Source organism: Oncorhynchus nerka, linkage group LG22 (assembly GCF_034236695.1).
Source record: "Oncorhynchus nerka isolate Pitt River linkage group LG22, Oner_Uvic_2.0, whole genome shotgun sequence".
NCBI classification, from domain to species: domain Eukaryota; kingdom Metazoa; phylum Chordata; class Actinopteri; order Salmoniformes; family Salmonidae; genus Oncorhynchus; species Oncorhynchus nerka.
Window position 1 is genome coordinate 28,222,498 of NC_088417.1, and position 112,943 is coordinate 28,335,440.

The 112,943-nt window shown below is 43.4% G+C and overlaps 3 protein-coding genes across 4 annotated transcripts; 2 read left to right on the forward strand and 1 right to left on the reverse strand.

Moving 5' to 3' along the window:
- Positions 1–17,309: 17,309 nt before the first annotated feature.
- Positions 17,310–25,608, reverse strand: vim (vimentin). Its single transcript, XM_029626642.2, has 9 exons — positions 24,946–25,608; positions 24,268–24,328; positions 21,825–21,920; positions 21,129–21,290; positions 20,063–20,188; positions 19,447–19,667; positions 19,020–19,063; positions 18,137–18,219; positions 17,310–17,916 (listed from the first exon to the last, which is right to left on the reverse strand). Exons 1-9 carry the CDS (start codon positions 25,497–25,499, stop codon positions 17,875–17,877), a joined length of 1,389 nt encoding a protein of 462 aa, XP_029482502.1. The 5' UTR covers positions 25,500–25,608; the 3' UTR covers positions 17,310–17,874.
- A 1,130-nt stretch (positions 25,609–26,738) lies between these two features.
- On the forward strand, positions 26,739–45,640 carry trdmt1 (tRNA aspartic acid methyltransferase 1). 2 transcript variants are annotated; one of them, XM_029626644.2, is made up of 11 exons: positions 26,739–26,876; positions 27,699–27,808; positions 36,655–36,731; positions 36,862–36,933; positions 37,372–37,437; positions 37,827–37,896; positions 37,991–38,074; positions 38,297–38,628; positions 40,144–40,201; positions 40,453–40,582; positions 45,241–45,640. In XM_029626644.2, exons 1-11 carry the CDS (start codon positions 26,813–26,815, stop codon positions 45,339–45,341), a joined length of 1,164 nt encoding a protein of 387 aa, XP_029482504.1. In that variant the 5' UTR covers positions 26,739–26,812; the 3' UTR covers positions 45,342–45,640. The 2 variants fall into 2 exon arrangements, with proteins under 2 accessions (XP_029482504.1, XP_029482505.1); XM_029626645.2 differs by lacking the exons at positions 26,739–26,876; positions 27,699–27,808 and having other exon boundaries at positions 36,679–36,731; positions 36,812–36,933.
- Positions 45,641–46,113: 473 nt separating this feature from the next.
- Positions 46,114–101,981, forward strand: cubn (cubilin (intrinsic factor-cobalamin receptor)). The gene is given in 67 exon segments (XM_029626643.2): positions 46,114–46,323; positions 46,789–46,915; positions 47,632–47,766; positions 47,931–48,032; positions 48,131–48,234; positions 48,359–48,485; positions 49,225–49,393; positions 50,151–50,282; positions 50,923–51,018; positions 51,447–51,571; positions 51,997–52,183; positions 52,336–52,454; positions 52,736–52,970; positions 53,129–53,310; positions 53,514–53,676; positions 53,928–54,118; positions 54,578–54,734; positions 55,657–55,832; positions 58,417–58,582; positions 58,819–59,044; positions 59,300–59,430; positions 59,951–60,140; positions 60,425–60,585; positions 60,757–60,938; positions 61,128–61,284; positions 62,283–62,470; positions 67,469–67,628; positions 73,635–73,816; positions 75,094–75,157; positions 75,160–75,261; positions 75,369–75,550; positions 76,538–76,694; positions 76,928–77,044; positions 77,251–77,364; positions 77,758–77,886; positions 78,092–78,224; positions 78,476–78,681; positions 78,964–79,145; positions 79,379–79,571; positions 79,670–79,867; positions 80,235–80,381; positions 80,739–80,929; positions 83,989–84,157; positions 84,363–84,537; positions 84,766–84,944; positions 85,198–85,404; positions 85,603–85,743; positions 87,045–87,232; positions 87,495–87,666; positions 87,974–88,177; positions 88,947–89,096; positions 89,396–89,517; positions 89,928–90,153; positions 90,397–90,584; positions 90,895–91,051; positions 91,156–91,305; positions 91,985–92,173; positions 94,598–94,724; positions 95,404–95,621; positions 96,898–97,103; positions 97,257–97,422; positions 99,155–99,363; positions 99,697–99,838; positions 100,010–100,191; positions 100,461–100,626; positions 100,933–101,168; positions 101,583–101,981. Coding segments are annotated over 67 exon segments (10,887 nt in total). The 5' UTR covers positions 46,114–46,198; the 3' UTR covers positions 101,691–101,981.
- The last annotated feature ends 10,962 nt before the right edge of the window (positions 101,982–112,943 follow it).

A 112,943-nucleotide genomic window follows, 5' to 3' on the forward strand; every position in this document is an offset into this window, starting at 1 on the left:
TCTCTAGAACTCTTGCGGCTCCTCTACTGTCCTGTGCGTTCAGCACCTCGGACAGCGACCTTCGCGTGCTCTGTCCACTTCTCTGACACTGGGGCATGGTTGATCGAAGACTTCTCCGCTTGCTTCCGCTCCGGACGGACTGGCTTCGCTCGGGCTCTACTGATGAAGACCCCTGCACGATGGTGTTGCTTGTTTTTGTCAACGCCGAGGTGACGGAGCCCATGGCAGCAGTGTTAGTTAACTTTATAAACTTGTTTCAGGAATCTAGCCTAATAAGTCTACCGCCTATTTTTCTAAAACTTTCGAAGTCTCCCGAGGCTATTTACTTTTCATTTCGTCGACTTGAAAATTGGCATGCCAAAACATCCTGTCCAACTCATGAGACCAAACCAACTGAGTTTTAGTCAGACAGACTGTTCTGTTGACTGACTTGTTGTTTTTAAAGGCTTCTCTTGCAACAGTCAATTGATGTGGTCTAGTCTATAGCCTAATGACTAAAGTTCTCCATCGGTTTTCCACATAAAACTCCTAGGGGAAGGAACTGACGCAACCAGAATCGTTCAAGTTCGGTTAAAAGCTCCACACGTTCAATTATTCACTTTATCGTCACGTTTCCATCAAATCGGCGACAGACTTTCATGCGAATATTAAAATGAAACCTATAAAACGTTTCCCATCAGAGATTTGTTTCCATCAAATTAACCTGTTGTGGATACAAGTTAGTACATGATGACGCAGTTAAATTCCCATGTAAGTCTACCGAATAAAAAATACGTTAATAAGTTAAATGGGTTTCCATCGCATTTTCAACTCTACTGGTGGTTTCGTCCCCCCAAAATTGCGTTATATAGCAAATGTACCCAGACTAGTCTTGGCACATGCGCTCTAGCCAACAGATTGGCTACCTACAGTAGTATGCAAAGCCACGGGCAGTAAGGGTACCCGCTGAAAAATGTGAATAAAAAAACAAAAAAATAAATTTAATTAGCAGACCCATATAGCCGTCTGTAACACAGTGGATTTTTTTGTCTCCAAACTACGCGCGCAAACTACTATGAGTACATGATGAGATTATTATGGATAATTTGTCAAATGGCAGCCAAGCATTGATCATCATATAACCAGAATAAGACCCTCGATATTTATTGGAAAGCAGCATCAAGCTCAGCACCATACACTTCCACCACCCTGTGAAGTTCCTCATAACTTATTTAATGTGTAGCCTAATAAACTGGCTGCTTTCCCGAGTCGTAGTGGGAGGACCACATAACATACAGTGGGGAGAACAAGTATTTAAGACACTGCCGATTTTGCAGGTTTTCCTACATACAAAGCATGTAGCGGTCTGTAATTTGTATCATAGGTACACTTCAACTGTGAGAGACAGAATCTAAAACAAAAATCCAGAACATTGTATGATTTGTAAGTAATTAATTTGCATTTCATTGCATAACATAAGTATTTGATACATTAGAAAAGCAGAACTTAATATTTGGTACAGAAACCTTTGTTTGCAATTACAGAGATCATACGTTTCCTGTAGTTCTTGACCAGGTTTGCACACACTGCAGCAGGGATTTTGGCCCACTCCTCCAGACCTTCTCCAGATCCTTCAGGTTTCGGGGCTGTCGCTGGGCAATACGGACTTTCAGCTCCCTCCAAAGATTTTCTATTGGGTTCAGGTCTGGAGACTGGCTAGGCCACTCCAGGACCTTGAGATGCTTCTTACGGAGCCACTCCTTAGTTTCCCTGGCTGTGTGTTTCGGGTCGTTGTCATGCTGGAAGACCCAGCCACGACCCATCTTCAATGCTGAGGGAAGGAGGGAAGGAGGTTGTTGGCCAAGATCTCGCTATACATGGCCCCATCCATCCTCCCCTCAATACGGTGCAGTCGTCCTGTCCCCTTTGCAGAAAAGCGTCCCCAAAGAATGATGTTTCCACCTCCATGTTTCACGGTTGGGATGGTGTTCTTGGGGTTGTACTCATCCTTCTTCTTCCTCTAAACACGGCGAGTGGAGTTTAGACCAAAAAGCTCTATTTTTGTCTCATCAGACCACATGACCTTCTCCCATTCCTCCTCTGGATCATCCAGATGGTCATTGGCAAACTTCAGACGGGCCTGGACATGCGCTGGCTTGAGCAGGGGGACCTTGCGTGCGCTGCAGGATTTTAATCCATGACGGCATATGTGTTACTAATGGTTTTCTTTGAGACTGTGGTCCCAGCTCTCTTCAGGTCATTGACCAGGTCCTGCCGTGTAGTTCTGGGTTGATCCCTCGCCTTCCTCATGATCATTTATGCCTCACGAGGTGAGATCTTGCATGGGGCCCCAGACCGAGGGTGATTGACCGTCATCTTGAACTTCTTCCATTTTCTAATAATTGCGCCAACAGTTGTTGCCTTCTCACCAAGCTGCTTGCCTATTGTCCTGTAGCCCATCCCAGCCTTGCGCAGGTCTACAATTTTATCCCTGATGTCCTTACACAGCTCTCTGGTCTTGGCCATTGTGGAGAGGTTGGAGTCTGTTTGATTGAGTGTGTGGACAGTTGTCTTTTAAACAGGTAACGAGTTCAAACAGGTGCAGTTAATACAGGTAATGAGTGGAGAACAGGAGGGATTCTTAAAGAAAAACTAACAGGTCTGTGAGAGCCGGAATTCTTACTGGTTGGTAGATGATCAAATACTTATGTCATGCAATAAAATGCAAATTAATAACTTGATGCTTTGTAAGTAGGAAAACCTGCAAAATCGTCAGTGTATCAAATATTTGTTCTCCCCACTGTATCATCATTTCACTCCATGTTTACTTCGATATGATGGCTATTATATCAATATTTGCGCATAAAGCCATTTTCCACATAATTAATCTTACAGACACAAAACAACAAATTATGTGTGAGCATTCATATAACTGTACCGAAACTTCCTGTTTCCATCACAGCTGTAGTGATTTATTTTTTATAAGGGATGACTGTGGATGGAAACGTGATTATAGACATTTGTAAATTAGGTGAATGTATTTTCTTTTGTTATTCCCAGAGATCCAAGTAAATAAATGCATTTGTTATGTTTTTATTGTGGATGAAGGATGATATAAAAAGTTTGCAACTTCTGAACTTTTGAAGACCAATGTCATAATGTTTCCAGTATGGTATTCCTTCCTTCAGAAATGCTCCCCCTCAATTAAGATTGCATAGGCTATACTGGTAATTTTAAGAGGCAGGCTATCAAGGATAATTCTAGCTGTGATAAAACACCTTGAACTGTAATTAGGCCAACTGAGTGCTATTATAAGGTTGGCCCAGCAATAGGAGGCTTGAAAGGATTGAAACTAAGGCAGTGGTCATCACAAAATATGTGAAGTTCTGGGAATTATAGCCATACTAATGCCACATTCACGTGCTAGTCGGAACTAGGAAATTAGGAAACTCAGAAATGTCTTACTTTGTAACTCGTTGTAGAAAGATTATCCAGAGTCCCAAATGGATAGTATCAGAATCAACTAATAGGAAGCTTTGAACAAATAATGTCTGTTCATTTTAACTCGGAGGTTCAGAGTTTCTGATCGGTTCCGAGTTTCCTGTCACGTTCGTCTTATGAAGGAGACCAAGGAGAAGCGCGGTAAGCGTACATTCTCTTTATTAAAAGAATGAACACCGAACAAAATAACAAACGAAACATGAAGCTATATAATATACTGCTGACAGGTAACCACACATAAACAAGATCCCACACCAGAAAGTGAGGAAAAGGCCTGCCTAAATATGATTCCCAATCAGAGACAACGATAAACATCTGTCTCTGATTGGGAACCATATCAGGCCAACATAGACATACAAAAACCCTGACATACAAAACCCTAGACATACAAAAAACTCTAAACATACAAAAACCTAGAGTACCCACCGTAGTCACACCCTGACCTAACCAAAATATATAGAAAACAGAGATATCTAAGGTCAGGGCGTGACATTTCCGGTGAACGAGGCATTCATTTGAATCCCGGGAAGCCTTCTACAAGGTTGACGATGACATCAACCTAGCCCTCATAGTTGAGCCCAATTCTATTGGTGCTTTCAAGACAACTCGGAAACTCGGAACATCCAAGTTTAAATTTGCTTATGTTGTTCATGTAGAGCTTACTATTGGTTGATTCTGATACTCTTCAAGTGGGAAAATCTGAGCTCCTCGTTCTACAACGAGTTTCCAAGTCAGAAATGTCAAGTTTGCGAGTTGAGTTGTATTGAATGTACAGTACCATGTGAAAGTAGCCACCTCTTCTGCCTTACTTCCATATCATGTCCCCTAATCTTTTGAATTGGCAAGATGATTGTATCATTACATTCACGAAAATGTGGTTATTTAAGATATACAATTACATTTGTGTTTGTGGATGAATTTACTTTTGCCTTTTATGAACTTATTGTTCTGAAAACCTTTGCGCTACGTTTTGCTCATTGAATACAATTCAAAAAGCCTACAAAAGTAAAACATATTAAAAAATAAATAAAAGGCCTACTTCCAGGAAACGATGCATGCATACATGCTTGCATAGCCTATTGTCCTTGGAATGAGCAAGTTTGTTTCTCATGGCCCGATGCCCCGGGTGGGTGGACATATCATCTTACTACCAATGGAATTGTTAAGTTATAAAGCGAAGAGACACTGACACCAGAGTTAGTAGGAAATATGAATGACTTTATCTGGCTTCAACACAGTATTTATTAACTCGGTCACCTTGCGCCCCCTTATGGAGGGGGACTTGTAACTACTCCTACATCTCCCTTCCTTAAGGAATAACAGAAAACACAGAACTGCATTGTCGAACATCAAATCGTCAACAACTGTAACAGTTCTTTGAACTAGCATTTCAATAAATGCCACAACTAACATATAAACAACATGTAGATATCCAGTCACTTTTTTTCTTATTTTCTTTTCAAGATGGTACCTACTACCTGCAAATATTCTCCATACACCTGGGGCTTTATTCTGTCCCCATTCAATGTGTTTGGTGTGAACTATAGAGCTGTAAAGTCTTCACGGTAAGTGGGTGACAACCTAGTCCTCATAGAGTACGGTCGAGAGGGAGAACGTTGTGGAGAGGTAATGGAGGGCTCTGTCTGAGCTGGGGGAGGCTCCTTGGAGCTCGAGTCAGAGGTGCTGTGGTGGCGCATTTTCTGGTTGGGCCAGTGTGAGGTGTCGGTGGTTTCTCCTGTCTGTCTGGCCATGAGTGTTTACTAGGATGGAGTGGGGTGTGTCTGCATGTCCTTGCACTATGCCTTTGTCCCGGATGTCCTGTATCCACACTGTAGTTCCTATGCATAGAGAGCTGAGGGCCTTTGCGCAATCTCGGCTGTCGGAGTGGTTCTTTTGGTTGAGCTTAGATTGTCTGTCTTTGTCTGTAAACTCAGAAATATCTGGCCACCCTGGAGACAACCTACAGCACCCGATGTCACAGGAAGGCCAAAAAGATCATCAAGGACAACAACCACCCAAGCCACTGCCTGTTCACCCCGCTATCATACAAAAGGCGAGGTCATTCTAGTGCATAAAATGTTGAACCGAGTGACTGAAAAACAGCTTCTATCTCAAGGCCATCAGACTGTTAAATAGCCATCACTAGGCGGCTTCCACCCAGATACGTAACCCTGCACAACATAGGCTGCTGCCCCATATACAGTTGAAGTCAGAAGTTTACATACAGGACACCTTAGCCAGATACATTTAAATTAAGTTTTTCACAATTCCTGACATTTAAACCTCGCAGAAATTCCCTGTCTTAGGTCAGTTAGGATCACCACTTTATTTTAAGAATGTGAAATGTCAGAATAATAGTAGAGAGAATGATTTATTTCAGCTTTTATTTCTTTCACCACATTCCCAGTGGGTCAGAAGTTTACATACACTCAATTATTATTTGGTAGCATTGCCTTTAAATTGTTTAACTTGGGTCAAACGTTTAGGTAGCCTTCCACAAGCTTCACACAATAAGTTGGGTGAATTTTGGCACATTCCTCCTGACAGAGCTGGTGTAACTGAGTCAGGTTTGAACGTCTCCTTGCTCGCACATGCTTTTTCAGTTCTGCCCATGTTCTATAGAATTGAGGTAAGGGCTTTGTGATGGCCACTCCAATACCTTGACTTTGTTGTCCTTAAGCCATTTTGCCACGACTCTGGAAGTATGCTTGGGGTCATTGTCCATTTGGAAGACCCATTTGCTACCAAGCTTTAACTTCCTGACTGATGTCTTGAGATGTTGCATCAATATATCCACATACTTTTCCTTCCTCATGATGTCATCTATTTTGTGATGTTCACCAGTCCTTCCCGCAGCAAAGCACCCCCACAACATGATGCTGCCACCCCTGTGCTTCATGGTTGGGATGGTGTTCTTCGGCTTGCAAGCCTCCCCCTTTTTCCTCCAAACATAACGATGATCATTATGGACAAACAGTATTTTTGTTTCATCAGCCCAGAGGACATTTCTCCAAAAAGTATGATCATTGTCCCCATGTGCAGTTGAAAACTGTAGTCTGGCATTTTTATGGCGGTTTTGGAGCAGTGGCTTCTTCCTTGCCTAACAGCCTCTCAGGTTATGTCGATATAGGACTCGTTATACTGTGGATGTAGATACTTTTGTACCCGTTTCCTCCAGCATCTTCACAAGGGCCCTTGCTGTTGTTCTGGGATTGATTTGCACTTTTCGCACCCAAGTACGTTCATCTCTCGGAGACAGAACGTGTCTCCTTTTTGAGCGGAATGACAGCTGCGTGGTCCCATGGTGTTTATACTTGCGTATTATTGTTTGTACCGATGAGCGTGGTACCTTCAGGCGTTTGGAAATTGCTCACAAGGATGAACCAGACTTGTGGAGGTCTTGGCTGATTTCTTTAGATTTTCACATGATGTCAAGCAAAGAGGCACTGAATTTGAAGGTAGGCCTTGAAATACATCCACAAGTACCTCCAATTGACTCAAATAATGTCAATCAGCGTATCAGAAGCTTCTAAAGCCATGACCATGATCTGCTGGAATTTTCCAAGCTGTTTAAAGGCACAGTCAACTTAGTGTATGTAAACTTCTGACCCACTGGAATTGTGAAATAATCAGTTTGGAAAAATTGTTGGAAAAAGTACATGTGTCATGCACAAAGTAGATGTCCTAACCGACTTGCCAAAACTATAGTTTGTTAACAAGAAATTGGTGGAGTGGTTGTAAAACAAGTTTTAATGACTCCAAACTAAGTGTATGTAAACTTCCGACTTCAACTGTAGATATTCCATTTAAAAAACAGCCGTTTCCAGCTTCAATAGTCATTCACAACATTAACAATGTCTACACTGTATTTCCGATCAATTTGATGTCATTTTTGGCAAAGTGGGTGGGGTTATATCCTTCCTGTTTGTCCCTGTCCGGGGGTGTCCTCGGATGGGGCCACAGTGTCTCCTGACCCCTCCTGTCTCAGCCTCCAGGATTTATGCTGCAGTAGTTTATGTGTCGGGGGGCTAGGGTCAGTTTGTTATATCTGGAGTACTTCTCCTGTCCTATTCGTCCTGTGTGAATCTAAGTGTGCGTTCTCTAATTCTCTCCTTCTCTCTTTCTTTTTCTCTCTCGGAGGACCTGAGCCCTAGGACCATCCCCAGTCCACCTGGCCGTGCTGCTGCTCCAGTTTCAATTGTTCTGCCTTATTATTATTCGACCATACTGGTCATTTATGAACATTTGAACATCTTGGCCATGTTCTGTTATAATCTCCACCCGGCACAGCCAGAAGAGGACTGGCCACCCCACATATGCTCTCTCTAATTCTCTCTTTCTTTCTCTCTCTCGGAGGACCTGAGCCCTAGGACCATGCCCCAGGACTACCTGACATGATGACTCCTTGCTGTCCCCAGTCCACCTGACCGTGCTGCTACTCCAGTTTCAACTGTTCTGCCTTATTATTATTCGACCATGCTGGTCATTTATGAACATTTGAACATCTTGGCCATGTTCTGTTATAATCTCCACCCGGCACAGCCAGAAGAGGACTGGCCACCCCACATATGCTCTCTCTAATTCTCTCTTTCTTTCTCTCTCTCGGAGGACCTGAGCCCTAGGACCATGCCCCAGGACTACCTGACATGATGACTCCTTGCTGTCCCCAGTCCACCTGACCGTGCTGCTACTCCAGTTTCAACTGTTCTGCCTTATTATTATTCGACCATGCTGGTCATTTATGAACATTTGAACATCTTGGCCATGTTCTGTTATAATCTCCACCCGGCACAGCCAGAAGAGGACTGGCCACCCCACATAGCCTGGTTCCTCTCTAGGTTTCTTCCTAGGTTTTGGCCTTTCTAGGGAGTTTTTCCTAGCCACCGTGCTTCTACACCTGCATTGTTTGCTGTTTGGGGTTTTAGGCTGGGTTTCTGTACAGCACTTTGAGATATCAGCTGATGTATGAAGGGCTATATAAATACATTTGATTTGATTTTGATTTTAATGGACAAAAAATGTGATTTTCTTTAAAAAACAAGGACATTTCTATGTGACCCCAATCTTTTGAATGGTGGTGTATATACTGCATTCTATTCTACAGTATTTTAGTCTTTGCCACTCAGACTTTGCTCATCCTAATATTTATATATTCCTTAATTCCCTTCTTTACTTTGTGTGTATGGTTAGATATCACTTAACTGTTGGAGCTTGAAACAAACATTTTGCTACACCCGCATTAATATCGGCTAAACACATGTATGTGAGAAATAAAATGTTATATAGCAAAAAAACATGATTGTTTGTCTCTGAAATGAAACCATCAAGGGATAGCTTTCAAACAAATGTATGTTATTGAACAACCCCATGCCATGATTAGATATTGAAATCCTTTCTAGGGAGTTTTTCCTAGCCACCGTGGTTCTACACCTGCATTGCTTGCTGTTTGGGGTTTTAGGCTGGGTTTCTGTACAGCACTTTGAGATATCTGCTGATGTACGAAGGGCTATATAAATACATTTTATTTTATTTTGATGTCTGTGAGTATAACAGAACTTATGTAGCAGGCAAAACCGCGAGGACTAACCGTTCAGATTTTTTTTTTTTTAGGTCTCTGTCTGTTCAGTGAGTTCTCATTGGGAAACGATGTTTCTTAGGAACGTGTTTTCAGTTCCTACCGCTTCCACTGAATGTCACCAGTCTTTGAAATTTGGTTGAGGTTATTCCTTTGTGCAATGAAGAAGTACGGCCATCAATTTGATCAGGTGCCATTAATAAACAGGTGCCATTAATACAGGTAACGAGTGGAGGACAGAGGAGCCTCTTAAAGAAGGTACAGGTCTGTGAGAGCCAGAAATTTTGCTTGTTTGGTGACCAAATACTTATTTTCCACCATAATTTGTAAATAAATTCATAAAAAAATCCTACAATGTGATTTTCTGGATTTTTTTCTCTAATTTTGTCTGTCATAGTTGAAGTGTACCTATGATGAAAATTACAGGCCTCTCATCTTTTTAAGTGGGAGAACTTGCACAATTGGTGGCTGACTAAATACTTTTTTGCCCCACTGTATGTTCTGCGATTCATCTGATAGCATTGAGGACTTTACCACGACAGTCACAGGCTTCATCAATAAGTGCATAAACAATGTCATCCCCAGTTACTATAAGAACGTATCCAAACCAAAACCATGGATTACAGGCAATATCGGGACTGGGCTAAAGGCTAGAGCTACAGTTTACATGAAACTGGACATGGACGCATACAAGAAAGCCCGCTACAACCTCTGACGAGACTTAGATAAATTAAGACGGGGCCACGTTTACTAGCTTGCACTCTGAAGTGGTTTCCATCTGGAATATTACCTATGTTAGGTTAAATCCAGACCAACCGAGGCACCGGGCCATGCAAAACAAACTTTCCCATTCCCACCTCAGGTTTGTCACTTATTTGGAAAGAAGACTACAGCAAAGATGGTGGATGAATTGTGTCTAAGTCAGGCCATTTACCATTGACAAAAATGGTCACAGTTCCGGTCTACTTAAGGCATGGCACTCCCATTTTGGAACCAATGCGATAGCAACTGGGTCCGGTCTGCTTAGGTCATTGACTAAATCTGAACCAGAAAAAAAAAATCGCGAGTGGGATGTTTCGTTTCCTCTTCCATCTGACTGCAGTTAAGTGAATTCAATGGCTAATCTGGACTCAGCGGTAGACGTAACATAGTAAACTAATTTCATATGGTTTGTATTAATTTGTGGATGTCCAGTGGCAAACAATTCTCTTTTAAAAGTTTTAGGCTACAATAAACTTAATGATTCACCGTATAAAAACTATCGGTTGATAAATATGCAACAGTATGATATTAATGTGCGGAAACTTACTGGCAAAAGGAATGTGCCTTCATGCCTTTCCCGTCCACAAGTAAAAACTGGTTGAATCAATATGTTTCCACGTCATTTAAAAAAAAACCTCTGTTTATTAAGTTTTACACACACACATACACACAGACAAGACAAAGCAATAATAATAATATACTCAACTAGAAAAAAAAAGAAAAGCAAAAACCTTTAAAGATACCATACTTTAGACAAGTTAAACACACCAGGCAGAAGGCTACAGAGGTTAAAGGGCAATCTATAGTACAGGGACAGAGCAAACACCTCACCATTGTTCCTGTAAACCACATATGTCAGAGTCAAGGCCCGCGGGCCACATCCGGCCCGCAAGAAGGTTTTTTACGGCCCCTGGGATGATCTTGATTTATTATTAGAACCGGCCCGCAGCAAGCCGGCAGCCCGCAGATCTTTTACACGCACCAATACTACATTTCCCACAATGCAAAGGTGACGCACCGAGCAGTAGGCTGCTTCATTTCAATATTTATTGGCACAGCAGTCGTCAGCATCACAGTAAAATTAACTTTCAGATACCCATCAAAAATGGCAAAACGGAAGGTGGATACTGAGAACCGGGGGTTTCAAACAAGGTGGGAGTCGGAGTATATGTTCACGAAGGTAGCTGGAAAACCTGTGTGTCTTCTGTGTGGAGAAAGTGTGGCGGTACTGAAAGAGTATAATCTGAGACGACATTATGAAACGAAACACGCGGACAAAAACAAGAATATGGACATGGAACAAAGGCTACAAAAGGCAGAGGAATTAAAACGAGGCCTCAAATCTCGACAGGCTCTGTTCAAAAAAAGCCAAATCACAAGGCCAGGCTGCTGTCAAGGCCAGTTTTATTTTGGCAGAAGAGATCGCTAAATCAGCCCGGCCATTTACGGAGGGGGATTTCATCAAAAACTGCATGATTAAAGTTTGTGACGAAGTTTGCCCAGAAAAAGGCAACTCTTTTAAATGTGAGTCTGAGCAGAAACACCATTGCCGAGAGAGTAGACCAGTTGTCCATCAATCTAAAAGAGCAGCTTGTGAAAAAGGGAAAAGATTTTATTGCATATTCCTTGGCTGTGGATGAGAGCACCGACATTTCTGACATTGCCCAGTTGTCAATTTTCATCCGCGGAGTGGACTCCAACCTAAGCGTGACAGAGGAGTTTTTGGCTTTACGTCCTATGCATGGCACAACTACGGGGCATGATTTGTATGAAGAGGTGTCAAGATGTGTAAATGAGATGGAGCTGCCTTGGGAAAAACTCGTGGGTTTGACAACCGACGGAGCACCTGCGATGTGTGGACACAGGAGCGGACTGGTGGCGAAGATACGGGAAAAGATGCAAGAGGAAAACGCGACAGGTGAGCTGACAGCTTATCATTGTATCATACACCAGGAAGCGTTGTGCGGTAAAGCCTTGAAAATGGAGCATGTAATGAGCATCATCACGCGCACAGTTAACTTTATCAGAGCCAAAGGTTTGAATCACCGCCAGTTCAAGGCATTTCTGACGGAGTTAGAAACGGAGCATGGTGATTTGCCTTATCACACAGAGGTGCGATGGCTAAGCCAGGGAAAGGTGCTTCAAAGATGTTTCGAGCTTCGTGAGGAGATTTGTCTGTTCTTGGACAGCAAAGGGAAAGACACAACACAACTCCGAGACGAAATGTTTCTGTGTGAAATGGCTTTTCTGTGTGACATTACGAGTCATCTGAATGCAATAAACTTGCAGCTGCAGGGTCGGGATCGTGTCATCTCTGATATGTACAGTACAGTGAAGGCATTTAAAACCAAACTGACTCTGTGGGAGACGCAGATGCGGAAAGAAAATTTGAGCCACTTTCCCAGCTGCCAGACCATGAAAGAGAAGCTCTCTACCAGTGCGTTCCCGAGCACACAGTTGGCTGATAAAATAGGTATGCTTGCCGCTGACTTTCGGCGCCGATTTGCTGACTTTGAAGCACAAAAAAGCAGGTTGGAACTGCTCGGTAACCCATTTGCTGTTGACGTGGAAAGCTCACCACCAAACCTCCAAATGGAGTTGATTGACCTCCAATGCAATGATGCACTGAGGGCAAAATATGCGGCAGTGGGTGCTGCGGAGTTCGCCCGTTTCCTCCCGGCACAATGCCCCAGCTGCGCATCCAGGCTGCTCAAACGTTGTCTATGTTTGGCAGCACATACCTGTGTGAACAACTGTTTTCTTTGATGAACCTGAACAAAACATCACACAGAAGTCGACTTACTGCTGAACACCTCCACTCAATTCTGAGGATTTCTTCAGCTCAGAGCCTTACCCCGAACATTGATGAACTTGTGGAAAAGATGGGACACCACCAAGTATCACCCTCAACCTCAAACAAGTGAACATTACTGTGCAATCACATATTTAGAGTTTTTACTCAGTTCAAGTTTAAAAGTTAAAATTTAATATTTGTTTTCACTGCATGTTACTTCTCCTTAAACAAAGTGTTGTTTTTGATTAATAGATTTTTGCACTTTATTTTTTGTATTTCAATCCAATTATATTTTAAAAATATTTCAGTTGAGTGGATGATAGAAAATTGCTATTATTGTTTTTTCTTTGAAGTAAATTTAGCCCACTTTTGCTAAAATAGAAAATATAGTCTACTGATGGTGCCTTGAATACCGGTTTCTTTCATTTAATGTTCATGTTATGGGGATATTTATATAAAGGAAATTTGTCTTTTGTGTCTGTTGAAAATTAAAGATTACTGACAGAGCCATAAGAAAATATTGCTTTATTTATCTGATCATATTGTAATATATTTGTTAGGTTTTCAGTAGGTTCAATTAGGTTCACTAGACTATATGCGTCATTTAAAAAATGTTCAATGAACATTCGAACAGTCCGGCCCTCGTCTTGTAGCTGATTTTTTTATTTGGCCCTCCGTCCATTTGACTTTGACACCCCTGCTGTAAACAGTCAAGGGATAAGGGTGGAGAAATGCAACCACTCACAGAGAGTCATGGCCACAGACCGAACATCCACTGGAAAAGTTTACAATGCTTTAAAATAAAAAAAAAAAAGAGAATGATTATTCATGTAGGCGTGAACAAAATGTAAAAATAACTGGGAAAAACAAGCTCACACTTCAGTCTCTGCCCGGGCAAGATGAACAAGGCATCTGCGGATCACAATCAATAAGCACATGGACCTTAATTCCCCCCCCCCCAGCAAAAACACAGAGAGAAGCTCCTCCAACCCTTGAGTCAGACTTATTTTAGTATTAATTGGAATGCCATCAGAGGATGGACTGTTTAAAGTAAGACCGGAATGGAGCCCAAGCCTCAAACAGTTTGGGGTTCCCACGTGAATTTAATTTTTTCTAGTTTCAGAGAGCACAACACATCCCTCACCCAATATTTATAAGATGGGGGAGCTGCCATCTTCCAGTTCTGTAGTATTAGCCGTCTAGCTAAAAGAGTTGTATAAGCAACAGTGTTCGACTGGATTCTTGATAGGGGGGTACCCATGGGCAGTACTCCAAAAAGGGCTGTAAGGGGAGACAGATCTATAACAGTGTCATATGTATCAGAGAAACATTTAAATATTAATTCCCAGAAACCTGACAGTTTATGACAGCCCCAAAACATATGCAACAGTGTGGCTGGTTCCACTTTACATCTGACACAGGTAGGATCAAAATCAGAGAATATTCTTCCAAGTTTGGCCCCCGACCAGTGGATACGATGAACCACCTTGAATTGAATGAGGCTGTGTCTAGTGCTAAAAGAGGACGAGTGCACCCTGTGCAGCACAGATTCCTAGGAGTCTTCCCCAAGTTCCTCCCCCAAATCCTTTTCCCATCGAGTCTTTAAAGGCACCAAAGGGTTCTGTAAGTCATGAATGATTGCATATACATCTGAAATTGCACCCCTAGGAAGCTTGTTCAGCTCCAAGATGCTCTCTATAGCTGTATTTGCAGCCCTATTGGGAAATCCAGGGGTGTTAGCTCTGACAAAGTTTCTAGTCTGGAGATAGCGGGAAAAAGTGGGATTGGGGGAGATTGAACTTTTCCTGCAGCTGAGAAAAAGAGGCAAATGTATCATCAAAGAATAATTGGGCTAGCGAGGAGAGGCCTAGTGAGTGCCAAATGCCAAAAGCCCCATCTTTCAAAGATGGAGGAAATAAAATGTTCTGATTGATTGGGCCTGATAGAGAAAAGCCTCGGAGGCTAAAGGCTAAACGGAACTGATTCCAAATTTTAAGAGACTGCTTTACAATTGGGTTGACACACCTTTTGCCTAGGGACACTGGGAGAGACGAGCACAGCACAGAGGAAAGTGCTGCAGGTTTACACGATTCAGACTCCATCTGGACTCAGAGTGGTCTAGGGCCAGTAGGATCAGTCTGCAGCCAGTACAGAACGGCTCTGAAATTTGCAGCCCAGTAGTATGTCTGAAAATTTGGTAGAGCTAAACCCCCCAATGACCTATGCTTCTGTAAATGTTTTCTACCAATCCGTGGTACCTTGCCATCCCAAATGAAATGCATGAATGTTTGATCCAGTGAAGTAAAAATATATTTGGGAATAAAAATGGGTAAACATTGAAATAAATATAAAAATTTGGGCAACACATTCATTTGAATGACATTAATCCTTCCGATAAGAGAAAGGGGTAGCGAATCCCAAAAAGTAAAAGATTGAAACAATCTGTCTGCTAGAGCAACAAAGTTTTCCTGAAACAAATTTGAATATTTCCTTGTCACTTTTACTCCCAAGTAAGTGAATTGATCCCGGACAATCCTTAACTGAGAACTTGTAAAAGAGCACTTTAAAGCAGCCTTGTTTACCGGAAAAAGCTCACTCTTGCCTAGATTCAGCTTGTACCCTGAGATTGATCCAAACTTTTTAAGAACAGATAGGGCACGTGGCAATGAGGTATCGGGGTTGGAGATAAACAAAAGGAGGTCGTCAGCATATAGCGAGACTTTCTGCTCCCAGCCCGCCCTGATTATGCCTTGAATGGCATCATTAGAGCGTAGTGCAATGGCGAGAGGTTCGATTGCCAAAGCAAACAAGGGGGAGAGTGGGCAACCCTGTCTCGATCCGCAGTGCAAGGGAAAATAGTCAGAGGACAAGTTATTAGTCCGTACTGAAGCCATGAGGGAAAAAATAATCTTTATCCACGCAATGAATTTGGGGCCAAAGCCAAATCTATAAAGGGCAGCTGTTAGGTAATCCCACTCAACGCGGTCAAACGCTTTTTCGGCATCAAGTGAGACCACCACCTCCGGGTGTTTCCACGTCATTTAAGAATGTTTTTCTGCACACATTTGAACTTAAATCCAATGACATGGTGAAATGTTTTGATTTCACCTTGAGTTCACGTAAATCAAAACTAGACAAACGAACGTCTGTGCCCAGTGGGAGGCTAACACAAAAATGACCATAGAATAAAGTGTGTGGATGCATGGATTGTGAGCAGCACTAACACGTTTAGAGGGATGAATATGAATGACTTAGGTAGGCCTAGGTGTGGGTGTATGTGCTTTTACACAGCATTTTCCACTAGGAGGTAGTCAAAGACAGGAAATCTTCTCAGGAACTACAGATTGTAGACTATCTGCACTACTTTTTGACAAGAGCCATATGGGCCCTGGTTAAAAGTGGTGCACTATAGGGCATAGCATGCCATTTGGGGCACAGACCTGGTCTCAAACACAATTTATGAACTACTCATTTACTCTCTGCCACACAGCAGGAGTATGTGGACTTATGTCCAGGCTATGTAGAGAATAGGGCTTAAATTAGCTCTAAATTTCCAGATACCAACACAGCATCACCAGTGGGAATGAAGCAGTCTGAAAACGGATCGAACCCACTGACCCGAAACAGCACCCTTTTGGGTATTTGGCTGTCTCGGCCCCAGAATACTCACAGGAATGTTAACCCCAAATAGAGGTCAGAGGGCCTATCAAGGGACTGCGCTCTTGATCCAGCTTTCTTGTGATTGGTGCGAAGGGACAAGGGTTAGAGTGAGGAAGTTAACTTCTTTCAAGCTCATGTTTATGTTTGTTAGCATCCTAGTAGAGACCATGGTTTTGTGCTTATTTCCCCCACCTTTACTAAGCTGCATCTTACACTTAGTGTATAGTGAATTCCTGGTGACCATTACCTACCAAATGCACCAAACTCAATAGGGTAGAATGACAACTCTACCCAGCTGTATTTAGCACGCTCATGCAGTTGTCTGGGGTTGTAGAGAGCAGGGTTTGGAAAGTTGCCTTATTGTGCGTTTGCAGGACATGACATTACACTGTCACTTTTTGATAATGCTCTGTCACTTCCTCCACTGTAGCGGGCCAGGAGATAGGCAGAGGAAACAGATGTGGAAACAGATGTGGACTTGATAATTACCAAGAGGACCATTGTGTAGAGCGCTGGGGTTTCATGATAGTGTTTAAGTCCAAGTTTGGACTTTATAGTAGATAAATATCAAACAGCATACTAGCAGGGTTGAATTGGAATTTACCCCAATTCTTGAATGCACTCATGAAGTGGAGAATTGTTTAATTCGAGTTATAGAATTTAAATTGGAAAACATTTAAATCTTTGGAATTCCATATTTCTATATTTCCCATGATGAAATGAATGCACTTAGTATCAAATATTGACTGCAGGATTTGTTTTAAATCATTTCAACTTGTCTAAATCTCCAGTGTCTAAATCTCTGAACACTGACATGATCAGCCTGAAAGCCTGAGATAATTGAATTTGAGGAATTGACAGTGATAATATTGACTTGGGAAATTAATTATTGGAATTTACCTAACATAGGAAATGAGACTGACCTGGAATTTGAATTAAACGGAATTTACAGGGAGAAGGAATTAAACACTAAGAGAACTTTGTCCATTAAACTCAAAGAAAAAAAAAAAAGTATAATTCAAGACACCTCAGAATAAATTGTATTTTCCTCAAAGCTTTATTGACTTACAGTAGCGTTGACAGTTGTGTTGGTCTTGTTTGTGTACATGAAATAGTGCTTCAATCCTTCCCATAATTTTGGTAAATTAGAATAGAAAAAAAACAGCCATTGCTCAAAGTGTTGCTATGGTCTAAGTCTAACAGCGCAAGTGTAAACTAGACTCAGTGTGGTTGCATCACAAATGACACCCTATTCCCTTAGTGCACTACTTTTCACTAGAGCCCTATAAAGGTAGAGCACTATAATATAGAAAAAATAAGTGTCGTTTGAGAATTGCCCAGTGTCTGTGGTCAAACAGAAACATTCAGTAAAGCTGGTTTCATCTCCTCTAAACAGTGTCTATCCTACCTAGCAACAACCCTACCAGATGAGCAAGTACCCTAACATGTCATAAAGGCACTTTTAAAGCTGTTTTTGTTTAGTTTTACTCACAAACAGAAATATCCCATTTTGCTTTCTCCTCATCCCCAGACAGTGTATTTTCCCCCCAGTATGCTGCTGCTAACCATTTTCTCTTCTCAATAGAGACATGCTATGTGATGTTCACTCCAAGTCATCATGGTTCTGGGTGGACTCATTGATCACCTGATGAGGAGAGGGAGGTTATAGTGAGTATGGAAACACTTTACTTGCAGATTACAGGTATAACGCATTATAACTTGTCATAAGAATGCATGTGCCTTTATGATGTCTTCGTATCAGGCCTGTGTCTAACATGAAAGTCGAACGGACAGACTTTCAACTCAGCCTTCACTGAGGTTATGCATTCTTAATTCTATAGACTTAAATGGAGTTTAGTACTTACATGACCATCTCTAGTTTCAATGGTCTTGATCACAACCTTCTTTGACAGGTTGTCAATCATTGGTCTTGCCTCCAGCATGGATTCTGCAATAAGACAAAATATTGAATAGAGTGCAACTTGGATAAAATGATATTGAAATGTTCCACTCAGGCCTCCCGGGTGGCGCAGTGGTTAAGGGCGCTATCAGAGATACTGCCATCAGAGACTCTGGGTTCGCGCCCAGGCTCGGTCGTAACCGGCCGCGACGTCCGTGGGGCGACGCACAATTGGCCTAGCGTCGCCCGGGTTAGGGAGGGGTTGGCCGGTAGGGATGTCCTTGTCTCATCGGGCACCAGCGACTCCTGTGGCGGGCCGGGCGCAGTGCGCGCTAACCAAGGTTGCCAGGTGCACGTGTTTCCTCCGACACATTGGTGCGGCTGGCTTCCGGGTTGGATGCGCGCTGTTTTAAGCAGTGCGGTTTGGTTGGGTTGTGTATCGAAGGACGCGTGACTTTCAACCTTTGTCTCTCCCGAGCCCGTACGGGAGTTGTAGCTATGAGACAAGATAGTAGCTACTAAAAACGATTGGATACCACAAAATTGGGGAGAAAAACGGGGTAAAAATTCAAAAAATAAAATATAAAGAAATGTTCCACTCAATACAATTGAATTATTGCATACAACCTTTATATCGCCATATAAGCGGTTACATTCCATTACATAATTTCTTTGAGAAGGACTTTCAGAATCCCAGTATCCATAATTGAAAGGCTCAACTGCATCACTCGGAGGTTATATGAGGATAGTGCTGCTGGTTACCTGGTGAAGTTGTCAAGCTAGTGTTAAGTATATCCTCACGAGTAACATTCCCACAGGAGGTAGTGCTCTGTTCTAAAGGAACCTACCTCTCAGGTTAAATGATGAGAAGTTGGGCATGGGAGTGGTAATTCTAGGAGGGATGAAGAGACAAAGGGGGTAGATAGAGAAGGAAAAGCGCATTAGACACAGCTTGACGTCTGAAGTTGAGAAACTGGCATGCAAACCACTGAAACACTAATCTTCCTTACAGGCCCGTTTAATACGCTTATCTACAGTCCAGAGGAGAACACAAGATAAAACCTGTTTGTTTCAGTCTTGACTCATCTGTCTCTTGTATAAGCCACCATAAACATCGAAATACACGTATTGTGGACAACCACCAACAGGCAAATATATTTCCCCATATACACACACACCTCCCCCTTTCCTCCCTCATTCTCTGCCCTCTCTACTTATGTCACCTACTCCTCTCCCTTCAGCAGCTTGGTAGGCATCTGTCCATCATGACCTCACCTGCTCTCTTCTCCCTCCAGCAGCTTCCTGTAGGTGGCGATCTCTATGTCCAGGGCCATCTTGACGTTGAGAAGGTCCTGGTACTCTCTAAGGTGACGGGCCATCTCATCCTTCATGTTCCTGATGTCGTCTTCCAGGCGAGAGATGGTGTCTTGGAAGTTATTAGCCTCGCAGCCAAAGCTCTCCTCCAGCTCCCTCATCTGACGCTCCATGGACTCATTCTACACATAGGTTGAGAAGAGATGACTGATCGTCTCAGGTCATTGTCTGATGCTACACATTTCAAAATTCTCTGCAAGGACACTTCCAGAAATTCCGTTAACATTGTATTGCATCTGGGTTGTTAAAGTCATGTCTTGGGAGGACACCAGAATGCACTCAGTCAGCAGAGGTGGTTTTGCTAGTCTATTTTTTGCATTCAACCACTCATTTCATTAAAGTTGCATTTCATCAGGAGATTCTGCCAGTACTCCTCTCTAGTAGTACACAACATTTCCTCTGGAGTGAGACGCTCGTGAGTCTCGAGCAAACCCGACGAGGCCCTTTGCTCCACTAGGAGCTGAAAGGAATAAGGCCAAGTCGGTCAATAGAGGAAGTGAACAGGGAAAGTACTTACAGTTCCTTTGAGAGAATCCACCTCACAGGTTAGGGCCTGTACCTGACGCCTGTACTCGTTAGCCTCCTGCTTGGCCTGCCGGATGGCATCGGTGTTACGGTTTGCAGCCTCCGACAGGTCAGCAAACTGAGGGGGATGGGGAGAGATAAAGATAGATGGGCGTGGGAAAGAGAGCGGGCAGAGAGGCCTTGTTAGTCATCATTGGAGATGAAGGCTTTTTAATTAGCCTTAATTGATGTGTGGGAGTCTCAGAGGCAAGGGGGTATAGACAGAAGGTGAGCGTGAGCAAGAGAGAGGGACTTGTGTGAGAAAACTCTGCTCTACTCCTGAACCATGAGATTAAAAGCTGAACGCTCAGCCTCTTTCTCACCCTGGCTGCAAGCCCAGACGTTTAGCCTTAATGCAAAACAGGCAATTTGTCACTCGCTCTCTGAAAACACTTCTACAGCATTAGAGAAATCACTTTGTATTACCTTGTATCCAATACGCATTGTCCTCAAATGTTTCCATTTAGTTTTCCATGGAGAAGATCAATATGCTTAGAGCAATGCACCCTGCGGTCACTCGCAGACCATTGTCATTAACTCAGTGAGTGGTCAGCTGTCCACTCAATCCACTGAGCCCTACAGCACCATCTGGCCTGTTAGGAGACTGAAAAGCTAATCCTACAAGGAATAGCCCTGCTAGACATTTCTACTCTGTCATCCCTAGAGCAATCACTGCTGCACCTACACACCAGAACTGCTACTGTGCTTTGTCATGGTAGGACAGCTTTGGATTCATAAAACAGTTAACTAAATAGCATTTGCAATCAATCTTCAAAGATTTAAAACCCTGATGTTGTTCAGCTCCATAGCAAGACACTAGCCTACTACGTCCTCGCAAAGTATAAACTTTCATTGTGATTAGTGACAGACGGGGTCAAAGAGACACGAAGCCAGTGTAAGGGATTGAACGACAGGTGAGGGGGCCCCTGATGCATCCCAAATAGCACCCCCATTCAGTGCACGACTTTTGACCAAAGCCATTTGGGACACAGCCATAGTGTGAGTGAGGGGTTACTGACCTTGGACTTGTACCAGTCTTCAGAGTCCTGGAGGTTCCTGCTGGCCAGGGTCTCGTACTGCACACGCACGTCCCTCAGGGCAGCCGTCAGATCAGGCTTGGCCACATCCATATCAATCTGGACATGCTGATCCTGGATCTGTGCCTGCAGCTCAGCAACCTCCTACAGAGTGGATAAAGGAGAGGGACGGTTACAATACTGACTCTTAGATCAGAAGGTTACCTCAATGGCTAACGTCCAATAATGTAGCGTGGTCACAGGTGTGTTTGTTACAGTATACTCAATGTAGATGGGTTGTTGAGTAACTTGAGATGTATATTCAGGGGGGTTCCTCCTTGATCTAAGTCTTTGCTCCACCTGCCATGCATTTATCCTCTAGACAGTAAATCCCAGACTTCCGATCCGCTGAGAGTGTGTAATCACCATGGCAATGACCCTGCTGGCCAGGCCAATACCATGATCCTCTTAGGCCTTGGTGACGGCGGAGGCGGCAGGACACAGACTGTCTGAACTTGGCACAGGTGGGGGTGTAAGGTTAGATGGACAGACTGTTAAGTGACAACACCATGGTCATCTGTGATGTCTGTCTGGACAGGTGAGACACTTGGTCATTCAGCTTCCTAATAAACACAATCCATTGGGACAGGTGTGGGTGTCAGGTAAGCTTGGAGATGTTAACCACCGTCATAGTCTCACCTCATCATGCAGCTTCCTGAGGAAGATGATTTCCTCCTGAAGAGACTCCACCTTCCTCTCCAGGTCCAGACGAGCAAGGGAGGCATTGTCCACATCCTACACACAGTAAAAATGTAGTACAAAGTTTTACATCACATTCTAGATCCCGTACAGTGGCATTGCAGAAAATAGTGGTCCACATGGCGTAAATGGGCCACTAGCGCAATTGGTGGAGCATGGCACTTGCGATGCCTGGATAGTGGGTTCAAACCTGGGCCCACCTGTACATAAAATGTTTGGATAAGAGTCTAAATGGCATAGAAAGAGTTTCTTGCCAAAAATCTACACATTTTCACAAATGTTGGTAAATTAACCTTTGTTCTTTAAATAATGAGTGAAAAAAACATTACCTAATCTTGGGATGGGGTTGTTCAATGACATGTATTTGTTTGAAATCACTTGAGGGTGTCACGTCATCAAAACGCTATATCCACCTCACTCTCAAAGACAAGTTCAGTCAACTGTAACAAATAACTAATTTCCAATAAAGAAATGTACAAATTATACACGTGACAATTTGTTATAATTCAATAACGTCATGAGTCATTTAGCAGGTGGTCTTATCCAAATGGATTTACACTAAGTGCATTCATCTTAATTTAGATCGCTAGGTGTGACAACCAGAGTCAAAAATACAGGACAGGTAAACAATGGCTATATAGCATTTTGCCTAAAACGATGCACCTAAAATCTATCAATCTTTTTTTTTTTTGCACACACATGAAGCAATCATTTCTGATGAAAAAACACAAATGTGAAGTGTGTATATAGCATTTTGGAAATACTAATATATTATTGAATATACCTTTAATCAATCTTCCAAATCCAGAGACATGGTCTCCTTACCATGTCTCAGGTAACTTCTGTATAATGCATTGTATTACACCCACATTTTTCACATCTTGAAGGCCTGTCAGTGCTGATCATCTTGAGCCAAACTCCCAGCTTCCTGTATAGCATGGCATTAAATCACACAGAAGCAGTTGTTTCCTGTATTTAAAAACCCTAATGAAGAATAAGCGAACAAGCAGCATAGTTACTGGGGGAAAATAATCAGTCAGGAATCAGATAAAAAAAAAAATAAAAAAATTAAAAGCCTCATGTCAATAAAGCTCCATTTAAAAGTATTCCCAGCATAAGTGCGTTACTGCTGGACATGCATACAGATTGCTGGCTTCTGGTCTCGGCTCTGTCACCCTCTGGCCCGGATGTGGAGAGCCCTTGTTGCCAGAGCCAGATGTACTTGAACAAACAGTCAGTTTGTCTGCTGCCTGCCGGCCGACCAGTGTGCCGAGGTAAGTCAGTACCGCTCACCCACCCCTCATCCCCACCACTGGTACCGCCCACCCAGACAACAGCTTGCTTTGTCATTTAACCCACAACCCCCCCTTTTCGTCGCCTCATCAACAGAACAGAAACAATGGCATTGGAGAATCAGCTTTCCTGCCATAATTTCCAACTGGGACAAAGCTGTCCATTGAGCTGTGTTTAAAACGCAGACAGTGACACGGTGGCTGGCCCGGACCAGACCGGGCCTGGATGAGGAGAGCTGCTGTGGACCGTCCTCTGTTAGCTGTTGACACGTCTGTCAGAACCTGGGTTCTTGTAACATTATATTTGACAACCTCACCTCACTAAGTGTTCCCACTGGCAATTCCCCAAGGGGAGAACAAAGGGACTTAGAAAAGCAATGAGGCTAGAAAGTGGCATCTTGATAAGGATGAGGTATATACATAATTCTAAGAATACAGATTAGGTTGCGTATATGTTATCGGGGCGCTCCACTCGAGTTCATGTTCGCCAAAACAAAGTTGTACTGCTCATTTAATGGGACTGCATTCTGAATGGGGAGCCTACTGAGGTGTAAGAGAGGATCGATAACCACCAAGGTCCTCAGTAACACAGCTGCTCCTCACTGCAAAGCTACCAAATTAATGAAAACCAATGGAGATTTGATCTAAATCCCCAAAATACCTTCTAAAATGTCTAGAGTAACACTTGAGTAGCCAGCATGAGTGGAAAGGCACAATCATTCTAATGTAAAGTGCACACACTTCCCTCCATGAGTGAACAGCAAAAACTTTTTTATTTTACCAGGGCGTGCCACTGAGACCAATGTCTCGTTTGCAAGGGAGCCCTGCATCTTACAATTACATACACCCGTGTCAAAATGACTTGTCAAATGGAGTTGGTTGCAACACACCCAACATGGCTGGCTGTTCCGAGAGATTGTCACTGGAGGTGAAACATCTCTACATGAAATGAACAGGACTATGTAGTTTACTGTTGAAAATAAAGAGATGGCCTCACACATGTATAAAAAAATAATGTTTGTTGTTTTTACACATTTTTTAGATGAATGAAACGAATGAAGGAATACTGTGAATGGGACTTTCTACCATACCTGTCTGAAGCTCTGCAGGTTGTGCTCTGCTTCCTCTTTCTGGATCATCTCATCTTGGAGCCTGAGAATAGCATTGGAGTGTATTATATAATGCATTTCAATTGCCACACCCACATTTGGCGAGGAAGTCCTGGAGTATGGAAGGCCGTGGTGCTACTCTTGAGTTCGACTGTAATATCTAGTCTTTTATCTGAGGTTACTTTCACCAATAACTTACTCTTTGCAGTCGGCTACAACGTTATGCCTTCTTTGCCATATGTGATTATCTGAAGTACAAGAAAGGAAAATCGTTCCCCTTTCTTTAAAAAGAGCTAAAATAGTCTAATAGAAAGTTGCAATTGGAAGAATGAGTTCATTTAATTATTTCGTGATTGCATAATATGTTCAGTGCAAAACTGCATCCAGGCCTTGAACAAAACAGCTAAAGCTATGACAGTGAAGAGCGCTTAAAAGCCCGTAATCTGCGTGTAGTTCTGGGGCTGTGGGCTAATGGCTTTACAAAGAACTAAAGAATGCATGGGCCGTTGCCAAGAGAAACATTTTTTGGGGAATTAATGCATGTATTCAAACAAAGGTCTGGAGGAACAAACTGAAAAGGGACGTGTAGTGCATTAATAGCTCATATAGTGCTTCAGAGATGGGGGGGCATTCAGAAAATTAAATGCAGTCGTTGCCTACTTCTCTCTGAGCCTCTCGATGTCCTCTCCCATGTTGTCCCGGTCCACTTCGACATGGGCTTTCTCATTGGTGAGCTGGTCCACCTGCCTCCGCAGATCCCTCATCTCATCTTCGTACAGATCCCCGATACGGGACGCGCCTTTGCCCTTTAGCTGCTCCAGCTCGGCTAACAGGATCTTGTTTTGCTGCTCCAGAAAGCGCACTTTGTCGATGTAGCTGGCGAACCTGTCATTGAGGTGCTGCATCTCCGCCTTCTCGTTGGTCCGGTTGGCTTTGAACTCCGAGTTGATGGCATCGGACAGGGCGAAGTCCACGGTATCCGACGAGAGCCGGGGCATCGGGGCGCTGCTGCGAAGTCGGACATTCTTGGAGGCGTAAATGCTCGGCGGAGCGGAGGACACGCTGTAGGACATCCGAGAGGAGCGCACCGGGCTCGAGTACTGGCGACTAGACAAGGTGGACCGAGCCATCCCGACACTGGGCCGTCCTTCGCCGCCGAACATCCTCTTGTAAGAGGATGAAGAGGTGGTTTGCCTGTTGGTTGTCCGGTTCATATCGTAATCCTTTGGTCCCTAAGGTTTCTTCTTTCTTCAAAAAGCGGTGTAAATGCCTTCTCTCAAATTGGACTTCCACTTCAGTGTGTGATGAAACCTCTGAACAGTACTACCCCAGCGAGAACTCTGCAGTTGACCAATGTCGGATTTTATAGTCCACTCCTTTATGCAAATCACATGTGGGTGTGATTGACGAAGGCCGGAGCCTACCAGTGAAAAACACTGGTATGCGCGCTCATGGCATTAGGCCATTCTTCTATTGTCCGGTAGAGCCTTTTGTTCGGAGATTGTTTTTTCCCAGTTGCCATTTGGCAAAAGCCAGGACACATCCACAGAGACACAAAAAGTGTTTACTGATGGACCTTACTGTTTTAAATATAGCCTATAGGAGACTTCGCATGTAAGGGTGTGCCGTCGTTACATCCTTTTAAGCATCCTTTTATGGATATTGTTATCTTCTGGTACAACATTTCTTTCAAAAACTGACATTGGTCACATCCTTAACTTATTCATTACAGGGCCCATACATAATAAAAATTATATTTGCATGGGATTGCCAAGAATACAGAATTATGCAGCATAAATAAATAATTGACGGAACTATGTGATTTGGCTTTTCTTCTACGTTTGATATGTATCATTAGGCTACCCACCAACATGTATCCAACATGAGAGTCAAAGTTGATAAAGAACTGAATGGCACTCATTATTCAGATCAAAGTTGACTCCCCCTTCCCCCACCCCATTTTATATGTGTTGCTATGGGAATGTGCATATTTACCTCACAGACTTGACCCTTCCCTCTGGAGGGTTTTATAAGTGCACACACACTATAGCCTGCATCTCATCTTAATTTCTTTGTGTTGGGGGAAAAGGTTTAGGTTTCGTATTGCAACATTCCCTCTTGACATGAAAACTATTCAAGCTGACTGTTTCCTTATATAGCATGTGTCTATTTTAGCAAGGTAGAAAAGTATTTCAGGCAGGTTTTAGGATATAATGTAGACTTAATTATAATAAAATACAATAGAACAGAATATAATAGAAAATCACACATTTTTAACTAATGACATTACAGTGTATTACATATTTATAAACCGCATGTCGCCTAATATAATTAACAGCCTAACTATCTACACAGTCTTTACAGATAATGTCTATGCAAATTCCATAGTTCGCAATTAAGTGCGCCTGCGGAACCTTAATATCCGGAACCTTTCTTTTAGTACTCTACTCTGATCGGAAACGCACCAGTAATGCTTGTTTACAATGTGTATGCTGTTAAACCTAGATAGCTCAACTAGGGACCAAACATGGAAAACCTCAGAGTACTAGAATTGTACAGCGGGATCGGAGGAATGCATTATGCATTAACAGGTAACGTTATGTGAAATATGTAACTGTTAGCTAGTCACTTGTGAGTCTGACTTTCTTGTTGTGTCCAAGCATGCTATAAAATGGCTAGCCGCGTCCGCTAACGATAGCAAGTAAATGGTTTTCTTACTGTTGATAGCTAGCTAGCGTTATCTTGTTCTTAATTGGAGAGCAAATACTAAGTTATTGTTTGCAAAGATGACTGGAAATTGATTTGTAGCTAGCTTCTCGCCTAGTAAATCCCGCTAATTTACCCCAACTTTCGCTCATGCTCAATTAACCAAGGTTAATAGCACCTGTCCAGCCAACTAACCCTTTTTAATTCCAATAAAGCACATTTTTCTTGAAGTGTTCACTACTCCCCACAAATCTTAAAGCATTGGATTGGTGGAGGCATAGTGGACTAAACTCCACTCCATGGTGAAAGAAGTTTCAACTGTGGAGTTTATTTCGTTAGTGGAAGCATGGCTAGCGAGAATGTCTACTATATTTCTTATACCAGTCATTTCCTTTCAATTTAGTGAAAGGAAGTGAACGAGTGTACGCTTTGCTCAGGCAGTGACGTTCATTTGGAATCCGAAGGTTGACGCAGCCTGTCATGCTTTGACTTTCAACAGGTGTCACTGTCGGTATTCATAAAGTCTATGGGACAATACCTGTTGATCATTAGATTACCAGGCTCATCCACAAACCACTAGGCGTTAGTGCCTACTGTTGTAAATTAGCTGTCCATCTTTTTATTTTGTTATTTTTATTTAACCTTTATTTAACTAGACAAGTCAGTTTTTCATGTTGATTTACACTCCTGTTTCTTTCTCTGTGCAGAGAGTGGTGTGGCAGCAAAGGTGGTAGCTGCAGTGGATGTGAACACCACAGCCAATGAGATCTACAAACACAACTTCCCCAACACTCCTTTACTTCCCAAGACCATAGAGGTGAGCACTCTTAGACCTGTCATTGAGGTCCCGGGTTCACAAGAGTTGCCATACTGCATTCTTAACCAACAGGCTACACTTCTGGGGCACACTTTGCCAAAGGAAATAAACAATTTAACTGAAATTGTCAGCTCATGTTAAGTCACATACACCTGCACTTTGAGAGACATTCGAAGTGCCAAGGTTAACATTAAAGGATATGAAAATTCTTACTAAAGTCTCTCAAACAAACAGCGATTTTAGGTTAAAGAGATTATCTGCTACATTTGTATACTTTTTAGCCAATAGATCTGAAAGTAGCCTCATGAGCCAAAAGTGGTCCCTGAATATTGTGTACTACTTCACATATGTGCACCACATCAATACACTCTCTCGCTCACTCTGCTGTGTGCATCTTGCTAGCGGTCACTCAAATGGTGAGGGGCTGATGTTCGTTGGCTAGAATTTGAATTGCTAGGGGGCTGGCCCACATGGGGGAAAATGTAGGGTTGTCTGCTCTGGCAGCATCCAGTCAGTCATGATGCACAACTTGCACTGTCTTCCTAATAATATAGAATAGTCAAGCAGTTATAGGTCTATGTGTCACTCTCTTCAAATTAGCCCAGACAAAATGTAGGGAAAATGGCACAGCTTTCAGAAAAGCAGTCACTTTCAAACTAGGGATTTCGTGGCTAATTAGGGCAAGACAGTAATTCTGCTCATAAATTATGAACTACACATTGACACATCCAGCCCAAAGCGGGAGGTTTAAAAAAACACTTAGTAGTCGCCAAAGTTCCAGAACATTTATTTTAAGCTGTAACCTTCTAAATGTTGTCTTCGTTTCAAAAGGAAGCACTTTGCTGACATGTGTAGATAATTCAGTCATTTCGCTGTTACTATTCTTAGATGAGTTTAAGTGATCTTTGACCTGGATAATAGAAACCAACATGGAATTCTTGTCAATTAGTCTAGTCCTTATACAAGAGTAGCTGTTATTGACACAAGATTGTTAATTTGGATAAATCTGCTTTATTAATAGTGGGGGCGTACCACAAAATGAATGCCTTTCGTGTCCATTTTATATTTTAAGTAGAAATTGTGCACAAATATTGCATTTTAAAAGCCTGTTATATTAAATGAAGTCCCCTTTTTAATATAGACCATATGGCTAATTCAATCCGATTGTTATTATAAATATAGACTGACTAAAGTGTCAAAATTCTGCATTTTGACATGTCCCTCTCTGCACCCTCTGTTACTACTAGGAAGATTTGAACCCACTTAACCCAAACATTTCTCCATGTGTTCAACATCATTGTAAAGCTGTGGTTATTTTGTTGTTTTGACAGTCATTTATGAAGATTCTTATTTAGGCTATTTCATGTGATTAGCCTACTGATTCATTTACTCGGTCCCTAATTTTAAGGCAAACCCTGTGAACTGAACTCTCTTTTTAACATGGAAACTATTCCTTAAAAAATAAAATGATGAAGAAACATTGATCATCTAATACTCAAATCATAGTGTAAAAGCTGGTGAGCTGGTTCTGTTCTTTTTGGCCATTTGCTATTTTGTACTGGAAAACCCAGCGGATCGAGCATAACACATCAACCATGTTGTGCATAGATACAAGCTAGAAATGTTTTAACAATTACATTTCTTTGTGAAGCTTGCATTCAATTGCCACTTCCTGCTCCACCTTCCATTCCCCCTGTCACAAGGGGATTTATGGCTGATTTATGAGGATATCGTCAACCTTATTACTTTATTTGGCACTTACTATAGTCATTCTTTATTTAACCTCTTGAGATGGGAAAACATGTTTTTTATTCAATTAAACGTGCTCTTTATGACAGAATGTAAAAACTATGTGAAATCCAACGTTTTTTCAAAATGTCTGAAAAGTCACTGACTTGGTGGAAGACCCATTGAGAGAGGGCCTACTCCTTTAGTGTTGCATAGTCTAGGATGTATTTGTTTGTTTATCTTTTCCCCACATAATCCCATGACTTGTGTTTTAATAGGCTGTTTGAGGTAATTTAGTAACTGAGGAGCAGGTTAAGTGAGGGGTAAAGGTTGTGTGCTCTGTCAGCATCCAGTCAGACATGATGCACAACTTGCACTGTGTTCTTAACAGGATAGAATATTCATGCTGTTATAGGTCTATGCGTCACTCTTCAAACTAGCCCAGAGTTTCAGTGAAGGCAGAAGGGCAATTCCATGGTAACGGAATTATGCTGAGACTTTTTTTTTTTTTACACTTTAAAATATATACCAAACAAAAAACATTGATTTTAAAGTTTAACACGCCATAGAACTCTATGCACAATGACTATTTTTAACACATTTTACCAAAACACATTTTAATGACATTTTTTATATATATTTTTTTTTTATATACACTACCGTTCAAAAGTTGAGGGTCACATAGAAATGTCCTTGTTTTTGAAAGAAACTGTCTCTAACCAGAATAGAAAGAAGAGTGGGAGGCCCCTGTGCACAACTGAGTAAGAGGACAAGAACATTATAGTGTCTAGTTTGAGAAACAGACGCCTCACAAGTCCTCAACTGGCAGATTCATTAAATACTACCCACAAAACACCAGTCTCAACGTCAACGGTGAACAGGCGACTCCGGGATGCTGGCCTTCTAGGCAGAGATTCTCTGTCCAGTGTCTGTGTTCTTTTGCCCATCTTAATCTTTTCTTTTTATTGGCCAGCCTGAGATATTACCTTTGTCTTTGCAACTCTGCCTAGAAGGCAAGCATCCTGGAGTCGCCTCTTCACTGTTGACGTTGAGACTGGTCTTTTGTGGGTACTCAACTGGTCTAAAGAAGGACGGTTTATTGCTTCTTTAATCAGGACAACAGTTTTCAGCTGTGGTAACATAATTGCAAAAGGTTTTTTTAATGATCAATTAGTCTTTTAAAATGATTAACTTGGATTATCTAACACAACGTGCCATTGAAACACAAGGAGTGATGGTTGCTGATACGCCTATGTACAGTGCCTTGCGAAAGTATTCGGCCTCCTTGAACTTTGCGACCTTTTGCCACATTTCAGGCTTCAAACATAAAGATATAAAACTGTATTTTTTTGTGAAGAATCAACAACAAGTGGGACACAATCATGAAGTGGAATGACATTTATTGGATATTTCAAACTTTTTTAACAATTCAAAAACTGACAAACTGGGCGTGCAAAATTATTCAGCCCCTTTACTTTCAGTGCAGCAAACTCTCTCCAGAAGTTCAGTGAGGATCTCTGAATGATCCAATGTTGACCTAAATGACTAATGATGATAAATATGTGTGTACATATACTATAGGACTCCCAATCACGGCCAGTTGTGATACAGCCTGGATTTACAGGAAGAAATGTGAAGATACAAAGTTTGGTAACAGAATAACATTTAAGGAGATTTTACCGTAATTCTGTTACCAAACTTTGCATCTGCATTTACTGTGTACAGTTTCAAAGTAGGCCCAGTCATTTTGCATAGAGTTGTATGGTTTGTTAATCAATATTTTTTGTTTGGCATGCATGCTTTTAAAGTGACTAGGCCTGCTTCCCTTTCTGTAGAATTGCCCAGAAGTAAATGGAAATGATGTTGTTGTAGTGTCTTAAATCCAGGGACATAACCTTACCTGAAGGCAATATAAAGACTCATAAGCCTGAATGCTTATAACAGTATACCTGCAGGCTTTTAGTATGATGTTACCAAATATTTTATTGGTTGTAAAAATAGAGATTAATGTTATGTGCATACCACTGAGAGTTAATGGTTACACACAGACTTACACTGAGTAGGTTTCCATGACATAGACTGACCAGGTAAAAGCTATGATTCCTTAGTTTTGTCACTTCAATCAGTGTAGATTAAGGGGAGGAGAACGGTTAAATATGGATTTTTTTGTTGTTGCCTTGAGACAATTGAGACATGGATTGTGTATGTGTCCTATGCAGATGGTGAATGGGCAAGACAAAGATTTAACATAAGTGCCTTTGAACGGGTTATGGTTGTAGGTGCCAGGCGCACCAGTTTGTGTCAAGAACTGCAAAGCTGCTGGGTTTTTCACGCTCAATATTTGTGTATCAAGAATGGTTCACCATCCAAAGGACATCCAGCCAAACTTGGTACAACTGTGGGAAGCGTTGGAGTCAACATGGGCCGGCATCCCTGTGGAAAGCTTTCAACACCTTATAGAGTCCATGCCCTGATGAATTGAGGGTGTTATGAGGGCAAAAGGGGGGTGCAACTCAATATTAGGATGGTGTTCTTAATGTTTTATACATACATACATACAGTTGAAGTCGGAAGTTTACATACACTTAGGTTGGAGTCATTAAAACTCGTTTTTCAACCACTCCACAACTTCTTGTTAACAAACTATAGTTTGTTAGGACAAACTATAGTCGGTTAGGACATCTAGTTTGTGCATGACACAAGTAATTTTTCCAACAATTGTTTACAGACAGATTATTTCACTTATAATTCACTGTATCACAATTCCAGTGGGTCAGAAGTTTACATACACTAAGTTGACTGTGCCTTTAATCAGCTTGGAAAATTCCCGAAAATTATATGGCTTTAGAAGCTTCTGATAGGCTAACTGACATCATTTGAGTCAATTGGAGGTGTACTTATGGATTCAAGGCCTACCTTCAAAGACAGTACCTCTTTGCTTGACATCATGAGAAAATCTAAAGAAATCAGCCAAGAACTCAGGAAAGAAAATTGTATACCTCCACAAGTCTGGTTCATCCTTGTGAGCAATTTCCAAATGCCTGAAGGTAACACGTTCATCTGTACAAACAATAGTACGCAAGTATAAACACCATGGGACCACACAGCCGTCATACCGCTCAGGAAGGAGACGCGTTCTGTCTCCTAGAGATGAACGTACTTGGGTGCGAAAAGTGCAAATCAATCCCAGAACAACAGCAAAGGACCTTGTGAAGATGCTGGAGGAAACAAGTACAAAATTATCTATAAGTCCTATATCGACATAACCTGAAAGGCCGCTCAGAAAGGAAGAAACCACTGCTCCAAAACCGGCATAAAAAAAAGCCAGACTACAGTTTGCAACTGTACATGGGGACAAATATTTGTACTTTTTGGAGAAATGTCCTCTTGTGTGATGAAACAAAAATAGGACTGTTTGGCCATAATAACAATTGATATGTTTAGAGAAAAAAGGGGAATGCTTGCAAGCCAAAGAACACCATCCCAACGTGAAGCACAGGGGTGGCAGCATCATGTTGTGGGCGTGCTTTGCTGCAGGAGGGACAGGTGCACTTCACAAAATAGATGGCATCATGAGAAGGGGAAATTATGCTTAGTCGCAAATGGGTCTTCCAAATGGACAATGACCCCAAAGCATACTTCCCAAAGTTGTGGCAAAATGGCAACAAAGTCAAGGTATTGGAGTGGCCATCACACCCTGACCTCAACCCTATAGAACATTTGTGGGAACTGAAAAAGTGTGTGCGAGCAAGGAGGCCAACAAACCTGACTCAGTTACACTAGCTCTGTCAGGAGGAATGGGCCAAATTTCATCCAACTTATTGTGGGAAGGTTTTTGAAGGCTACCCAAAATGTTTGACCCAAGTTAAACAATTTAAATGCAATGCAACCAAATACTAATTGAGTGTATGTAAACTTCTGACCCACTGGGGATGTGATGAAAGAAATAAAAGCTGAAATAATTTTTCTCTATTCTTACATTTCTCATTCTTAAAATCAAGTGGTGATCCTAACTAACCCAAGACAGATTTTTTTCTATGATTAAATGTCAGGAATTGTGAAAAACTGAGTTTAAAGGTATTTGGCTAAGGTGTATGTGAACTTCCGACTCAACTGTGTGTAATATATATAATATATATATATACAGTGGGGAGAACAAGTATTTGATACACTTCAACTGTAAGAGACGGAATCTAAAACAAAAATCCAGAACATTGTATGATTTTGAAGTTATTCATTTGCATTTTATTGCATGACATAAGTATTTGATCACCAACCAACCAGTAAGAATTCTGGCTCTCACAGACCTGTTAGTTTTTCTTTAAGAAGTCCTCCTGTTCTCCATTCATTACCTGTATTAACTGCACCTGTTTGAACTCGTTACCTGTATAAAAGACACCTGTCCTGTCAATCAAACAGACTCCAACTCCACAATCAAACAGAGCTGTGTAAGGACATCAGGGATAAAATTGTAGAACAAGGCTGGGATGGGCTCTTGGTGAGAAGACAACAATGGCAATTATTAGAAAATGGAAGAAGTTCAGATCTCACCCGGTCTGGGGCTCCATCATCTCACCCGTTGATCAATGATCATGAGAAATGTGAGGGATCAGCCCAGAACTACACGGCAGACCTGGTCAATGACCTGAAGAGAGCTGGGACCACATTCTCAAAGAAAACCATTAGTAACACACTACGCCGTCATGAATTAAAATCCTGCAGCGCACGTAAGGTCCCCCTGCTCAATCCAGCGCATGTCCAGGCCCGTCTGAAGTTTGCCAATGACCATCTGGATGATCCAGAGGAGGAATGGGAGAAGGTCATGTGGTCTGATGAGACGAAGATAGAGCTTTTTGGTCTAAACTCCACTCGCCGTGTTTGGAGGAAGAAGGATGAGTACAACCCCAAGAACACCATCCCAACCGTGAAGCATGGAAGTGGACACATCTTACATCCGTAAGAAGCATCTCAAGGTCCTGGAGTGGCCTAGCCAGTCTCCAGACCTGAACCCAATAGAACATCTTTGGAGGGAGCTGAAAGTCCGTATTGCCCAGCGACCGCCCCGAAACCTGAAGGATCTGGAGAAGGTCTGTATGGAGGAGTGGGCAAAAACCCCTGCTACAGTGTGTGCAAACCTGGTCAAGAACTACAGGAAACTTATGATCTCTGTAATTGCAAACAGTTTCTGTACCAGTTTCTGTACCAAATATTAAGTTCTGCTTTTCTGATGTATCAAATACTTATGTCATGCAATAAAATGCTAATTAATTACTTAAAAATCATATAATGTTCTGGATTTTTGTTTTAGATTCCGTCTCTCACAGTTGAAGTGTACCTATGATGAAAATTACAGACCTCTACATGTTTTGTAAGTAGGAAATCCTGCAAAATCGACAGGTTATCAAATACTTGTGTGTGTGTGTATATATATATATATTACACACACACACAGTGGGGCAAAAAAGTGTTTAGTCAGCCACCAATTGTGCAAGTTCTCCCACTTAAAAAGATGAGAGAGGCCTGTAAATTTGCGTCATAGGTACACTTCAACTATGACAGACAAAATGAGAAAAAAATCCAGAAAATCACATTGTAGGATTTTTAATGAATTTATTTGCAAATTATGGTGGAAAATAAGTATTTGGTCACCTACAAACAAGCAAGATTTCTGGCTCTCACAGACCTGTAACTTCTTCATTAAGAGGCTCCTCTGTCCTCCACTCGTTACCTGTATTAATGGCACCTGTTTGAACTTGTTATCAGTATAAAAGACACCTGTCCACAACCTCAAACAGTCACACTCCAAACTCCACTATGGCCTAGACCAAAGAGCTGTCAAAGGACACCAGAAACAAAAATTGTAGCCCTGCACCAGGCTGGGAAGACTGAATCTGCAATAGGTAAGCAGCTTGGTTTGAAGAAATCAACTGTGGGAGCAATTATTAGGAAATGGAAGACATACAAGACCACTGATAATCTCCCTCGATCTGGGGCTCCACGCAAGATCTCACCCAGTGGGGTCAAAAGGATCACAAGAACGGTGAGCAAAAATCCCAGAACTACACGGTAGGACCTAGTGAATGACCTGCAGAGATCTGGGACCAAAGTAACAAAGCCTACCATCAGTAACACACTACGCCGCCAGGGACTCAAATCCTGCAGTGCCAGACATGTCCCCCTGCTTAAGCCAGTACATGTCCAGGCCCGTCTGAAGTTTGCTAGAGCATTTGGATGATCCAGAAGATTGGGAGAATGTCAGATGAAACCAAAATATAACTTTTTGGTAAAAACTCAACTCGTTGTGTTTGGAGGACAAAGAATGCTGAGTTGCATCCAAAGAACACCATACCTACTGTGAAGCATGGGGGTGGAAACATCATGCTTTGGGGCTGTTTTTTTGCAAAGGGACCAGGACGACTGATCTGTGTAAAGGAAAGAATGAATGGGGCCATGTATCGTGAGATTTTGAGTGAAAACCTCCATCCATCAGCAAGGGCATTGACGATGAAATGTGGCTGGGTCTTTCAGCATGACAATGATCACAAACACACTGCCTGGGCAACAAAGGAGTGGCTTCATAAGAAGCATTTCAAAGTCTCCAGATCTCAACCCCATAGAAAATCTTTGGAGGGAGTTGAAAGTCCGTGTTGCCCAGCAACAGCCCCAAAACATCACTGCTCTAGAGGAGATCTGCATGGAGGAATGGGCCAAAATACCAGCAACAGTATGTGAAAACCTTGTGAAGACTTACAGAAAACGTTTAACCTCTGTCATTGCCAACAAAGGGTATATAACAAAGTATTGAGATAAAGTTTTGTTATTGACCAAATACTTATTTTCCACCATAATTTGCAAATAAATTCATAAAAATCCTACAATGTGATTTTCTGTTGAAGTGTACCTATGATGAAAATTACAGGCCTCTCTCATCTTTTTAAGTGGGAGAACTTGCAAATCTGACTAAATCAATCAGTCATAATTCCAGCAATGGCACATAGAAATCATCAGCTTTGCACAATCACAGATAGAAGATGAAATGCTGTTTTTTTTAATCAATTAAAACAAAAAATGTATCTGTCATTTTGTGTAGCTTGAAAGTATTTTTATTTTGGTTTCAGGGAATGACATTGGATGATTTCAACAAACTGGCGTTTGATATGATCTTGATGAGCCCTCCATGCCAACCTTTCACTAGGTACGTGCGTGTGTGTGTGTGTGTGTGTACACACATGTCCCTAAGACCTGGTGTTAGTATTTACAGATAATCTCTGTTAGTTCATAGATGTGTTGATGAAGGGACACTGCAATCGTCTTCCTCTCTGTAGGATTGGGTTACAAGGTGACATATCTGACCCCAGAACCAAGAGCTTTCTCTACATCCTCAACCTTCTACCAAGGTTAGACACAAACATTTACACTCCCTATTCATATTTCCACTTGGTCACTCTTTCCAAGGCCTTGTTTGTTTTATAGGTAGCCAATAGGCCTACTCTGTTTTGTACTATTTCTAGCCATAGGATTGAAGTTCATTCATTCTTTTCCTCCACTGTAGTTACTCAGTTTCCCCTCTTTGTTGCCTAGCTAGTAGCTATTTCTGGAGTCATTAATTCAGTTCCTGGCCTCTGAAACCATTGTTCGACACCATCGTGACCATGTAATTTTCTTACTCATTACATTCTGTTCATAGATATACTGATGTAATAATAGCCTGTTGCATATTGCACATTCAGAGTGTAATAGTATTAGCATCAATATGAATTCACCTCTCTGAATTATGTCTTTATTTTAATGAATAAATACATGCTGTGTGGTTTGACCCTCATCTTTCCCTGTAGGCTCATCAAGTTGCCACGCTTCATTCTGCTGGAGAACGTGAAAGGCTTTGAGACGTCCTCCGCCAGGTAACCATGGAGACGGGAGTCCCCTGCTCTGGAAGGTCGCCATGGTGACCCTGTTGGTGGCCAATGGGGTCCCGGGACAGGCTGTGTGTTTAGCCTTTCTCTGTCGCTGTGGATCAGATCAGTGTACAAAACTTTCTCTGAGCACCAGAGAGCCCACTTCTCTACTAAGTCCTGTAGGCCTATACATTTTTCAGCTAAATGCTATTTTTTCGATTTTGGTTACCACATAATTTCTCTAGAGCCCCTTTACTTTTCAACTGTCATGTACAGTGCATTTACTACAGTTTGTAAAAAAAAAATATATATATATATATGATCTTACGTTGTCTGTGAGATGGCAGAAGGTATGCCAAGAGTGATGTCTGAATAGTTTTCTCTACTCTGCCTAGAGACTCTTTGGTGAAAACGCTAAAGGAATGTGGATACAACTATCAGGAGCTCATGGTTTCTCCTACAAGTGTAAGACATCACCTTTCTTTACATTTGCTTACATTGAAATGATGAGCAGCATAGTGAGCTTACACATCTTCATTCTGTCTATCTCTGTTCACAGCTGGGGATGCCCAACTCCAGACTCCGGTATTTCATGATTGCCAAAGCACCACCAGGATCTTTCTCCTTCCACACCACTTCAGAGGTGGGGCTCGGGCACCTTAACATCAATCTGTATTATGTTATGGATAGGATGTACCTAACTACATGTACTGATGTCTACTTCGCATTCCTGAAAGACAGTAGCTCCATACACTTTTTGGGCAACATTGTCTTCATATACATTTTGTAGACAACATCCTGGTTTTATGTCTTTGTCACCACCAAGTAAATAATGTGAGGTAAACTTATTTCCTCCCATGACCAGATCCAGGAAGGTTTCCCGCAACCCGCAGACGAGGTCTTATTAGAGCCCAGTTCTCCAATCTCACCTAGTCCTACTTCAACCGCCTACCAAGAGGAAGTTCACAAGGAAGATGAAGGTGGTATCCTGTACAAGCTAGAGCGGGCTCAGGATGCTGAGAGGAAGAGCAGTCAGAACAGAGACCAGTCCCTCAGACAGATCAGTGTCTACCTGGAGGACCAGGGAGAAGGGGAGATGGAGCAGTACCTCCTTCCCACGAAGACCTTGCTGCGCTACGCTCTGCTCATGGATATAGTCAGGCCCACCTGCAGGAGATCTGTCTGCTTCACCAAAGGGTATGGCATCAAGCTGCGCTGGAGCATAGACACAGTAGTTTTTCTTTCCTTGGATCAAAAAGGGATTTAAGTGGTAAGCCCGTCGGTGCAGCTGAATTTCAGAGAACGTTTTAGAGGCCCCCATCTTGGCGGTGTAGTGACTTTTAGGAATTTTTAAGCTTAATTTCCTGCATTTCAAAACATTTCTCCATAGAGCTGAGAGACATTTTTTTCAGCTTTTAAAGGAATTTCCTGCAATTTGACATAGTCTGCTATGGAGCTGAGAGAAAATGTTGCAGTTTTAAAGGTAGACTTGACGTAGATGCAGAAAGTAAACAGCGTAGTGGGTCAATTTCCGCAATAACAAAGAGCGTTGTGCGAGGCTCAACTTCTCCGGTTTTGGTCTCGTGGCTCCCGCTCTGTAAGTGTGAAGTGAACCCGTACGCATAAATCTCGCTCTACAGTGCTGCTTGTGGCAATGATATTTCGCTGAGTCTACCACTAAAGCTAATTTCCTGCAGTTCTATGCATTTTGCCATAGTTAATGCTGTGTACATTTGCTCAAACATAACAAAATCTATAATGCTAAATTCATTGTTCTGGGAAATTTCAATTCTCCCTGACTGTCTTGCTTTTATTTAGGTAATTGTTCATTTTCAAAGATTATATTATATAAAATATTCAGGTTCATTATCTTCTACATACTTCATATCTGGTTTTAGTCATTTTAAATTTACACTGAAAGCGTTTATCCATCCCCATTATTCTAATAACATTTCATTTTAAAATAATATATATACAGTGCCTTTGGAAAGTATTCAGACCCTTTGCGTTTTTCCACATTTTGTTACGTTACAGCCTTATTGTAAAATGTATAAAATAAATACATATCCTCAGCAATCTACACACAATAACACATAATGACAAAGCAAAAAAGTTTTTTGTAAACCGATCGAACATCTCTGTGCAGTAACACTCCTCATCATACTGTACCTGACACAGCTTGAGAGGACCTACAGAGAGGAATGGGAGAAACTCCCCAAATACAGGTGTGCCAAGCATGTAGCGTCATAGACCAAGAAGACTCGAGGCTGTAATCACTGCCTACGGTGCATCAACTAAGTACTGAGTAAACTGTCTGAATACTTATGTAAATGTCATATTTCCGTTTTTTAATTTTGAATAAATTAACACGTTTTAAAAATGTTTTTGCTTTTTTTTATGGGGTTTTAACTTTAGAATAAGGCTGTAACCTAACAATGTGGAAAAAGTCAAGGGGTCTGAATAATTTCCGAAGGCACTGAATATATTTATTTCACACTGTTTGCACTTTGGCGACCTGAAAAAACACTAGGCAGCCCGCCGAAGGATTTCAGTGGCAGAAAAACAGTGTAGAGTAGCACAGCTTTGCATCATGCTCTCACTTAATCTAGCCTGGGATAACATGCATTTTACCCTACATGTTTTCCATGTGTTGGTATCGTTCTTGTGTAAACTTTAGTATTTGCTGATTTTGTGTCCCCTATTTTTCCACAGCTATGGACACTACGTGGAGGGAACAGGCTCTGTGCTTCAGTCCTGTATGGAAACCGATGTAGGTTTTTGACCTTACAACCTTACACAAGCCACACGTGTCTTCTAATAGATCACTTAGCCAGCTTATGGATACGTCCACCCTCGCAATGTCTAGTAGGTCTTAGACCTGCCTAGCTGCTCCATTACCTGTCTCAATGTGTACATTTAACGTGACAGGAAGCAGAAGTGAGCAGGGTGGTGCATGTGCCTAGGAGAACAGGGTGAGCTCTGCCCTGACAGATATATTCTTTGTTTTGCGTTTCCCATCAGATGGAAGCAGCGTTTAAGTCTCCGGAGCGTCTGTCTGATGAGGAGAAACTAAATCAGCTGTCCAGGTTGAAGCTCCGCTACTTCTCCCCCAGAGAGATAGCCAACCTCATGGGCTTCCCCAAGCACTTCAGTGAGTCATACACACCCATTAGCCAATAACATAAGACGTCTATTTGATTAGTTAGTCAATCAAGAATATGTCCAATCAAATGCAGTACAAAACTCCATAAATCATAGGCCTTATACTGTAGGCCATGTGAGGACCTTACTCACAAAGTGCTGAAATTAAAACTAGGCTGCAGCCTACGCTAGTTAATTAGTTTGTTGTCGTCACAGAAAACACAGCACGGCTAATGCCTAGTCTTCTGCGCTTGGTAGTTTGCTCCATGTAACCAGGTTAGTTACGGTGAGTGCTAAGCCTAGTTGGCTGTTGTGTTTTTCTGTGCAAAGGTTTTAGCGTAAGGAGCTTTCTGGGTTGGTGATATAATTAGAGAGTAGAGGACGTAGGAAGCCGGCCAAGGTAACAAGATGAGCGAGACCAGAGAGTAAGGGCCTGAGGGCTAATGGGATGACAAAATAATCAAATCAAATCAAATTTGTTTATATAGCCCTTTGTACATCAGCTGATATCTCAAAGTGCTGTACAGAAACCCAGCCTAAAACCCCAAACAGCAAGCAATGCAGGTGTAGAAGCACGGTGGCTAGGAAAAACTCCCTAGAAAGGCCAAAACCTAGGAAGAAACCTAGAGAGGAACCAGGCTATGTGGGGTGGCCAGTCCTCTTCTGGCTGTGCCGGGTGGAGATTATAACAGAACATGGCCAAGATGTTCAAATGTTCATAAATGACCAGCATGGTCGAATAATAATAAGGCAGAACAGTTGAAACTGGAGCAGCAGCACAGTCAGGTGGACTGGGGACAGCAAGGAGTCATCATGTCAGGTAGTCCTGGGGCATGGTCCTAGGGCTCAGGTCCTCTGAGAGAGAGAAAGAAGGAGAGAATTAGAGAACGCACACTTAGATTCACACAGGACACCGAATAGGACAGGAGAAGTACTCCAGATATAACAAACTGACCCTAGCCCCCGACACATAAACTACTGCAGCATAAATACTGGAGGCTGAGACAGGAGGGGTCAGGAGACACTGTGGCCCCATCCGAGGACACCCCCGGACAGGGCCAAACAGGAAGGATATAACCCCACCCACTTTGCCAAAGCACAGCCCCCACACCACAAAAGAAGGGATCTTAATACTAAGCTAACATATGGAATTGTTTTAAGGTGGTCATTTCATGGATAGTTTAATTTTTGGACCCCTTTTAGGTATAGAAAATATATATAGATATGTTTGTTTGGGTTAAGATACAGAATTTGGCCTTTACTACTATAGAAACGCATCGACTAAGACATTCATAAATGGCCCAAAAATGAGTCAAAAAATAAATCATAAGGAATAAGGTTTTGAAGTGTCTGTCTTTTTCTTTGAGATATAAGAAAGCTCAGGAAATATACTATTTAATTTGTACACATATAAACCCCTTGACTTTCCACATTTGTTACTTTAAAGCCTTATTCTAAAATGTATTCTAAATTGCCCCCCCCCCCCTACTCACAATACCCCATAATGATAAAGCCTAAACCTGTTTTTGCTAAATGTTTGCAAATGTATAAAAAAATATATAAAAAAATGAAATATAACATTTACATGCAGTACCAGTCAAAAGTTTGGTCACCTACTCATTCCAGGGCTTTTCTTTATTTTTACTATTTTCTACATTGTAGAATAATAGTGAAGACAACACAACTATGAAATAAAACCAGTGTAATCATGTAGTAACCAAAACTGTTAAACAAATCTAAGTATATTTGATATTTGAGATTCTTCAGAGTAGCCATCCTTTGCATTGATGACAGCTTTGCACACTCTTGGAATTCTCTCAACCAGCTTCATGAGGTAGTCACCTGGAATGCATTTCAATTAACAGGTGTGCCCTGTTAATTTGTTGTATTTCTTTCCTTAACGTGTTTGAGCCAATCAGTTGTGTTGTGACATGGTAGGGGTGGTATTCAGAAGCTATCCCTATTTGGTAAAAGACCAAGTCCATATTATAGCAAGAACAGCTCAAATAAGCAAAGAGAAATGACAGTCCATCATTACTTTAAGACATGAAGGTCAGTCAAATTTGTGTCAAAAGTGCAGTTGCAAAAACCATAAAGTGCAATGATGAAACTGTCTCTCATGAGGACCGCCAGAGGAAAGGAAGACCCAGACTTACCTCTGCTGCAGAGGATAAGTTCATTAGAGTCAACTGCACCTCAGATTGCACCACAAATAAATGCTTCACAGAGTTCAAGTAACAGACACATCTCAACATCAACTGTTCTGAGGAGATCGGGGGAATCAGGCCTTCATAGTCAAATTGCTGCAAAGAAACCACTACTAAAGGACACCAGTAAGAAGAAGAGACTTGCTTGGGCCAAGAAACACGAGCAATGGACATTAGACCAATGGAAATCTGTCCTTTGGTCTGATGAGGACAAATTGGAGATTTTTGGTTCCAACCACCGTATCTTTGTGAGATGCAGAGTAGCTGAACAGATGATCTCAGCATGTGTGGTTCCCACCGTGAAGCATGGAGGAGGAAGTGTGATGTTGTGGAGGTGCTTTGCTGGTGACAGTCTGATTTATTTAGAATTCAAGGCACACTTAACCAGCATGGCTACTATAGCATTCTGCAGTGATACGCCACCCCATCTGGTTTGCGCTTAGTGGGACTATCGTTTGTTTTTCAACAGGACAATGACCCAACCCACCTCCAGGCTGTGTAAGGGCTATTTGACCAAGAAGGATATTGATGGAGTGCTGCATCAGATGACCTGGCCTCCACAGTCACCCGACCTCAACCCAACTGGGATGGTTTGGGTTGGACCACAGAGTGAAGGAAAAGCAGCCAACAAGTGCTCGGCATATGTGGGAACTCCTTCAAGACTGTTGGAAAAGCATTCCAGGTGAAGCTGGTTGAGAGAATGCCAAGAGTGTCCAAAGCTGTCATCAAGGCAAAAGGTGGCTTCTTTGAAGAATCTAAAATATATTTTGATTTGTTAACACTTTTTTTTGGTTACTACATGATTCCATATGTGTTCATGGTGTTGATGTCTTCACTATTATTCTACAATGTAGAAACTAGTAAAAATAAAGAGAACCCTGGAATGAGTAGGTGTATCCAAACGTTTGAGGGCTACTGTAAGTATTCAGACCCTTTACTCAGTACTTTGTTGAAGCACCTTCGCGCTCGATGCACAGCTATTTTCAGGTCTGTCTAGAGATGTTCGATCGGGTTTAAGTCTGGGCTCTGGCTGGGTCTCTCAAGAACATTCCTAGACTTGTCCCAAAGCCACTCCTGCATTGTCTTGGCTGTGTGCTTAGGATCATTTTCCGGTTGCTTAGGGTCATTGTCCTGTTGGAAGGTGAACCCCCCCCCCAAATCTGAGGTCCTAAGCGCTCTGGAGCAGGTTTTTATCAAGGACCTCTTTGTACTTTGTTACTTTCTCTCGATCAGGACTAGTCGCCCAGTCCCTGCCGCTGAAAAACATCCCCACAGCATGATGGCTCCACCACCGTAGGGATGGAGCCAGGTTTCCTCCAGACATGATGCTTGGCGCTCAGGCCAAAGAGTTCAATCTTGTATCTCATGTTCTGAGAGTCCTTTAGGTGCCTTTTGGCAAACTCCAAGTGGACTGTCATGTGCCTTTTACTGAGGAGTGGCTTCCGTCTGGCCACTCTACCATAAAGGCCTGATTGGTGGAGTGCTGAGAGATGATTGTCCTTCTGGAAGGTTCTCCCATCTCAACAGAGGAACTCTGGAGCTCAGTCAGAGTGACCATCAGGGTCTTGGACACCTCCCTAATTGCTCAGTTTGGCTAGGCAGCCAGCTCTAGGAAGAGTCTTGGTGGTTCCAAACGTCTTCCATTTAAGAATGATGGAGGCCACTGTGTTCTGGGGGACCTTCAATGCTGCAGAAATGTTTTGGACTCCCAAGTTGTAGAAACATCTCAAGGATGATCAATGGAAATGGATGCACCTGGGCTCAATTTAGAGTCTCATAGCAAAGGGTCTGAGTACTTATGTAAATAAGGTCATTCTTTTTTTAAGCGTAATACATTTACAAACATTTCTACAATCTGTTTTTGCTTTGTCATTATGAGTTATTCTATGTAGATTGAGGTGAAACAGAATAAGGCTGTAACGTAACAAAATGTGGAAAAATTGAAGGGGTCTTAATACTTTCCGAATGCACTGTATTTAACCCCTTATTTTTGTTGGCTCAAAACTACTTCCATTAGTTTGTATGTGTTACCTTCAGACGAGTCACACATGGGGGTCGCAGAGCAAAACGGAGAGAGTCACCCCTGGCCTACAAGGGTTTGGCATTTTTATATCCATTCGGACGCTACAGACGTTTTCGTGAGAAAATGAGATGAGATGTCTCATGGTCTGACAAACACAGCTGTAGCTTGGCCACCTTCCACCACAAATGCGGAAGATCGACATAGGCGGACTTGGTGGATGGAGACGCAGCCCACATTTTGATGGTGGTTTTTTCATTATGTTCCTTAGACATGTGTCAATAGACTCTCTCTTAAGGATTTTAATGATGTATGGGCATTCTCATAATACTGTTTAGTCACTTGACAATATTGGGAAAAACTAACCTGGAAATCAGGATCTGTTTAGTCTTGTTCATCGGATAATATGTGACGTAATGATTTTGTGTTGTTTTTTTGCAGCTGTCCCAAAGAACATTTCCACCAAGCAGCAATACCGAGTCCTGGGGAATAGCCTGAACGTACATGTGGTCGCCCGGCTCATAGAACTCTTGGTATCCTAACCAGGCATATGCAACTCGTGGTATCCTAACCAGGTGTATACAACTCATGGTATCCTAACAAAAAATACTATCTGCCTCGGGAAAAATACTGTTTTCCAGTGTATGTTTTATAACTGAGATAATGTAGCCACAGTCTGTCTGTCCTACAGTCCACAGTTGATCCAGCGGGACAAGTTGCATTCTGTATTTATTGACCAAACTGTGTAAATGATGTTCTACACGACATGGATTGGAATCATGGAATCAACCTTTGCAGATGTCTTTGCTAACTGAATGAAATAAAATGTTTTTTTGCTACATTATTTTGTTCTGATTTTCTCAACTTGTATGTATTGTGATGGTTCTTCTTTTTGGCAGTAATTATGAATATGATTTGAGCCTTCCTCGTTTGTCAAGGAAGTTCAAAAACCTTTTTCATCTTTTATACATGAGAGAAACTCCTCATCTCATTTGGACCGTACACTCATTTGAACCATACACTAAGGAATAAGCTTCAAACAGCCAGGTCCCTGCATGAGTTACTGTTAGCTAACTAACGTTCACCCCAGCCGATCCTTAACCTCTGGTTATTCATCTCTTAAATCATGTGATGGCTCGTGTCAGTCACCCAATAAAAGGACATAACCGGTATATAATTGTGTTTAAAATGCCCCCCCCCCCCCCCCCATCCCCCTTTCATCGTTGAGTAGGTTTGGGTGTTTTATGGTTCTATGTGGCTGCCAATGCCTGCTTCCAGAAGAAGACCAGTAGGGACAAAGTGCACCCCTGTCCCTTTCTAGAGGCATTAGTGTTATATCAGATCTGTACGGCAGTATAGTGTCTGAAGAGCAGGTGTCCAGGGACCAGACTCTCTCAGCATGGCTCGGATACAGCAGCTCTCCTGGTTGCTCTTCGGCCTCCTCTTCCTGGTTGGACTACAGTGTGACCAAGGGGAGCACGCCGCCCAAGGACCTCGCAGCAAGAGGGACATCAGTAATGACCAGTGAGTTTGGTGATGAGAGGATTTTAGTGATGGCCAGTGGTTGGAATTGTGGTTGTAGTTTTTTTTGTTAATCTGCAAGAATGCAGTGTCTGATAAAAGTAGTTGTGTAATGTAATAATTATCTAAAGTGATTGAATTTGTTACATAAACTTCGCATTATTGCAACGGGTAAAAATGTAGTTATCTGGAAATATTTTCGCTTCAGTCAAGCAACTCTGATCTTCAAAGCTCAACCAAGCATCACCTCCAAAAGGGTGCATTTAATCTATTGCTATTGGAGAATGAGCTCATTTGTCATTGAAATCCCCTCCCCCAAAAGATTAACAGCATTTAGTGCCTAACCTACATGCTATATCATATCTTCTGTATAGTGGTACGTGTTGTGTATATACAATTAAAATGTTGATACATTAAATCTGTTCACATGTAAATGAATGATTTGAAATAAATATCTGGTCCTCCTAGGCCACGCATGTTATCAGAGAACGGTCACCTGGTCTTTTCCACCCATAACAAAGAGATCCGCTTCCAGACCTCAGGGTCAGGCAGTGTCAAAGTGGGAGATGAGGACCTCACTCAGCTGATGAGTCAGGTACACACACACACACACACACACACGAGAGAGAAAGTCTTAAATGGATAAACATCCACATTGACAGACAATTTGTACAAATGTTTTCATGTTTTGTACCATCTTTTCGAAAGGCATCCATCTTTGTTAGTTTTTTTTCCAGCTAAAGTTGTAGAAATCATATCAAGTGGTTGTTATCACCATAGATATGGTAATTGGAACATTGGGAAGTTATTTCGTTTTCTTATCCAAAAGCAAATTCTTCAGAATATTCCATCTGTTCAGGACTTTGTTCTGTCTCTCAACATCTCTACAAGCGAGTGTTTTCACATGATACTATTTTTTTTTTTTACCTTTATTTAACTAGGCAAGTCAGTTAAGAACAAATTCTTATTTTCAATGACGGCCTAGGAACAGTGGGTTAACTGCCTGTTCAGGGGCAGAACGACAGATTTGTACCTTGTCAGCTCGGGGGTTTGAACTTGCAACCTTCCGGTTACTAGTCCAACGCTCTAACCACTAGGCTACGCTGCCACTATGAATCATTAACAACTTATAAAGAGCAGACTCTGCAATTCAACCAGCATTTGACCAAAGATCAAAAAGTATTAATATCTAATTTTATTGTAGCATGGTTATTACTCTTTAAAAACACTAATTTAATAATGGTGAAGAAACATGTAACATCAAAACTTCCATTTCAAGTCTTCTTTACCTCTTACTTCATATCATTTCAGATCAAAACCAACAAAGCTGACATCGACAATATAAAACAAAATGGAGGTGGAACGTCCCCTGATGTCACTAACCAACTCAATACGCTCAACACAAAGGTGTCATCACTTGAAACTAAAGTGACAGCACTAGAACAGGTAAGTACAGTAGGGCCTACTTCTTACATGTTACATACTGAGTATGATGAATCTTACTCTTATTATAACAAATAATAATTTCCCTAACTCCAAACCCCTTATCCTCTTCCTCTCACCCTTACCCTCTGCCTCTGTCCTCTCCTCTCTCTTCCTGCCTCTCCAAGATCGTCCAGAGAAAGACATGTACCAGTAATCCCTGTCAGAATGGAGCCACCTGCCTAGACCTGCTGGACTCTTTTCACTGCATGTGCCCCAGCAACTGGGGGGTAATTGGACATTGGAGTTGACACGGAGTGAGAGAGAGTGTGCACGAAGCTGCTTGTATGTGTTATTCCTGTTTAAATCTGGTTTTGTGTGTCTGCAGGGTCCCATCTGTGCTGTGGATGTGAATGAGTGCCAGATCTTTGTCGGGACCTCTCAGGGATGTCAGAATGGAGCCACTTGTATCAACACTCCTGGATCCTTTACGTGAGGCCACACACACACACACACACACACACACACACACACACTGAGACAGACACACACACACACACACACACACACACACACACACACACACTGAATCTGTCTTCTTGTATTTCTCTTCCAGTTGCACCTGTTCACCAGAGTGGTCTGGTACCCTGTGTACAACCCGCTATGACGACTGTCAGGGTGCTGCCCAGGACCTGTGTGTCCATGGGACATGCATCGACGCAGACAGAATCACACCGAATGTGGTAACTGTCAATCATCATTCAACAGTGTTGGTCTCCTATTTGATTTCATGGATCTCATCTGTATAAAAACCGAATTGTCCGATTTTCTTTTACTTAGCTGTCGCCTGCCCTGTTTAACTAGCCAAAGATACTTTCATTTAATTAATGAAGACTGTCTCGACAAGGTCATTTATTTCAGCCAACGTCTTCACCCTGGTCCCTTGGCGTCAAACAATTAGTTTAATGTGATAAATGCCTTGTGAAGAAAGCAATTACTGGATTAGATTAGCACTGCTAGCTACCATAGCCTTAATGTTTATATCATTTTATTAGAGTAGACTAGAGCAATGAAACACTTATTTTTCATAGTGATGATAGATCTGAGGCCTGGTTTTGAGTAGTAGGGACCGATCCATTACCAGTAGTACAGTGCCGGTGGTCTTACATGGGAGTAGCTATGACCATTTACCCCTTGAATATCGAATCAAATAAATTATTTATAGGCAAAGATGCCTTCATCCTCTTTTATTTTAATTTTAAAGGCCCTTTGCTAATCTTATTGAGTCTCGGCTCAGTAGGCCATGATCGTCATGGAAATAGAATGACTCTAGAATGACTGTATTTCTATGACGCAGGTCATTTCACATTATTGATTCACTACTAGTGCATCTAAATGTGCTCGGTACACATTCTGTACATATTCTATTCATGGGAGTTGACATGAATCCAGGCCATGCCATGTTGTGTTATTTCCTTCCAGCCCAAGTTTAAGTGTGTTTGTGATGATGGTTGGATGGCCCCAGCCGGCAACCCGGCCTGTATCTCAGACGTGGATGAGTGTAGCCTTGCCCAGAAGCCTTGCTCCACCAACCCCCCTGTGACCTGTTACAACACCCAGGGATCCTTCTACTGCGGCTCCTGTCCTGCTGGTGAGAGCCGCTCAGTGCTCACAGTTTCCTTATCATCAATGGTATTGTGCATTAGGTCTGAGGAAACTGATGTTTGCTGACCCAAAATGGCTGTCATGGTTGGTTACCTCCATGTGGTTGCCAGATGGATGCTTCTTCCATCTTCCAAAATAGCATGTTTTGATCTTGAGTCGAAGTGCTCTCAAATTCAGTTATACAAGAGTACTTCTTAAGACAAAGACATTGCTCCAGCAAATCTGTACTTTACTACTTTACTGTATTTCTAGGGTTTGAACTTGGGAAAGTACAAGAAAGCACAAGATTTGAGATTCGTGAGCGTTATTGAATATCATTTGGAAACGGCTGTCCTTAGCTCCTAGCGGGACTGCCCCTCTCAGGTGATACTCTGACATTAAGGGATCTGGGTCCTATTTCTTTACTCTGGGAACAGCCCCATTGTGATTAACTGAACTCTACAGAGGAAAACAGGCTGTTCTATTTGTGAAGATGTGTGGATCTTTATGATGCTTAGTGTGTGTGTGTGTGTGTGTGTGTGTGTGTGTGTGTGTGTGTGTGTGTGTGTGTGTGTGTGTGTGTGTGTGCATCAGTAAAGAATAAATGTTATGCTTGCTTGTATATCATTACAATAAACAATGCATCTGTAAACTAAATGTGAATGTAACCTTGAATAATATGCCACTGCCTAACTGTGTAATAAACAATGATTTCCTGTATTACAGTAAATGTCCTTAGCACTGTTTGTTGTGCATTCCCCCAGGATGGCAGGGCAACGGCTACAGCTGTCTGGATGTCAATGAGTGTTCCACTAATAACGGAGGATGCTCCACTACTCCCATGGTCCAGTGTCTCAATACCATGGGCTCCTTCCACTGTGGTACCTGTCCTCCAGGTACCCATATCTGTATCTGGAGGAATGTCTTCTGGATCCTCTCCCTCTTCTTTCTTTACCTTCCTCTCTGTACTGTTTTCTGGTATTTTTCTAGCAGTTAGAAAATGTTTTCTGTTGCTACAACTGATCTCTTGGTGACACATACACAGCATTTAGACCAACATGGTCTTACTCAGGTTACTGTAAGAGTATCCGTACACAACCCTTGGTTTGAAAGTCAAAACTGAGCTGGTGGATTTGGTGTACCACAGAAGAAAGCTGTCCTTGTTTTCCTGTCCGTGGTTACGGCGGATGCCAGCTGGCAGGTGGATGCTAGCTGACTCCTGGTAGTTTTCAGTAATATAGCTCTGATGAAAAGCAGATGCCTGACAATGTAGTGTGTTCAGCGCTAGCCCCATTCAGAGATCTCTGTGTGTATACTCTCTACCCCTCTGGCTCAGTTTCTGTCTCTCTCGTTTTCAATCTCACTTTGTCGGCCTCTCCTCCGTCTGTCCCTGTCTGTTTCTCATAATTAGTCATTGTGCTCAACAGTATTTTATGGCCTTTTTTATCATTCAAAATCTTGCTTTTTGACTAATGTATAGACCCACTGGTTCATTGGTGGATTGATTGATTGGTTAATTGATTGATCTGTATCCAGGCTATGAAGGAGATGGGAGAACCTGCACTCAGGCTAACATCTGTGCCAATAACAATGGAGGCTGCTACCCCCTTGCTACCTGCTCTTCCACTCCAGGTAAACATGCACACACACACCTACCTTTACGGCACCTAATGACCACTGGCCGTGAGGATAAGACAGGGCCATTATAGCAGGCGTTGACAGCTCTGCTCTCTCTCACCTCCGATGGCTGACATCTACTATGAAGACTGTTACAGCCAGGAGACTAGATTATGATGCAATCTCATGAGTAGAGGCTGTGAGTGCTGAGAGAGCAGAGACACCAGAGCTCAATGACCTATTCACCTATGGAAGGAAATGTAGTATACTTTTGTTGCATGGTAGTTAGGGAGATTTGGTTTATTTCTCTAACAAATTGTCCTTGTTCGTGCTGTGTCCCTTATCCCTCATCTTTATACCCCCTCCAGTAAATGCACCTGTGTCTTTTAATGTTACGGTGAGTGAGTTAATCAGGTATCCTGACTATGTCTCTGTGCTTCCAGGCTCCACCCTCCCAGTGTGCACCTGTCCCCCAGACTACACAGGAAATGGCTACGGCCCAACAGGATGCACCCAGAGCAGCAATATCTGCCAGACCAACAATCCATGTGTCAACGGACAGTGTGTGGTGAGCGTGGGTTTACATGGGACTCTAGCAGCTTCACAGTTTCTCAGAACCAGGATTTTACTCCTTAACCTATGATTAGTCCAGTTTTCATCTATACAGTATGTTATTTAAGCAGTAAGGCATGAGGGGTGTAGTATGTGGCCAATATACCACGGCTAAGGGCTGTTCTCATGCACGACGCAATGCGGAGTGCCTGGATACAGCCCTTAGCCGTGGTAAATTGGCCATATACCACAAACACCCAAGGTGCCTTATTGCTATTATAAACTGGGTACCAACGTAGTTAGACCAGTAAAAATACATGTTTTGTCATATACGTGGTATACAGTCTGATCTACTACAGCTGTCAGTCAATCAGCATTCAGGGCTTGAAAAAAACATGTTAATAATTGGGTTTTGGTAACATTTTTGCTGTATCCCCCCAGCCTACTTCCAACGGGTATCTCTGTACCTGTAGTCCTGGCTGGGGAGGGGTGAACTGTGACCAGAATGTCAATGAGTGTGCCAGCAACCCATGTCAGAACGGAGGTACCTGCAACGATGGACTCAATGGATTCACCTGTACCTGCACTGACCAGTGGACAGGGCCAACCTGCCAGACCGCACAGCAAGGTGTGTGCATGTGTTCGTGCCGTCACTGCTTTGCATGTATATCTGTGTCTTTATGGAATGATAAAGAGAAATTGACTTATTTCAGGGCATTTGCTGTGTTTGTACAGTGTGTGTACTGTGTGCTTCACTTACCTGTGTGTGTGTGTTGTCAGTGTGTGGAGGCTACCTGACTGGCCCGGCTGGTACATTCAGCTACCCCAACACCCCTGGTAGTGACCAGTATGACCACCAGGTCAGCTGTGCCTGGGTCATCAGAACAGACGTCAACAAGGTCGGTGTAATCTAATGCCACACAGTCACTTACACGCGGCAGGTCCTGGACCAGAATACACATGACAAGACTGGACTCACAGTCTAACAAAGAGTTTGGCATATGCTGTAGCAATGCAGTATCCCATGGAATAAGCATTTGTTGATTTGAATGCCTAACAATATGTGACATTTGTTCTATTCATTGTGCACGCCAAGTAGCTATAGAAGATGAGTGAGTACAAGAGAAGTGGAATAGTTCTGTAATGCTGTGTTAACACTGTGGTGTTCATTTCTTCCCAGATTCTACGGATCACCTTCCCTCACTTTGAGCTGGAGAACAGTGCCAACTGCAACTTTGACTTCCTTCAGATCCACGATGGAGAGAGCGCCTCGGCCTATCAGTTAGGGAAGTACTGCGGTACCAGCTCCCCCGCAGAGCTCTTCAGCTCCCACAATGCATTGTACTTTTGGTTCCGCTCTGACCATTCCGTCAACGCAGGCGGCTTCACTGTGGCCTGGACCTCACAGACACCAGGTGTGTGTCTGTGCTTGTGTGTTTCTGTGCGTGTCTGTGTTAGCAAGAGACCTAGACAAAATGTATTATTTGCAATCTACCTGAAATAGCTTAGTCAGGCGTTACCCATGTGCAGTCCTCTCCTCACGGCAATATGTACCTGTTTGTTCCACCTCCAGTATGTGGCGGGGAGTTGACCGAACCCTACGGTAACATCAACTCACCTGGTTACCCTGGCAACTATCCACCCAACCGCGACTGCTATTGGACGGTTGACGTGGCCCCCGGCCTGCTCATCACCTTTGCCTTCGGAACCCTCAGCCTGGAAAACCACCCTGACTGTAACTATGACTACCTGGAGGTGAGGCAGGCAACATGTCCCTTCAGCTGTGGAATATATATAATATATATATATATATATATATATATATATATATATATATTATTTATATCCCCACACATTATGTGAATATTAAGATTTTTCATTTTCATCCGCAACTGTGAAAGTTCTAGGCCTGTTTCTGTAACGGTTGTCTGCCCTTGGTTCTGTGTTCTGTGTTCTAGATTCGGGATGGTCTACTCCCAGAAGATACGGTTCTAGGGAAGTACTGCCACAATGTGTCTCCCGCCCCTCTCCAGACCACGGGACCTGCAGCATGGATCCGGTTCCACTCGGACTTCTCTAACTCTGACCGTGGCTTCCACATCACATACACCACCTCTCCATGTAAGAGATCTCTGTCATATCAACTACTGTTAACAACTGACCTTTGATAAGGATAGGATTATTACAGGGATTCTCTATGTTTTGCAATGTCATATGCAGCTTTTCTTGGTCCCAGATCTTTGTGCTGTTTTGCTCATTCCTATGGTCATTCCATAAATTCCATAAACATCCCAAAGTGGTCTGGGACTAGGCTATTCTAAAGGATCTCCCTCTCCAACTGAAGGTCATGTGTCCATCTCTCTCTGTTCTAGCTGACCCTGGTTGTGGAGGAACCTTTACAGAGAGCGAGGGCATCATCATCTCCCCCAACTGGCCCAATAACTACGCCCACAACCGCCAGTGTGTCTACGTCATCCGCCTGCCGGCCAATGAGATTGTCTCGCTCAACTTCACGCACATGGACTTGGAGTCCCACAGCGGTTGTGTGTTTGACTATGTGGAGGTACAGTAGTGTGTGTGTTTTTGTTTATCTATCCTTGTGGGTACCAGAAGTCCTCACGAGGATAGTAAAACAAAGAAATTCTGACATTTGGGGACAATTTCCCAGTCCCCACAATGAAAAATGCTAGGTTAGGTTTAGGATTAGAATTAAGGTTAGGGTTAGGTATTACAGTTAGGTATAGTTTTAGGGTTAGGATTTCGGGGGGTAAGGTTAGGGTTATGGTTAGGTTAAGGGTTTGGGGTTAAGGAAAAAATTATTTTTGATGGTAATAAATTCTTTGGTCTCCACAAGGATAGCAATACAAAACTGTGTGTGTGCATGTGTGTGTTTGTGATTGAGATTGTTGGTGGTGTCAAGGTCCATTGTCTCTGGGAGGGGGATTAGCTATGATGTGTGTACCTGTATCTCTGTGTCCTCGTAACATTGTTCGTGTTTGACTCTCCTGGTTGTGTTTCCCAGGTCCGTGACGGTTCCACAGAGACAGACCCTCTGATTGGGAAGTACTGTGGCTACACCATCCCTGCCCCCATCCTGTCCTCCTCCAATGCTCTCTGGATCCGCTTCAAGTCTGACGGATCAATCACCCGGGCCGGGTTCAGGGCCACATACGAAGTCGGTGAGAAACACAAGCGCTGTCTAACCACACTAGTGGCAAAACACTGTCTCTTCACTGTCTCTTCACTGTCTCTTCACTGTCTCTTCACTGTCTCTTCACTGTCTTGTCACTGGAAAACCCCAACAAACCACAAGCTCTTCAGATATGCCAAAAAAGCATGACCCGGTGACATATAGGGTTACTGATAATGTACTGCATCCATATAGTGCTTCTCACTAGGTCTCCAGGCATTTAAAATCTCTAGTCCTCACGTCTCCCCGATCTCTACCTCTGTAGTAATCACATTTCAGCACAGCTGCCTCGCAGAGCTTATTGAAAGTGTGAGGCTTTTATGTGAAGGATAAAAAGGGTTGTGTATTCAGCTTCTTCTGCCCCCTCCCCCACCATGCAGCTTTGTGTGTGTGTGTGGCCATCTCATATGTCTGTATGCCTGGCCTGTGTGTTATTTAACAGCTGCTCGAGAGACTGAGGTTATATCAGCACAATTGAGTTATTGACATAGTCGTGTTCTGTTCTGTCTTCCTGCGGCAATGGCGATCTCTGGTGATTAAACACACTCTTGACGCGCACCGTGAATAGTGTGTGTGTGCACTTTAATGGCCCACCCTCCACTCCATCTTCTGCACCTGGAAATGGCCTGTCAGACTGGACTACTTAGTGTCAAAGTTCTCAATGCTGGTTTTCCTCGCTCCGGATTTGCATATACAGTATGTGAAGTGTAACAGTCGTGTATGGTGATCTGAGCCAAAAGACCATTTACAGTTTTGTCATTTAGCAGGCTCTCTTACAGGTCCTTACAGTTCATTTTCATTATCTGGCCACTGGTTTGCAGTCCATTAGAATGAATTAACTTGACCTCCTTTTCCAATTAGTTTGTGCATAGCCATCTAGAATTGTCTCAATGGAGTTCTCTCTTTCCCAGGCTGTGGTGGCACATTCTCTGGGACAGGTCAGATCCGGTCCCCCTACCACCCTGATGCCTACCCCCACAACAAGGAGTGTGAGTGGGTCATCAACCAACCACAGGGCTACGTTGTCACCCTCAACTTCCTCACCTTCGACATCGAGAGTGGCTCCTGTGTATATGACTTTGTTGAGGTATTCAAAATTCACTCCAGCCTTTCATTCTTGAATTCTGCCTCTGATTGTCAAACATTGTCAATGAATATACAGTACCAGTCAGAAGTTTGGACACCTACTCATTCCAGGGTTTTTCTTTATTTTTACTATGTTCTACATTGTAGAATAATAGTGAGGACATTAAAACTATGAAATAACACATATGAAATCATGTAGAAATTCCCCCCAGAAATGTCCAGGAACTTGCAGGTGCCTTGGTGGAAGAGTGGGGTAACATCTCACATCAAGAACTGGCAAATCTGGTGCAGTCCATGAGGAGGAGATGCACTGCAGTACTAAGTTTAGCTGGTGGCCACACCAGATACTGACTGTTACTTTTGATTTTGACCCCGCCTTTGTTCAGGGACACACTATTCAATTTCTGTTAGTCACATGTCTGTGGAACTTGTTCAGTTTATGTCTGTTGTTCGATCTTATGTTCATACAAATATTTACGTTAAGTTTGCTGAAAATGAATGCAGTTGACAGTGAGAGGACGTTTCTTTTTTTTGCTGAGTTTGTTTACATTGCCAAAGCAAATGAAATAGATCATTAACAAAATTGAAATAAACCATAAAAAAATTAGCAATAAACATTACTCACAAAAGTTCCAAAGGAATAGAGACATTTAAAAAATTATGTCTATATACGTTGTGCAAATAGTTAAAGTACAAAAGGGAAAATAAATAAACATAAATGAGGGAAAGGGGGATCCCTAGTCAGTTGTACAACTGAATGCATTCAACTGAAATGTGTCTTCCGCATTTAACCCAACCCCTGTCGTATTATCAATGGTGTTTGTTTTTCACTGGTTGCCCTTTTCTTGTGGCAACAGGTCACAAATCGTGGGTCTGTGTAATCTGAGGGAAATATGTGTCTCTAATATGGTCATACAGTTGGCCGGAGGTTAGGAAGTGCAGCTCAGTTTCCACCTCATTTTGTGGGCAGTTTGCACATAGCCTGTCTTCTTTTGACAGCCAGGTCTGCCTTCAGTCGCCTTTCTCAATAGCAAGGTTATGCTTACTGAGTCTGTACATAGTAAATATTTCCTTAATTTTGGGTCAGTCACGGTGGTCAGGTATTCTGCCACTGTAGGGCCAAATAGCATTCTAGTTTACTCAGTTCTTTTTTTGTAAATTCTTTCCAACGTGTCAAGTAATTATCTTTTTGTTTTCTCATGATTTGGTTGGGTCTAATTGTGTTGTTGTCCTGGGGCTCTGTGGGGTTTGTTTGTGTTTGTGAACAGAGCCCCAGGACCAGCTTGCTTAGGGGGCTCTTCTCCAGGTTCATCTGTCTGTAGGTGATGGCTTTGTTATGGAAGGGTTGAGAATCACTTCTTTTTAGGTGGTTGTAGAATTTAACGGCTCTTTTCTGTATTTTGATAATTAGTGGGTATCGGCCTAATTCTCCTCTGCATGCGTTATTTGGTGTTTTACATTGTACACGGAGGATATTTTTTCAGAATTCTGCATGCAGTCTCAATTTGGTGTTTGTCCCATTTTGTAAATGGTTGGTTTGTGAGAGGACCCCAGACCTCACAACCATAAAGGGAAATGGGTTCCATAACTGATTCAAGTATTTTTTGCCAGATCCTAATTGGTATGTCAAATGTTATGTTCCTTTTGATGGCATAGAAGGCTCTTCTTGCCTTGTCTCTTAGATCCTTCACAGCTTTGTGGATGTTACTTGTGGCGCCAATGTTTAGGATGAGATATGTATAGTTTTTTTGATGCTCTAGGGCAACGGTGTCTAGATGGAATTTGTTTTTTGTGGTCCTGGCAACTGGACCTTTTTTGGAACACCATTATTTTTGTCTTACTGAGATTTACTGTCAGGGCCCAGGTCTGACAGAATCTGTGCAGAAGATCTAGGTGCTGCTGTAGACCCTCCTTGGTTGGGGACAGAAGCACCTGATAATCAGCAAACAGCAGACATTTTACTTCAAATTCTAGTAGGGTGTGGCAGGGTGCTGCAGACTGTTCTAGTACCCTTGTACTAGTCAGTATATATGCTGAAGAGAGTGGGGCTTAAGCTGCATCCCTGTCTCACCCTAGGCCCTGTGGAAAGAAATGTGTGTGTTGTTTTGCCAGTTTTAACTGCACACTTGTTGTTTGTGTACATGTATTTTATAATGTTTAATCCCCAACACCACTTTCCATCAATTTGTATAGCAGACCCTCATGCAAAATGTTCTTTCTTTCTTTCTCTCTCTCGCGCGCTTTCTTTCTCTCTCGCGCGCTCTTTCTTTCTCTCTCTTTCTATCTTTCACTCCTTTCTCTTTCTCTCTCCTTTCTTTCTTTCTATTTCTCTCTCGCTCTCTCGCTCTCTCTTCTTTCTCTCTCTCGCTTTCTTTCTCTCTCTCACTCTTTCTTTCTATCTTTCACTCCTTTCTCTCTCCTTTCTTTCTTTCTTTCTTTCTTTCTTTCTATTTCTCTCTCTCTCTCTCGCTCTCTCTTCTTTCTCTCTCTCGCTTTCTTTCTCTCTCTCGCTCTTTCTTTCGCTCTTTCTTACTCGCTCTCTTTCTTTCGCTCTTTCTCTCCTTATCTCTCTCTTTCTCCCCCAGGTAAGGGACGGCTCCACGGTGAGCTCTCCTCTGATTGGTACATACTGTGGCAACACCATGCCAGCCATGCTCCAGTCCACCCAGAGGTCCATGTACATCCGCTTCAAGACTGACTCGTCTGTCTCCAACCATGGCTTCACCGCAGCCTATGACTCTGCTATGGAGGGTAAGCCCTTGGCACTCATGAGATATGTAGTTTATTCTGCCTTAACTTAAAGCTCACGTATCTAGTAGTGTGTATGTGTTGTCAGTGAGTGGTATCTGTGAGCCTATGTGTCCTGGGACAAATCCTTTGTCTCTGTATAATATTTTAAAAAATATATGAATTGTGTTGACTATGAATGAGGTGTAAAAAGAATAGTAATTTTGAGCCTGTTTCCCTGTTTGATACCACGATGCCAGGTTGTGGCGCTACTCTTAATGCCCCATCGGGCTCCCTCACCAGCCCTGGCCATCCCAACAACTACCCCCATGGAGCCAACTGCACCTGGTACATCTCTGTCGCCCCAGGCAACCTCATCCGCCTGTCCTTCACCTCCTTCAACATGGAGTACCACATCAGCTGTAACTATGACTACGTGGAGGTGTATGACAATGGCACCGTGGCGACCGGGACCAAGCTTGGCAGGTAGAGTACAGTATACGCAAACAAACCCATGTCAAGGTGTTAAGAACCCGTGGCAATATGGTGATTACCATAAATCATGTTTATGTGTGTGAACCTTGGCATGATTCAAAGTCAATATGCACTCTAGAAGTGATTCACTCTCGTGATAATTTACTCCCAACTCCACATCAACTCAAACTTCAGTTAACTTCTGTTGATTGTTTGGGAAAGAATAACCCTTTTTTCCCCCTCCGCATGCGGCCTATCTCTTTCCAGGTACTGCGGTCGGTCCGTCCCTCCCTCTCTGACCAGCACAGACAACCTGATGACTGTCCTCTTTGTCTCCGACATCAGCCTAGCAACCGAAGGCTTCTCTGCCAACTATGTCTCCATCGATGCCACCACCGGTACGGTTACCCTCGGCAACAAGAAACATTACGGTTACCCTTGGCAACCGCTTTTTCCATTTACAACCCCCTCCCCACAACACATTCATTCACAGAATAAGTCACATAAAATCTGTGATATATGAGGGTTAGGAAGAAGAAATCACCGCCACTACGAGTACTGTTACCCTCAACAACATCAAGAATTCAAATGAACAGAAAAATAGAAAATATCTTGTCACATAAAATAGATGCGATACCAGGGTTAGAGGGGGTTCAAACCTTTATAACAAAATAAAGAAAACAAAACAAGAAAACATACAGAAAAGATGGCAGTAGTAAAGTAGAAGATTATATCAGAGTTTGACCAATACTTTGCCTCTTGCTTGAATGGTACTGTAATTTACTGCACACAACATTACCCCTTTATGGTGTTGGTGTTATGGTGTTGAGGTCTGGTACTGCAAGACTAACCTTATGTTAACCCCCATCTCTTTCCCCTCATATTCACTAAATCCTATTCCTCTCATGTCTTCCCCAGACTGTAGTGAGACTTTCACCTCCCCTACAGGAGAACTCAGCTCTCCTAACTTTCCCAGTAACTACCCCAACAACCGCCAGTGTATCTATAAGATCATCGTTGGGGTCAACATGCAGATCATGCTCAACTTCACTGACTTTAATATGGAGGGCTCACCACCCAACTGTGCTTTCGACTATGTAGAGATCAGGTGAGCACCCAGTCATAACGGGCCTGATCTTATTCAGCTGTTACAGGAGGATGTTTGTCAGTTGTATGATTCAATTTCACTTGAGCATTCATTTTGGTGTAGTTAGCAGCTAGCCAGGCAAGAGAACCCATGCCAAAGTGAGTGACTGTGAAACCAATGTACAATAATGTGATTAGAATCAAATGAGAGCTATGTCAGCAAGCGTGACGAGACGAAAGCTGTTAATATAGCCAGCAACTTAAATGCCACTATTTGTATCTCCCACGGTTTTCTCTGTCCCACAGAGATGGCGGTTATGAAACCTCTCCTCTGATTGGCAAGTTCTGCTCCAACCAGAGGCCTCCAATGATGGTGTCCCATAGCAACCGCCTGTGGCTCATGTTCCGTTCTGACTCCTCTGTCACCCTCCCTGGCTTCAGGGCACACTGGGACGGCACGCAGACAGGTGGGTGTGTGGGAGAAATGTCTATTTCATTAGCATCATCTTCAACAGGTATTGTGATACATACCCTAAAATGTACTATACTTGAACTACTCCGAATCTTAACTCCACCCCTCTGTTTGTACCTCTCTCCTCCTATTCCTCTCCTTTTGTTCATGCCCTTTCCCAACCTAGGCTGTGGAGGTACTCTGACCACCAGTTCGGGAGGGTTCTCCTCTCCTAACTACCCCCTACCCTACCACACTAACGCTGAGTGCTACTGGCTGATCAAGGCCGGCGCTGGGAGCCTGATCACTCTCAGCTTTGGTGACTTCGATCTGGAGTCCAGCACCAGCTGTACATATGACTACCTGGCCGTGAGTACAGAGCACTGTTCAAGGTTATCACACCCACATAACAGTCAGTCAGTACAAACTGAAATTGAACAGGAGAGACAATATGTGTTTATGACGTTGCTGAAAGAAAAGCATATCCCTTGCCCCTTTCGATATCTAACATAATGTCTGTCTGCCTGCCTGCCCATCTGTCCGCCCGTCTGTCCGTAGGTGTACGATGGGAACAGCACTAATGCTCCACAGCTGGCCAACCTGTGTGGGTCTCAGTTGCCCGCCCCAATCAACTCAAGTAGGAGTGAGCTCTATGTGAAACTACGCACAGACAGTGTCGTCGCAGCTGGAGGCTTCGTGGCCATGTATACAACCAGTGAGCATCTATCTCTCTCAAACACACACGCACACACACACGCGCACACACACACACACACGCGCACACACACACACACACGCACACACACACACGAGTCTAGCTTTACGCAAATATACCTCCCCGGTAGCCACTCCATGTAATTGATGTGTCAACGTGTCCTAATGGAGCTGTTGGGTGATTATAAGCCATCTGGCTTTCCAAAGACATTCAGCCATCTCTGTTTGCTGCTTGAGCTGGTACACTCATGTTGATTTTGTTATCATTTTGTATGTTCCATTTTACTTTCTTGTTATCCAATTTTGTACATGTTTACTTTGATATAGTTACATTTTAATCTTGAGATACAGTAAACCTTACTACAGTTCATGCCGTACCATACCTAAGAGGCTTACAAGTGGTATCCCAGGGTGCCTTTTGTTTGGTTTCCATGGAATTGGGGTTAGGGAACGCACTCTTGAGGTTCGAGAGGTGAGGAGACCGAGTTGCCAGAGGTACTCGCACTACAAAAGAATGTCAGAGTGGGGACTGGCTTTTGTTCTTATTGTCAGTGTTGTCAAATGGGCTTTCTGGAAGTCATGCTGAAAGAACAAGAGGTCACTCTTAGTGAAGTCTATCTTGTTTTGTTTCTGTCACAGCGCTTTCCAATTTGGCCCTGGACTCATGTTCTCATTCTGGCCCTGGAACACTAATTGTCACTTAGGTTTATACAGAGAGGTCAGCTCTGCTCTGAAGATTTATTTAGTTATTCCTGGAAAAATAACACACTTTCAGTTTGACTCTCAGTTGAAAAGTACAACGTTTGCCTTTTTGTTGTCTCTCATGCTTAAGCTTGACATTTCTGTCCTAAAACACAATGTACATTTATTTCCTTTTAATATTGGAATATATTTTGGTAACAAGCAAATATATCCTTATATCACCATGAAATCTAGTAAATGGAATACTGCTAAATTCACTAAACACGTTACTATGAGCTCACTCTCTGTCTTCCGTAGACTGTCAAGGTGTGCTGATCGCCAACCAGGCGCGTGGGGAGATTGAGTCTCTGAACTACCCCAACACCTACCCCCACAACTCCCTGTGTAGCTGGACCATCCAGGCCTCCATGGGCAACACCATCAACTACACCTTCATGACCTTTGACCTGGAGGGGACCAGCGTCTGTAGTTTCGACTACGTCAAGGTGGGTGGCGCCCTTTGGGAAACAGTGCAAGATAATGTGATGCTAGTGCGGTTTAATGGACTCTAATCAGAGTACCATCATAACATTTGGAAACTGAATGGATCTAATGATAGAGGTTGAAACTGAGAAACTGTCCCTGTTGACCTGGCCTGAGCTTTCTGTTCTCCCGGATGACATCACTCCAGGAAAGGCATCGTCAGGTCAGGAGGTCAGAACCCCCTTCATGTGATTAGTGTTGCGTGTTAGTAGTCATTGGTGATGGGTTGGCCTATTCAATTCTGGGAGGAAGTATCAGTTTCCTCTGCTGTGCTCTACTGACTCACCACATGGACAGGGAGCAGGAGACAGATGGACCGCTGACTCTACTTATACTCTGGAGATAGTGTACACAGTGACTGGTTCTCACTACATGCATCAACACTTTTGACATTACCTCATAGGTGTGAGTTTTGATGCAATTTTTAAAAATATATTTCTTAGTGAGAAGTTGGATTTCAGCTCTCTCTCCTCTGTACTAGTGTCCTGGACTGAGCTGAAATAGAATGTGACTGAAACCTGCATGGGAAGTAGTTGATAGACAGTTTCCTGTGATCTGCACAAGTTCTCACAGGTTTTTTCTTCAGGGGTTCCTTTTGACATGATTTTCAAGGAAGACCCAATTTCTTAGAACATGCTACAAGGCGGACCTTTCATGGCTTTTACATAATACAAGTGAGTTCTATGGCTCTTCATCTAACTCACTCACTGGAAATAAATGTCTTTGTGGAAACAAAATAGTGCTGTTTTCAACTCGCCCCCTGGTCACCATGACAACCCCAGCACACATGGATGACATCATGGGCTCTTGTAGTTAAACAGACTCATTCTGTGCGGGTCTAGATTTCCTGGAGACTGGTAATTCACCTCCTCCTGCTGCCCCTCTATTTGGCTAGGCTGATCTCACCACTGTTTTTGTTGCCTCTACTCTATTCCGCAGACCTGCAACTTTATGGTGCCAGTCTAAGTATTTTACTCATAGAACACTGTATGGCACAAATTACACCCCTATGGACCCTGGTCGAAATGAATGCCAAACATTTAATAATTTTCAGTGTACAGAACAGAAATGTCTCATGAAGATTGTCATGACATTGTACTCTCAAATAATGTTGATTGTAACTGAGGGAACGATAACCTTGTTGCAAATCACCAATAACACGTTACACAATCGTAATTCAACTCTGTAGTTATATTGGTCTGCGTTGTTCTTTAGTCCTCACAGCATATCCACAGGCTTATGGTAATCTTTCTGTTTGTCTAGTTTTGGATGTAATGAATCTGAGATGTCAAGCTTTGTATTACATGAAAGGTCATATTCTTCATCCTCGTCATTACCTGGTCTAACATCCGACCTCTAACCCCCATAGAATGTATGGCCTGGTTAGTGCAGATGAGGTAGAGTAAGTTGACTTCAATAACACAGAGGTCTTAACAGGGAATGATTCATCTATCCAGCTTTAATTTCACCTCTTCAATCTTAGGCCTCTAAATCCATTCACTGACATGTAGACATACAGTGGGATCCATAATTATTGGCACCATTGATAAAGATGAGCAAAAAATACTATATCAAATAAATAATACACATACTGAGCTATATTGTATGCTATTAACATTTGGACAATTATAATATTTTATACAAATACAGTTGGTCAGTGAAATAGATTTGATTTAACAAGTAATACAAATTAAACTGTCTAAAAAAGATGGGTACATTTTTAACACCCGTTTTCAATACTCTAGCACCTTACCTGTGCGAGGATAATGACAATGAGCCCTTTTATTGAAAAAAATATGAGCTTGGAGAACACATTGGGAGGGATCTTAGACCATTCCTCCATAATGAATCTTTCCAGATCCTTGATATCCTTTGTCTGCGCTTATGGACTGCCTGCTTCAATTCAAACCACAAGTCCGGAGTCTGTGATAGCTATTGGCTCGTTTCACCTCAAAAAGCACAAGAAAGAGGATGTCTGACAAGTAGTATGGAGCTGCGGCACAGAGTATTGTTTCTTCATCCTATGTAATGTATTCTCAGTGAATTTGGTGAGTTTTTAGGCGCATAGGAGTCATAGGACACATCTCCTTCGCATAGAGTTAATCAGGCTGTTGATTGTGACCTGTGGAATGTTGTCCTACTCTTCAATGGCTGTGCGAAGTTGATGGATATTGGCGGGAACTGGAACATGCTGTCGCACACATCGATCCAATCTTTTTCACAACGTTGACATCAACAAATCGCTCACCCACACGTCACCATACATGTGGTCTGCAGTTGTGAGGCCTGTCAGACGTACTGCCAAATTCTCTAAAATGACATTGGAGGCGGCTTATGGCTGAGAAATTAACATTCAAATCTCTGGCAACAGCTTTGGTGAACATTTCTGCAGTCAGTGTGCCAGTTGCACGCTGCCTCAACTTGAGACATCTGTCTCAATTCTTCAAGCTTTGTCAAGTTGGTTGTTGATCATTGCTAGACAAACATTTTCAATTCTTGCCATAGATTTAAGTCAAACTGTAACGAGGCCACTCAGGAACATTCAATGTCGTCTTGGTTAGAAACTCCAGTGTATGTTTGGCCTTGTGTTTTAGGTTATTGTCCTGCTGAAAGGTGAATTTGTCTCCCAGTATCTGTTGGAAGGCAGGCTGACCCAGGTTTTCCTCTAGAATTTTGCCTCTTCTTAACTCTATTCCGTTTATTTTAATCCTGAAAAACTCCTTCGTCCTTGCCGATGACAAGCATACCCATAACATGATGCAGCCACCACCATGCTTGAAAATATGAAGAGTGGTACACGGTGATGTATTGTGTTGTATTTGCCCCAAACATAATGCTTTGTATTCAGGACATAAAGTGCATTTCTTTGCCACATGTTTTTCTGTAGTGTTTTTATTGTAAACACTTTGCATGTTTTGGAATATTTTATTCTGTACTTGTTTCCTTATTTTCTCTCTGTCATTAGTATTGGGGAATAACTACAAGTTTGTTGATCCATCCTCAGTTTTCTCCTACCACAACCATTAAACTCTGTAACTGTTTTAAAGTTACCATTGGCCTCATGGTGAAATCCCAGAGTGGTTTCCTTCCTCTCTGGCAACTGAGTTAGGAAGGACACCTGTATCTTTGTAGTGACTGGGTGTATTGATACACCATCCAAAGTGTAATGAATAATTCACCATGCTCAAAGGGATAATCAGTGTCTGCTTTTACCCATCTACCAAAAGGTGCCCTTTGCGAGGTGTAGGAAAACCTCCCTGGTCTTTCTGGTTGAATCTGTGTTTGAAATGTATTGTTCGACTGAGAGACCTTACAAATAACTGTATGTTCGAGTTATAGAGATGAGGTAGTCATTTAAAAAGAATGTTAAACACGTATTATTATACTCTATTATACACTATTATACACTATTACACGACTGCGTGGCCAGGTACGACTCCCAACACCATCATTAAGTTTGCAGATGACACAACAGTGGTAGGCCTGATCACCGACAACGACGAGACAGCCTATAGGGAGGAGGTCAGAGACCTGGCCAGGTGGTGCCAGAATAACAACCTATCCCTCAACGTAACCAAGACTAAGGAGATGATTGTGGACTACAGGAAAAGGAGGACCGAGCACGACCCAATTCTCATCAACAGGGCTGTAGTGGAGCAGGTTGAGAGCTTCAAGTTCCTTGGTGTCCACATCACCAACAAACTAGAATGGTCCAAACACACCAAGACAGTTGTAAAGAGGGCACGACAAAGCCTATTCCCCCTCAGGAAACTAAAAGATTTGGCATGGGTCCTCAGATCCTCAAAAGGTTCTACAGCTGCAACATTGAGAGCATTGGTTGTATCACTGCCTGGTACGGCAACTGCTCGGCCTCCGACCTCAAGGCACTTGAGAGGGTGGTGCGTATGGCCCAGTACATCATTACTACCTCAATTAGCCCGACTGCCGGTGCCCCCACACATTGGCTACCCGGACTATCTGCATTGTGTCCCGACACCCACCACCCGCCAACCCCTCTTTTACGCTACTGCTACTCTCTGTTTATCATATATGCATTGTCACTTTAACCATATCTACATGTACGTACTACCTCAATCAGCCCGACTAACCGGTGCCTGTATATAGCCTCGCTACTGTATATAGCCTCGCTACTGTATATAGCCTCGCTACTGTATATCGCCTCGCTACTGTTATTGTTCACTGTCTTTTTACTGTTGTTGTTTATTTCCTTACTTATCTATTGTTCACCTAATACCTATTTTTTTTACTTAAAAATTGCACTGTATTTGGCACATGTGACAAATATTGCACACAGAGTGAGTCCATGCAACTTATTATGTGACTTGTTAAGAACTTTTTTACTGCTGAACTTATTTAGGCTTGTAATAACAAAGGTGTTGATTATTTTGCTTTTCATTTTTTATTAATAATTCCACTGACATTAGGGGCATTGTTTCTAAGCGAGTGACACAAAATCTCTATTTAATCCATTTTAAATTCAGGCTGTAACACAACAAAATGTGGAGAAATTCAAGGAGTGTGAATACTTTCTGAAGGCTCTGCCTTTCTTAGATTAGAACCCCCCCCCCCTCCCACCTCCCCCAGTTTCCACCTCCCTTTCAGGCCTCAGAATATGTCAGGATTCATTCATCTCATCTCCTCTCTCCTCCCCTCTCTCTGTTCTGGTCTGTTACATAAGAATACACCATGCCAAGACAATGGAGCTTATTGTTGCATTGTCACCACCTCACCACTCTACTAATACAGTATGTTTACAATAGGAAGCCATATTTCAGGTTATTAGTACATATGTTTGAATGTATCTACATTTCCTGTAGCTCTGAAGTCCCGTGAAGCTTGCCAAATATGTGTATGCTTGTATTTGTAGCTTTATTCTAATATCTATTCAGTTTTCTCAGAATTAGCTAACAGTTCCTAACCTGTCTTGATATTTTCCCCAGCTGTACAATGGTCCCAATGATCAAGCACCTCTGATTGGCTCGTACTGTGGGAGCACGCCCCCTCCGGCTAACACCACCACTAGCTCCTCCCTTCATATGGTGTTCAGCACTGACTCCTCAATTGCCATGACGGGCTTCCAGATGCTCTGGTACCAAAACGGTGAGACCACAAACACAACCACAACTAACTCTTGTACCACAACACAATCACAATACGACTATAAGTAATAGAACCTTAACAACCTTACACAACAAACTGTCTATGTCCAAAATGGCACCCTATTCCATTTACATTACATTTAAGTCATTTAGCAGACGCTCTTATCCAGAGCGACTTACAAATTGGTGCATTCACCTTATGACCTCCAGTGGGACAGTAGTGCATCTAAATCTTTTCAGGGGGGGGGGTGAGAGGGATTACTTTATCCTATCCTAGGTATTCCTTAAAGAGGTGGGGTTTCAGGTGTCTCCGGAAGGTGGTGATTGACTCCGCTGTCCTGGCGTCGTGAGGGAGTTTGTTCCACCATTGGGGGGCCAGAGCAGCGAACAGTTTTGACTGGGCTGAGCGGGAACTGTACTTCCTCAGTGGTAGGGAGGCGAGCAGGCCAGAGGTGGATGAACGCAGTGCCCTTGTTTGGGTGTAGGGCCTGATCAGAGCCTGGAGGTACTGAGGTGCCGTTCCCCTCACAGCTCCGTAGGCAAGCACCATGGTCTTGTAGCGGATGCGAGCTTCAACTGGAAGCCAGTGGAGGGAGCGGAGGAGCGGGGTGACGTGAGAGAACTTGGGAAGGTTGAACACCAGACGGGCTGCGGCGTTCTGGATGAGTTGTAGGGGTTTAATGGCACAGGCAGGGAGCCCAGCCAACAGCGAGTTGCAGTAATCCAGACGGGAGATGACAAGTGCCTGGATTAGGACCTGCGCCGCTTCCTGTGTGAGGCAGGGTCGTACTCTGCGGATGTTGTAGAGCATGAACCTACAGGAACGGGCCACCGCCTTGATGTTAGTTGAGAACGACAGGGTGTTGTCCAGGATCACGCCAAGGTTCTTAGCGCTCTGGGAGGAGGACACAATGGAGTTGTCAACCGTGATGGCGAGATCATGGAACGGGCAGTCCTTCCCCGGGAGGAAGAGCAGCTCCGTCTTGCCGAGGTTCAGCTTGAGGTGGTGATCCGTCATCCACACGGATATGTCTGCCAGACATGCAGAGATGCGATTCGCCACCTGGTCATCAGAAGGGGGAAAGGAGAAGATTAATTGTGTGTCGTCTGCATAGCAATGATAGGAGAGACCATGTGAGGTTATGACAGAGCCAAGTGACTTGGTGTATAGCGAGAATAGGAGAGGGCCTAGAACAGAGCCCTGGGGGACACCAGTGGTGAGAGCACGTGGTGTGGAGACGGATTCTCGCCACGCCACCTGGTAGGAGCGACCTGTCAGGTAGGACGCAATCAAGCGTGGGCCGCGCCGGAGATGCCCAACTCGGAGAGGGTGGAGAGGAGGATCTGATGGTTCACAGTATCGAAGGCAGCCGATAGGTCTAGAAGGATGAGAGCAGAGGAGAGAGAGTTAGCTTTAGCAGTGCGGAGCGCCTCCGTGATACAGAGAAGAGCAGTCTCAGTTGAATGACTAGTCTTGAAACCTGACTGATTTGGATCAAGAAGGTCATTCTGAGAGAGATAGCGGGAGAGCTGGCCAAGGACGGCACGTTCAAGAGTTTTGGAGAGAAAAGAAAGAAGGGATACTGGTCTGTAGTTGTTGACATCGGAGGGATCGAGTGTAGGTTTTTTCAGAAGGGGGTGCAACTCTCGCTCTCTTGAAGACGGAAGGGACGTAGCCAGCGGTCAGGGATGAGTTGATGAGCGAGGTGAGGTAAGGGAGGAGGTCTCCGGAAATGGTCTGGAGAAGAGAGGAGGGGATAGGGTCAAGCGGGCAGGTTGTAGGGCGGCCGGCCGTCACAAGACGCGAGATTTCATCTGGAGAGAGAGGGGAGAAAGAGGTCAGAGCACAGGGTAGGGCAGTGTGAGCAGAACCAGCGGTGTCGTTTGACTTAGCAAACGAGGATCGGATGTCGTCGACCTTCTTTTCAAAATGGTTGACGAAGTCATCTGCAGAGAGGGAGGAGGGGGAGGGGGAGGAGGATTCAGGAGGGAGGAGAAGGTTGCAAAGAGCTTCCTAGGGTTAGAGGCAGATGCTTGGAATTTAGAGTGGTAGAAAGTGGCTTTAGCAGCAGAGAGAGAAGAGGAAAATGTAGAGAGGAGGGAGTGAAAGGATGTCAGGTCCGCAGGGAGGCGAGTTTTCCTCCATTTCCGCTCGGCTGCCCGGAGCCCTGTTCTGTGAGCTCGCAATGAGTCGTCGAGCCACGGAGCGGGAGGGGAGGACCGAGCCGGCCTGGAGGATAGGGGACATAGAGAGTCAAAGGATGCAGAAAGGGAGGAGAGGAGGGTTGAGGAGGCAGAATCAGGAGATAGGTTGGAGAAGGTTTGAGCAGAGGGAAGAGATGATAGGATGGAAGAGGAGAGAGTAGCGGGGGAGAGAGAGCGAAGGTTGGGACGGCGCGGTACCATCCGAGTAGGGGCAGTGTGGGAAGTGTTGGATGAGAGCGAGAGGGAAAAGGATACAAGGTAGTGGTCGGAGACTTGGAGGGGAGTTGCAACGAGGTTAGTGGAAGAACAGCATCTAGTAAAGATGAGGTCGAGCGTATTTCCTGCCTTGTGAGTAGGGGGGGAAGGTGAGAGGGTGAGGTCAAAAGAGGAGAGGAGTGGAAAGAAGGAGGCAGAGAGGAATGAGTCAAAGGTAGGCGTGGGGAGGTTAAAGTCGCCCAGAACTGTGAGAGGTGAGCCGTCCTCAGGAAAGGAGCTTATCAAGGCATCAAGCTCATTGATGAACTCTCCGAGGGAACCTGGAGGGCGATAAATGATAAGGATGTTAAGCTTGAAAGGGCTGGTAACTGTGACAGCATGGAATTCAAAGGAGGCGATAGACAGATGGGTAAGGGGAGAAAGAGAGAATGACCACTTGGGAGAGATGAGGATCCCAAGTGCACCCTTCATAGTGCAGTGCACCCTTCATAGTGCAGTACTTTTGACCAGCAAAACCCGCCCATCTGGCACTCCAGGTAAGCTAGAGCAAATATTTCAAATAGTATTTAAAACCAGGTCTGACTGTTAGTATGAATATCACGTTTTACTAGCTAGATCGGAGAGGGACCACAAATACCACGCCCCCCTTCCTCTTACTGCTGTGTTCCATTATGATGACATCTGTTCCTACTCTTCACTTCTTTCCCAAACAACTCTGGGAACTCCCCCTGCCCACACTCCCACATAGGGAAGGGCCTGGCCCAAACACCCAATGTTACTGGACGATTCATTGTAAATAGGCCTAAAGTACAGCCAAAGTGTTCTGTGTTGAATTATTTAGTATAAGACTGAATGGAGGGAATTGGCAAGAGAAATTGTCAAATGTGACTGCTTGTGGTAGAATATGCATTTGTCATAAAATACACTCCTAATTTAAAGTAATCTCATGTTTCAGGGATATTCAAGGATTTACAACACAGAGCTAGTATATGGAGCTAGTAAATGGAGCTAGTCTGTGGAGCTAGTCTGTGGAGCTAGTCTGTGGAGCTAGTCTGTGGAGCTAGTCTGGGGAGCTAGTCTGGGGAGCTAGTCTGTGGAGCTAGTCTGTGGAGCTAGTCTGTGGAGCTAGTCTGGGGAGCTAGTCTGTGGAGCTAGTCTGTGGAGCTAGTCTGGGGAGCTAGTCTGGGGAGCTAGTCTGGGGAGCTAGTCTGGGGAGCTAGTCTGTGGAGCTAGTCTGTGGAGCTAGTCTGTGGAACTAGTCTGGGGAGCTAGTCTGGGGAGCTAGTCTGGGGAGCTAGTCCAAAGGAAAAGTTAGATCAAGACTACCTGGAAAGCTGTAAGAGGCTTATGGAAGATAAGAGATGCCACAAAGTTTAGAGGCCAGCATTCCTGTTGATTTTTCATCAAGTATTACACTCCAATTTGGTTAATATTGAAGAAGTTGTAATTAGCTCGAAGTCGTTTACAGATTAATTGTTTGTGCCCTTCATTGCACAATTACGGACATTTGCATTCCCATTTGCAACACATGCAGTGTACACACAGTATCATTTTTACAAATTGTTCACTAGCCATTCGGTCCCCTGCTTTTATTTATATTCCACAACACTGAGATTTACTGAGTGAATAGCAGGATGCCATTGATGTTGCTGAAATGATCTTGATCGTCATAGACCTATCTAGATTCCCATAGACGAACATAGATCTCATTCCCTTCCTTCAACTGCACAGTGATCCCATTAGATACACTAGCCCAGTCGCCAGCGCTGTTTCCCTTAGAAGTTACAAGTAATTGACCATTTTTCATCAGCGATGTAAAATATTGGCCTGCATTGTAGTTATGATATTATGTGAAGTGATCGAGATTAATGTAGACAAGTTGTGCAATAGACCATAATGCAGTTGTCTTCATTATTCACAATGTAAATAGGACCTGTATTTGGGCTATAAGCATCTTGCTGTAGATCTTGCTGTAGATCAGGGTGGTGTCCGACGTACCCGACACCTCGTCCAGCTAAGAATGCCGCCTTTGGTTTGGCCAGGGTACCTGCAGAGTGTTTGAACTTGAGTGATATAATCACTCATGTTAAATGCTGTAACAAACTATAGTGAACAGTTACAGTATTAGCATATTTCATCCAAACATTGGGAAAGGAAGTTAGCCTAACCCTTTCAACGTTAAAAATGTTTGATGAAATTAATGAACACATTGATAATATACAGATCATTAATAACAATCGTAAATCAGAATTTGACAGCTTGTGAATACCGTATGCTCGGGGGATAATACTGTATGATTTGGAATGGAAATGATACTCACAATCTTTAAATAAAATAACTGTCATGACCACAGACTCGGTAAATGAGATTGTAGAAACAATGTTACCTGCATTCTGCTTCAGCTCCCCCATCTGGCTCTCCATGTCCCTGAGCTCAGCCACTGTGATGCCCAGTTGGGATGTAAGACCTGGAGAAATATGAATAGCAAGCTTTCAAGACCGATTATTGAAAGGGCGTAGTGTAAATCTATGAATTTCGTATTACCTTCATTCACTGTCTGTAGGGTAGCCACTGTAGACTCCGCCCCTGTCAGTCTGGCCTTCAAGTCCCTGAGCTCAACTACTGTGGTTCTCAGTTGGGATGTAAGCTTTAGCGAGCTTTCAGACTCAATAAATGTCAGGCTGGCAGCTTCTCCCTGAGTCTTCTAGGATTTGACTATTAGCTTCCTGACTTTCTGCCCTCTCTCCCTCCACATGTATCTCAGAAGTGATCTCATTCCCTGTGAATATCCCCTCGATCTCTGCCCCAGTCCGACCACCACACAATAACACCAACAGAGCTGCAACACCCCTCATTCTTTACCTGGACTCTCAACGTCGTTAGCCCTCCTATGTTGAGCCCACTAGGATCTTCCAAGCCCTGTAAACACATATCCGTGTGAAGTGTTTAGTGAGGTCCATGTGTCTTTATGGAAAAATAGGACATGCTCTGGCAGTCAAGGTTTTGTGGAATGTGCATCTGTTTGGTTAATGTTGCGTTGCCAACTCATGTGAACGTGTTATCATCATGGTTAATCTTGTTCATGTTTAATATTGTGACAACAGCATGACTTTTGCAGGAACATGTCGATGATCTAGTTTGTTGCCCCCTACTAGAGGTAAATTGCTCTGTGTAATTACATTGGTGTAGTATGGTAACACCTCCTACAGTATGGACAGGATCTGTTTAGTTGGTAATCAACTGTATAAATACTGTATGAAATTTACACACCTTAATGACAGGTGGATTGTTGTCATGATTAGTCTCTGTGACCAACACTAACCAGCATCTCTTCCATCTTTCCTATCACTGTGTCCCAATTACCTCTTTCCTCCCATCTTGCACTTGTTCACTTCCCTTCAATGATTTGAAAGGACTGGTATAGCAAATATGGTGGAAACTCCAACTAACCCATAGCTTCAACAATCCAATGCTTTTAGATGTGTGGGAAGTGGTGAGCAAGTATACACTTCAGGTTAAAGGAGAGATTAGTGGGACCCACCCCTTGTCTCCATCAGCCTCACTGACTCGGTGTGGCCCCCTACAGGTTGCGGTGGGGATCTGTCTGGTCCCACGGGTTCCTTCAACAGCCCAGGATACCCCAACAGATACCCCGACAACAGAGAGTGTTTCTGGTACATTCAGACTGCCACAGGAAGCAGCATCACCATTACCATCTATGAGTTTGATGTGGAGTACCACCCTGACTGCAACTATGACGTACTGGAGGTAATGTGTGTGGTGTGTCAATGTGTGTGTTGGTGTGGCTCTTAGGGAGTATGTATTTGATTCTGATGTGATGTATGCCAGAGTTGTGTTGTACTCCCTCCTGTGCTATAGCTGTACCCAGAGGGCCTAGCGCAGAGTAGCTCACGCCAGTGGAATGCTGACTTCCACCAGACAGAACAGTGAATGGAGCCAGTGGGGCAGAAATGACCTGGAAATCACAGCTTAGGGAGCTAGCTAGCTGGCCTTTTTCTGGTCCAACTGCCTCCAATGCTGGACTAGCCCCGACCACTGTCAAACTACCCACAATCCCAAAGGCTGGTGCCACACCCTAACGTCCCACAAATGTCACTTCATCATCATGTGGTTATCAGCTGCTTCTTCCTGTCCTGTAACTGACCAAAGATGTTTGTTATTGAGGAAACCATCTGTAGTCCAGCAACACATGTGAAGGATGGTCTGACAATTAGCTAATTTGATTCCCATATGTCCTATTTTTAAACCAGACAAATGAGCATAGATAAGGATATGAACATAGTTAAGTGAACCTCAGGTCTAAATATGCAGTGACAGTCTGAATATGTATTCTGTAGGGTCTTTGTTCCCTTCAATGGCCCGTTGTTGCTACATCAGGTTGTATGTACACTGAGTGTACAAAACATTAGGAACAACTTCCTAATATTGTGTTGCATCGTCTTTTTGCCCACAGAAAAGCCTTAATTCGTCGGGGCATGGAATCTACAAGGTGTCCGAAAGCGTTCCACAGGGATGCTGGCCCATGTTGACTCCAATGCTTTCCACAGTTGTGTCAAATTGGACTCAAGTCTTTAAAATCCCTCTTTTATCTGTCTCCTCCCCTTCATCTACACATATTGAATGGAACACTGGTCACTTTAATGTTTACATACTGTTTTACCTATTTCATATATATATACTGTATTCCAGTTCAACTTATGCTGTATATATACTGTTCTATCCAAGTATTCTTCAGATATACTACATATTATATTGACATACTGTCCATAATATCTATACATCCCATAACATTAGCACATTGCTCACACATTGCTCATACTACAATAATTCTTCATTACATTATTTTACTTTTAGACTAGTGTGTATTGTTAGATATTACTGCACTGTTCGAGCTTGGAACACAAGAATTTCACTAGGTCCAGACCTGTCAGCTCTCTGTCCACCACCACCATTTAACTGTATCTTCCATAACCCTTAACACCTGAACCTCTAACCCTTAATCTCTAACCCCTGTCTTTCCACAGGTATACGGAGGCCCTGACCTTTCAGCCCCGAGGCTGGCCCAGCTCTGCACCACCACCTCCAGCCCCTCCAGGTCTCCAGCACAGGGAACATGGTCACAGTCCGCTTCAAGTCTGACCCCTATGTCAGTGGCCGAGGATTCAATGCCAGCTGGGTCGAGGTCCAGGGAGGTGGGTGATAGTGGGCTGTAGACGCATACTGTACTGCACATATACACAAACACACAGGTTTTCACCAAATCCCGCTTCCCCCCCCCCCCTCCTCTCGTCCTCCCTAGGATGTGGAGGTCCGATCAAGGCCCCCAGTGGAGAGATCCACTCCCCCAACTACCCCGCCAACTACCCCAACACGGTGGACTGTTCCTGGACCATCTCAGTGGACATAGGCCACCGGGTCCTCTTCAACTTCACTGACCTGGACATAGAGCTCCACTCCACGTGCCAGTGGGACCATGTAGCTGTGAGTGACTTACTTTCTGAATGATAACGTGTGTATGGTATTATTACTCCTGGGATGAGGAGGAAATGAGGAATGTGGTTGTGGTTCTAGTGTCTTTATGCCAGTATCTCTCTCAATGTCACGGCGTTGGCAAGTCCACACTAACAGATGTCAAGGTCCTCTGAAAGAAACGTGGCATCTGAACACATCAACCGCTGTTCTGAGGGCAGTTTCCAATCTGTCCCTCCCACTGCCTCTGCCGTTCTAAGTGGCCTTTGTCACCATCCCCCCATCACAGAGAGACAAAACGCGAACAGGCCAGAGCTCTTTGTCTCTCTGTGGTTTGGCCGTCTTCTTGTCATCTTCCAGGGCCCATTGTTAACACAGTGAAGGGCAGATAGTACTACTGAAATTATGTGAATGCTAACACCCTGATGTCCCTCTGGTCAAGTGCCCTAGTTGTCGGTGACAAAAGCTAGTGCTACAGATTCTGTTCAGGGAAACAAGTAGAATTCAGTCTATGCGAAAGAGCATTCAGTGTGTAAGATACAAGCTGCTATGAAATACTGCGTTGAGGTAGCCAACAGAATAGTTATCCTTTGAAAAGCCCCTGTATGAGTCAGGCAGGTAGCCTAGTGGTCAGAGCGTTGGGCAGTAACCGAAAGGTTGCTAGATCGAATCCCCGAGCTGACAAGGTAAACATCTGTCGTTCTGCCCCTGAACAAGGCAGTTAACCCACTGTTCCTAGGCCGTCATTGTAAATAAGAATTTGTTCTTTAACTGACTTGCCTAGTTAAATAAACATTTAAAAAATTAAATAAAGAGCTGGTGAATGTCATTTTTTCACTACACATTGAACTACAGGAAACAGAAATGATTCCATATTTTCCATTATGAATATCAACTTCTCATCTTTACGTTCCGTGTGTGTGCGTGTGTGTGTGTGTGTGGTGTGTGGTGTGTGTGTGTGTGTGTGTGTGTGTGGTGTGTGTGTGTGTGTGTGTGTAGATCTATGATGGGCCCAGTATATCTGCTCCGCTGCTGGGTCAAGTGTGTGGTCAGACACGGCCCGCCCCCATCACCTCCACCCAGAACACCATCTTTGTGCGGTTCAGGTCTGATGCCAGCCTCAACCACCGGGGCTTTGCCGCCACCTTCTCCGAGGGTGGGTCATCAGCACAGCTGGCACGGCAATAGATACAAATATTGATACATATACTTTACCTCTCTTAGCCGTTATTGAGACATTGAACACATTTCTGGTTTATTATAAAAAACAGTTATGTGGATGAAGTCTGTTCCAACATTGAAAAACATATGTTTATAAAACACATTTTGTTATAAAAGTGTAGATTTTGGTTTGGATTCTTATTGGTAAGAAACTTTTATTTCTCTCAGCTTGTGGAGCCACCTTCTTGACAGATGACGTGGGTGGGGCCATCGCATCGCCACGGTACCCTGCCGTTTACCCAGCCAATCAGAACTGCAGCTGGATCATCAAGGCTCAGTTGCCATGTGAGTTAGCCAATCACATCACAGATACACACCACTCGATCCACTGCACCACAACTCCCATTCATTTCAATGGCCTGCCAGCTTTGGTATTTGTATTAACCAGTGATACTTTGTTTTTATATTGCAATGTAATTGATAGTTATTTGTAACAAACTGAAGTGATGCTGTGTCTTGTTTTCTCTTTCCACACTCTACCCAATGCACAGTCAACCATGTGACCCTGTCGTTTACGGACTTTGAACTGGAGAGTCTCAACTCCAACTGTTCCCACGACGCTGTGGAGATCCTAGATGGAGATAACTACATGGCACCAGTCATTGGTAAGGTCATGTTACAGAAAATAAATCATATATAATAATACAGATCAGTGCTACACAGTGGATACTGGTCCTCTGAGGCTACATACTATAGAATAATATTAACCAGAATGGGATATAACAAGGACTGTGTAACCCTTTACACTCGTAACTGTATACGGTGGGGAATGGCAGATTTGAGCACTGATCACCTCCTAAATTGGTACGCTGTGGCTGTACCGTAACATGCTCATAAAAGCAAATTCCCACCAGTGTGAAGGTTAATGTCATTGTTGCAGCACGTGGCCTTTAACATGAAAAAAAATACTGTGTCGAAGTATTACTGATTACTACTCCAACACAATGGTAGATGACGTTTTCCCATGTCAGTTGTGGTGATATTTATTTTCCCCTCAGGTCGTTACTGTGGCACTGAGATCCCTCACCCAGTCACATCGTTCAGCAACGCCCTGGTCGTCAACTTTGTCTCTGACTCCTCTGTCGCCATGAAGGGCTTCAGAGCAACCTACACTGGCTCCACCTCAAGTAATGCGTCTATTAGTGGGACCCAATGGTTGTGTCACATAAGGTCTTAAAGTACCTTCAGAAATGGAGTTTGATTCCACACATCTACTGCTGCCTATTGCCTATCTTTTAGGAAATCTCCATATCATTTGACAGTGATCAGTTCTGACAGCGACTAACTCTTAACCCTCCTCTCACTAATCCTAACCTCTTCTTCCTCTCCTAGGCTGTGGAGGGGACTTGCTCATGGAGACAGGGGCCTTTAACAGTCCTAACTACCCTGATGCCTACCCTCCCAACGTGGAGTGTGTCTGGACCATCACCAGCTCCCCCGGCAACCGCCTCCAGCTCTCCTTCATGTGAGTCTCCTATACTTATTGCACGGGTTATGACATGGGTTATTACATGATCAAATGCCTCCATCATGCATCTTCTACATATTCTGAATATTTATTATACTTTAAGACATTGCCTCAGGGAAGAACATTAAATAATATGTTCTTTCACCATGGAATAAGTTGTAAATACAGTGGTTATAACAGTGTTATTACATAGGTCGTTACACATCAATGACTAAGCTAATAGTTATTATTTACTTCTCCTGTGCCAGTATGTTCCAGCTGCAGCAGAGTTCTGACTGTAACAATGATTACCTGGAGATCCGGGAGGGAAACTCCACAGGCGCTCTGGTTGGTCGGTTCTGTGGGGTCTCCCTCCCCTCCAACTACACGTCTCTGATTGGCCACATCCTGTGGGTCAAGTTCCGCTCAGACTCCTCTCTCAGTGGAGCTGGATTCAGAGCTACCTTCTCCCATTGTGAGTGTGTGTTGGCTTTTTGTGGGCGCGTGCATGCGCGTGTTCTACTGAGGGCCGTAGTGTCTTACTGTTCAACCCACTCTCTCGATGACACAATGCATCTCTTCAGATGCTTTCTCCATTCTGTTAACTCCATGCCCAGCATCACATCTCTGTCGATGCTCTATCTTCTTCTACTGATGCACAAACGCTTTCAATGACAAGATACAGTACTTTGGCTTTAGATGCGTCCAGCCATACTCGGTATGCTAAACACAGGCCATGTGGTCTCGCCTTCTCCAGTGTATGGGAATGACATCACAGGTACGTCAGGACAGATAGCGTCTCCACTGTACCCCCGGACGTACCCCAACAACGCAGACTACCGCTGGACCATCACTGTACCTGGAGACGACTACGTACAGATCCACTTCCTAGACATGGACATCGAGGACCTGTACGACTGCTACTATGACCAGCTTAAGGTGTGCGTCGTCGAGGCGACTGATTCTTTTGAAATGACAACCTCTTCCTTCAATAGAATTCAAAACATCCCCGAGAGTCATCTTCGTTTTGATATTAGGAAATGTTAGATCACGATCGTCCTTGAAAAACTCACTGTGAACATGAATAATAAAATACAAATGTTATATGAGACCCCATAAACCATTTGGCCAGTCTTTTTCATAACCTCTAACCTCTCTCTGTGTGTGGTCAGATATTTGATGGGCCCAACATCCACGCCTACTCCCTGGGGGAGTTCTGCGGTCTATCCCTACCCGCCTCGGTCAGTAGCTCCGGCAGCACCGTGACTCTAGAGTTCCAGTCGGACACTGTGGTGGGGGGAAGAGGCTTCCTCATTGAATGGTCAGCCATACAGAGTTCTGGACCCCTGCCCACCATAGCACCAGGTGTGTGTTTAAGCCAGTGAATATTTGTGCACATGCCCGTGCACCCATCCATGTGTGTTACTATACTGATTTCTATCTCTCTCTCTCTCTGTGTGTAGGTGCCTGTGGGGGGGCTCTGATGCCAGGCGACAGCCCCAGGTTCCTCTTCTCCCCCGGCTGGCCAGACAGCTATGACGCTAACCTGGAGTGTACCTGGGTCATTCGTTCCCCTAACTCTATTGTGGAGTTCAACCTGCTGTCTATGGACATGGAGGACTACCCTACCTGCTACTTTGACAGCCTGGTCATCAGGGATGGTGAGTGAGAGAGAGGCCTGGATCCTGTTCATTAGGCCACACTGTAGCAAAAAATCAACTATTTCTCATTGGACAAAATCAGATAGTGCCTGTTTGTTTCACTCGGTGTTCTGTTTCGTGCAAACTGAACATGACCATGGTTTAGTAAGACCTTTATACTAGACTACTGGTTAATCAGCTTTGTGTGAAGCGTAAAACATTGAGGTTTACTTTCTAGTGTCTGGGAGACCGTATGTCACAACCACAACACTGTACAGTGTGTTTATGTTTTAGCTAAGCAAATGGATATGTCTCCTCAATGAACACTGCATGTCCTTTCCTTTTGTGTTCCTAATGTTTACCCCCATTGTGTGTTCTCGTCCCCCAGGTGAAACCAACCTGTCCCCCCTGCTGAACACTGTGTGTGGCCGTGAGCTGCCTGGTCCCATCCACTCTACAGGGGACTCCATGTTCCTCCGCTTCACCTCAGACAGCAGCGTCTCCGGGAAGGGCTTCAACGCTTCCTACTCCAAGGGTGAGCTCACTCACAACCCTCTCTGAAGCAATCCAATCCCTGGAGGTTGTTGACCCTGCTAACTTGGTTGACATGTCATGTCGTTTACCCTGCTAATGTGTCATCGGTTCACATCTCATTCTCTTAACCTTGCTTGTGTCTTATTGGTTAAAATCCCAGGCTGTTGATTTCATATTGGTTTGTATCAGGTTTTTGATCTTCCTGGATTCTGTTTCTCTTTGACTTTGACAAATGCAGATCATTTTTATTTCATAGAGGGTGATATCATTGACTGTATTTATCTAAAGGAAAAAGAAAACTCTCAGTATCTCTTTGACAAGTGACAATAAAGTTATTGTTTTCTAATTCTCATTCTAGGTTGTGGTGGTCTGCTGCACGTGGACAGGGGTGTACTCTCCACCCCGCGGTACCCCGAGAACTACCCGTCCAATCTGGACTGTAGCTGGCACGTGATGGTGACCCCAGGCTTCAGAGTGTCTGTTAATATCCAGAGCCCGTTCCAGGTCCAGGGCTTCGGCACCGCCTGCAGCTCTGGAGACTACCTAGAGGTGAGATACAGTGCATTTGGGAACTATTCAGACCCCTTGACTTTTTCCACATTTTGTTCCGTTTCAGCCTTATTCTAAAATGTATTACATTGTTTTTCCGCTCATCATTCAACACACAATACTGACAAAGCAAAAACAAGTTTTTAGAAAAGTTTGCAAATATATAAAAATGAAATATCACATTTATGTAACTATTCAGACCTTTTACTCAGTACTTTGTTGAAGCAGGTTTGGCAGTGATTACAGCCTTGAGTCTTCTTGGGTATGACGCTACAAGCTTGGCACACCTGTGTTTGGGGAGTTTCTCCCATTCTTCTCTGCAGATCCTCTCAAGCTCTGTCAGGTTGGACGGGGAGCGTCACTGCACAGCTATTTTCAGGTCTCTCCAGCGATGTTCAATCTGGTTCAAGTCCGGGCTCTGGCTGGGCCACCAGGGACGTTGTCTTGGCTGTGTGCTTATGGTTGTTGTCCTGTTGGAAGGTGAACCTTCGGTCCAGTCTGAGGTCCTGAGCGCCCTGGTGCAGGTTTTCATCAAGGATCTCTCTGTACTTTGCTCCGTTCATCTTTCCTTCGATCCTGACTAGTATCCTAGTCCCTGCCGCTGAAAAACATCCCCACAGCATGATGCTGCTACCACCATGCTTCACCGTAGGGATGGTGCCAGGTTTTGGTACCCTTCCCCAGATATGTGCCTCGACAACCCTGTCTCGGAGGTTTACGGACTATTCCTTCGACTTCATGGCTTGGTTTTTGCTCTGACATGCACTGTCAACTGTGGGACCCTTTAATACATAAAGACAGGTGTGTGCCTTTCCAAATCATGTCCAATCAATTAAATTCACCAGAACTGGACTCCAATCGAGTTGTAGAAAAATCTCAAGGATGATCAATGGAAACAGGATGTACCTAAGCTTCATTTCGAGTCTCATAGCAAAGGGTCTGAATACTTATGTAAATAAGTTATTTGCCAAAATTCCAAATGCCCTGTAATAGAGTCAAATAGAATAGAGCAGAGAAGAGTATTGCAGAGTAGAATAGAATAAATTAGATATTAGATTAGAGAAAAGAGTATAATATAGTATAATATAATTGAGTAGAGTAGATATTGAATATAATATTTACTAACATCAAATGCATTGTGACATGTTTATAATATTTTATATAACTTGTATAGTTGTATATCACATCAATGGATGCTGCTTAGACAAATAGTTATTTGAAGCATGATCAGGTTGATTATAAACTCAGCAAAAAAAAGAAACATCCCTTTTTCAGGACCCTGTCTTTCAAAGATAATTCGTAAAAATCCAAATAACTTCACACATCTTCATTGTAAAGGGTTTAAACACTGTTTCCCATGCTTGCTCAATGAACCATAAACAATTAATGAACATGCACCTGTGGAACGGTCGTTAAGACACCAACAGACGGTAGGCAATTAAGGTCAAAGTTATGAAAACTTAGGACACAAAAGAGGCCTTTCTACTGACTCCGAAAAACACCAAAAGAAAGATGCCCAGGGTCCCTGCTCATCTTCTTAAACGTGCCTTAAGCATGCTGCAAGGAGGCATGAGGACTGCAGATGTGGCCAGGGCAATAAATTGCAATGTCCATACTGTGAGACGCCTAACACAGCGCTACAGGAAGACAAGACAGATGGCTGATCGTCCTCTCAGTGGCAGACCACGTGTAACAACACCTGCACAGGATCGTTACAGCCATACATCACACCTGCGGGACAGGTACAGGATGGCAACATCAACTGCCCGAGTTACACCAGGAACGCACAATCCCTCCATCAGTGCTCAGACTGTCCGCAATAGGCTGAGAGAGGCTGGACTGAGGGCTTGTAGGCCTGTTGTAAGGCAGGTCTTCACCAGACATCACCGGCAACCAGGTCGCCTATGGGCACAAACCCACCGACGCTGGACCAGACAGGACTGGCAAAAAGTGCTCTTCACTGACGAGTCGTGGTTTTGTCTCACCAGGGGTGATGGTCGGATTCGCGTTTATCGTCCAAAGAATGAGCCTTACACTGTGGCCTGTACTCTGGAGCGGGATCGATTTGGAGGTGGAGGGTCCGTCATGGTCTGGGGCAGCATCATCGAACTGAGCTTGTTGTCAATGCAGGCAATCTCAACGCTGTGCATTACAGGGAAGACATCCTCCTCCCTCATGTGGTACCCTTCCTGCAGGCTCATCCTGACATGACCCTCCAGCATGACAATGCCACCAGCCATACTGCTGTTATGTGAGTGATTTCCTGCAAGACAGGAATGTCAGTGTTCTTTCATGGCCAGCCGAAGAGCCCGGATCTTAATCCCATTGAGCACGTCTGGGACCTGTTGGATCGGAGAGTGAGGGCTAGGGCCATTCCTCCCAGAAATGTCCGGGAACTTGCAGGTGCCTTGGTGGAAAAGTGGGGTAACACCCCACAGCAATAACTGGCAAATCTGGTGCAGTCCATGTGGAGGAGATGCACTGTAAATGTAGTTGGTGACAACACCAGATACTGACTGTTACTTTTGATTTTGACCCCCCCCTTTGTTCAGGGATACATTATTCCATTTATGTTAGTCACATGTCTGTGGAACTTGTTTAGTTTTATGTCTCAGTTGTTGAATCTTGTTATGTTCATACAAATATTTACGTTAAGTTTGCTGAAAATGAACGCAGTTGACAGTGAGAGGACGTTTCTTTTTTTGCTGAGTTTATATAGTGAATGAACCAGTCTCCTAAATAATTTTGAAAGTCACAGTTATATACTACACTACACATAATATACTACACCTTGTTATAGCCAGGAAGAGTGATTTGCTCTGACAGATTCAATTTACCCAGGGAGTGATATGGATTGTAACATTACCCTTACCCCTCTGTGTGTGTGTGTGTGTGTGTGTGTGTGTATGTGTGCGTGTGTGTGTGTGTGTGTGTGTGCGTGTGTGTGTGCGTGTGTGTGTGTGTGTGTGTGTGTGTGTGTGTGTGTGTGTGTGTGTGTGTGTGTGTGTGTGTGTGTGTGTGTGTGTGTGTGTGTTTAACCCGCCGCCTGTCTATCTTAGTTGAGGAACGGTCCGGATGCCTCAGCCCCCTCTCTGGGGGGTCGTCTGTGTGGCACCAGCCCCCCTTCCATCACCCAGACAACAGACAACAACCTCCACATACGATTCATCTCAGACGCCACCAACGAGGGCAGTGGCTTCAAGCTGATCTTTGAGGCCCACAGCCAGGGTGAGACTGTAATAACAGTAAATTGTTATAAAAAAAATTATAACACAGACAAAGGTTTAGATAGAAACACTCTAATGTATGTTTTTACATGATTGAGACATCACTGTATTTTGTGCTTAAGAGCATAGAAGTCAAAGTGTATGTGAGAAAACACCTTCTGATTTCTAGATTTTCCTAATCACATGCATTTTCTCTCCTCCTGTAGCTTGTGGAGGAAGCATTGTGTTGAGTGACTCCGACCCTCCAGGCTATATCACGTCACCCAACTACCCCCAGAACTACCCCCAGAACATGGACTGTATCTGGGTCATCACCGTGCCCTACGGGGAGTCTGTCCAGATCGACTTTGATGATGAATTCGACATTGAGCCTACGTCCAAGTATGAAAATGTCCCATTTGATATCATCGTCATGTTGTAATTCTTCATCATGTTTCTTTTTACTTGTACTTGTTATAAGTTCTTATGTCATGTTTCTTATATATGAGTACAGAGTATAATAGTGTTTCTAATAGATTGGATCCAAGAGCTATATATTGTACCATTCTGTTGTTACATTTTTTGAAGAAAACAATTTCATGAGATTTACCCCCAATGTTTTGTCGTCAGCTGTTTCTATGACTACGTTGAGCTTCGTGATGGTGCCACCTCTGACGCTAACTCCCTCGCAAAACTATGTGGCAACACCAGGCCCTCTACCGAGCATTCCACTGGCTCCACCATGTACCTGCGCTTCCGCACAGACAACAGCATCACACACAAGGGCTTCAAGGCCAAGTACTCCATCGGTGAGTGTGTAACTGGAACAGAATCAACCCACTCTGCCACACTCCCTAGTACAGTCTCGCACACACTCCCACACTCACTCAAATACACTTTACCACCTACAGAGAACATGAACCCTTTCAGTGGGCATGTTACAGTATCAAACGTATCTCAGAAAGCAGATGTATTTTGCTGCCTCTTCTACAAGATACAGGAGATACTTGGAATGACCCGGATCTCAATCTCATTTTTTTTTGCCTTTTCAATCCAACACAGCCACGTGTGGAGGCACATACACTGGCCAGAGTGTTAACCTCAAGAGCCCAGGTTTCCCTGCGAACTACCCAGACAGCTCATCCTGTGAGTGGTACCTGGAGGGCCCTACAGGACACTACCTCACCATCCGCTTCGACAACTTCAGCCTGCAGAGCACAGTAGACTGCAGCAGTGACTATGTCGAGATACGAGAGTACAATGCCTCAGGTAACCTGTTCTATGTTTACGGATTCTTGACATGTTTCTAGCAATGTTCTGCCTAAAAATGACAGCGGCGTGTGCACATAGTTGTGTCATATCTCTTTTCTAAGAAGTCTAATTCAGTTTGTCAATTTGTGTAATTCATTTTGTCTAATGTGATGAAATAAAAGTTGACGAATGTGTTGCCGGTATGTCCTGTTCCAGGGCGCTTCCTGGGAAAGCATTGTGGGAACACCATACCTAGCCCTATGGAAACAGGAGACAGCTTTGCTTATGTCAAGTTTGTCAGCGACAGCAGTGTAAATGCCCCTGGATTCACTCTGTCCTTTGTGGGCAGTGTGGAAGGTAAAAGTCAATTCATTTAAGACTTACAGTGCATTCGGAAAGTTTTCAGAACCCTTTACTTTTTCCATATTTGGTTACGTTGCAGCCTTATTCTAAAATGTACACACAATACCCCATGATGACCAAAGCAAAAACCAATTTTTAGACATTTTTGCAAATGTATTACAAATAAAAAAACTGATATCACACATATACTATTCAGACTGTTTACTCAGTACTTTGTTGAAGCACCTTTTGGCAGTGAATACAGCATTGAGTCTTCTTGGGTACAAGCTTGGCACATCTGTATGTGTGGAGTTTCTCCCATTCTTCAGAGACTTGTCCCAAAACCACTCCTGCGTTGTCTTGGCTGTGTGCTTAGGGTCATTGTCCTTTTGGAAGGTGAACCTTCATCCCAGTTTGAGGTCCTGAACGCTCTGGTGCAGGTTTTCATAAAGGGTCTCTTGTGTACTTCGCTCCGTTCATCTTTCCCTCGATCCTGACTAGTCTCCCAGTCTTTGCCGCTGAAGTTCCACAGAGGAACTCTAGAGCTCTGTCAGAGTGACCATTGGGTTCTTGGTCACCTCACTGACCAAGGCCCTTCTCCCCCGATTGCTCAGTTTGGCCGGGTCTGCTAGCTCTAGGAAGAGTGTTGGTGGTTCCAAAACTTATTTCATTTAAGAATGATGAAGGCCACTGTGTTCTTGTGGACCTTCAATGCTGCAGAATGTTTTTATACCCATCCCCAGATATGTGCCTCGACACAATCCTGTCTCGGAGCTCTACGGACAATTCCGTCAACCTCATGGCTTGGTTTTTGCTCTGACATGCACTGTCAACTGTGTGGGCCTTTCCAAATCATGTCAATCAATTGAATTGACTACAGGTGGACTCCAATCAAGTTGTAGAGACATCTCAAGGACGATCAACGGAAACAGAACGTACCTGAGCTCAATCTAGGTGTCTCATAGCAAAGGGTCTGAAATACTTATGTAAATAAAGTATCTGGTTTTATTTCTTATAAATTAGCAAAGGTTTCTGAAAAGCTGTTTTCGCTTTGTCATTATGGGGTATTGTGTGTAGATTGATGAGGAAAAACAAGATTTTATCTGTTTTAGAATAAGGCTGTAACGTATCAAAATGTGGAAAGTGGGAAGGTCTGAAAACTTTCCGAATGAGCTGTGTGATTTCTGTGTCATAGCTTTGTGTAGTATTGGTATTAGCAGTGAAAATGACTGACTGACAGTAGAAGTTAATAAGCTGTGTTGATGTTAACAACCCGTTCTTTCTTTCTCATTCTTTCCGGTCCTGTCCCCCTACAGTGTGTGGAGGTGAGCTGAACGCTGCCTCGGGGACCATCTCGTCCCCTAACTATCCCAACCTGTACCCTCACAGCCGTACGTGCCGTTGGGAGATCACTGTGGTCCCGGGGAGAAGGGTCACTCTCACCATCAACGACCTTCGGCTGGAGGGCACCAGTAGCAGCAGCTGCTACGCCGACTATGTGGAGGTGGGTCCCACTTATCTTTCAGCTTCTCTTCTTTTAGGTTCACTTTTTCCTCTTTTAAGTCGGTGTGTTGATTTATTTTCTCATTTGCCTCCGTTTGCTGTGCAGTCATATCATCTAAGACTAAAATCTACTCAATCCTTCTAGCACATAATCAGCCCGGCCACATCCATGGTTCTTTCCATGCTTCCAGTATGATTTTATTGCTTCTAATGCAGTTCTAATTGTTCTAACTGGTTCTGATGGCGTGGTTCTCCTCCCTCAGGTGTTAAACGGCGTGTCGGTAACCGCCCCTCATATCGAGCGGCTGTGTGGCACCGTGCCAACCGGCTACCAGGTTAAGGCGTCGGGCAACACCATGACTGTAGTGTTCCGTACCGACTCCTCTGTCTCCAATGGAGGCTTTACAGCTACCTACTCCTCCAATGAAGATGCATGTGAGGACAGCTTTACTCTCGTCTCCCTCACAACTTTCCCCAGGGTGTTTAGTATAAGAGCATGTTTTCTCAGGGTTTAATAAGGGATAATAATAAAGGCGGCCATTGCCGTTTTGACCTCTTTCAAAGACATTTAAAGACACTTTTAATGCAAAGCATGTCTTTAATGTGTGAAGTGTGTTGCCATCCTCATAGGGATGTTAACATTTGGATTTGAATTATCAGAACTGCTCTCAAGGGAAATATCATACATTTAAAATACCCTTTAGTGCTTTCTTGTTCTAAACCTCTATGTCCTTCTCCATAGTGTGTGGTGGCATCCTCAGTGACCCAGCTGGAGGTAACTTCACCTCCCCGGGCTACCTCACCTCTAACTACAGCAACAACCTGAACTGTGAGTGGCTGATCCAGAACCCTACACAAATCAACTCGTCCATCGTGGTCATCCTAGAAGACCTACACCTGGAGAACCATCAGACCTGCGAGTCCGACTACATAGAGTTCCGCCTCGGTGAGTCACAATGCTGGATGTGTCGTTTTGCTAATAGAAGAATGTTTGTGTTCGTATCCAAAGTAACTACTCATTGGGGCGGTTTCACAGACACAGATTTAAGCATAGCCGTAGAAAAAATATATATATATATTTTTGGTATTTAAATTTTACCCCTTTTTTCTCCACAATTTTCAATCTTGCCTCATCGCTGCAACTCCCCAACGGGCTCGGGAGAGGCGAAGGTGGAGTCATGCGTCCTCCGAAACATGACCCGCCTAACTGCACTCCTTAACACCCGCCAGTTTAACCCGGAAGCCAGCCGCACCAATGTGTCGGAGGAAACACCATTCAACTGGCGACCGGGGTCAGCCTGCAGGCACCCAACTCGCCACAAGCAGTCGCTAGACCGCGATGAGCCACGTAAAGCCCCACCTGCCAAACCCTCCCCTAACCCGGATGACGCTGGGCCAATTGTGTGCAGTCCTATGGGACTCCCGGCCACGGCCCGTTGTGGCACAGCCCGGGAATGAATCCGGGCCTGTAGTAACTCCTCTAGCACTGCGATGCAGTGCCTCAGACCACTGCGCCACTCGGGAGGCCCTAAAAAGCACTTTTAATGGAGATCCTTCATTGAGCTTTCTTTTTATTCCAGGACTAATCGTAATCTGTGTCTGGGAAATTTCCCCTAAGTGATAAAGACAAGTGATTATGTGCCTAACCGTTCTGTAACTGATCCCCATAAACAGGCTGTGTAACTGTGTGGATGTTGTGCATCTTCCCTTCCTAGGTGACTCTAGCGGGGAGCTGCTGGCCCAGTTCTGTGGCCAGACCACTCCGATGATTCCCCTGGTGGTGTCCACCCCTGAACTCTGGGTCCACTTCCAGACCAACCAAGCTATAGGAGACCTGGGCTTCAAGGCCAAGTACTTATTCTCCGGTGAGCTTAGCCCCATCTCTCACGTACAGTTCCTCAATGCCTCTAAACTCAACATCATGTGGTCCAAGCACCACTAGTTTTATTCTGAGGGATATCAGGCACAGATCGATGCTCCACTAAGGCATCAAGATATGAAATGTAGCATTACAAACTTCATAACCTCTCCATCTCCCTATATAGTGTGGTGGTTGGTAGACTGGGGAAGGAGGTATAATCCTGCCTTCTCAAACATTTACCTTTTTACTCAGCCATTGTGTCTAGCTCCTAACCTCTACCTCTGTCTCCTTACCTCCCTGTAGAATGTGGTGGTTTGCAGACCGGACAGGGAGGTGTAATCTCCAGCCCTGCCTACCCTAACCTCTACCCCAGCCCCAGCCGCTGTACTTGGTTACTGGAGGCCCCTGAGGGCCACACCATCACTGTGAGTAGTAGAGAATCCCTCAGCAGCATGTCCTGGAGCTGGGTTAAATCTTGTGTGTGTGGTTTGGTAGCTAAAGTTAGCTACATAGCTAACACTGTAAGACTAATGTTAATCAGCATGTGAACTAGCTAGCTAGCCATATTGGGAAGTGAAGAGGATTTGTGATGCGTTTCTCAAATGTCTTCTGGTAGATGGTGTGATTGTTATATTTGTTTACCTGGATGGTCAATTTCTTAGGTAATAGTGACATTAATAGTAACATTGATGTAGTGTATGGTATTTATGCAGAGCTGGTGCTATAAATTGGATGGTATAATATAAACTCAACTTGTGCGACACAAACAGCCATCCCATACCATACAGATTTACCTCAAACCACCCCTCCATTTACCCCCTGTTGTCCCCCTCAGCTCACCTTCAGCTACTTCAACCTGGAGCCTCACAATACCTGTGGCTGGGACTCCGTCACCCTCTTCAACGGGGGCTCCCCAGGGTCTCCTGTGATTGGCCAGTACTGTGGAACCACCTCCCCAGGAACCATCCAATCAGGGTCCAACAAGCTGGTGGTGGTTTTCCTGGCCGATCACTCAGTGTCCAGAGGAGGGTTTGTGGCCACCTGGTCAACTGACTCCTCAGGTAGGCTATGGGCCGATGAATGACCAGGATGTCGTCTTGCCCAGGGTTGAGGTCAACTCTGGGAGTTAACAAAAATTCCAAGTAATTTTAAAAAGCAAGAATGGAAATCGGACTTGGAATTTCAGTTTACTTTCTGGATTAACTGAATTTATATGGAATTCACCCCAGTCCTGGTCTTGGGATTGTTCTGTGATAGTTGTGTGATATGTTGTGAAAATATGATGTACTGTTGTATCCCTAAAGGCTGTGGAGGAGTGATACACGCTGACACTGGTGTCATCAAGTCTCCCAACTACCCCCAGAACTTCCCTGCCAACATTGAGTGTTCCTGGACCATCATCGCCCACGAGGGTAACCATCTGGAGATGAACTTCAACTCTGACTTCCAGATCCCTGATGCCAACGGGCAGTGTCAGAGCAGCTACATCAAGGTGAACACACACTATTGAACCTCCTAGCTCCTACACTTGCTTGATAAGATTGCGCCCTCTATTAAAATATCCTTTGGTATTGCAAGGTTGATGCTCCGCTGACATCATATGACTAAAATAATGAACCCAAGGAGTGGGAATTATTTTGTATAATGGTTCTGTGCAGGGGTGTGTGGTACGCCACTGGTTCTGTGGTCTGCTAGCTGCAGGGTGTGACAGCACTGATCCAGTTGACATCATCACTCCCTACTGTACAGTACATACTGAACATAACGTCTGTTTGTTACTATCTCTGTCGTATTACCTGTAGGTGTGGTCAGGTGATAGTGAGACCGCTGATGGACTGCTAGCTACAGGTTGTGGTACCACCGCCCCGGCCCCCATCATCGCTCCCTACAACACCATCACCACTAGGTTCCAGTCCACTGGAACCCCAGGAAGAGGCTTCTCAGCCAACTACATCACACGTGAGTAGAGTACTACTAGTGTCTGTTAGGTACACATTTACAGTCGTAATATATCAGTGTATTTGAACTACTATAAAGTTCTGTCCGTTGGCGTCTTCTCTCAGGGTGTGGAGCTAACTTCACTGCCCCCACCGGCCGGGTGGTGTCGCCCAACTACCCAGCCGACTACCCCTTATTCTCCGACTGTAGTTACCTCATAGACGTTGGACCCCAGACTGTTGTCATCCTGGAGTTCCGCACCTTCCAGGTAGAAGGTAAGAAGAAGGACCATCTAAATGGTCATCTTGGCTCTCCTGCAACATGATAGATGTGTAACAACTGCACAAGAGATTTGTCTCTTGCTCTTTGCTGTTGAGAAAGTCCGCCCGATATGCTGCTTCCGAAATGTGTGTCGCTTATTCTACCTTCAAATCACATTCATAATACTATGATTCATTTGACAGTTATTTTCCCCCCATGTTGTCCTAGCCTGTGTCCTTTGTGTCCTGTCCTAACCTGTGTCCTTTGTGTCCTAGCCTGTGTCCTTTGTGTCCTGTCCTAGCCTGTGTCCTTTGTGTCCTAGCCTGTGTCCTTTGTGCCCTGTCCTAGCCTGTGTCCTTTGTGTCCTGTCCTAGCCTGTGTCCTTTGTGTCCTGTCCTAGCCTGTGTCCTTTGTGTCCTGTCCTAGCCTGTGTCCTTTGTGTCGTGTCCTAGCCTGTGTCCTTTGTGTCCTGTCCTAGCCTGTGTCCTTTGTGTCCTGTCCTAGCCTGTGTCCTTTGTGTCCTAGCCTGTGTCCTTTGTGTCCTGTCCTAGCCTGTGTCCTTTGTGCCCTGTCCTAGCCTGTGTCCTGTCCTAGCCTGTGTCCTTTGTGTCCTGTCCTAGCCTGTGTCCTTTGTGTCCTAGCCTGTGTCCTTTGTGTCCTGTCCTAGCCTGTGTCCTTTGTGCCCTGTCCTAGCCCACTCCACGTGTATGTTTGATGGGGTGAAGGTGTACGGTGGTACCCACCCTACGGGGACCCCTGTGGCCACAGTGTGTGGCAGCTCCATCCCTGGGCCCTTCAGCACCCTGGGACCCATGCTGGTCAACTTCTACTCCGACTCCATCATCAACGACAACGGCTTCCTGGCGGAGTACAGAGCTATACGTGAGTTTCATGCTTCAAGTCTGAGGCCCAATTCTAAATCAACCCTTGGACCCTACGCCATCTACCAGAGGTGTCCAACTCAATTCCTGGCCGTGCCTCTGCTGGTTTTTGTTATTTCGTTTCCTTTCCAATTTAGACCTAGACAACAAGGTGAGGAGAGTTCCTAACTACCTTCAGAGGACTGGAGTTTGACGCATTTGCTGTATGCACTTGAACAAATCTGAGAAGATTTTATTTGTGTAAGCAAATGTGGTAAAACGTCCACCTAGCCTACAAAAGGCAAGGGGGAGCTATTACCATATTGAGTATCAGTGCATTCTGACTGGGTCTGTCTGAGCCTCTGGGCTCAGAGTTTTGGGCTTTTGGCCTCATAGTTCTGGGGTTGTTTACCATTAAGAGGGGAATGCTGCCGTTGCGCTGGCGCTCCATTCAGCCCAGTGGAGAATGTGAGGAATGGAGAGAGGCTGCGCTTTCTAACAATTAGAGGGGATTTGAGAGGAGAAGAGGGCTCTGGATACAAGGCCACAGCAGATGGATACCAGGCCAGGGACAACACATACACACAATAGACCCACACACATACATACAGTGCCTTCAGAAAGTATTCACACCCATTTTACTCTTTCCAAATGTTGTTGTGTTACAGCCTGACTTTAAAATGGATTAAATTGCATTTTATTTGGTCACTAGCCTACACACAATAATACCCCATAATGTCAAAGCGAAATAATAATAATTATTATTAAAATAATATAAGCTGAAATGTCTTGAGTCAATAACTATTCAACCTCTTTGTTATGGCCTAAATAAGTCCAGGAGTAAAAATGTGTTTAACAAGTCACATAATAAGTAGCATGGACTCACTCTGTGTGCAATAATAGTGTTTAACATGATTTTTAAAAGTCTCTGTACCCCACACATACAATTATCTGTAAGGTCCATCAGTCGAGCAGTGAATTTCAAACACTGATTCCACCACAAAGAAGGGCACCTGGTAGATTGATTAAAGAAAATGAAAGGCCGACATTGAATACCCCTTTGAGCAGGGTGCACTTATGAATTTCTCTATTGGATGGTGTATCAATACATCCAGTCACTACAAAGATACAGGCGTCCTTCCTAACTCAGTTGCCGGAGAGGAAAGAAACTGCTCAGGGATTTCACCATGAGGCCAATTATGACTTTAAAACAGTTTAATGGCTGTAATAGGATAAAACTGAGGATGGCTCAACATCATTGCAATTACTCCACAGTACTAACCTAATTGAAAAAAATGTATATATATTCCAAAACATGCATCTTGTTTGCAACAAGGCACTAAAGTAATATTGCAAAAAATGTGGCGAGACAATTCACTTTTTATCCTGAATACAAAGTGTGATGTTTTGGAGCAAAAATACAACACATTACTGAGTAGCACTCTACATATTTTCAAGCAAGGTGATGGCTACATTATGTTATGGGTGTGCTTGTAAACATTAAGGACTGGGCAGTTTTTCAGGATAAAAAAAAATGTGTAATTGAGCTACGTGCAGGAAAAATCCTAGAGGAAAATCTGGTTCAGTCTGCTTTCCCCCAGACACTGGGAGATGGGTTCACCTTTCAGCAGGACAATAACCTAAAACACAAGGACAAATCTACGCTGCAGTTGCTTACCAAGAAGACCGTGAATGTTCCCGAGTTGCTGATTTACAGTTTTGACTTCATTAAATCTACTTTCATTTTCAACAAATTTGATAACATTTCTAAAAACATGTGTTTGACTTTGTCATTACAGGGTATTGTGGTAAATGGATTAGATTTTTTTTGTTTGTTATCCATTTTGAATTCAGGCTGTAACACAGCAAAATGAATAAGTCAAGGGGTATGAATACTTTTCTGAAAGCATGCACACACGCGCGCACACACACGCACGCACGCACGCACACACCCTTCAATTCATAAGGATTAAACTCTGACCTCTGTAACATTCAGACAGGCAGCCTGTCAGACAGAACAGTAAATACGTATCATCATCCGTAGCTAAATGACTCAGACGGGCACCCAGACACTTCAGACAGGGCAGCCATTATAGCCTCTGTAATGGGGGAGACACCACTCTCCATCAAGCCTTTTAGATGATTCATGTCTGGAGTGGCAGGGTAAACGTGACTGGCTGCACATTGAAAGCTCAGAGTAGTCAAAAACGAAAAGACTTATTGCTTTATTTTTTTGCATGCTTCATAATGAAAACAGCTCTTCTCTCAGAAACCAAGACACACAACAAAATACAGTCTGAAAATAAACCGAATTCATTTAAGTAGGATTCATTCAAGTATATTTACTTCAGGTAGCAGAAAAAGTGGGAGGAAGGAGACTAATTAAGGGATTGGTGTTTCTGGTATGGTCAGAATGTTATTAATCAGTGTTTTTGTTTACTATTAGCATGTGGAGGTGTGTTCAACAGCACTTCTGGTACGGTCAGCAGCCCGGCTGGCATCGATAACTACCACCACAACATGAACTGTACCTACCACATCGTCGTCACTGAAAACAAGATCATCAACCTCAAGTGAGTCCAAGGGACATGCTGCTTTGTCTACTAACCCAGAGAAGGTCTAATAATGATCAGAAAACCAACACAATCCATCATCATTCAAAATAACAGGGAGCAAATGCAAGGCTTAAGCTGAAGTGTTGACTTAGCCTAAAGCACATACGGACTGCATTCTTAGCTAACAATAAGTACCTCATGTCTGTAGTGTAGTAAGATCATTCTGATTCTGAGAACAGACCGTCTCATGTCCCCTGTTTCCACCTGCAGGTGTTAATGCCTTTGTGTCACACCATAACCCCCCACACACACACACACACACACACACACACACACACACACACACACACACACACTCTGTGACATGAGACGGGGGACTGTGTGTGTGTGTGTGTGTGCGTGTGTGGGGGTGTGTGTGTGTGTGTGTGTGTGTGTGTGTGTGTGTGTGTGTGTGTGTGTGTGTGTGTGTGTGTGTGTGTGTGTCCCGGTGTATGAGGAAAGATTTCCTCTATGGACCAGGCACAGCCTAACTCAAAACAATTACTTTCCTCCTAAGGGACATTCTGTGCGTGGCAGTGCTTTAACAGACCCACATGAACAGGTTGACACCTCTTCCAGAAAGTCGTGTCAGGCTTTAAGTGACACCCACATCTCCTCAGATGTCCCATTACCCTCTGCCTCTCCTTCCACCAATCAGGTGGAACACCTTCCATCTGGAGGCATCGTCGTCCTGTCGCTATGACTATGTGATCGTGTACGACGGGCCCAACGCCATGGCTCCTATAATGGGGCAGTTCTGTGGCACGGAACTCCCGCCCAACCTCCAGTCCACAACCAATCAGATGTTTATCGCCTTCAGGACTGACTCATCCGTGTCTGGGATTGGCTGGAGGGCCACCTACATTGAGACTCTGGGTAGGTCATCTTACACCCGGCTTCTCTATTTGTCTATTTTAAAACAGTGGATGGTGTTACATTTTTCTTATCTAAGTGTCCCAGACACTATATGGGCTATTTGAAAACAACGGACTGTATCTATATAAAAGATGGGTAAATATCTTACATTGTCCTATACTTATTCAGGCCTCAAGCTACTGTCGACGTTCAGTTAATATAGTTTGTTTTACACTCACTCTAGAGAAGTGAGAGGCCAGGATTGTTGTTCTACTCTCTCCAATATTAACCCACATGTCTTAAATCGCTATGTGGGGAGTGGGGGGCTGTACATTCCCAATGACTGCCCCGCTGCGCATAAACAGCCTTTTGTCCATCCGATGGGCAGGGGGCCAGCCAGCCATATTAGTGTACTCAGACCAGGACAAAAGAGAGAGTGAGAGAGGCATTCTGCATTGCATCAAGCTAGTGAATAAAGGGCGAGAATGTTTCTTTTTGTTTTTTTTTAAATCTCTTTTGCCATTTATTTTAATGCATTTTATCTAGTTGATTAGTGTTTGATAGTCTAGATACAAATGTCTCTATAAAGTGTAGAGGGGGTTGATTTGTGTTTGATAGTCTACTGTAGATACAAAAGGCTCTATAAAGTAGAGAGAGGGCTGAAAAAGAATCCCAAGATTCCGTCATTGTCATAGAAGAGAGCCATGGTGAATCACCCCACTCTGTGTTACACTTAAATCAATCTCCAGCTGTGGTTACCCCTGTTTCCCATGGAGCTGAAGGCCATCCGAGGGATGTGAGCAGCTGAACAGACTGGGCAGAGGGGGAAGATTTATGACGGCGCACACAAACACTCCTCTGTCTCTGGGAATGTTGGGAGTTCTATAGGTTTTAACACATTATGTTCAGTGTTCACAGCATACCCCCTCAGAGCTCAGACATCCAGTCCCTCAGTTAGTTTTGATGCATACAGCACAGCAACAGCAGGAGGGACAACTGGGTATATGGGGACATGTGATATCTTGATGTGATATTAAATATCACTTGATGGGTGGATACTCAACAAGTACTGTTTTGAATGTGTACCACCCTTGTTTGACGATGTAGGCCTATACATGTGTACTAATAGCCTTCTTTGAGAATTCATGGATATTTAGCACTATCTGCTGTTCACTCATGGAAGCCTGCATGAGAACTCCCAAAGCCCACACGCTATATCATAACTCTTTATCACATATGCCCATGTCTTCCTCTACTCTCTTCCACTTTTCTCTTCCTCCCCTGTCTCTCTCTCCAGGCCCGGCACAAGGTTGTGGGGGTTATCTCTCTACACCTATAGGGATGTTTGGCTCTCCGGACTCTAACGGTGATGGGAACTATGAGTACAATATGGACTGCCTGTGGACTATCACCATGCCCATCAACAAAGTCATTAACCTCACCTTCTCCTCGTTTGAACTGGAGGGAACGTCTACATCTACCTGCCATTACGACTACGTCAAGGTTAGGAGATCTAGCATTCCTTCCATTCATTTGTTCACTCATTCGTTTATTTGCTCTCTCGTTTGTTCGTTCTTTCACTCATTAATCTGCTCTCTCTCTCTCTCTCTTTCTTTCTTTCTTTCTTTCTTCCCCCCTTCTACCCTTCACCATCAGATCTTTGACGGAGACAATATGAACTTCCCTCTGGTGGGGACGTACTGTGGACGTGATGTAATCCCGGGTCCCTTTGTGTCTGTTAGTAACTTCCTGACTGTACACTTCGTCACTGACAGCTCTATCAGCTACAGGGGCTTCAACGCCACCTACAGGGCACAGGACAGTAAGACACCCTTTGATCTATTCCCTTCCTTTCTTTCTATAAAAGTTCACCTGCCCTGCACTCATTGGCTAATCCATCACATTATTATTAATACAAACATTGAACACATATTTACAGTACCAGTCAAAAGTTTGGACAAACCTACTCATTCAAGGGTTTTTCTTTATTTGTTACTATTTTCTACAATTTAGAATAATAGTGAAGACATCAAAACTATGAAATATCACATATATGTGCAGTAACCAAAAAAGTGTTACATTCTTCCAAGTAGCCACCCTTTGCCTTCATGACAGCTTTGCACACTCTTTGAAAACTCTCAACCAGCTGCATGAGGTAGTCACCTGGAATGCATTTCAATTAACAGATATTCCTTGTTAAAAGTTCATTTGTGGAATTTCCTTCCTTTATGCGTTTGAGCCAATCAGTTGTGTTGTGACAAGTTAGGAGTGGCATACAGAAGATATCCCTATTTGGTAAAAGACCAAGTCCTTATTATGGCAAGAACAGCTCAAATAAGCAAAGAGAAACGACAGTCCATCATTACTTTAAGACATGAAGATCAGTCAGTCCGGAAATGTCAAAGTTTCTTCAAGTGCAGCCGCAAAAACCATCAAGCACTATGATGAAACTGTCTCTCATGAGGACAGCCACAGGAAAGGAAGACCCACAGTTACCTCTGCTGCAGAGGATAAGTTAATTAGAGTTAACTGCACCTCAGATTGCAACGCAAATAAATGCTTCACGGAGTTCAAGTAACAGACACATCTCAACATCAACTGCTCAGAGGAGACTGCGTGAATCTGGCCTTCATTGTCGAATTGCTGCAAAGAAACCACTACTAAAGGACACCAATAAGAAGAAGAGAGTTGCTTGGCCAATCATGGTGGAAATCTGTCCTTTGATCTGATGGGTCCAAATTTGAGATTTTTGGTTCCAATCGCTGTGTCTTTGTGAAATGCAGAGTAGGTGAACCAATGATCTCTGCATGTGTGTTTCCACCGTGAAGCATGGAGATGTGATGGTGTCGGGGTGCTTTGCTGGTGACACTGTGATTTATTTAGAATTCAAGGCACACTTAACCAGCATGACTACCACAGCATTCTGCAGCGCTGCGCCATCCCTTCTGGTTTGCACTTAGTGGGACTATCATTTGTTTTTCAACAGGACAATGATCCAAAACACACCTCCAGGCTGTGTAAGGGCTATTTGACCAAGGAGGAGAGTGATTGAGTGCTGCATCAGATGACCTGGTCTCCACAATCACCAACCTCAACCCAATTGAGATGGTTTTGGATGAGTTGGACCGCAGAGTGAAGGAAAAGCAGCCAACAAGTGCTCAGCATATGTGGGAACTCCTTCAAGACTGTTGGAAAAGCATTCCTCATGAAGCTGGTTGAGAGAATGCCAAAAGTGTACAAAGCTTTCATCAAGGCAAAGTGTGGATACTTTGAAGAATCTAAAATATATTTTGATTTGTTTAACACTTGTTTTGGTTAATGCATGATTCCATATGTATTATTTCATAGCGTTGATGTTGATGTCTTCACTACTATTCCACAATGTAGAAAATAGTAAAAATAAAGAAAAACCCTTGAATGAGTAGGTGTGTCCAAACTTTTGACTGGTACTGTATATCAATTGGCGTGTGGGTATTGCGATTCACAAGACTGTGTGTGCGTGTGTGTGTGCGTGCGTGTGTGCGTGTGTGCGTGCGTGTGTGCGCGTTATCCAGGACTCTGCGGAGGCACTCTGAACGCTACAAATGCGGTCCAGACCATAACATCTCCTATGTACCCCAACGCCTATCCCCCGTTCATCTCGTGTCGCTGGGTCCTGGACGCCCCTCCTCAGGAGAGTGTTAAAGTAGCCGTACAGCAGTTCAACCTGCAGCCCAGCCAGAGCTGTAACACCAACTTCCTGCACATGAGTGACTGGCCTGTGGTGAGACAGGCTAGCCAATTTTCTGTTGTTGCTTTTTTATGTGTTTATTTGTACAGAGTGTTCTTGGGTCACTTGAAAGTCACCTACAATTAAACGTTGTATTATATACTTAAATTTGTAGGATACTACTACTCTAGATGTCAGCTCTTTTAAACTGTGACAATAGCCGAAACCATTCATGTACTTGCAGGCATACTTGCACCTCCTTGTGAAGCCGATACGTATTGCATGTCAGGACTGTCAGGATATTATTTTAGAAAGTCCGTCTTCACTCTGTGAGTCTCCTAAAAAGACTCTAATGCCCTTAATCTTTCTGTATTGTGTGTTTCACAGGGAGACTACGGACAAGCACACAAGTTCTGTGCTGCGGACCACATCCCAGACTTCTACAGCTACGGGAGGACCATGCACATCGTCTTCAAGTCTGATGCCTTCATCACCGGCAACGGAATGAGTCTGACCTATCAGGTGGCAGGTATGGTGATGGCAGACTTCCAACCGTTAAGAGGCTCCCTCTTACCCTATTCTCCTTTTACTAGTGACTTATTTTAAACATCTGTGTTTGTCCCATGTCTTTATCTTGAATGTATTTGTCTGGTGTTTTCTCCCTTGTCTGATTATTCGTCTCTCCTGTGTGTTCCTCCAGGTTGCAGCAGGACCTATGAGCAGGCCTACGGCTACCTGAAGAGCCCCGACTGGCCTAACATCTACCCCCACAATGTCGACTGTACCATCATCCTCATGGCCCCCCAGAACAACTCCATCTCTCTGTTCTTCAACAGCTTCAACCTGGAGTCCCACTCCACCTGTAGTTATGATTACCTAGAGGTCAGGACACAGACTGTCTCAGTCTGCCACTTTACTTGATGCATGGCCATTTTATACCATACAAGGGCGTGGTTGAAATTCTCTCCTGACAGTCTGTTCTAAGTTAGTTTTTTACGCCCATTTTCATATCTTGGAATGTTCCATTTTGATGGCATTTGGATGACCACATAAAATGTATGCTTTATGCTTTATGAATTCTGTGTATCCCAGTCAGTCATTCCTTGGTGTTGTATGTTTATAAAAGGCAACGTCTCGTCCCTGTTCCTCAGGTCCGGAATGGCAGTACAGAATCTGCCCCACTGTTAGGAAAGTACTGCGGGTCCACACTTCCCAATCCTATATTCCCGGGCACCAACCAGCTTTACATGCGCTTCAAGAGTGACTTCTCTGGTGCCAAGGATGGCTTTGAGATCACCTGGACCTCTTCTCCAGAGGGTGAGTGATTTAACCCTATAGGGTGTCCCCATCCTGAAAGACAAGAGACACATTCCTAGTCCTAAACCATCTCCTCCTTCTGTAGTTTACCATATGAGGCAAACTGAGGCAATGGTCAAGATCTATCAATTTCTAATGACAAAATAGCTGTTTGTTTTATTAAAAAAGGAGCCTACCAAAAGGTTCTAACAGTGTATCTGTAGTACACAATTGTATAAGGGGATATCAACAGAGAAGTTGCTCGTTTTTATATTGTAGGTGTGGGTCTGTGCAGGATGTGTAATTTCATGTGTGTTTTCTCCCCAGGTTGTGGAGGGTGGTTATACGGAGACCACGGCTCGGTGACCAGTCCTAACTACCCTGGCAACTATGCCAACGGTACCCACTGTGAGTGGGGCATTAAGGCTCCGAATGGGCGTGTGGTGACTGTCACCTTCGCCCAGATCAGCATTGATGACCCAGGAGACTGCCAGAACAACTACCTGAAGCTGTTTGACGGGAAAGATGCTAGCACTCCTCCTATTGGCCCTTACTGTGGAGCGGTACGTAACATAGGAATTCCTATTTAACTTTAGATGACTTTGTTGATTTGTTTCCATTTTATTGTGGGGAACGTAGGTATCATCGTACTCAACCTCAAATGGTCTTATTTTGGTGCGATGAACCAATAAACAATGATGTTCAGAAAATGAACGGTGATTCGCACTAAAAAATAGACCACTTATTTTTCCTTGCTTTTCAGCGGGCAAACGAAAATAATTGACATTTTATTGAGGAACAAAAGAGCATATCTGGATTATGTGGCATTTGTAAAAAATGTATCATTATATTATGTATCACTGTATTATTATACAGTTAGTATACAGATTATAACATACGATTAATGATTGTTGTCATATAAGGGCAAGGCTTCCGTTTTTCTCCCCTAACCCTCCCTTCTTTCTTGTCGTTCAAAGGAGACGAATATCGCTCCGTTCACAGCATCCTCACACCACGTCTACGTCGTGTTCAACGCCCAATATTCTGTCCTGCCTTCTGGGTTCAGGCTTACATGGAGCAGCTGATAGGACACACACTCACACACTAACCACATGCTTGTTTACAGATTCTCTAATCATGCCAGTGCAACTGGACATCTGCCATGAGATCTTAGCAGACCAATTAAATGTAAATAATTAAAAAGCTCTAAAATTGGACCATAGAATGTTTGAATCATCTGTTTGTAGATAATTTTCGAAAGAATGGCAAATATGTATTTTATGGAGTTGCAATTGGGTAATAAATTAATGTATTTTTTCGTCTTTGATGTGCCAGCCGACATAGCAACCTTTTAATAAAAGCTATGGTTTAATGTATTATGGGGGTATCTATCTTACAGGGCAGCAGTTGTATTGAATTGTAAATGCATGTATTACATCAGGAGACAACTTTATGACCAGACTGACGTTCCACATACACATATTATTAGTGGAATGTATTTGGGTTCTGAGAAGCAACAGTCGTGCAAAACCTGAAACAAGCTCCTTTTTCATTGGTAGGGATCTCTCTTAAAATACTTACATCTCTTAATCAAAAGATGTTGTTGGTATACACTGAGTGTACAAAACATTAGGGGCATTAGGAGCATAGATGAGGATACGATAACCTCAGGTCTAAATATGCAGTGACAGTCTGAATATGTATTCTGTAGGGTCTTTGTTCCCTTCAATGGCCCGTTGTTGCTACATCAGGTTGTATGTACACTGAGTGTACAAAATATTAGGAAAAACTTCCTAATATTGAGTTGCCCTCAGAACAGCCTTAATTCATCAGGGGAATGGACTCTATATGGTGTCAAAAGTGTTCCACAGGGACATGCTGGCCCATGTTGACTCCAATGCTTCCCACAGTTGTCAAGTTGGCTGGATGTCCTATGGGTGGTGGATCATTCTTGATAAACACAGGAAACTGTTGAGCATGAAAAACCTGTTCTTGATACACTCAAACCAGTGCGCCTGGCACCTACTACCATACCCTGTTCAAAGGCACTTTAAGATTTTGTTTATTGCTCTTTCACCCTCTGAAAGGCACACATACACAATCCATATCTCAAGGCTTAAAAATCCTTCTTTAATCTGTCTCCTCCCCATCCACACTGATTTTGGAGGTGACGTCAATAAGGGATCACAGCTTTCACCTGTGTCCAACTGGTCAGTCTGTCTTGGAAAAACAGGTGTTAGTGTTTTGTACACTTCTATGATGTTAATTCCATTTATCAACAGGAACATTTTGGCTGACCCTTTTTTGCTCACATTTTGTTTCCCCCCTATACACACACATGCATACTCCCCAAACACACACACACATTCTACACAAGCTCCCTGTCAGTGAGTGTGTCTAATTCCATCAGTTATTGGATTGTCTAATTTGAGTGGAGTTTCAAACCCTCTGGCTCTGCTAGTGCTCCTGGACACGCCTCAACTGACATGACACCTCTGACAGCCCTGATCAAACAGACAGTAAGAGAGAAGGAAAGAGGGGGATAGTAAAGAGAGATAGGAGAGAGGGGGTAGCAGAGAGCAAGAAAGAGGGGGCAATGAGAGGCTGAGAGAGAAAGTAGAGGGCGAGGGAGGAGAGAGATGGATAGCGGAGAAGGAGAGAGACAGATTGATAGCCGGGAGAGCGGGATCAGAGTAAATGCTGTCAGAACCAGACTTACACAGACAGTGCTAATATTGTTCTGACAGCTATGGGAGAAAAGGATCAGGAAGGCTAGCGCTCTCAGGGGAGTAAGAATGGTCTGAGGGACTTAAGCGGTATTATTCTGCAGGAACCAATAAAGGGACACCAGAAATGCAGAGTATGTCACTTAGCGTGTCCGGGTAAAGTCTCCGGAGGCAGGTCTACAGACAAAAGCCCAGGTAAACATTTACATTTTAGTCATTCAAGACGCTCTTATCCAGAGGGACTTACAATAAGTCAATCACATGTATTCATAATACTCTTTTTACATCAGCAGTTGTCACAAAGTGTTCATACAGAAACCCAGCCTAAATCCCCAAAGAGCAAGCATTGTGGTTATAGTCACCAACACAAAGCCTGACAGCGCCATCCCCACCAGGACAATGCTATCCAGGTTAGCATCCATGCCGTCCAGTCCGGGAACCACAGGATGGAGGGAGTCTAGGCCAAGGCAGAGGTTGATCTTGCCCCTCACATAGAGCGTCATACTGATCAGGTTGTTTTTGAAACACAGCATGCCTCGCTCTCCGATCAGCTGCTTGTTCTGGTTGTAGGCAACAGTAAATGCAATGACTAGACAGTGAGCGAGATTGGGGAAGTGTGAGGTGCCCTCTTACACTCAATAACTTTTTTCACCTGTAGCTGCAATGATTGCAGCAAAGCATCTACCATCACATCACACTACCACAGTGGTGGTAGTGTGATGGTGTGGGATGCTTTGCTGCTGCCTCAGGACCAGGACGACTTGCCTTAATAGAAGGAACCATGAATTCCACTCTGTATCAGAGAATTCTACAGGAGGATGTCAGGCTATCTGTCTGTGAGCTCAAGCTGAAGCGCAGCTGCGACAAAATTCCTCCACATCGATGTGAGAGACTGATCAACAACTACAGGAAGTGTTGGGTTGCAGTCATTTCAGCTAAAGGTTATTAAGTGTTATTAAGTGTAAGTGGCCAACTCCCTTTTTCACACAGGGACTTTGCGTGTTGTGTAACTTTGTTTATAAAATAAATGAAATAAGTATCCACATTGTGTGTTACTTGTTCACTCAGTTTCCCTTTATCTAAATTACGTTTTGGTTGAAGATCTGACAAAATTCAGTGTCAAAAATGTGCAAAAACAGAGACAATCAGAAATGGGGGAAATCGGAAGTTCACATACACCTTAGCCAAATACATTTAAACTCCGTTTTTCACAATTCCTGACATTTAATCCTAATAAAAATCCCTGTTTTAGGTCAGTTAGGATCACCACTTTATTTTAAGAATGTGAAATGTCAGAATAATAGTAGAGAGAATGATTTATTACAGCTTTTATTCTTTCATCACATTCCCAGTTTTAAATTGTTTAACTTCTGTCAAACATTTCGGGAATCCTTCCACAATCTTCCCACAATAATTTGGGTGAATTGTGGTCCATTCCTCCTGACAGAGCTGGTGTAACTGAGTCAGGTTTGTAGGCCTCCTTGCTTGCACATGGTTTTTCAGTTCTGCCCACAAATCTTCTATAGGATTGAGGTCAGGGCTATGTGATGGCCACTCAAATACCTTGACTTTGTTGTCCTTAAGCCATTTTGCCACAACTTTGGAAGTATGCTTGGTGTCATTGTCCATTTGGAAGACCCATTTGCGACCAAGCTTTAACTTCCTGACTGATGTCTTGAGATGTTGCTTCAATATATCCACATCATTTTTTTCCTCATGATGCCATCTATTTTGTGAAGTGCGCCAGTCCCTCCTGCAGCAAAGCAACCCACAACATTATGCTGTCACCCCTGTGCTTCACGGTTGGGATGGTGTTCTTCTGCTTGCAAGCCTCCCCCTTTTTCCTCCAAACATAATGATGGTCATTATGCCCAAACAGTTCTATTTTTGTTTCATCAGACCAAAGGACATTTCTCCAAAAAGTACGATCTTTGTCCCCATGTGCAGTTGCAAACCGTAGTCTGGTTTTTTTATGGTGGTTTTGGAGCAGTGGCTTCTTCCTTGCTGAGTAGCCTTGCTGAGCAGATTTTCCCATGATGTCAAGCAAAGAGGCACTGAGTTTGAAGGTGGGCCTTGAAATATATCCACAGGTACACCTCCAATTGACTCAAATGATGTCAATTAGCCTATCAGAAGCTTCTAAAGCCATGGCATCTTTTTCCAAGTTGTTTAAAGGCACAGTCAACTTAATGTATATAAACTTCTGACCCACTGGAATTGTGATACAGTGAAATAATCTGTTTGTAAACAATTGTTTTTAAAAATTACTTGTGTCATGCACAAAGTAGATGTCTTAACCGACTTGTCAAAACTGTAGTTTGTTAACAAGAAATATGTGGAGTGGTTGAAAAACGAGTTATAATGACTCCAACCTAAGTGGATGTAAACTTCAACTGTACGTATTTCACAGCACTGGAGCTAGAAGAACGTCTGAAAGTGAGCTTACAATGTAGCCAGTTCATAACTTGCTACATCGTCACACACTTAGGCTACAGTAAATGAAGGCAATGGAAGCACAATTCGAGTTAGCCAGTAAGTTCCGGGTTTGCAATGAAAATGCTTATTTTTTTCTTTCATTCTTTTTTCTTTCCTTCATATTTGTCTCCTCTTCATAATTTGGGTTGTTGTCCTCTGGATTGGTCATTGCCTTCGATGGTTTCGAATCGTCTCTCAAAGTGCTTCAGAACTTTGACTGACATGATTGCCAATTGGACAAGTGTAGGACTTGGTTGTAGAAATGTGCGTGATAGATGTTCTATAATGAACGCGATCCAATCCAAGTCAGAGAAACATTTTAATTTAGTCTAATTATGCATTAATTTATTTCAGCCCTGAAAACAGGCCTAACCCCCATAGACTAGTTTATAACGTTAAAAACATCCCCCAAAACATATTGTAAAAAATGTAAAGAAAATTAAACACACCAACAAAAGATAACGTGGGTTGAAAAGTGATGAGGAGTAATTATGCACTCTCCAAAACATTTCAAAGCATGGGTAAGGACTATTATCTTCGTAAATCCATCCGGCGTGGACACCTACTGCATCAACAGGTTTAACTCAGCTCTACAGAAGGCCGTTAATGAGAAGATGTCATCAATCTTTGATGAGAAGGCCATTGTTGAAAAGGCTGCCCAGCCCCAAGAGAGCCCTGATTATACCACAAAACAGATGTTTGGAGGAGGAGGAGGAGGAGTAGAAGAAGAAGTCTAAAGAAAATAAAAATAGGTCTGAAAATAGTGAGGAGGAAAAAAACATTTATTTTTGATTTTTGACAGCTATGAGGTTGCAGGTTCATAGGTCCATGCCTTGCACATATGGTTCCACAGTTATTGCATCTGAATATAAAGCTGGAATTCTGACCATGGGTAATTAAGGGTAATTAAGGTAATTAAGTAATTAAGATACAAAGGGTAGAGTAAGAGGAAGCAACACGATTCCAACAAAATCTTGTTGCACAACAAAATGTGTCAATATCAAACTAAAACTACAGAGTGTGGACATCATATCCACCACAAAAGTATTGTTATATTCAGTGGTGGAAAAAGTACCCAATTGTCATCCCTGAGTAAAAGTAATTAAAAGAAAGTTTCTCAAGTAAAAGTGAAAGTCACCCAGTAAAATACTACTTGAGTAAAGTCAACAACATCTGTTGTTTGTCATGTAGACTAAAGGGTGTGTGTCTTTGCTATAAAAGGCCATGGTATCTTTTGTCATTGGACTCTCAACGAATCACCTAGGGGGGGGGGGGGGGGGGGTTCGTTGACAAGCTCCATTACTGCAGTAATTAAATAATAAAGTTGGATTGTTTTGAAGAAATCTAAAAGTCTCTCCTTTTGATTACAATAATTCCACGACGCTCCTTTCATATTTTCATTAATGTAATCTATGGACATATTGGCTATTGGTGTGATGACTCCCCTCAACCTAGCATAAGCACCAATGACACAGCTTTTAACCTTCTACCCATTAAGCTTTTCCATTTGCAGCCAGGCTTCCCTTGCTGAGTCTGAGTACCACAAAATATTAGCATTCTACCAGGCTATCTCTTTCTCTATGGCATTGGTTAATCGGATAGGGTGTAAATGAGGCCCTGTGGTCTCATCATCTGACCCATTATTACCCTTGCTTCTTACCTTGGCCCTCTCCATGCTTTCTTTAATAGACGCTCCACTGCTTTCATGATCTCTCTTTCTATGTCTTTCCACTACAGACCATTCAGATCCTTGACCCTCATCCTCCCGCTCCATATCAAATCCAAATCTCTTCATTCAAAGACTCAATCATGGACACTCTCACTGACAGATGTGGCTGCTTTATGTGATGTATTGTTGTCTCTACCTTCTTGCCCTTTGTGCTGTTGTCTGTACCCAGTAATGTTGCTACCATGTTGTTGTCATGTTGTGTTGCTACCATTATGTGTTATCATGTGTTGCTGCCTTGTTATGTTGTTGTCTTAGGTCTCTCTTTACATAGTGTTGTGTTGTCTCCCTTGTCGTGATGTGTGTTTTGTCCTATATTTCTATGTTATTTTTAAATGTATTTTTATGTTTAATCCCAGCCCCTGTCCCCAGGGCAGGAGCCTTCCTCTGCGCCGATGTCCAGTCCAGGCACGACGTCCAGTCCTGCTCCATGGCAGGAGCCTCCCTTTGCGCCGGTGCCCAGTCCAGGCATGGTGTCCAGTCAAGCTCCATGACCGGACCCCGTGGTCTGGGCGGGGGCAAAGTCCCGCACCAGAGCCGCCACCGATGCTGGATCCGCGGGATGAGCAGATTCTTCGTCCTGCACCAGAGCCGCCACCAACACTAGATGCCCACCCGGACCCTCCCCTATAGAGTCAGGTTTTGCGGCCATAGTCCGCACCTTTGGGGGGGGGGGGTACTGTTTTGGTTAGGTCGGGGTGTGACTAGCGTAGGTAATCTAGGTTGTTTTATTTCTATGTTGGCTGGTATGGTTCCCAATCAGAGGCAGCTGTTTAGCATTGTCTCTGATTGGGGATCATCTTTAGGCAGCCATTTCCCCACTGGGTTTTTGTGGGATCTTGTTTATGTGTAGTTGCCTGTGAGCACTCCATAGCTTCACATGTCGTTTGCTCTTTATTTTTTTTATTTTTTTTTGCGTTTCACAAATAAAAAGATGTGGAACCCATATCCCGCTGCGCCTTGATCCAAATGTTATTTTGACGATCGTGACACATCATTTACAAACGAAGCATGTCTGTTTAGTGAGTCCGCCAAATTAGAGGTAGTAGGGAGGACCAAGGATGTTCAGTTGATAAGTGCTTGAATTTGACTATTTTCCCGTCCTGCTAAGCATTCAAAATGTAACGAGTACTTTTGGGTGTCAAAGAAAATGTATGGAGTAAAAAGTACAATATTTTCTTAAGGAATGTAGGAATGTAGTGAAATAAAAGTAGTCAAAAAATGTACAGCAAATTACAGATAACCGACAACCACTTAAATAGTACTTTAAAGTACAGCCTACTGGTTTTACTACTTGGTATTGAGATGTGTAATAAACCAATAGGGGTGTATATAGTAATTTAAGTAGTAATAAGTGATAGATTGGGACATACAGTGCCTTCGGAAAGTATTCAGACCTCTTGACTTTTTCCACATTTTGTTATGTTACAGCCTTATTCTAAAATTGATTCAATTAAACAAAAATCCTCAGCAATCTACACGCAATATCCCATAATGACAAAGCGAAAAAAGTTTTAAAAAATATATATATTCGCAAATGTATTAAAAACAGAAATAACTTATTTGTCATTATGGGGTATTAAAACAATTTAATCAATTTTAGAATAAGGCTGTAACGTAACAAAATGCGGAAAAAGTCAAGGGGTCTGAATACTTTCCCAAAGGCACTGTATGAACACTGGTGAACACTACATATTTCCTACTCAAATATATTTGTATCCACTACTTAAAACCTCCACATTCCTAAACAATTCCCCCATGTTCATCAAACATGAAATAATCTTATACAAACTTAATTGCATTTTTAGTTTTATTAAATTAATTAACATTGATTACATTGATTAAATTCCTTAATTACAACACTTTTAATCCATTTGAAGCCTAGTCTTCATTCAGCTTTGATTTAACTGTCTTCAGATTGTCTTTTTTGTTGGAGTCACATTTCTCTACCATGTAACCTTTCAGAAAATAAAGACAAGAACAAGAGACAACCAATTATAACTTGTGCCATTACCAATAATCTGCTAACAGAGGTCACATAAGAGTGGCGCAGCAGTCTAAGGCACTGCATCGCAGTGCTAAAGGTGTTACTACAGACCCGGGTTCATTTCTGGCTGTGCCAGAACCGCCCGTGGCTGGAGTCCCAAAGGACGGCGCACAATTGGCCCAGCGTCGTCCTGATCTAAAAAACTTGGCAGACATTGGATGAATAGAAAATGTTAATGTCTTCAGCTGTGAGTTATATAAAATGCTAAACAACGACATTAAACTATTCAAAAAATATAAAGGAAAGTTACATTTACAGATGATCCCACCATAAGGGCTGTGAAAGACAGAATACCAAATGATGGAAGATGATTACGTTAGAGATTGTCAAACAGTAGCTAGCTAACAATAACCAACTACTTCCTTTTTTGTGTTGGGTCATTGTCCTGTTGCAAATCAAACGATATAATCAGTCTATATATATAGAGGCCTATGTTTTGCTGTTTTGCTGTAAAAATCACCAGCCCCAGCCTACCCTGAAGCTAATATCGTTGTCTCCCAGCTAAGCAGCAAACCAGATGGGATGGTGTATCACTGCAGAATGCTGTGGTAGCCATGCTGGTTAAGTTGCCTAGAATTCTAAAGAAATCACTGACAGTGTCACCACAAAGCACTCCCGTACCATCACATTTCCTCCTCCATGCTTCATGGTGGGAAACACACATGCAGAGATCATCCGTTCACCTACTCTGCGTCTCATGAAGACACGGCAGTTGGAACCAAAAATCTCCAATTTGGACTCATCAGACCAAAGGACAGATTTCCACCGGTCTAATGTCCATTGCTAGCGTTTCTTGGGCCAAGCTAGTCTGTTCTTCTTATTGGTGTCCTTCAGTGGTGGTTTCTTTGCAGCACTTTGACCATGAAGGCCTGATTCACACAGTCTCATCTGAACAGTTGATGTTGAGATTTGTCTGTTACTTGAACTCTGTGAAGCATTTATTTGGTCTGCAATTTCTGAGGCTGGTAAATCTAATGAACTTATCCTCTGCAGCAGAGGTAACTCTGGGTCTTCCTTTCCTGTGACGGTCCTCATGAGAGCCAGTTTTTAATATATTTTATTTTTTATTTAACCTTAATTTAACTAGGCAATTACATTTTCGAGCTTGATGGTTTTTGCAACTGCACTTGAAGAAACTTTTAAAGTTCTTGAAATGTATTTGAGCAGTTCTTGCCATAAAATAGACTTGGTCTTTTACCAAATAGGGCAATCTTCTGCATACCACCCCTACCTTGTCACAACACAACTGATTGGCTCAAACGCATTAAGAAGGAAAGAAATTCCACAAATTAATTCTTTTTAAAAATGTTTACCCCAATTTTGTGGTATCCAATTGTTTTTAGTAGCTACTATCTTGTCTCATCGCTACAACTCCCGTACGGGCTCGGGAGAGACGAAGGTTGAAAGTCATGCGTCCTTCGATACACAACCCAACTAAGCCGGGTTGGACACAGCGCGCATCCAACCCGGAAGCCAGCCCCACCAATGTGTCGGAGGAAACACCGTGCACCTGGCAACCTTGGTTAGCGCGCACTGCGCCCGGCCCGCCACAGGAGTCGCTGGTGCACGATGAGACAAGGATATCCCAACCGGCCAAGCCCTCCCTAACCCGGACGACGCTAGGCCAATGGTGCGTCGCCCCACGGACCTCCCGGTCGCGACCGGTTATGACAGAGCCTGGGCACGAACCCAGAGTCTCTGGTGGTACACCTGGTGTTGCAGTACAGCGCCCTTAACCACTGCACCACCCGGGAGGGCCTCACAAATGAACTTTTAACAAAATACACCTGTTCACTGAAATGCATTCCAGGTGACTACCTCATGAAACTGGTTGAGAGAATGCCAAGAGTGTGCAAAGCTGTCATCAAGGCAAAGGGTGGCTACTCTGTATTTGTTTAACACTTTTTGGTTACTAAATGATTCCATATGTGTTATTTCGTAGATGTGATGATGTCTTCACTATTATTCTACAATGTAGAAAATAGTAAAAATAAAGAAAAATCCTTGATTGCATAGGTATGTCCAAACTTTTGACTGGTACTACATGCATGACTTCATTCTCCCTAGAAGGACCCATAGACACCCAGCACTCACAGCCCTGTCCCCTGTGCCTCCCAATAGCTAATATCGTTGTCTCGCTTATGCGCACACACAAGCACAACCTTCTTTCATCTCATGTTTTTTTCTCTCTCCTTTTTTGGATGTGAATTTAGTAAAGTTAAATATTTTACAGTGCAAACAGAGAGTGGCCCTGAATCCCAGGTTTCTCCCCGGCACACAGTGAAGGCAAAGTTCATCTGTGCTGCAAGCATCTGTTGCCACTCACCATCCGCCAAATATAATCAGTCTATATATAGAGGCCTCTGTTTTGATATAGAAATCACCAGCCCCAGCCTACCCTGAAGAACAAGGGCACAGAAAATGAGAGGGAAAGAGTGAAAGGAAGAAAGAGAAAGGGTGGGAAGGAGTGAGAGAGAGAAACACGACTCAGGGAGTGTTGTATGGAGGCTCGTCAACCCAACACAGCCAAGCAAGAAGAAAGTAGCACTCAGCCAGGGGAGCCCTCTAGGTTTACCTCCTCCTGTTTACGCCTGTCAGGGTGTTCTACGCTGGAGGAAGAGCAGAAGGAGGACGGGGAGAAAGCTCAGGTTGCAGTGTATTGTGTTATGGTGCCGTGTCTGAGCCAGGACACTAGGAGCCAGGCCAGAGAATGTGTCTCCCACGCAAGGTAATGTTAGGAAGGTATTACTACTATAGTGGGCTAGGAGACAGACTTTACTGACTGGCACCTGCACAGGAATTCTACTACTATTGTGTGATGTATTCTTAAATTCTGTTTATCATCATGTGAAGAAAGAGAAAAGTTATTTGAAGGAAAGAAGCATTCTTTGTTCACCGTTATGCCCAGTTTTGGTTGTTTTCAAAAATGATTTATTAATGAATGATTAAATTGACTGTTGTTTAACCCTCGATCCAATAGATAGCCTACATATGGGTTGTCACTAGTGACCACAGCCAGAAAGTCAAAGTTAAAATCTGATTTTAAACCTAACCCTAACTTTAACCCTAACCTTAACCACACTGCTAACCTCATGCCGAACCCTGACCTTAAATTAAGACCATAGCTAATTGTTGTTTTCATACATTTTTATGACAGCGAATTTTGACTTGGTGTCTGTGGCAACTAGCGGGAACCCTACTGCACAGCAATGAACATAGAATAAGTATTTATAAATTGGGAAATACACAAATAGATTAAACAGATTTGTTCCATATATTGTTTTACAATAACCTGTAGTTTTTTATAATAATAGCAATATAATAATTCAGAAATAAAAAATAAAAAATAAAATAAAGGAAGTCG

Coding starts and splice junctions, on each gene's coding strand:
- vim (XM_029626642.2), bottom strand. CDS start 25,499: ATGAACCGGACAACCAACAGGCAAACCACCTCTTCATCCTCTTACAAG. Junction 21,921..24,267: donor ACCTGCAGAGCTTCAGACAG/GTATGGTAGAAA, acceptor TACTGTGTGTAG/GATGTGGACAATGCCTCCCT. Junction 20,189..21,128: donor AAGACTGGTACAAGTCCAAG/GTCAGTAACCCC, acceptor CATCCCCCTCAG/TTTGCTGACCTGTCGGAGGC.
- trdmt1 (XM_029626644.2), top strand. CDS start 26,813: ATGGAAAACCTCAGAGTACTAGAATTGTACAGCGGGATCGGAGGAATG. Junction 38,629..40,143: donor TCTGTCTGCTTCACCAAAGG/GTATGGCATCAA, acceptor ATTTTTCCACAG/CTATGGACACTACGTGGAGG. Junction 40,202..40,452: donor AGTCCTGTATGGAAACCGAT/GTAGGTTTTTGA, acceptor GTTTCCCATCAG/ATGGAAGCAGCGTTTAAGTC.